This window comes from Colias eurytheme, chromosome 19 (assembly GCF_061535395.1).
Source record: "Colias eurytheme isolate Ceu_HAF_F1 chromosome 19, ilColEury1 Martin Lab GWU primary, whole genome shotgun sequence".
Taxonomy (NCBI): Eukaryota; Metazoa; Arthropoda; class Insecta; order Lepidoptera; family Pieridae; genus Colias; species Colias eurytheme.
In genome coordinates, this window is record NC_142998.1 from 6,360,383 (window position 1) to 6,463,001 (window position 102,619).

At 32.2% G+C, this 102,619-nt stretch overlaps 1 protein-coding gene across 1 annotated transcript; it reads right to left on the minus strand.

Moving 5' to 3' along the window:
• Window positions 1-9,231: 9,231 nt before the first annotated feature.
• On the minus strand, window positions 9,232-88,300 carry LOC149900212 (zwei Ig domain protein zig-8-like). The gene is made up of 7 exons (XM_090113328.1): window positions 88,209-88,300; window positions 68,486-68,627; window positions 28,252-28,430; window positions 14,382-14,592; window positions 12,513-12,612; window positions 12,009-12,166; window positions 9,232-10,824 (listed from the first exon to the last, which is right to left on the minus strand). The coding sequence occupies exons 2-7, from the start codon at window positions 68,523-68,525 to the stop codon at window positions 10,589-10,591; spliced, it is 924 nt and encodes a 307-aa protein (XP_089969454.1). The 5' UTR covers window positions 68,526-68,627; window positions 88,209-88,300; the 3' UTR covers window positions 9,232-10,588.
• Between the last annotated feature and the right edge of the window lie 14,319 nt (window positions 88,301-102,619).

A 102,619-nucleotide genomic window follows, 5' to 3' on the forward strand; every position in this document is an offset into this window, starting at 1 on the left:
GACAGAGAAAAGCGAAGTTTAAAAAGCCGAAGGTACTCCAGCATGAGTCGAATACAGATTTTTTCAAGCTTTTTTATTAACTAGACGTTGCTTTGTGCATTCGAGCGGCTCTGCAGTTTGCTTCGTCTTCTACGTGTGAAACTTTAGAATTCGTATACCGTGTTTGCAGTATGTATTTCTGTAACACACTTTGTGGCGCATCAATATGCATGCTAACGACTTCATCTTGTATTTCAAGATTGCAGTCGCAATTTGATAAATTTGCTTTGGGACATCGATATGACTCGAAAATTGGAGTAGGTACGTAATGGAATAGATAGACCACCTGGGTGAAGTTGTTAACGAGAGAATGTAGAATCAAGAGATCGTGGATTCGATTGCTGGTGAAGACCAGTAAAAAAATTACGGTCTGGTCGGACAGGGCAAGCAGGTAGCATAAGTTAAAATATTCTGTCATTTGCCATTTTCTTTCGTTTGATAAGAGTATTATTAATCAAATACCTTTTCCTTTGCCTTAGTCCGTAAAATTGCAAATGCCGATAAAGAGTTTAAAACTCATAGGTACAATGCAGATTTTTGGGTGACTTGATGGATTCTGACTTCATTACTCGCCGATCCTTTGAGTTTTATAAGGCAGTTTTTAATGAGTTTTTCTTGTGAGAGATATATTATATTGAAGCGTTTGTCCCTATTACGTTATATCTATAATTGAACCTCATATAATTTTAAAATATAAGAGAATGAAATAGTAATTGTGAAGAATTTTGATTCGTTTTAATAAAATTATTATTAAATATACACTACACTTAATATTTCATTCATAAAAACAAAAATCTAATTATTCGATTAGTTTGTATGAAAACAAACACCATAGTATAATTGATGTTAGAAATGCTGGATACCCTAAATCATCCTTATATTATGAGCTTTTGATTCGCGAAAAAGTTTTATCAGTAACGGATAATGGGAACAAAATATCTTCGTCACTTGAGCGAGGTCGTTCCCATTTTTCAACTCTTGATAGCTACATTAGGAAGGAAACTGCAAATGTTCTGGAAGCGATGGTATAATAAAAGTGTCGCATTTTGGTAAAGCAAATTTTATCGGCATTTATTTGTAAAACGCTATAGATTTGCCGCGACAAATCAATATTCTACCAACGACAGTCGAAATGTTGTTATTGAATTGAATCGTTTCAATAAATATGTTTCGAATTCTTTACGACACATTTTTATGATTGGCATTTTGATATTTTGACAGGCGACCCGGATGGAATAGTTGGTAGGTATACTACTTGTATATAGGTAATATGTGGACTGTGGAATGGTTTTTATTAAGTAAATAACTATTTTGCCAGCGGGTATGAATTCGATATCCCATATAGGAAAGATTAAAGATTGTTATTTTGCCTTTCCGTTTTATTTTTTCCAGAAAATAAGCGTTCACTTATAATTAAATTTGTTTGTCATTAACGTTTAGAAAAATAACTTTTTATTTAAATGCATACCTACCTATACTTCATTATTCATTTTTATACTTCATGAACATTATTTGGGTTTGTTTTTTTAATCTTAGTTAAATTAATATTACTCGTGTAATCATAACAGTATATATTTGAACATAACCTAAATCGTGGGATACATATATCTAGTTTGATGATAGGTCATTGAAATAGGTTCAGGTAGGTTTGACCTTACAGGCCTTACCCGCCCAAAGGTCACATATCTGTTAAATTGTATTATCACTATTTTATCCAGTCCCGTCGGACATTGTTGAATGTTGTTATTCATTTTATGTGAATTTGAATAACTAATTACTAAATCAGAGAGGAAATTCATTTGATAAACAAATACAAACTGTGTTTGCGTATTGAATTGTAATTGTATACTTTTAACATTTTAAAATTGTATCCACTAGTTAATTAACCTTGTTATGCTATATACGGTTAGTTGAGTAGCAGATGCAGAATCCAAAACAGTGTTTTTGCCGTAATATAACTGTGAGCCAAGCACTGGAACATATTTCGGCTAACTCGAGCTTAGCAATTCAGCGCGGTAATGCTGTGCAGTGTTATGGCACGGCTACGTTTCTGTGATGTCAAACCATTTGTTTGTACGTGAATACGGGTTATTATACAATTGTGGTCTGATGAATATAGTCACAAAGAAATGTAGGTAAAGAAGAGCTTTTTGGCATTTTTAAAGCATCAAGTCTTATTTATTAGTCGAAATCAGCAAGCTAATAAGGTACTGTCGCCTTTGGCTACAAAATGAAAGTTTTATAATTTAGATGTCAGTGAACGTTTCCTATTGTGTCATACTTGAATATCCATTCATTATTAACAGTGAACCTTCAGTGAACTCCTTCCGGCTACACTTTCCTGATACTTCCTGCAATATTACTGCATTTCTCTAAAAATAAAATGCCCTCTATTTACACGCTGCATAGTTTTGACCACATTTGTTTCAATACCGCTCCAACCGTTGTCGGGTAATATAGTTTTATGCTATTGCCTTCCATAACAATAATGACTACGCACTTGTTCTCTATTCCATCGTTTCCGACACGGTTAGGTTATATCCTCGTTTAAATGACAGCGAGATAACCGTTTTTAGCATCGTAACAATCGCTTATAATTATTATTGGAGGTGACGATATTGGAAATCGTAATCGAACGTGTACTGTATAGATTGTATTATCTATTGGGCGGCGGATAATTTGGTACTTTTGCTTATTTATAGAATTAAGTTTCTATATTTCATAGTCTAGAAAGATCATAAGACACATTTTCTCGGAGACTAAAGTCGGGATCAATAATTTTGTTCATAGGTTGCTACAAATATTCCTGAACACCTCACTGGTTTTATGGCCTTATTCTTAACACTTTGACTTAATCATGATAAACACTAAAAATTATTTACAAGTTATCATTTTCATTGATTGTGATACATTACATATTAACTGATGTGGCTGACAATAGGCGGGTCGACATATGAATGAATAAATAAAAATTTTCATTCCTCACACTCGTCAAACAAAATTTAAAAACTCACCAAATTGTAGAGCTACCCGTTTAAAGTTTCTCTCTTATATTAAAAATTAAACAGAATCTTGAATCAAAAATTAATGCGAATTAATAAAAAATTTAAAAATATAAACCCTAAACATTGATTAGTGTCATCAAAAATAATAACACAAGGAATAAATTAACTCTGTTTCTTTGTAGCTTGCCAGCTTTCACTTAAATGCTAAATGTCTTTTTCGTGCCTGAGAATGAAAGCTCTTAAACGAATCAAGTGGCTACTTTAATTTGTAATTTGTTTCATTCACAGTATCGTGTCAGACATTTTAAATAGAATTTCCTCTTTCATTCAGAAGGTTATTGGACTGAATGTGTCTGGAAGCCGGCGTTTCTTAAATAAAGCGGGACATTTATTCTTTTTTAAGAAAATGCTTCTTTATACAATACGTAAACTTTTGTGGATAGTTGCTGGGAAAGGAAGGAATTTGTGAGGCATAATTGAAATCAAGGATAATAATATTTGTTAATTTTGTTTGACATACTTATCTTAAATTAAGTAAAGGTAATATTGGGCGTAGGAAAAAAAGTGTACTGTTTAGACTTAACAAAAAGCAAACTTATTTGTTTCTCGTTTACTGAATACCTTTTATTATAAAGCGCTATAAAGATTGAGAATAATAAACCCTATTGTTTAATATGTAAATCAAATTATCTGATGTAAATAAAGATTATTAAATGGTCAATATTGAATCAAAAATAAATAAAAAATGAAATATTTAGAAGCCAATATACCTCTGGGATAATTGGAAATATTCCAATATCATATAAAACAAAAGTAAATTATTATCAAATAATTTTTTATTGCTACGAATAAGCCTACAAGGTCCCGCCTGTAATAAATATTATTCAAGGTGTGGAATTTTTTGTAGAAGCTGTCTGATCCATAAGGTGGAACTTATTGGCATTACTTTGGAATATATTTAATTTCAAAGAATTGTATTATAACTTTTTATTGCTGGCTATTTCATTATTATACGTCGTAAGAGATTTCAGTCGTATTTCGCTAGCGCAATTACCTATAGGATCATATTCGAAATGAATACTGAGAAAAAACCAACGTAAACGTTCAGAAATCTTGTTCAGTGTATGTGCTGAAGTTCAACGAATTAATATCCTATACATTAGCACTGTACATCAAAGTAAACGTGTACTTTCCGTAAAGGCCTCTTTAGCGGGAAATGAGCGCCTAACATTAGAGGCCTCTTTAAACGAGGGTACATTATTGCTCGTTAGGGTTTTAGGGCGTTGAGCATATATTGATATGTCGCCCTAAATCCTTATATTTGGTGTATCGAGCTTAGGACGCAGTTGGGAGGGATGGGAGCAGCACTAATAAATGACTTTTCATATGTCAGAATTGAAAATGTAAGTATACAAATCACAAAGCACAGCGTAATACATTTTAGAAAATCAAAATATAAAATAAAATAATGAATATAATAAATAATTATTGTTATAATATTCAGACATCTAAGATAAAGAAGTAAATTAAATTTAAAAGGATCTCCAAAGAATGTAAATTTGAAATTGGAGCACATTGGAAATCAGTTTTTTAGTTCAAATGAAAGTTTTGACGCGTAAATGAAAATTCAATGGATAAACTTCTAAATTTCTTTGCCACTATTTCAAATATTTAAGACCTTGCTCCGAGTAATTTTTCCTTGAACCAGAAACGCGCTACCTGACATTCGGGCTTAAATTAATATTGTACATCGTTGATGAAAATTGACTTTATAAGTAAAACACGATTCAATTTTGGCAGCACGTACCTATATTCGTGTACTCCGTTACTCAAATTAAGTATTAATATTAAAAGTGTAGGCATTCATCGAGACCGGAGACCGATGCTCGAAATTAAAGTCGACTAATATTTATATTCAATTTATTATTCCATTAGCCTAGTCGATTCTCTTGGAAATACATCATGTTGAGTGGCATCGAAGATCACATTATGATAGCGTGGCTGTGTGTGAAATACCTCGGAGCTGTATGTTGAGCCGTGATGCCCGGATAATGTCAGATGCAGTAAGTTAAAGCTGGCTGAATTTCATTTACAATTTCACATTGAATGTACCTTTTACTGCCTCTAGCATGAAAGTTAATACGTACTATTCCTCGTACTTTAACGTACAGGTATCTAGTATTGGAACTCATAATATATCTTCCTTTGTATGTTGGTATCATTGACTTGTGTATTTCTATAATTATGTGCGGGCAAATGTATAAATTTGAAGAATTAACTTATAAACACGACGTATTATAGCGAAATGATACTTGTGTTCTTACTATTAGCAAGATTAAATACAGATACAAAGATCTATAATATAAATATATTTGTCATATCCAAATAATGAACAATTGATTATTGTCATCGTAATTCCAACGTTGATTTAATATTTTAACTATCCTATAATTATTCTCAAGAGAAAACTCATCCATAAAACTTGTTGAATACATTTTTTTTCAACAGAGCTATGAATTGAAAGTTTTAATGAAGCTGATAGGAATCAGGATTGCGTGTAGATATTTAGGTTTATTGCACTCTTTCGCACTATAATTTCTATAAAAGCTTTGAGAAATAGCAATAGTATTATTTATTATGAAAATTATTTAGTTTATTGAACTGAAACTTCTTAAAGCGCGATTAGAGTAAACTTTCATGACAATACCGTCACGTCATGAAGTAAAAGGACGATTTTGGTATCTTTAAATCTTGCCAAAAAAGTTTCACTTCTGACACTTGTGTTCTTTTTGACACACTTACACACGCTATTTTATCTACGAAAATTAATTAGTTTATAATGAATAGTTTATACTTTAGGCGGTCAAGGATGAGTAGAGATTCAACTTATAAGTTCAATGCCTTAGTTTGAAACTTTGCTAGAGTCGATGTCTGTTATGCTAATAAATGTAAACACATTTATATTGTTGTTTGCAGACTCTTGTATTTTAATGAATAACTGTATTTGTTCTGTAACTCGGTGCAAAGTAAATCCTACCCACCAGGATAGTAGGTGGTCTGCAGATTGCAACTAAGCGCTTTTAAAGGTTTTTTATTTTTTTTCTCAAAGGAAAATTACCATTAGCTTCCTTATGCAGTTTTTGTTTTTTACTATTTGCTAGAAGAGACTGTAAGGCGGGATAACGATCATGAATACATCTTACCATGAGGTGAATTATGTCCTTGCCATATACCTAATATAAAAAAAAGTTTATTACATATTTATTTGAGAGACAAAATTCTTAGATAATTGTTTTCATACGTAAAAACTGATCGTAGGTACTAAGTATATTAAAAATAGCCGTTTCTGCTGCGAAAATTAGTTAAATTTGATTGGAATAAGATAATTGAAATCTATACGGTTGTTAAGTATCGACGAATTTAAATTTACAACCTACTAGTTGTAAATTTAAATTCAAATCTACAGTAGGCTAAAGATTTCAAAGGCTAAGGTCAGGGCTACAAATTGACCTCTTCTCTATTCCGGTTTTGGCTGTAATTTATCGAATGTTTAATTAGTGTACCTAGTTAGTTAAGATAGGTCTTAGATATGGTATATTAAAACTTTTATTAATAATTTTTTGTATTATAACAAATTGTGTATTTATAATCTTATAGCTTTCACCCATGACTTTGCAAGCGTTGTATTAAATTACGTAGCATATACATATGTACCTTGAATACCTTGAATATACATATGTAGTTAATCTATAACAGTTCTAGATTTCCTTCAAATCAATTCAGACGTTTTCTATTATACAGTAGGTTTATTAGATAATTGCTTAATAGACATTGATTTAGGACTTAGGTACGGATAAGTTATCTCTCTTACTGCGAATGAAATGTGGTAAATAACTTCGTAGTAAACAAAGGATTTTGCTACATATCAACCTTTTTGAAACTATATGTGTTCTTGTATTGTTATACTAGCAGTTTTTATACTATGATTTCTTTAAAACACGCTTTTATGAGAGTTTATATATTTAAACGTATTTAAACGGTATCTTATTTTCCCTTCCAATATACAAGTTATGATGAATCTATTAAGAATCTGTTCTGTAAACTTGTTTAGATATTATATCAAATCTTCTCAAATACATGTGCATATTATGGTACTCCTTTATCTAAATACTAGCTTCCGCCCACGACTTTGTACGTGCATCCCCGTTTTTCCCCGTTCCCGCAAGAATTTCGGGACCACCTTTCTTAGCGGATGCCTACGTCCTAACATCTACCTGCATGCCAAATTTCAGCCCGATACGTCCAGTGGTTTGGGCTGTGCGTTGATAGATCACTATATCAGTCACCTTTGAGTTTTATATATACATATAGATTACTATAGTTTGGTTGTTATTACCTATATTTCAAATCATTTATATTACGGTCGGTACGTATAAACTCGTAAATGGAGGATTTGGTTTCTAAATATTATTATTAAGTACGTAGAATATAAAGTTCACCGCACTTGAATTGAATAGGATCATCGTTTTATTACAGGTAAGGTTCGAAGGATCTCTTTTATTGTATAAAATTTTAATATGTATTAAGCAGTATTCAGTATTATATCGACACGTAATATGTATTCCATATGGCCTAATATGAAAGATAAGGGTAGCTTATAAAGGTCAAGCTAACAAAGGACAGATGAAATGATAAATTTATTATCATATTTTAATTAAACGCTAAATTTGAATAGCCCTCGAAATTCTTTTGTGTGATCAAGGTTTTGACTGGTTTATTTTTCGGGGATTATTGTCTGTCCCTTGCATAATATATAAATGAATTCTTTTGGTATTTATTTGTCAACGCAATAATATAATATGACATGCATTTCAAGGAATTTTAACATATTGCATTCTATTTTATTATATATATTATATAATATATTATGTTAATTTACTAATCGGATATTTCTTTTAAAACTCTAGTTTCATTTTACAAATCGACACTTGGGTATTAATTCTATTAATTTGAATATTTTAAGGTCGTTTTGTTAGTTTGTCTAAAATTCTGTTTCATTACGAATTTCAATATAAATTATAAGTTTTGTGTAATAAAATGTCGCGTCAAAAGATAATCACAACCCAAGAAGCTTATATCTAATACACTGGAGATTGCACTATGACCATTAACTTGTAACAAGAAAATATGACCTTGATCACAACTATTTGAGAAGTTCAACTTTTGCTTTCAATAAGTCAAAACTTATAAAACTATCAGTGTCACGCACACATGCTACCTACATCGAATATGCAATATATCTTTGAAGTGAAATTGGATTGACGATATCCTGTGGGATTATGAGTGCTTCGAAATTGATGCGTATGTTTATGTGTATATCTTGATAAACAAGTAAATTCCAACCTGGTAAACAAGCTAACGATCAAAAGATTAAGGATTTTATTATTATAAAAACGTAGTAACGTCAATCATAATAATCCCGTCCACTTGGGGAATATAAATAGAATTGTATTCTTCAGAATAACGTCATCAAGTCGCAAATTCGGTCAGGAGGCTCGAGGTCAATAAACTGAGGAAAGTCTGACTTTCTTCTATCGCCACGTACGATCGCACAAACACTACAATCTGGATCAAGGGGGCTAGAATGAGCACAAGGGATACGGTAAAATAAAACAACAACTTGTAACACTTAAAACATTTTATTTACAAAAGTATTCACAGTTTAAACTAAGTTGATTTCTAGTGTTTTATTTGTATTCAGACGCAGAATTCGTAGGTAGAAGAAGTATTGTTTTATACACATTATGTCTAAATCTACTATTTACATACAATGATAATACGTTCTACGAATATGTAGGAGACTTTATTACGTACAAAGTTAAGCCCTATGCGCTTAAAGCCAATTAACTTTCGATTCTGATCTGATTCATCAAGATCAAGTTCCCATTCATAATAATGGAAAATCTGGCAAAAATACGAGTTTCAATCTCTTTATCATGTTTGAGATTATATTATGGTATATGGATTAACTGAATTGGTAATATACTTTATTAATTTGCGCTTACCGACAACTCATGTCTGTATTTCCTTTAATAAATATACATCTTCAAAGTGAATAAATTAATGCCCTTCGTTGTTAAAAGATTATTCTATAAGATAAAGTGTTTTAATAAATGTAAAAATTAGATTGAAGTACGTAACTGAATTTTAATATTCTTAAAAGCGAAGGGACCACATTAGCGTTTAATAATGCTTATTAAAAATAATGTTATACTCTAAAGCGCGTCACACACGGTGAAGATACTATAATATTTTATCTTAAGATACTGTAATGACCCGAAATTTTGTGGGTCATTTGTAACAGGGTGGCGGTTCTACAGGGGTCTTAGTACGCAATGACAAAAAGAAAAATGATGGTCAGAACGCTGATACCGGATACCTTATGATACTGTAATATAAAATATTACAGTATCTTAAGATAAAATATTATAGTATCTTCACCGTGTGTGACGCGCTTTACAATGTTTCTTTTACTTTCAATATAGTTCTAAAATTAAAGTACATTTTATTCATTTAGAGGGAATTGTCATTTATCATAACAAAAATAATTGATATCATAATTGAAAATTTTGCTATACCAAAATTTGGTTATTAATTCAGATTCCACAAAGTATATTTACTGTATATTCCCGCATTTTAAACAAGCTAATAAAACCATGTCACAAGTTTTAATACCGTTTTTATAACTCCAGGAGATTTAAATTTTCACTGACAATTAATTAGGAAGCATCCGATATTTATAAACAATATCCATAAAACCGCATATGTTTGGCAGTTATTTCAAACATTAACAGCAAACAGAGCAAATTGATTTAATTCAAACAAATTATTTATGTACATAATTTGCTCACTGAATTAGCAACAACGAAATTGGGCCGCAACAACAATACACAAGTTTATTTTGTAAATTTAAAACAAACAAGAATCAAATACTGAAATTTGCAAGAATACTAATTAATTATTAAATGTTTATGTTACAAATTGTACATACACAGAATTCCTTATGTCAGACGTGTCATGATTTCAATCAATTCCTAGTAAAATAACATTACATCTATTTTTCTTACAAATAGCTATCGTACATACTTTGAGATCAGTTATAACACAACCTTGAGACGACAGGGAGGTACGTTTTTATCGTTCAATCACTTCAGCTAAATATACATTTTATTTACAAATTAATTAAACTTCTCAGAATAATTAATTCTGCAAATCAGCTTACATTTATTTACATGTAAAAGTGAAATTAACGAACCCGAGAAATTTATAGCGCCTTTTCACGGCATCGTTACATCGCTTTAATATGCCATAAAACATACAATGCTAGAACATAAAATTCTGTTATTATTATATTTACACCTCAATCTGATTACACATAAGTGCTAAGAACAGAAACGGGATGAGTTATTAATAATAATTCGTTTTCTTATCGTTCATACTAAACATAGTTATCAGCATTTAATGCTCGTCTAAAAATGATTATATCATCTAGAAACCAGAGTTTGATCGTTTCGAAATCGGAATTTGAAATCGTTGGCCATGCAATTAAATGGGATAGTGATCATTTGCAGGATTAGTTGTTTTAATGAGTGTCTATGAATATTAAGATTAATTAAGATTAAAATGGTGTAGAGTAAGGTAGGAGTAGTGTTAGTTGCAGCACTCTGCATGGCTGCTGGCCGCTCTCCGCTTACTACGTGAACGACCACCGAGGCTGAATCTGAGGAGCAAAAATAAAGCTTTAATAGGAATCGAGCAATCTGTTTAAAATGAAATGTTTCGTAAGCCTACCGTTGCTGAATCTGATGAGAAAAATAAAACATTAATAGGAGTCGAGCTATTTGTTTAAAATGAAATGCTTCGTAAGCCTATGGAAGGAGTCATGTTTCTGCGTAGGTACAAAGTTATAGAGAGAATACTGCAAAGCTAGTAGCTAGTATTGTAATAATCATCTTTTAGTTGAAGTAATACGACCCTATGTCTGAAACTATGTTATATTGCATGAACATATTTTCAAGTAAATCTGTTTCTGCTTGAACGAATAGAACTTGCTACTGCAATAAACTGTGCTGTAATATATGGATTTTTTTCTATTGATCAAAGCCTACAGCTTAGATTTAAAAGAAAAAAAAAAGATTTATAAGTGGATTTATCACGTAAATGTTAAATGAAATCAATAATTTAACGACATGGTTGCACGCAATAACGTGGGAACTACTTATTTTATACTACCTTGATTGTTACGAGTGTGGGCACATAATTTCTAAACCCAGATAGTTCTCTTTGAATATGTAATTGCTTTTATTATCTTTATAGACATGATACAAAAGTTGTATGAACCCATTTTAAATGTTAAAATACGCTACATATTATATTTTTTATATTTTGTAACCAATAAAGAGGCGGGCTTAATAAACGCCGCTTTAGTTTTAAAAATAATGTTTAAAGTAAAAGAAGAGTAGGTACAACGATATCGTCCCATCCATAATTTTTATTACTCAATTTTCAGTTTTTTTCGCAGTTTTCCAGCGCTATTACACTAACCGTGCCTAGCTTTGTAATAACTGACGTAGCGAAATTCAAATTTTGTTAAAACCCCAACTACAACGTTAGCATTTTAACAAAAGTTTTATTCCGTAATCATCTTACACGCTTTACTTACTTTTGCGCTACGTACATTAAGAGATTAAAATTTACATTGGATAAGAGTAAAAAAATATGTCAAAAGATTAAAAAACAAACCCAGGGCTGATAATAATATTAAAATGAAAGCTTTTGTTTCTACCGTGTTGTAAACATTTTCGTAACCAAATTAAAAAAATAGGTCATGAATTTAATAAGGAGGTAGCATTATTTTCGTGATTAAAGAGGTTATATTAAGATTAAAATCGAGTTATAACTCACCAGAGCTGCTAGGGGCACACGTATAATTTCCGGAGTCACGAGGCGAAGCGCGTGCTATCAGAAGCCGACTAGTGCGAGTCCTTTGTTCCGTTTCTACACTTATACCCCCCCGCTGTGCGTAGTTCACCACATTCGAACCACGATACCAGTATATGAAACTAAAAATAAGTATTTCGTATAAATATTTTGATTTTTGAAGCCAGTAAATGACGGTAAAATAACATAGCAAAGGCAAGGTATGCAGGACTTAAATAATTTTATTTATATTAAAAAATAGCTTTATTCATGAAAATCGTAAAAGGCAGTCTTCAAAAAATGATAAAAGTATCTATAAATTCGAGTAACAGTAAAAAATATTAATTTTTAACTCAACAAAAAGTTCACAAGGAACATTCTCGTAATTGGATCCTTCCAGTTTATGGATTCAATTAATTAATTGCTAAATGGAATACCTGAATACGATAGAATATATTTCCATGAAGCGAGAACAACAATTATATTTACCTAGGAGGATCTGGTGCGTGGCGCGCAATACACGTCAGGTTGATGTCCGATCCCGCTCGAACAAACAACTCCGGCCCAGACAGGATCTCAGCCTTTGATACTGTAACAATATCAGTTTACTTAGCCATTATTGTCCTTATAGCTTTCTATGGAACGTTTACGGGGATACATTTACCTTCCTATAGTTTCGTATTGGACGAAATTTTGCGTGACTGTTTGATAAATTGGGGTCGGAAGCGAAAATCTGTACGTATCAATAACCTATAAATATGAAATACTCTAGTATAGCATTTAGCTAATCAAACCTGTTTGTATCTGAATTGATCTCGGTGATTTCATTATCCAGGCATCACTGAAGAGGACAGGAAGATAAATTAGGTTTAAGATCAAGAACGTACGTTATTCATTATACTTTATTAGTATCATTCAATATTTAATGTTTACTTTATATCTCAATGGAAAGACGTATTTTAATGGAAGTGTAATCATAATTAACCGACTTCAAAAAAAGGAGGAGGTTATCAATTCGGCCGGTATGTTTTTTTTTTTTTTTTTTATGTATGTACAACGATTACTCCGTGGTTTCTGAACCGATTTATGTGATTCTTTTTTTGTTCGATGCGGGATGGTGTCGAATTGGTCCCATAAAAATTTTATTCGGATAGGCCCAGTAGTTTTTATTTTATGAGCATTTTTGTCTGTATTTGTAAATGTTGCAAGACGTGCAAGTTTGAAGTCGGTTGTTTTTAACGCAGTTATTGACTTGTTTGCATCTTCAAGATGATCTCAAGATCGCAACTCTGCCACTCTCTTCCAAAATGTGTTTTCGGTAAACTTTAATTAAACAGTACGCGAACCTAAATGCATTCACGGATTTCAAATAGAGCTCGGAAACTTAAACATTATTTCGAGTTCACGAAACATTTCCATTAACGCAGGTGTTCTAAGTACTCTGAGTTGAAACTCGTGTGATCAAGGAACGAAAACTTGCTAGTTCTTGACCGTGCCTGTTTAGTTGCTGCTTCAGACTTGTTGCGAAGTGTCCAAAGCAAACTAAATCTATTGAAGCCAAAACTAATTTCGTTCGACAAATCGTTGTTCCTTCGAGTGTGTAAAATCACTGCTGTTAACTTTGGAAATTTTCTTGCTCAATTTAAAGTGAAGAAGTAAATGTTTTTCATTGTAAAGATTAAATTAGATAATTAGAAGGTTAATTATAGATGTGTTGATACTTAACAGATTCATAATACTCGTCATAAATAATATTACTGCTTATCCTTGTAAAATAAGAGAATTATAAGTTAGCAGCGCTTTATAACATATTCATGGAAAATGTAACAATGATCATTATAAATGCTGCATGATGGGTGGTATGTAACATTGGTGAGGGGCTCAAGATCCAATATTACCAAAAATGATATTTCTTTGTTTGCATAATTTATACACTGATTTTTTCTATTTGAAGTTAGCAATAAATAGTTTGTAAGTAAATCGATTTGTTATGAATGGGTAGGTCTCTTAGCTAAAGCTTCTTCTAGTCTCTATAATGTAAAAAACAAAACAACTATGGTCTTGTTCCTAGGATCTCGTGGTTAACATGTTTGATTATGTATTCAACTCTAATGCTAGATAATGCAGTAGGGTTTATAGTTCTGGTGTATAATAACCGGTGTCGCTATATTTAGTCACTGAGCTTTCTACAACGAGTGGATTAAGCGTACCTACGTTTAGTGCGGCTTACATTCAACGTTAACAATTGCTTACAGAATAGTTCTAATTTCCTTGTGTACCCTTTCAAGCGAAATTAACTCCTACATTTTGTGTTTAACTTTTCTAGGTATAAGGAGGAGCAAGGAGCTTCAAACTTACCGACAACTGTTAGCCAGAAGGATAGGCTGATCTTTGGTTCAGTGGAGACTTGGCATTCGTAAGCCCCGGAGTCTCTCGGTTGTGCGTGGGCAACCCGGAGGGTCCATTCATCAGAGCCATCTGTGTGTAAAGCTGCGAAACGGGCATCACTGCTGTATGTGTGGACACCGACGGTTAGAATGTGCAAGTCACGTTTGCGGATCCATGACACCTGAGAAAGAAATTGTTTTTAGTTTTCGTCTCGCTATTTGAGCAGGGTTTACCGACGTAAGTATAAGTACCTAGGTATATGTTAAAACTGCTACGTTCTTTGAAAACTAATTTACTTTTTCGTCTAGAGATAAATATTTAACTTAATAGCTGTGATGAATATTATCACGCGAATCGGCCTGAATAAGTCTTTTCACTATTTTTAAAAACCTTATTAAAAACGATATATCACTAGGTATTAACCCTAATTTGAATATTCGTAGAGATAAGGGATTTGTGAATTTATTAAATTAAAGAAGGTCCGTAAACCTTTATCTAGAAAATACGTAAACTATGATCCTTAGAGAAAACAACTGTAATGTATCTCTGGCAATTTTATTTGCTAGACACAATTACTTATTTTTGATGTAGATCTTTTATTCATTACGATAGCAACCTTTGTGGGACACAAAAATATTACTATTAGCTATATATATAGCGTAATTCAACTTTTAGATCAATAATAAATATTAAATAATAAAAGGAAAATTCCTTATTTTTACCCGACTGCGATAGAATGAGGGTTACCTATGTTTTTCAAGAATATGTATATTTCTTTGGTATGCCCTAGACTCTAGAGCCTAAACGGCTTGTCGTATTTTGAGGTGAGTGGTGTCTCGTTATAAGTCGTGAGAATGACATTAGGTACATCAAATTTTTGATTTTTGATTTTAAATAAAATGTAAAAAAAGAATTATCAGGATAGTAAGTAATATAACAACATAAGAAGATAAAAAAAAATATTGTTATTGATACCCATTTCATAACACAGAATTCAAAAACATAATCTTCTTTCAAGGTAAATACCCAAGGACGATTTACGAAAGCAAACAAATTGGGATCAAGTATAACAATAAAATCTTCGGATTTTAATATAAATAATTCATTATTAAGCGGCTTTGAAGATCATAGGGATAAGCCTAGACACATGTTTTGAATATTCCAGTAGATATATTTTCTACGAAGATGTAATAAATATTATTTATAAGAAATATTATATAAGCATCAAATTGATATTCAGTGGACGTTCTTTCTTCATTTCTACGCTTAAGCATCAGAATAATCAATAGGTCGGTCCAATAATTTCAAAGTTTGTTTCAATAACGATTTATAGGAGATGATTACTAAAGTTTGAACGATGTAAAATAAAATCATATTATAAATATCAATTTTGAAAGAGCAATAACAAATAGGAAGGCTGTATTAAAATTGTTCAAATTAATATTATACTTTAGTAGTTAAGTTTATAGGTCTACGACCTCGTCTACGGTGAGACCGTAGAACATATTGTAGACACTGTAGACTTTAGAGCGTAGGCGATGTATAGACGTGGTAGCTCAATGGTTAAGACCTCAAACTTCAATCAACATGTTGGGGGTTCGATACAAGATAAGTCTCAAAAAATAAGTTGAATTTTTAATTTTTTCACAATCGGTGAAAGAAAACATGTTGAGAATTGTCGATATGTGACATCTGCCAACCCGTATTTGTCTGGTGGATTATAGTTTGAACCCTGATATTCTAACAGGGGGAACCAATATTAACAACAAGCTAAAACAAGCTTATGGTGTTGATGATAATAATGAGGATGATGACAAAAGGATGAAATGATAATTAATAAATACGAAATAAACATACGCACTATCGAGTTTTATCATTTTTGTAACCAATTTAGCCAGGAGGTAGAATAAGCGATGACATCCAATAAAATATCGTTTAAATATTACGCTAACAGTTTTTTTTACAATTTATATATAGAAACATTTATGCATTATATTATAATACGAAATGTATACTTGAATGTAAATAGTAGAATGATAGTAGACTAAAAATCATTGCGTAAACAACTGTACAGTTTTAAAAACCTAAAAAATTTAATTTGGCAATATATTTGCAATACAACATTAATTTCAATATAAAAAAGGGCGTGTGTGCCGAGCACACGTGTCAGAAGTTAAAATATTTCTTTGGCTAGATTCAAAGATACCAAAATCATCGCCTCACTCTACGTGACGATCTCCAAAACTAAACATTTTCGGACTAAGATAGTTACGTAACCGCCTTCGTGTTTTGTTTTTAAAATTATACATACAATATGTGTATGATATCCACGTGCAATGAGTTAAGAAAATTTCTACAAACGAATAAAAATATATTTGAACTTGTGTGATTTTAAATAAAAATTCATTTTAATACCATAATTATTTATCTTTCTCTGATACTATTTTATTTCACTTCGTTGTCGTTTGTTGACCTTGTTACGAACTTGCTAATCTACCTCAGAGTGGTCAACTTCATACAAACAAGCTGACTTTGTTACCTCTCATTGTGGTACTAAATAATTTGATGTTGACACTTTAGTATATGAATAAAATGTTAATATAGAAATCGCCATCTGTAGTAATATTATAAAGCCAACGACGTATAAAGCTGAAGAGATTGTTTGATTGTTTTAAGCCACCACGTCACCGATTATTTCACTATTCGTTAGATAGTCTTTAGCTACATAATATCATCACACTAAAGACCAATAGGAGCGAAGCAATTTTAACATTTACTAATTATTATTATCTCTTCTATACAACAGAAGACAGCCCTAATAAAAAAATGCAATTACACTCTCTTGAAGTACTCTTAATGAAAAATAAACACTCTTTATATTACTTTGAATAGGTCCTTACGACAGTTGCATCCATATATTATGAGCTATAAAAATTAAAGTTGTTAATCTAGTCTATAGAGTGAGGGCATATTGTAGGCTTTTACGATGCAGTAGACGTTATTAAGTCCATTAATGCTTTCATTAAACCTGCTAATTTCGCCCGCTTCGCTCGAGACTGAAACTGGTTCATTGCAGGTGCATCAATATTGAGACGACGGTATATTTCACACTAATTTGTATATTAGATGGATTAATATGTAATACAATTTTTATGTTGCTTTGTCTATTACAACATGTATTGTGTATACGATTAGGACATTTTAAAATTAATATAATCAGAATCAACGTGATAGAATAAAATATGATAATGCAGTTGTTTTAATAATTTATTAGTCTATTAATGGCAATATTATAACTATTTTTTAAAACAACACTGATGAAACTAAGTTAATCGAGGTAAGGATCGCTTACCAAAATAATTTTCAGTATTATCACAATATTATGAATGGAAACTAAAAACTTGGAATTTTCCTTTACAACGGTATCAGTTTCTTTTGTTAGGATATCTAAAATATAAAGTATTTTTCTCGAAAATTTAGATCGGTTAGAATTAAGTTTACCAAAAAAAGAGAGTCTCAAATATAATCTTTAATTCGTTTAACTATATGCCAATAATAAACAAACGAATGATTAAATACGTTATATACATAATTGCCATTGTTAAACTGAATCATATGACTGTAGAATATTTGCACTTAAGTGAAATACAGAAAGTCAACAAATGAATTAAAATATGGACGAGGTTGAAAGCATCGCTGAAAGGAATTTAATCAAACTTATTTTGACTAGCTATCAAACTGTCAATTAATTTTCATAAACTTTGCCAATTCAATCGTTACATTTTCTCCATCCTTAATTAAATAAAAATAACACTAAATCAATTAAAGTTAATTTACGACGTCCGTTTCATTAACATTTTTAAAAGTAAAATCAAACAACATGACGAAAAAAGCAACAATTACATACATATTATAGGTATACATTTGCACAATATGTTTTTTATGGATTATTGATTCGTGTCTACTTAAATCTTAAACATAATAAAATTGTCAAGAAGACTTATTTCTTACTTACTTCAAAAAACTAGAAACAAGATAATTGAAACTAGCTGAAATAACGCTTTTAAGCAATAATATCACTAGAAACATATTTACATCATAAATTATGTGTTCTAATTCTTAGTAGTGTTGTTTGTATCAATAACCTACATAAGTAAAACATAACTCATGTCATTTATCCAATAAGTGAATGAAATTTGGTCAGAAGTTTGGCAAACATTCTTGAAATGAAATCCGATAATCCTTGCTTTTCGTGTATTGGTTGATTCTGGTACAGTCACACGTATTTACTCTTTCAACGCTTTAAGAAAGTTATAATCGTGCGACTTAGCGATTTATCGATAAATATACTATTGACTTATGGATTAAGACTTTTTGGGTCCTTTAAAACAAATGCTTATAAGAAAAGCGTTTTTGTAATGCTCGTCAGAAATTTTCTTACAAAATTGCCTTAAAGTTTTAATTTATTCGTACCTATACTAACAATAAAATGCTAATGTATGGTTAAAGTAAGAATTTTAAAAATCTTAGAGATATAATGAAAGAGATAAGAATAATAAGTATTATAAAACTGTTAGTAATAAGTAAAAACAAACCTAAACGTTTTAACTGATATTTTTAATAATATTGAATTAAATAACATTTTAAAAATGTATTTCTCATTGTTATGACAATAATAAATGGCACCATAAATTTGTATTATTCCCGTTCTTATCCGTATGAAAAATGCTTTAAATAAACATTATAGGCACGTTACCTTGTTTATATAAAGCATATTTATTATGACGTAAGTGTTAATATTTTAATAATAAGCAAATGTCTTGGAATCGTAGTGTTAGAAAATTTGATAGAAATTTGATAGAAAAAGGGGCAAGTAACCTTATGTTTAGTGTTCACCACTATCCACAAATTTTCGCTAGAATAGAAAATTTAAGTTAGTTCCCTACAACGGAGGATAATATATCATCAAAAAATGATCTACTCTTTACCCAACTACATTAATACTTAACTTTATTTATGCGCAAGAAAATATTTTAGACCTCAACACAAGCAAATTTTTTATCTTTGGATCGTTAAAAATAGATTATATTTTATGTTTATGCCTTTGGTTTATGAATAATAAGGTGAGTGAAGGGTTCGTTGAACATTGCAGATCGCTTGGTTTTATGTATCGGCTATCTTCTTTATTACTCGTACCAAAGTTATAACATTATATTATAGAAAATGTTATTAGCTATTGCGTGGTTGAAATTTGCGTGAAAAAAAAAACGCTATTTGAATAATAAACTGAGTTTAGACTGTTTTGATTTTTATAAGCATCCTCATTTCATTAAATAAGGCGAAATAATTGCATACACGTATTTTTTATTTTAGATTTTTAGGTACAGTGTAGAGGAGAATCAAAATACCATTCATAATCGTCTACTACTATCTTGATAATTAAGAAATAGTTGCATACAAATCTGTCTTCTCCAAAATTGCGATTATTTAGTCGCAGCGAGAATAGTTTACGCGTCGCCGTCGCAAGTGAAAGAAGCATAAATTCGGTACACACATCGATTCGTGCTGGTGACATCACGGACTTCAAGTTGATCACTTGACTGTACTATGGGTCTATCTTCGTGACAAATGTATGTACATACGAGCTATTGACTGTGTGGGGTACAGTCGTGTTGTGAATGTGGTTTTTGTGTAGGATAACACGGTCCAACGTTAATAACAAGATTAAAATTTTCACGTTTTCGTTGCTTTGTTATGTTTCTTATTTTTGTTTAATTTAGCTCTATGTTCAGTCTATAATTTTATACCTCGCTTTGCGTAGTCACATAACAAGCAAAATAATACATATTATATTGTTAGCTTTATATATACCTTCAAGTAGGATCAGTTTTCGTCTGTTTTGTTGACGATAGGCTCTCATGGGAATGAAGCTTTGACGTACATAATATCATGCTCATATTGGCGAAGCTAATATTATGTAACTTTGCTTTTTATCATATTTGTTTCATAGCGATAAAATATTTTTCTTTATCTTTGTCTATTTCTAACAATAAACTCATTTATAATAGAAGAGTGTCGTTAGTTTTATGTGTATCACGTATCAGTAGTTTAACCTAGCTTAAGAGGAAAAGCTTTCGACGACAGTTGAATATGAAAAAGGGCTAACCCAGGTAAGTCTCAATCCTTATCCTTAGTCTAACCTTAACTGAATACCAAAATACCTAGGTGAAATTAGGAAAAATATATTTACTGCTCAAAGATAGTTTCAGGTACTTAGGATAAGTGGACTCTTGGATAAAATAAACCGCAATAGCTTTGACAGCAAATATTTGATTGAAACATTACTTTGTTACGTATCGATTTCAGCATTGAATATTTATATGCGCAGTATTTTCGAACGTGTTAGAATGCTTGGCACTGGGCATTTATTTAGTTTTGGGATTTGGATAGACTATTTTTCAGTTCCTATGCCCGCTGCATTGAGCCGTTCATCCACTAAAACGCTCCAACCATTTTTCCCGCGCGGGTATTTTTCAGTATTTCGATCGAATATTTTACGCTGTTTGCAAGCGACATACTGTTCATAAATTTTTTACAGCTCTTACATCAAGTCCGTAAAACGTATCTAAAGTTGAGGGCCGATTGGAAGTAAATTTTGTTGAAAGATAAAATATCATGTCGTCGTCTATTAATGAACGAGAGAGATGGAATATAAAGTGCATATTTGAATAATGTCGAATATTTTTTTATGGATTTAGAAAATACTAAAAAATATTTCTGTATAGGATTTACAAATTTTGATTAATCATTTGCATGTTATTTCAATCACTCATTGCACAATACCAACACAAAACATAAAGAAAGCGTATTTTAAATTTTTGAATAGCAATTATATACCTACCTCTTAGTAAAATTTTGATTCTTGTTTCTTATTATTATAATTCACACAGGTCAAATCGCGCAAGATTTAGATTAAAGTTATCTTTGTTTGTTAATTTAGCTCTGAACACTTGAACAATCTGCCTTGTAAAACTGGTTTTAAGTTCAACAGTATTAGTTTCAAACTAAAGCTATAAATATGTTCACTGCTTACAGAAAATAATTTTCATAAGATTAAAAGAATATGGTGCTGTTTATATTAAAAACCTATTCATTTACTTTCCTATATACTTAATCTAGAATCCGAAATAAATTTGGTCTATCGTAAATAATACGTAAATTACTGCATGAAAGAATGAAACTGTTAACCTAAATGAAACTAAAACCATATTTTCGTAACTTCAACAGAACAATATTGAAAACTTATTTGAATCCCGAAAGTTAACATCCAAACTTGGATTCACCGAAACGTAATAACGCATTATGTAAATATATGCAAACATACATGTTACTAATTTATATAGATACTTATATTTCATTCATATTTGCCCCGTCTGTAATACGAGTACTTTATTTGCGTAGTCACCGCTGTACACATAATAGAGATATTTTTCCTAAGGGAAATTTTCGTTGCCCTTTTCTTGTTTGGAATTACCTTGGACGAACGCTATTTGCTCTCAAAATCTTTTATTAATTTTGACATAACAGAGGAAAGATATTTGCTTCCTTATTTTGCATATGTTATTATGTTGAGATGAGAGGCTCGTGTTCAAATAGGATTATGTTCATGCAAAAAATTCATCACTTAGTTGTTTTAAAATGTTTCATAGATTTTTTATGTAGCGTGTTTGTTAAATACACTTAGAACAGGACGTAAAAATGTGTTGATTCTATAATTCTTTTCTGAATACACACCGACGACGACAATACAAATCCACGCAAAGTAGACCAAAGCTCTGTCCCCAATAAACGTCGCTCCATACTTGTCACAAATGGGACAATCCCGTTATTAAGTAGGAAAAATTGTCATACAATATTTTTACAAAATGAAAATAAACAAAAATTGCCACGGCTTAGGTTGGCTCCATTCCAAATGTACTTCGCGAGGTTCGACCCATTTCTATGTACTTTATTCGTTTTGGCGTACGCGATATTTCCTATGGTGCTTAGGAGAATCAAACTCGCATTGCGATCGTACCCAGTGGTCCGGAGTCACGTTCAATAAAACGTTTTGCTAATACAATCCCGGGCTTTCATTGCTATCGTTATTTAAGGAGCGATGATTCGATCTTTAATGTAACAAAATATAACTGGGAACAAGAAAAGACACGGAAGAAACTTTTGTCAAACTGTACTACTTCGACAAGAACAATTTCGTCCAACTTATCGAGATATGCTCGAAAAAATCTTTTTTTTTATACTTCTGTTAACTTTGTAAAACTGTTTCTTTAGTTGGTATTCACGGCTGTTATCTCAGAGAGATTGCGTTATGAAATTCTAAGAAAAATATAGGAACCTTGTTGACAAATATACAATTTATTTGAATGGATTTTTGATTTTTGTCCATAAGATTACTTTATAGGATCTTTTATAATTATACAAGAATAATATTGCACCTTTAAAACATAAGCATAAATGCCGGCAAAGCACATGTAACACCACCAGTCTTTGTGTTTATGGGTGATGAGGAACACTTAAAATCACCGGCCCCTTTGTTTGCGCTGCCAAAAAGCCTATATTTCTTTAATAACCTATTGTAAAGGACCTTCAAAAGTAATTCTAAATTTAAAATTAGATTATTAGTTATTCAGATACTTCAAAGACATCGCTTTTCACTTGTACTGTTTCAAATCTTAAAAATATCGTCTACGCGAACGTTCGAAGCTTTATTAAGTTTTAATTGTTGTATAATTACGTCGAGTTGTTTATGGCTGGGGATCCAAGCAGTAGATAATAATAAATGTCGTATAATATATTACAGAGAATATCAAGTTTCTGAAAGGGGATGTTATTGGGGCGTTTTCAGCGTAAATAAGTAGTCGTTACTGAGCGTCATTTATTAAGGAAAAAGTAAGAACTCTTGTACGTTAGCTAAAACAAATTTGTGTACATATTGAGATGGAGCAATAACACAATCGTGATATATCTCACGCATTTTTGGGAGTAACATTCATTTTTACGAAAACTCAATTGTTATAATATGAGTTAACAACGTGATGCTTCCTTTTTATTTGTAGGATACTTACACATTATTGATACAGGACATCGAATCATTCTAAAATCCAGAAATAATTTATTGAAAAGTAGGATTGTATTACCGCAATCTTTTAAAATATATCATATTTAATATAAAAAAAAAACATATCATTAAATATTATCATTAAGCTTTATTCGTTCTGTTAAATGAAATCCTGTCTGTATTCATTGAAAAAGTCATCGAAATTACATTATCTATAATAAATAGTATTCAAAAACGGAAAGGCAATTAAATTCAACGAAATGTATACTCTTAAACAATGTTAATTCAATAAAATTAATCAGCAATTGTAATCATGAAAAACCTACTTAAAATGTGATGCTTTATGTTTTCGCTATTTAACTACCTTATTGCTTATTTATAATAAACCCTTAAACTTATAGTAGCTTTTCGCCCGCGGGTTCAAAGGAAATTCCCATAGTAATGAGAAAATTTTTAAAGTAGCCTATGTGACTTTCTAGCCAAATTGAAATCGTAAAAGATATTTTAAATACCTTTGTATTAGATATTTAAACATGATAAATAAACGTTAAATATAAAGTTGCGAATTGAGTTGCTCAGTGACTTATAAAAATAAAAAAAAAGTTTCACGTTAGGTAGTACAATTAAGGATTAAATAGAACAAGTATTTGTTAACTATGTACCTACATCATTCAAACCATTATACAATGTACATAGTTCACACGATACACCATATAACATATTACAGAAGGAACATAGACCGTGTAAGGTTTTGGGTCACTATATTTCCCACTTGTCGTATGAAAGGCGATAATTTATAGTCACTACACCTATCTCAGAACCGACAGGTGGTTTCAGCATGAATAGAACCAATTTGTTAAGCTTCTTACTTCATATTAACAAGGTAATTATTATTAAATTAATTGAATACGAACAGATTCCAATATACGGGATATAAATTTGTCGGCAGAATCAGGAAACGACGAGCTCGCACAAAGATTTCAATCGCTTTCCTTTAAATCCGAATCCAGTATTTCTATCTGGCGATTCCTATGGCATGCCGTTCATTGTTTGCTGTATGCTCCGATGAACAAGTACCTCTATCATCCGCTGAAAGTTATGGCTGTGTTTGTGGCCAACACTACTAAAATTGTTTTTCGTTGTATTGTTACGCTATTTCCTCTTTCCGAACATTTCTTTTTGGCTGCAACGGCTCCTAAAATTAAAACTTGAAATATGGATAGACGTTTCCTTTTAGATCGCGCGATTCTATGAAAGGAAACTATGAAATTGAAAGCACTTTTCGCAGTAACAATCGTACTTAAGTTATTTTATTGTTGCATTGTTTTGCTCTGAAATAGCTTTGCCAAATGCACGCTTTTTACGAACATGTATATTATAGTGTGAGATACGTCGAATATTCTTGGGAAACTTTCGTGGAATAATGCCTAGAAGATAACTTTGTGCATGCAAATGTGAGTTTTCCGTAATATGTTATCGATCGGATACCCACAGCTCATTATAAACCGTTATTATTATTTTGTATTTTGTGATGGTTTTGCATATCTGGAGCAAGTGTACGAGATCAGTATGCAAATGACGACTTAATTTAGATATAAGCCGTATTCGCGAAGCTTCTGTCTCCGACATTGTGTACGCGTCGCAGGGCTTTAGAAAATATGGGGATTTTAAATATACATTGTACGTAGAAAGTTAAACTGTCGGTTGGGATGTCGCATTGTTTTAGTTATATATAAATTAGAGAGATTAGATTCGAGTGAGATGAATTTATAGCTAAGGTTACGTTTTGAGAGTATTATTTACCTATGTAGCTCTACATACATTTCATTTTCCATACTAGGTACATAATCATATAAAAAAAATATTATTGGTAAGACGCACAACAGCTATGTTTCCTATGAATACAATAAATACTCACACAAATAACTTTTATTAATTACATCAGCCAGGACCAAAATTAAATGGATTTTTCTGTTTGGTATTTCCTAAAGGTACACAAGATTACTTCATTCAAAAGCATGATAAAAACCAATTAGCAACATGTTTCCAATCTTACATATTTACAATGAAATTTTTAACGAATATGTTCCTACATCTCCATAAGGCTGTGAAATTGCATTCGTAAAAATTAAAACAGAACAAAAAGCTGCCAGAAATATGAAGAAAGACGTAAAATGAACGACACTGAGCATGTTGACCTCGCCTAAACACAAAACTACATAATTTTCAGTTCATTTCGGCGTGTGGGCTGGTTATAAGGTTTCGTAGGTCTTTGTTAAATCCCTCAAGACCTACAATTTATAACTTGTGGAAACTTGAAGTTGCAATTAACTATTGTAATTATTACTTTAGTATAATAAAATTTATCCTTTATATTAACTCTTTTGTTTTATATTCTGCCGGTATACCTTCAAGCACATGCTCTATGTAGTATTGTAAAATATCATCGTAATTATTGTAAAGGGTCACCCATCTACCAAACGGACTTAAAAGAACTTTCATAAACATTAAAAATATAGTAATAAATCACAAAGAAAAATATCAATAAAATATTACCTATATGCCATTATAACAAAATTATAATTAGTTTATTTCAAAAATATTTTCGAACAAAGACCTACTTACGTCTGTACATCGCAAAAAGAGCGAAATAATTCTTTTAAAATTTCCCAACAAAATGCAATCGACATGGATACTGTTGTATAAAACCACTCCACGTAAAATTTTAAAGAGCCTTTAAGCTTTAACGAATTAAACGCAATAAAAGTTTCATCCGATCCGCAATGTTCTGTGACACTTTTAGACAATTATACAAATATACTGGATGTATATCAAGTCTTTTGTACGAGAGCGAGTATCGTATCGAATTTTTTAGTTTTTTTACGGATCCCGCATACCATTTGAAATATTATAGCGAGTATCTATATTGAATTGTTCATAAACGTGTGTTTGAAAATAAGCTTTGGATTTAGTTGTAACGTGAAAATTGTTTCGATGACTTTGAGACTTTTTACTAAATTGTTATTGGGTAAATTTTATACAGGGCAGTTTTTTGATAAAAAATGATGAAATATAGTAATAAAACAATTCAGTGTACCTACATCAAAACACTCATGCTGTTCAATTATTGTAATATAACATTTTCTCACAAATTTCAAAGGTTAACGATAATGTTGTTGTGTAAGTTAGGTAAAATAAAGTAATTCGATAGCTTAGTAGGTGGAGTAACTTAAGTATAAATAATTTACGAATTACCTTCATTTTGTAAAACATTAAAAGTACTTTTAGTTACACTACCATGATATAATAAGCAAAAACATGAAAAAAAGGTAAAGACCTACCCAAACCCTTTTCCAATATCGTAGAGATCATAAAAATAACAATGTATGAATTGTGCACTAAGTAATTTTAACCAATAAATCATGTATTACATTTTTTTTATCTCATAAATTTATTGATCGATTTAAAATACATAATCGTGGACGCAAAAAGCTGTGAATAAACCGCCTACTTCAGTCCGACAAGAATTTGTGATGTAAGATAGGTTTTTATAAACTTAGTCGGCGAAGTTTCAGGCTACAAGCGTGCTCCTAAAGCCTTGCTATTTATATTCGAAGGAGCATCTAGCAAGCACAGTATGATTTAGAAGTAGTGAGCAATTTCGTAACAATAAATGAGAGCAAACATTTTTAAACTTCAATTCTTAAGCGCTTGTTTGATACAGGAATTGCTTTGTAATTTTTGTAGAGGTCATTTATCTTGTACATTTCTGAACTGAAATTCCAGAACACTAATAAACTAGCGCATAACTAAGTTATAAAAATCAATAGAATATTGGTTGATATTAATTATGCCCAAAAATTAAATGAATGATGTGTTATGTTCTTCTACGTTGTTATAATTAATTGTTGAAAGTTATTTTGCTTAGTGTAAAAGTTAGAAAAATGTTCATCAGATATTTCCTTGCAAACAAACTGTATTTCTTTGTTAGGTACTTACTTTGTATGCTATAATTTGGTGTAGCGTTAAGCATAAGTTATTGTATAAAGTGCTGAACAAATTTAAAAATACACAATAATATAATATGTTTAACTATTTTTTTTTATTTACTTCAATGGTTGTCTGTCTAATAACAAGCTATTAACAGTTGGCACAAACGTTTCCCGTTTCCGTAGTCCGGCGCATGGCTGAAATACCACTAAGCGGTAACCCTTCAAATTGACTGACTTAATCCTCAGATTAAACACTGATGCAACTAGCCACGAGCGCTAGAGTAATGTTTAATAAAGCAGAACAAATTAAAACATATAATTATTTACTGAATATACATTTTTATAATTAGGTTAGGCTCGCTTACGTTATATAGAGTAAGCAAGCATCAAACTGTACATTTGCATATTCATGAGAACGAACTTTTATTTTTTGTGCCTTTATCTTAGATCATTACTTAATGATCTAAGGCCTTTATAGATAAATCCTGTATAATAAAGCATATGAGTAATATTAATTATTTAACTTGCTATTTTATCATAACTTTCAACTTAAGATACATTAACCTGATAATATGGATTCCACAAGAGCTGTTACGCTGACTCTGATGAATCACAGAATCTTCTATATTTTAATTTCCTAAAAAGCTCATGGATAGAAATCTTTAACCATCAAGCGACCAACTTCTATTGGCCGCTGTATCAACTAACACACATCAATTAAAATACTTACAGATCTATCTCCAAGATTCTTGACTCGACAATGCAAGTACGCTGGCTGGCCCACAGCGGCGGTGTACTCCCGTTTCGTGGTGTTGTCGAAGTGCGGCTGGACGACAGTCTCAGCGGTGCTATTGCTGACCGCGAAGATACTGTCCGGGTCTGTGCTGTCAACGCCGCCAGCTGACAGACCTGTGGAGGACACAGGTTAATAAAGTTGGACCCAAAGACAAGTTCGTTTAAATTGTTCTTTCAAGTTTGATGTAATAGACCTTATGAAATAAAGTAATACGAGGAAACCTTCTTACATGAAACATCATCCCTATCACAATATATTATGTAGTTACTAATAAATAATATTTTGTCAATTTGTTTTATTTATTCTATAAAAATTGAAGAAATTCTTCTGTAAATATTGTTTAAAATTCCCAATACGTATCTCATTGTCCCTAAATAATATTGTTTCCACAAAATCCATGACTCAGCCAATATTTTGCGATAATGGTACTTACGGGTTAACTCGAACATCGAAAAATTTGTGAGGCGTAAAAATGTTTATATCTATTGAATGTTCCTGCTTCGGGTAAACCATCGGAATATTAAATATTGTGAAATTTTGTGAACATAAATATTATTTGCCCATATCTGTGACATGAGGATAAACGACTATTTACATAGCGTCATGTGATTTTTTCCTCTTAAGAGTGAAATACTATATCGCTTGTCCCAAAGAAACTGGGTCATCTTTGAAGAAAAGGGTCAGATTATGTAATTTATGTCTAAAACAACTCTCTATACCACAAAGAGGAATTCTGATAATGAGCAGAAAGGAAAAAATGAAGTGCCACAAAATAATGTCTAAGTATATTTTTCACTATGGTTTTCTTTTAGTTACACGACCTGAATTGGAACCTTAAAATTCATGAAGTTACTTACAATGTCAACTCAACCAGTCTGGTAGTAAGTCAGACTAATAAAACATGTAAACATGTACTAGTTAAAAGGCGCATTAGTGATTATTCTATAGCCCTCAAAGTTTTATAAATTTATAATCAATGTTCTGAAAATGGGTTAAAAATGTTGAACCAAAACGATGTACATCCGAATGAAGCAAGTTAAATAAAAGCTCGTAATTACGAATCCCTTTTGACCACAAAGGTAATGAAATTCAATGTAATGTATAAATACCCTGCTTTGTTATACCTTTGTTGAATACGATCAATACATGATTTAATTTATTGATGTGCAAAATGGATTCAAATAATTAATAAATAACGCTTTAATTAAGCACCTTTCAATATAATTAATATATTAAGAGATTAGTTGCGTTTTTACATAGCGATTATTCGCTTCTGAAGGTTAACTTAGTAGTTTAATAAAAATAGCTATAAATATTGAATTCAAATGAAATATAATTTCAAAGAAAAAAGATAAGAGCAAGATTAAAAAAGAACTTTTTAAGCGCCATCATTAAAGCAAATGCGACCATTTTTGTACTAGCTGTGCGGTTTTACGATGTTTGAGGGTGTGATAAACATTAAAAAGGATCAAGGTGATATTATATTGAAATTTATTACCATAGCGATAAGATACGATGAGACTTAAGTATTTTTTTCACAATGTTCTAATTAGAGAGGCCCTACAGCTCGAACAATAATTAGTCTGTTGCCGCGAGCATTGTTTTACAAATTCGAACGAGAATTAAAAGCCCAGTTTGTTTGGATTATAGATAATTCGTTGAAGTAATTAAACCTATCTTTTAATTCAAAGTTCTTATACAGATACACAATTTATAATTGTACTTCGTATATTATTTATGTGAAAGGATATCAGATTTAATTTTCAGTAATACCAATTGTAATAAATCATCAGCGTTCTAAATTTCCACTGAATTTTTCACAACATGTTCAAATTACACAAACATGCAGTCTATCAAACCAATAATCTAATTCCTAAAAAATATACGTGAATATTTTGCGTTATTCGCACGAACGTTCGCCATCGCAAATATAGTAATCATATTAGTAACGAATCCCGCACAATGGGCTCGGCAAAACTAAATACAATGAAAGCAGATTTATTAACTCGACTCATGGCTTGTTTGTCTTACAAATAAAACTTTACCGTGACGTCATTAAGATAATGGAAACCGATGACGAAGTTCGAAAGGGGTTTCCGATTGTTTTCTGCTAAGATAAATATTTGATCGATCTTTTGTTTTGACTTAACAATGTAGCAAATTTTGTGCAGACAGTCCGAAATGTTCAGTGGATCGGCAATTAAGAAATTACCGTTTTATTATCATTAAGATTGACGATAATATTTATATCCTTCTTAATATTTATGTGTTTTCGAGAACACTTTAAAAAGTAGAAGTTTCATAAATATGGTAGCGCCCGTAGCAAAAAAGTAGATCATTCGATGTTAAACTTCTGTTTTAAAAAATATGACTTTTATAATTATTTAAAATCGATCTTAACAATAAGAAAAGTATTTAAACTTCATTTGCACTGTTTCAAAAGGAATACCATCACGAACTGCAACAGTGAGGTTAAAATGTTCATGTATAATTACATCCTTATTCTTATCCTTTAAACGCGCCCGTAATATCTTCAGTTTTTTTATTAACAAAGCCTCAATACGCGTTAAGAATGGCAGATGCATTATAGACCTATTTCACTAATGGAGTCTCTCTTGTATCTTAATATAAAAATAATACAAAATTTTAAATTTATACCAGTTAGACTCAAATACGTAGTTTGAAATACCTAACAGCATATCAAGTCAGATATAACGTCCATCCCAAGAGAGAACTGGGTATAATTACATTTTACATTATCGCTTTTTATAAGCAGAACTCAGTGTTCCATGAATATTACTTTTTTCTTTTTCCTACATCACTACAGTTCTGACGCTGAATATTCCGCACTTAAAGCCGAGATAAAACTCGTGTGAATGTAAGTAAAATAAAGATAATTGTAACGGGTTCAAAGAAGTTCATGTTTATTCAGCACCAAATTTCGTTCTTAGTAAGATATTATATTTGTAAACGAATTTTCTTCAAATCGTCAGATTAGAAAACAAAATAACAAGTATTATCATGCTTTATCCATTTTTTTTGCAATTTACTTTTCAAGTAACATAGACAAAATATTACAGAAACTACGTAGCGTGAACACTAAATCAAATTTTATTTTTAATAAATAAAAGCCTACAATTTAATTTGATAGAATTCCATTGCTTAAAAAATAAACAATCGACTATCAAAAGCATTTATTTCAAAAGCTTTATAAATGGTGAATATACGTAGAAAGAAATTCTCCGTCTCCAAAGGGGACGTTATCAACAATAGGTAGATTTCTATTAGATTCACGATTTCCACGTACTTCGTCTTATTTATTCGTTTTCATTTATGTGCGCTGCAGTCTTATTGTGACGTCACATTATTCACGATGCATGCAGTTATTTAATGTTGTAGATTTATAGAACGGACGCACTGAGAATAAATAATGGAAATTTAATTTTATCTTTTCTAGAGCACTAGGCACGTAGGCTTGATGCATTTAAACATTTCGCTTTAAATTCCGTGTAAATCTGCAACGACAACAAACGTAAATAAAATTTAAAAGCCGTTGTGACCACGGATGTGTTAATGCGATTTCATATTATATTTCGAATGTGAAAAAGAGCGCCATCAAATCTTTAAAAACATGGTGCATTCAAATATAATATGTTGACATTGAATATAAGAGCGTAACGTGCATGAGCATTCAACAAAAGAGCGTAAAGTTTGCAGGCTCGGATAAATATCTATCCCCTTCAACTAAACATATTTCCTTACGTGTAGCTATTTCAAAGAACGTATTTATTCGGATCAGAACCTATGCAAGATCCAAAGGACCCTCAATCCACAAAGCTCGACGCGTATGCGATACGATAAGACTGTCTCGGCTTAAGTCTATACTTTTCAGTATCTCGAAGGCTTGGGCTAAGCCGACTGTGTTCTTAAAACGTCACTGAAACAAGTCTTGCATAATATAAAATATAATCGTTTTCATAGTGCTAGTGTTCACTCCCTCTGTTATCAGGTTAACATTGTTATGTATGTTTTAACTATCTAGGTATACAAATATTGAAGTAAAGTTTCTAACTTTGTATAGTAGGGGATAATCTTCGAAAGTACTGATCCGATAAAAATTCTTTCACTAGCAGACAGTCACACTATTCACGAAACCATAGGCCATGTTTTTTATACGGGCTCAACTCGAGCAAAGCCGAGGAAAGCGGCTAGTTATAAACAATAAAATAAATCGATTATGTTTGCAGAAGTTTTTGTATTTTTTTTACGTAAAGACAAATACCGAAAAAGATGTGAAATCTTAACACGATTTACCTTACATTATCGGTCTCCATAATATATACATAGCTAAATGAACGCATTATAAATGTTTAAGGCATAGAGAAATATTTTTTATACTGGAAACATTCACTTGTAAGTCAGTACAGATGACCTTCAATGTCATGTCGCCGCGTTAGGCACAGCAATTGTGCGCAGGACACGTCACGGGTTAACTGCCTGGATGATCAAAGTCTGATTGTGAAGTCTTGTAATTCAGGAATCGTAAATGGAAATTGAAAAAATTAGATCACAATTATTTCGAGATAGAGATTATCCTCTGATTCTCTTATCATCTTGGTTAATGTAACATTTTTATCATAACTGCGATCTGACAGTTTTAATAAATAAAACTTAATTAGATTTCCCTCAGAAAATGATATGCGTACATGATTATAAAAGCCATATTTCGATGCTAATCTCTTTTGTGTCTCGAATTAGAAATTCAGATGGGATTATACAAAATATACATTTCATCTGTATAGGATTAGCTCTTTCATTAATTTTAAAAGTAAGCATTGACTGTTCTTAAGGCTGAATTAATATTTTCGTGATTAATTTTGACATGAATTAACTTTATATTTCTTAGTTATTATTTGTTAGGCTTATAATAATGTTTACTTGTACAAATATACGAATGAATAGATATTTGTAGTAGTATGTCGGAAGAAAAATAAAGACTACAATGCAGTGAAGTAGACATTTCATATCTTAATGCACTGGAATGAAATTCGTCTCTGGGGATAAGAGAATGCTATGAAGCCGTAATCTAGGTTCCTGAACAAAAGATAATTGTTTATAAATTTATGAAAAAGATTAAACAAAAAGCATGACTCGAATGATGAACTCACGTTTTGCATCCATTTTTGTATTAACTTCTATAATAATATATTTTTAAAGATAATGTATAAAATTTTCCCTTACAGGAGGCGTCCATGTCATGCAATGGGAACATACTTAATGAGCCGATGATGATGATGCAAGATACATTTTATTATTTTTTCAGGCGTAAAAACAAACACTTAATCACATGTCAAGATGTATGTTCAATAACAAAACAGTATCTACTATTGCCATCGAGGGTATCATTTTGTGTCAAATATTTCAATTTCCAGATACAGTATACATTTAAAGTGCTAATTAAAATACCGGTAATGAAATACCTATTGTTTCAGTAATGATGTCTTTCCATTTTGAAAATTCCCTTAAGAAATATGAAGCGTTCTTATAAAATTGTTTAATTTATACTGGGCTTTTATTTTTCTTGCTGCGACTCAACAGCTGTTATTATTGTTCAAGGCTCATTTAATTTTCAGAATAAATTACGTAGGTATTTTAAACACGAAATTATTTTTGGTCTTTCATTATTTAACAATTTACAATTTTAATTCTGTTTTGGACAGCAACTCATGCAATTTGTTGTGAATAAATACGAGTATATATTTTAACACTTAATAAAACCATTGTAAAATCTTACACGACTATTATTTGTTTAATTGTATGTTGTTTATAGCTACAATATTAAAACAATTACAATACCAAATTGATATTGAACGTTTTCGTTGATGATACAAAATATGTTAATTTTCTTCAAATGTACTTTTAACACGATAAATCTTAAACACTTTTAGCACTTTACATTAAACCATCTAACCATTTAAAGTTATTTGAGAGTTCAATAGCCTAGTGTAGCGTTTCTAAATTATTTTCTCGAATAAGGATTTGTGGTTGGTCAAACGTATAATTAGCGGTTTGGCATGTCTTTGCTGAGTTATAATTCTATTGACTTAACGCGGTATCTGTGCTTATTCAGCTATATAAATATCTACATTTTAAACTGGATAATGTTTTATTTAAATGGAATAAATGTGGTATTGAAAACAACTTTTTCACTTGAATATAAGGGCCCAAGAGTGTCCCATTGTGCGTAAGAATGTATTTTGTTTTAAAGAAACATACATTAGAAACAAAATACGATCCCGCCGTTCCCCCGTGTAAGATCAGATGTAATAATAAATCTTTACAACAGACGTGAAAGCAATTTGTCCTCTCGAGAGGCTGTTTTATGAAATTCCTGACTTTGACCGGTTCCAAATAGGTTTGCGATATCGAATAGCCCCCAAGGGTGAGTTCCCTTCACTCGAATCGTAGACACATCATTCATCATCCTGACGGCTGCCAATAACACTTACTTTTCTCACATAAGAAATTGCAAAATGATAGCGTGATTCCAATTTACGTTTAAGTCAGACGAATGAAAAAACTATTAGGACTAATGAGAGGTTCAAGGGAAGACTCCTTTGATGTGCTTTTGTCTTTTTGATGCAAACTACGGCATACCTACTTGAAAGATGTTGTTAGAATCCGTGGTTGAAAATTTAATCCGGCAAGATTATACAGACAAAAATTATAGACGTCATATTCATTGCTTACTCCTATATATAATGTTATAGGATTCCTCAGATATTGTCTAATACATATAAACATTTTTATGATAGCAGGATTATTAGTATGGCATGTAAGCGAAATATATGTGATAAAATTAAGGATTTTTTAAGAAGCTTGCATATTAAATCAACGTGTACACTGTCTATAATACGTAACGTATTCATTTGTTAATGAATCTCTTTTAACGGAGCATGAATATCTCGAGATTCAACGTATAATTCCTCATTGAACCGACTATTTCAGACTGAGAAAATCTTAAAGAAATACTTTTATTTCTGGATAAAATTTCGCAGTTCCGAATTCCCATAATGCAATCAATATTTATTACATTATTCAGATGAGACGTCAGCATCGCGACATCAAGGCTTGCTCTAGTTTTCATTCTATTATTCGCTCCTATAGATATTTACAGTCCAATAAAAGGCCCGTCATTTTTTCCACCATCTACGACGCTCGTAAAAATCACTTTATAGATTTTTTATGAATAAGACTTTGGTGTTTTTAAGTGATTTATTACTTGATATTCGCGGATATATTATTGGAAGACAGAAACGAAATACTCCAAAACAGAAAACATTGTTATTATCTTATTTGTTAGGCTTATAGACTACAAGCCCGCATAGGACAAAAATATGGGTCAAATGAACCACCAGGGGATATATCTAGAACGATAGCAGAGCAAAAAATAATAAGATTCATCACTATGCCGTCACTTGTAAGCTGTCCAACTGAGTGCAGATGAGAATTGAAAAGTACAGGTAGACTCGGTAAATTTTGGTCATATATTTTTGTACGGCATTCTTAACCATCGATAGATCCATTAAAAATAATAAGAAACCGCTCAGTGCCGTACAAAAATGTTGGTCCACCAAGTCAGAATTTTTATTTAATTTCCGAGAGTTACCGGGGGTAAATTTGGTCATTTGACCATGTACGGCATCTGTGTCATACTATTGCTATACTGCTTTTAATCCATTATTCCGCAACGCCGTACAAAAATCATGGGGACAAGGGGAAAAAATCGAGAGTTGCAATCCCCTCTCTTTTCCCACTCCAGGGGGTCATTTGACTAAGTACGGCTTCGGTTCCAAAACATTATCTAGCACTCAAAAGTACTATTTAAAGCAATGCCGTCAAAAAATAATTGTTCTTTTAAATGTATACCAATAATCATCTTAATTTCATCGAATTCTTGATATAAAGAGCTGTAAGGTCATTTGACCCTGTACGGGAACTTTTTTTTTAACATGATATTGTAAAATTCAATTGTTGTATAGTATTGCCGTTCAAAAGAAACCGTTCTAAAAAAAGTTATAGAGAAATGCAAAACCAGAAATTTTGTTAAAGTTTAAACATCGTAGATTAATGAAAATTAATAGTTTTCTACACTTTATCCGTTGTTTTAAATAGTATTAACATAGATAAATTAGGAAAAAACGATGCCGTACATTTTTGTGCAGACCACATCTTTTAGGCTGATGAAAGCGACGAAAGCTACAATTTTAAGGGTGCTTTATGGCCATTTGATACAGTACGGCATTAACATATTATTACCCAACTACGGCAAAGCAAAAGGAGGGTTATGGTTGTTTACAGGTCATGTATGTATGTTCATCTATTCCCTCGTAACTTCTAAACTACTTATCAGAATTCGACAAATGACATATCATTAGAAGCGTCTGAATTGTTCACTGGATAACCAGCGACCAGCTAGCTAAAGGCTATATGGGGTTTCACAAAATCTAATGTGGTGCCCTCTAGCGGACAAAACATACAGAGTAAAAAAATAAAGTTAAGATAAATATGCAGTGTTTGGTATCATTTGAAAGCGCTTTACTTGTACATTTTGAATATGTATATATTACTAGCATTTGCTTATGACTTTACCTGTATTCATGGACTGATTGCATATAATTCACATCTTTTCGTTCATAGCTTTTTTATTAGTTCATCAATTTAACGGAGTCCATTCCACCTGACTCCGACTTTCCAAGGTGATAATTAACCACCTCGAGCTTCTTAATATTAATGTATATTTATATTTTATTATAAAAATATAAAGCAAACATTTCGTTATATGGATTTTTTTCTTTTTCAGATTTTTCCCCTTTGAACCAACGAAAATGTACGGCACATGAAAAAATATTATCTATGCATAAAATACTTTAAAAATAAATTTATTTCGTGTTGTGTCAAATGACCCCCTGGAGTGGGGAAAGAGAGGGGATTACAACTCTCGATTTTTTCCCCTTGTCCCCATGATTTTTGTACGGCGTTGCGGAATAATGGATTAAAAGCAGTATAGCAATAGTATGACACAGATGCCGTACATGGTCAAATGACCAAATTTACCCCCGGTAACTCTCGGAAATTAAATAATAATTCCGACTTGGTGGACCACCATTTTTGTACGGCACTGAGCGGTTTCTTATTATTTTTAATGGATCTATCGATGGTTAAGAATGCCGTACAAAAATATATGACCAAAATTTACCGAGTCTACCTGTACTTTTCAATTCTCATCTGCACTCAGTTGGACAGCTTACAAGTGACGGCATAGTGATGAATCTTATTATTTTTTGCTCTGCTATCGTTCTAGATATGTCCCCTGGTGGTTCATTTGACCCATATTTTTGTCCTATGCGGGCTTGTAGTCTATTACGTCAAAATCTTATTTGATATGAATTGTTTCAAAAATATTCTATAATGTATAGATGTAGATTTTTCACAAATGAATTTCATGTATTGAAATCTATAATTATAGATTTCAATACATGAAATTCATTTGTGAAAAATCACTTCATAATTTTCCTTTTAATATTGTACGAAAATGAAGCGAGATTTTGATTTTGTTTCTGAATGCTAAACATATTCTTCGACATTTTCAATGTTCATTGTTCAGTATTAATTAAAATTCATAATATTAGATATTATCTTGTCTCTCAAATATTTTTTCAATACAAATGAAACTACCATGCCACTATTTATAATGTATTTTTATAAATAGTGGCATGTATAAATAATATACAGTCTTTCCATTATATTTGTGTGTATTTCAATACTTATTTTACCTACATAGATTAAAAAAGGTCCAGCAAAGGAAAGACCGAGCTTGAATCACGCCTCACGTTTTATTAATGTTTCTTATATTAAGTATGGATTATTTTGTAATACATTGCTTAAATATATACACTCTCACAACGTTAACGAATAACTTTTATGATATTTTCAGCAAACATATGCGCAATATAGGTTACAAAATTGTATGTCAACATGCAAAGTTTGAAGTTTGAAAAGCTTGTATACCATACACTGAACCATCTTTATAACAGTGAATTTCTAATGTGAAATAATTTCAATTATCACACACGAACAATTTAATCAGATAAAGGTTCACTTTGCCATAAACACATCACTATAGCGTTAATTGCGTAGTCGTGTCAACAAATAATAACAAGCTACTAGTTAGTCAAGGTAAATAATACTGGGATTCCGTAATTGGCATAGTAAACGTAAGCATGAAAAGCCAATCAGCTGTACTTGCGATCAAATCTTGTTAATACTGAATCACGCCAACCATTTCGATACGGAATGTCTCTCGCGTACAAATTTTATAATTGAACCGAATTCGTAGGTTGGATTTACGTTCGCATTGTTACATAACTCGGGCGCTAAATGAATTTTCAGTTAATTCACGCGCTTTTTTTTTTGGTGTTTATTAGATTGTGATGCAGTGATGTAATTCGATTTTATGGTGTGCGGATAGGTATATGTTTTTTGCTAGATATGCTATCAAAGTTTGCTATGAATACGAAAATATAAATATTGTTTTCCATGGAAAGGATTTTTCCTCTTTAATTAAGTTGCTTACGTATAACTAACAGTAGGTATATTATTGTTTGGGAATTTTCATAATACCGAATAACATGATTTATAAATTCTTGTTTTACTTACAGTACACAATAAGCTAAAAATACTTTCCTTAGTGAATAAAGTTTAGTTTTGACTTTCAGGCAAAAGATTGGAAACCGTTTTTCGGCTCTATCGATTCAAAGTCTAGCAAGTTACGCAAGATCCTAAATCGAGGTTTATAGTAACAGTGTCATAAAATCAGACAAGTTTTATGTGCGCTAGCCAAAACGGTTAGTTTATATCTTTTAACACTTAAAAAAGGATTTAATACGTATTGTATATCGTCGATTATTTTCTAAAGAATAATTAATTGGCTGTTGTTTATAAAATATACATCAAAAATACAATTGATATATTATAAGTGGAACAGAACATAATGTTCGAAAGGTATGAAACTGACAATTTTTATAATAACAAGTAGGTAGGAACATTATAAAAAAGCTGTCATTACAGAGCAAAATGCTTGGACAAAATGACTCAAATATTGAACCATTGAAAATATATCCAAATTGAAGGCAGCATTCAAAAAGCTAAAAATAAAATAAAATCCAATAAAAAAGGAATATTGATAATATTTTCCTTATCTACGTCTCGCTAAAACATTCTCAATAAGAGCTGTCCCAATTTTACAGGGAGATTTTCAAGGAGCCAATAATTATATTCTTTGTGTTATAATTAGTAGTTTTGTAAGTGGGAGTCGAGCATGCTTCGGCACGAATTGGGCCAGCTCGCACCGGGGAAGGTACCACACTCCCACAGAAAACCGGCGTGAAATAGCAGCATGCAAATGCTGCTGTGTTTCGTACGGTGAGTGGGAGGTCCGGAGGCCCATCCTATTCCCTTCCTATACCTATCCTTTCCTTTATTCCCATCATAAATCCTATCCCTACCTCTTTTTAATAAACAACATGGCAGCGGAATTAAATTACTTTTTACCCCAGGAGGGTACCAACCTTCACAGTGTTGGAGAATCCCTTCCTGAGCATTCATGCTCGGGCTGCCCTGCGTACTCTGGGGAGGGCAAAATCCCGCTCAAGAATATCACCAAGCGCAAACGAGCACATAAGTCTGTGCCACCTTCATTGTCCGTAGACTTCTGCAATGTGAGAGGCCTGCATTCTAACCTGAATCCCGTCCATCACCACCTAGAGACAGAAAAGCCGGCATTGTTGTTTCTTACAGAGACACAAATTCGTTCACCTTCCGACACAACATATCTCTGTTACCCAGGATACAAACTGGAGCACACTTTCATCCCACGAGCTGGTGTGTGTGTGTTTGTGAGGGAGGATATTTGCTATCGTCGTCTTGTCGGTCTTGAGGGCACTGACCTATCAATTATTTGGCTCCGTGCGGACTGTGGTGACCATCCCCGCATCTACGCATGTTTGTATCGGTCACATAGTGGTGATGCAGAAACCGACCGTCTCATCGAGCACATCCAAACAACGGCTGATGCAGTACATGAACAGATCCCCTCCGCAGAAATAATTATCTTAGGCGATTTTAATGCCCATCATACCCAATGGTTGGGTTCACGTACCACTGATCATGCGGGGAGATCTGTACACAACTTCGCGATGGCTTACGGACTTACGCAACTGGTCTCCTCAATAACGAGACTACCCGACATTGCTGACCACACACCCTCTATACTAGACCTTCTGCTGACCTCCCATCCGGCTAATTATCAGGTAAAAGTCGAAGCCCCTCTTGGGACTTCAGATCATTGTTTAATTCGGAGTACAGTGCCAATCTTGCGTTCATCACGGCCCCGTTCACTTGGGAGTCGCCGCGTTTGGCACTATAGGTCAGCAGATTGGGATGGGATGCGGGAATTTTTTGCATCCTACCCTTGGAAGCAAGTCTGCCTTGCACCGGATCCAAGTGACTATGCTGACTCAGTTGCGGATGTGGTGCTGCAGGGAATGGAACTTTTCATTCCAAACTCTGTAGTACCCGTCGGCGGTAAGTCCCAGCCCTGGTATGGTCGTCCTTGCAAAATGGCTGCTCGCCTGAAGCAAGAGTGTTTCCATGCCTGGGCAGAAGCAATGTCTAATAAGGATCCAAATGCTAGTGCTCTCAAAAAACGGTACAACTCTGCTGCCAGGGCCTACAAGAGGAAAATATCCACAGCAAAGTCGGAGTTTATTGGCAGCATAGGCGAGAAACTTTTACGCTACCCTTCTGGGAGCCGTGCTTTTTGGTCACTCGCCAAAGCTGTCCAAGGAAACTTCTGCAAGCCCTCGCTTCCACCCTTGCGCCGGGAAGATGATACTTTAGCCCACTCCTCCAAAGAGAAAGCCGATCTTCTGGGTGCTCTCTTTGCATCCAACTCAACATTAGATGACAGAGGAAATGTACCGCCTACTATCATGCGGTGCAAGAGCTCCATGCCGAATGTGCATTTCAGACAGAATGCTGTGCGAAAAGCTCTCTTCTCTCTTGATACACATAAGTCGAGTGGGCCCGACGGTATCCCCGCCATTGTGTTGAAAAGATGTGCTCCCGAACTGGCACCGGTTCTAACTGAGCTGTTTCGGTACTCTTATAACACCGGCATTGTACCTGCCTCATGGAAGACTGCCTCAGTGCACCCGATCCCTAAAAAAGGCGATCAATCGGATCCAACCAACTACAGACCAATTGCTATTACCTCCCTGCTCTCCAAAGTGATGGAAAACATCATTAACAGCCAGCTATTGGGTTATCTGGAGGAGAACCAGCTGATCAGTGACCAACAGTATGGTTTTCGTCATGGACGGTCGGCTGGTGATCTTCTAATCTTCTTAACTCACCGATGGGCAAGTGCTGTTGAGAGCAAGGGGGAAGCTTTAGCGGTTAGTCTGGACGTTGCAAAAGCCTTCGATCGGGTGTGGCATCAGGCGCTCCTCTCGAAAGTTACAGCCTATGGACTTCCAGAGAAATTATGCAAGTGGATTGCCAGTTTTCTCACAGCGCGCAGTATTCGAGTCTTGGTCGATGGATCAAGCTCTGACTTATTACCTGTGAACGCTGGCGTTCCCCAAGGCTGCGTACTCTCACCCACACTGTTCCTTCTGCATATCAATGACATGTTACAAATTAGTAACATTCATTGCTATGCAGATGACAGTACTGGTGATGCTATATATACCGGCCGCACTAATATTTCTCTGGAACACGTCCAAGAGTACCGTAACATACTTGTGTCCAAAATTGAGACTCTTCTTGGAGAAGTCTCAGAGTGGGGTCGACAAAATCTTGTCCGATTTAACCCTGACAAGACACAAGTATGTCTTTTTTCAGCTAAAAAAGCACCATTTATCACGGCGCCCCTATTTGAGAACACTCCCCTTAGTATCAAGTCTAGTATCGGAATTCTTGGTGTCAATATTTCTGATGACGTTCAGTTCCGCTATCACTTGGAAGGCAAAGCTACACTAGCTTCCAAAAAATTGGGTGTCCTAAATAGAGCGAAGCAGTATTTCAGGCCTGAACATCTATTACTACTGTACAAAGCACAAATACGGCCTCATATGGAATACTGCTCCCATCTCTGGGCCGGGGCACCACAATATCAGCTCCTGCCACTTGATAGCGTGCAACGAAGAGCCGTCAGAATTATTGGCAAACAAGCACTTACCGATCGACTTGATTCTCTAGATTTGCGACGAGACGTTGCATGTTTATGCGTCTTCTACCGTCTGTATAATGGGGAGTGCTCTGAGGAGTTGTTTGAGCTGATACCTGCCGCGGAATTCCACAACCGTACCGCACGACATAAGACCAAGTTTCACGCTCACCATTTGGACCTCTGGCGCTCTAGTACGGTGCGATTTACCCGCCACTTCATTCCGCGCACAACCAAATTGTGGAACAGCCTGCCTTCGGCGATATTCCCGAACGCCTATGACATCGAGGCATTTAAAAAGAGAATATACCTCCACCTTAAAAAGTCGGCAACACATCCTCGGACACGTCTGTAGATGCCTATGGGCTGTGGAATTGCTTACCATCAGGCGATCCACATGCTCGTTTGCCTTCTTTCATATAAAAAAAAAAAAAAAAAAAAAAAAAAAAAAAAAAAAAAAAATTAGGGTAGGTACTTTCATATGCTATAAGAACATTGATGTCGATCAAAAGAAACGCTATAGCGAACTTACAATAAAAACGTATGAAAGAACATAACGGTAAAAAAAATATCCATTCAAACTGATGAATGTTAACAACCCTGTCTTGAACTGGAGAGATTCATTATTTTAACAACCTGAAAGAACCGAAGTCATGAATACAAAAATGACTTAACCTTTTGGCTACATACCAGAGAACTCGGGGATTTTTTATTAACTTTGCTAAAAGTATAAAGTATTGCATTACAGTATGTAAATCACATTCAAATTTGCAATCTCAGTTGTTAGTCGCTGTTTCTGCATCTGTTAACGTTTCGGGAACTGAAATACATATAATTTGCATTCATATTGTGAAGAACCTGGAGCTCGCAGAATGTGGTAATACAATTACCTATGCACTTGCTTTAGTTGTGAATGTGGGGGCATCAATTTAGAAATACAATAGAGTGCTTTCACGGTACGTGGACATTGCTATTAAATTCAATTTTAGCTTGTAGAGGGTAGTCGAAAAGCATTTCAGTCTAGTATACTGTTGTTAGTCCGTGAGAACTATCTATTAACTATTTGATTCTCAATATATAGTTTACGCTAGCTCCATTATATTGCTCTACACGTGGTTAAAAGTTATTGTGTAATATTAAGATTTAATAAAATAAGTTATTTAGTCACTGGAAGAGCAGGAATAAATAACTGCTGCTATAACAAATTCTCTGACTGAAAGTAGTTATTATGCTAGTTGTAGTGAAGATTTCCTTTTCCAATCTATGCTGGAATTTATTATCTGTGAGAGTAAAGATGATGAGAAAAACAGATTCAATGCTAAAAATAGGTTACCAATGATTGAATGGAAATTTTATATTTAAGATATATTTTTATTGAAGCTATGATTTCTTCACGGGCATGTTGTAATAGAAGAAATCAGAAAGCCTTACACAAACAAAACAGCCTCAGCCTTAGACTTATTTTAAATACACAAACAAAATATATTTGATAAAATGTCTTATGAGCTTTCAAGTCTCATCCTCCAAACAAAAAATAGGGGTAGGTTCATAAAGCTACGACTTCAACACATTATATTATTATTTAATTAATTTTTTAACACAATCCTAATTAAAAAATTTCATATTACAATTTCGCATCACATTGATTGTAAGTACTTAATATTTTACTATACGTAACTACATACCTACTTAATATTTATCTGCCAATTGTAAGGAAAGACTCAAACTAATCAACGTTATTTCGTAATTATGATTCAATGATATTAATAGAAACCGCCTAGTAAAGGTAACAAGTTGGATTATATCCCCTTCTAGGGTGATCGATCATGCCACTACGCCATACGGAAATTGTATTAGGCACACCTTATGTCTGAGCTCCGAGCGTACATACATAGTATAAAGAGAGAAGTAGGCCAACTCCCGGCGTTTAGGAGCGCACGGTATCTAAACTTGTGAGGCACAGGAATATTTAAATCATTGTATAAACAAATCGCTGACAGCAACGGCGCGGCCCTCACGAGACCTCGACCGGTACCAGAGTAGGAGTAGGAGTAGGTACCAATGTCTCTGACACTGTGCGTACATATGGGCGACGTGGAGCACTTACCACCAGGTGACGCGTCTGCTCTGTTGCCCCCTATTGCATAAAAAAATGTTACACTAAATTTTTTTCCAACCCCGATAAAGAAGTTTCACTTCAAAAAAGGAACCGAGCAGCGTTGTGTGCGTGCGTACGTACATGAACGGGGGGCGTGGCCACTCCGCGTACATACAATCGGCGCGATGTGCCTTTGTTCGGAGATAACATACTACTCTCTCTATACTATGGTACATATGCAGAGTTGGATGTATCATTTCATTAAACGCAGATAGTAAAACCATTGCGATGGATTCAGTTCATCCTTTCATTAGTCAGTTTGATGTATCGATGTGTGATGATTCATAATGTCATTGTGAATCATCATACATGTTCAATCCGTTAATATTGATGGATATTATGATTTAGTTCCGTCATTTATAGGTTAAGTTTTATTATAGATTTTTAAGTGGTTGGGGTCTTAAACAAATAAAAGAAGAATTACATTTAATTTATTTATTTATTTAGCATAGAATTCGGATATTGCAGATCTATTAAAAAAAATAAGTATTCATGTTAGTAATTACATCTAAAACTAAAAATAAATTCACATCTAAAACTAAATTAGGTAGTAGGTATTGTGTTTTTTTTTTCTTGGCAAAAGGTGTAAAGACAGCGAATCCCATACGTGACTAAAAGGGATACAGAGTTTCAGCGGTCGTTAAATTTACAAAAAAGGGATTCACGAGATTAAGTCATTAATCGAAAAAATAAAGCACGTTGTTTTTTTGAAATTATTGCATTTTACTAACCATATATTATTAAAAAATGTATCCTGTATAAATGCTTATAATTTATCCTTATAATATAAAAAGTTTTAGATATTACTTGTATTCAATTTCTTCTGAAACTTTCTGATCATGCTATAAATAGCCTCGATTGAAAGGGTGTTTACATATTCGATGATCCTTACCTTACATAAATATTTTAAAAGCTCTATTGTTTTCTTTCGTCTGTAATAATTTATTGCACGCCTCATAAGCGAAGCGTTGAGGTGGGTACTACTGTCACTTCGCGCAAAACATCTGATTTTTCAAACTTAAAATGTCTTTATGTATCATACATTGCACTTGTAAGATAATACATACACACACATATTAAGAAAAAACACTATTTTTAACGTTCATGATATTTTTGATGTCATTTTTGTTATTTAAACTAGTTAAAAAACAGTTTAAAAAAGTTCTGTCTTGGACGTCCGTGTGTCTGTATGTGCGGATCCTTTTTCTTGTTAACACGATAGCGACCGAAATACTTTACTAATCGAGTCTTTTTTTTTCTCTTACGCTTGAGTATGCTCAGGAATAGAACCCTTTCATTTTTCAGGGTCTGATTCGATGTGGTTTAATTGTTATTGAATAAACAAAAATAATAATTAATAAATATTTATTAAAAAAAAATTATGAGGCGTGCACTTTTGGATTTTCCAAATTATTTTAGATTTGCAACAGGAAAAATTATGTTTTTTTTTCTTTATTGAAAATAAATAATAAACACAAAGCCTTCAACAATATTTAACATTAAGCCTAACATTTCTGACCACAACCTTATTTTTATATACGGCCTTTATACGATTTAACCAATTCTCAGCAACTTACAATAATTTAATGTTAACGTATTTTTACTGGCGCTTGTAAGTTACAAGTCAAACATTACGTAATGGAAAGCTATTTGGCACCGACATCTTTCAATGCGTTCAAAGTAAATAAATGAAGTGGAACACAGTAATCAGCCTTATTGGACTATAATGTAAATGTGTTGAGAAAGTCGACGTCTCAGCGTTCCGAGTTCATTCAGACCAAAGCTTCGGATCTATATGAAGTACCAGAGGCGAATTGTTTTCGCGTATATGAAATTTAGATAAGAGCTTATTAAAATAAACCGTGGGAAAGACTTTTTCACCTACTATCTGAATTTTCGCTTCTATTTTGTGTATCTACCGCCAGTTTTATGTTTAATAATTTTACAATGTACAATGCTTTGGCAAAACCGTCGAATACGACACGAATGTTGCTTCCTTCTTCCAATTTTTTACAGGAGAATAGCCATCATACAATAAAAAATATGAAACAATGACAAAATATCCATGTGTCAAAGTTTTTTATACAGAGTAAGTTTTACTGAGCTTTTATTTAAGTTAATATCACACTAATGAAGATTTTTATCTGCAGAACTTGAAACTATTTTTATTGTTTAAAATTGTTTATGAGATTTGAAAGCACTATCAAATCCATTTGGCTTAATTTTAGGTAGCTTGACTAAGTCGATCAGTTTATGGTGAAATAACAAATCTCTTGCAGTTTTGCAGAAACTGGAAGTTCATAATGATAATGTTCTACATATTTTTTATAAAAATACATATTATAACAGTTTTATAAAAAAAAAACAATGGCAAAAGGGGAGGAGGTACATAATTTTATATTCAAGACAACTCGGTTTATTTATTTCTTGCGTTTAAAACAAGCTTTGAAAAATTTAAATTGATTCTTTTATACTGGGCGAGGAAATTCTTTGTTCCAGTGTTGTTCTTTGAGATTGCTGTTTATAATTAATCGAGTGTGTTTACTTATCCGATACAAAGCATATTTATAAAGTGAAATAATTGTAAGGCTATGGTAAACTGAAGAATCATATTATTAAACTTACTGGATCCTCAGTATCAAATTTCATACAGATTCAGTCAGTTGTTTGCCATATATAGTATCAAACATCCATACATAATTATAAACTTTCGCCTCAATAATATTAGTAGATAGGATATGATTAGTAGGAAGCTTTTTATATTAACTTCTAATTTGATAGAGCTAATCTTTTCCTTGGTGTCGCATAAAGCTTGTTACGGTCACATAATATGTCGAATGTATAGTCGAATATACGTTCAAAGAAGTCTTTAGTGGGATGGGTCGAAAGTGGATTAGACGGTGAGCAATTAGCATACGAGTGTATGACGTCACCGATGTCATACTTCAAGCCTAGCCTTTGAGTACCTGTATTAATCAATTTACACTGTTGCAAATTCAGTCCAAGTAAGGGAATAGTTTGATATCTGTATAAATGTGATTAGATTAAATAGTATGAGAAATACATACTTCTCTACTGTTACTGATCGCAATAATTATAATAAATGGTTCAAAAATAGGGTAAGAATTTTTGGGTTACTGAGCCGAAAAAATTTAATTCACTGAACGCCTATTTCATATAATATCCTCTGAAATGTTCGGAGATCCTATCTATTATGCTATTATGCTATTATTCATTTAAGAAGATCTACTTTATTATTAACATTCTTAACAGCACTGTTGTTAAGTTTATCTATAAACATGTTTAATGAATCTTATATTCAATGAAACAATAAAATTAATGCAATCTAACACACACTACACACTATAATAGGCGTTTGTATACACGCGAGAGGGAATCAAGTAGTAATTGCTGTTAGGGATATATTCCTTTTTCCTTCACTGAATCCATCTCTGAGAGTTGTAATTAGTATGCAAAGTGGGGAAACCGGTGACAATCTATACATAGACTATATATAGGTAAGTATCTATAGCTTTCTCCTCAAGGTAACTTCCCTCAAAGGCTTTTAGAACCGGACTTTTTCGCAGCCGAGTTTATTTAGGTAGTCCTACAGTTTATTAAACACTGAATTGGTTTTTCTTTTAGCTAGATTAAAGGAAATTTGTTTGATTGAAATCCATTCCTGGTATGAAATGAGGCGAGCTGAGATACGAAGCGACTAACCTTGGAAACTTTATTTTAAATTCACACCGATTTTATTATTAACGGTTTATGTCATCATTTTTGTTACATTTGTTCTTGCCTTTGTCTTGTGTGTATCTGTATATGTGTGTATTTAAAATATTTTTTTTAATAAACAAGGGTTAAATGTATTTTAAATTTTTCAATTTAAAGACGTTTTTAAATTACTTACGAAAAATGAAAAACAGCTTGATTCCTTTCGCTTTTAAACTCCACAATCCGTCTTACTTTTCGTAGATATACTCTAAAATATTAAATATTATTAAGAATTAGGAGCTTCCATTCATTCTATTTTAAACTTAAATTTTTACAAAATGCTATTTATATAATTTTATTGAAGCTTGTAAAAAAATGTTATATCCATATGAATTAAGAACGAATATGTTGGGTAAATTCCTGTAATCTGAGAAATTTTAGTTATCATAATCTCCGAAATATAATATAGGTATATTTATTATTATTATTATTAGCCTTTGTTCGGACTTTACATATGTGTGTAGTTATATATGCTCGGTTTGACCCATTTTTGCGTGTCCGTTTGCCAGTTGGCAAAGGCCTCCTCCAATCTCTTCCATTCGGGTCTCACTAAGGCCACTCTACCCCAGGTTGTACCCGCTACCTGTCTAATGTCGTCATCCCATCTTTTTTGGGGTCTCCCTCTCTTTCTCTTTCCTTCTCTTGGATACCACTGTGTAGTAATTTTGCTCCATTTTTCTTTACCCCTGATCATGTGCCCCGCCCATTTCCACTTTTGCCTTCTTATCTTCAGTGTTATGTCCTGGACCTTAGTCTTGTATCTGATGCTGCTTTGCTTTATTTTGTCTTTTCTTTTGATGCCAGTCATGCTTCTTTCCATGGAATTTTGGCAGATGCGGAGTTTATTTGTTATGTTTTTTGGTAGGGCCCACGTTTCACTTCCATACGTCAGCACAGGTAGGATGCATGTGTTGAATAATTTAGTTTTAGTTGAAATGTGTAGGTTATTGTCTTTCATTACTTCTTTAAGAGACCAGTACTTTTTCCAGCCATTTATAACTCTTCGATCGACCTCCTTGCTTTCGTTGTCCTCTGGGGATATTAGTTGGCCGAGGTAGATGTAATCTTCAACATATGACATTTGTTTTTGTTCCACTGTTACCGGGTATTTTTTGCCATTGGTCATAATTTTTGTTTTGTCCGGATTTAGCTTTAATCCTGCCTTCGCACTTTCAGACGCTAGGTCATTTATCATCTTGCTTAAGTCCTCTGGTGTTTTTGCAAATAATACAATATCATCCGCGAATCTAAGGTGCGTCAGCGTGCGGCCATTTATCAGTATGCCCATGTCTTTCCATTTCATATTCCTGAAAATCATTTCCAGTACTGCCAGGAAGAGCGTTGGTGATAGGGGGTCGCCCTGTCTCACACCTTTTTGTATTTGAAACCTATTTCCTTCCCTTTCTAGTTGAATGCAGGCAGAACTGTCTTTGTATATGTTTCTGATAATTCTAATATAATTGTGCTCTATTCCTAGTTCCTTTAATGCTTCCCAGATTTTTGAGTGTATCAGAGAATCGAATGCTTTGCTGTAGTCTATGAAAGCTATGTAGTATGTAAGCTGATATTCTGTATATTTTCCTATGATTTGTCTTACAGTATGGATGTGGTCTAGTACCGAGAAGTCTTTGCGGAAACCTGCCTGTTCTATTGGTTGTTGCTCATCTAGTTTCCTTCCTATTCTTCCCAAAATAACCTTTGCAAAGATCTTATAAATGTTAGACATTAGGCTTATGGGACGGTAGTTTCTTATGTCGCAATGATTTCCTTTTTTGAATATAAGGATAATGGTGGATTCAGTCCATTGTTTTGGGATCATCTCAGTGTTAATTACATTGTTGAAAATATCGGTTAAAATTGGTGTCATGATTGTTTTGGTCAGCTTAAGTATTTCATTTGTTATGCCATCCGGCCCTGGAGCTTTATCAAGTTTCTGTGTGTCAATAGCTTTTTCAGTCTCTTCCCACATGATGTAAGGTATCGATTCATTATCTGGGAGTTCAATTTCTCTTTCATTTGTTTTATATTTGTATAGTTCTGTGTAATAATCAGTAGCAATCTTAAGGATTTCATTTCTATCAAACTTTCCCGCTCCACTGGTTTCCTCCATTTTTACAATCCATTCCTTCTTATTAGTTAATTCTTTGTATGCCTTTTTTATTCCTCCTGTGCGTCTAATATGTCTCTCTATTGTTTCCATTTGGCGTTGTCTCCTGTCTTTCCTTATACTCTCTTTTATTTCTTTACTAACTCGGGCAATTTCTTTCCTGTTTTTTTCTGTGCTTTTTGCTTTTATTAGGTCTGCTCTTTGTTCAAGGAGGTTGAAAGTTTTGTTGGACATCCATTCAGGGGTATCTTTCTTGCTTCTAAATTCTATGGTACTTGTGGTTATTGCTCTTTCTAGCCAAGTATATTTCTCTTGCATTTCAGCGCCTTTTGTTTCTGTACTGTATTCCTTAAGTTTCGAGTTGAGCGAGTTGGCTACTTCTCCTATATTGTTTTTATTGATTTTTAGAATCCCTGGGCTTGTTTTTGGTCTGGAATTCTTTGGTTGGGATGAATTCAGTTCAGCCCTGACCATACGGTGATTAGTGTTGAAGTTAAGGTTGTTGATGACATTTATGTCAAGGAAAAATTTTTGTTTATTAGTCATTATAAAGTCGATTTGGTTTTTTGATTTGCCATCGGGTGACAGCCAGGTCCACATTCTATTTTTCTTTTTCTTGAAGACAGTATTTAATATGGTAAGGTTATTTTCCATTGCAAAGTCTAAGAGCATTTTTCCGTTTCTGCTTCTATTTTTTGAGTTGTATGTGTAGGGGCCTAAAATCTTGTCCTCTTCTTGCTGGCGTTCACCAATTTGTCCATTGAAATCGCCCATCACAATTATGTTTTTGTGGGCGTGTGTCTGTAAAGTTTTGTTCAAATTGTGATAAAACTGGTTAATTTTTTCAATATCTGCTTGTTCTGTGGGTGAGTATACTTGAATAATTGTCCATGGGTCCCTGTAGTCTGGCAGTTCTAAGTTCAATAATGCTATGCGCTCTGATACACCATAAAAACCTTGTATGTGCTTTGTTAGATGTTTCTTTACTAAAAATCCCACACCATATTGTCCTGGGGTCTCTCCTATATGATATAGCAAGTAATCTGGGTGTGCGACAATGTGTTCTCCCATTCTTCTCACTTCACTCATCCCGAGAATATCCCAGTTTGTGTTTTTTAGTGCTAATGATAGTTCTGATAGGTTTTCTTCTAATCTTAGTGTCAAAACATTGAGAGTAGCAATGCATATTCTTGTGCGCTTAGTTGTTGGAATCTCCATTTTGTATTTTTGATTGGGTAGAGTGCTTTTGATGTTGTTTGCTTCTTTTTGGTGTTGTTGATTTTGTATTGGAGGGTTTTGGTCTAATTCCCCACGGGGACCAACCGGATTGGGGAATGCAAGTGTTTTTTGTTTCTGTTGATGTTGAATATATGTTTGATTCCGGTTAGTATTTGAGATAGGTATTTTTGTCGGACATAGAGTAGGCTCGCTCGCGCATGCGTTGAAAAGCATCTGTCCGCTGGATTTTCTTGCTAGTGCTGTTGGCTTTTTCCTTGGGGCTTGGTGTCTCCGGCGTTCTTTTCCTTTTTTCATTTTCACGAAAAATATTGGCTTGTGCTTTGCGTTTCTCTATGGTTTCCTTAGAATAGTCATTTGTAATATAAGTGTTTTCTTTCATTTTTTCTTGTTTCTTAGGATCTGGATTTTTTTCTGCATAGTCGTTAGTGTTAGCAAGATCGGTCTTATTTTTCCATTTTCCTTTATTTTACCCAGGCGATGCACTTTGTTAATTTCACTGTTTTCGAGAGGCACCTCCAAGTCCGTGATTGTTTTAGTTACCAGAGCGCTTAAATCTTCGTATCTCTCTGTGCTAGGTTCGGCGATTCCATGTAGAATGATGTTATTTTTCCTAGCGGTTAAATCTAATGTTTGTATCTTCTTGTTCAGTGTTTCGACTTCCCGCGAAAGTCTTATATTTTCCGCAATTATGGGCTGTATTTTTTCATCTACCATTTTAAGAACGTTTTCTGTTATTTGAATTGTTTGTTTGGTGAGCTCTTCCTTCATTTTTTCCAGAAGTAACATCATCTCGCCTGACATTTGTGAACTCATAATGGCGGCGGATAAAATTTTATTTCAGCTGAACAATGCGAGCCCACGTTTTGAAGACAGCGTTTATGATGTGTTAGTTGTTACGTTGTTTGCCGTTTTTGTTTTTAACTTCTTGGGTTGGTAGTTTGGTACTTTAATTACGATGAAAAGTTAGTTTGATAAATTTCAAATGACAATCGACTTTTTAGGTTAAGTTCGTGTTCGTGCTATTTTTGATACACTTTTTTATTATAAAACGTGTTTTCCGCACTGAATTTATTTGCACTTGATGAAGTTCGACACTTGAATCAACTGGTTTATTCTCGCAATACACTGAACAACGACTTTTACACAGTTATTTTAATGATTTTCGCGGAGCTCGTTATCTGACTTGCTTACGACGCCATTACCGGAACCGGAATATAGGTATATACCACATAAAAGTTTATTAATCGCAGAAAAAAATATAAACGGATATGGTATCACAATGAAAGCTTAGAAATAATTTTATCCAATTGAAATGTATTTTATGAAAATGAAAATACGATATTTCTATTTGCGCTATGTTACGGGACAGATGATATAACAATTGTATAAAACTTTTGTAGCGCTGTAGAAAAACTTGGCATCGTTAAATTATTACTGTATGAACATTCAGGTTTCTTTGTACCAAAACTAGGCTGCGACCTAATGACCAACGTTGGCATTTCAACACCTCTTCGTAGAACTGCAAGAATTTTATTTTATTGTGATTTCTATGCTTACGAGCAAAAATGGGTTTTGTATCGCGGAATTATTTTCGTATTAAAGAAAAATTAAGCATGCCTATATTGTGTGAGATTTCTTCGCCTATTTTAGAATAATGATCATTATATTTTCAATGTTCTTTGTTGATATTCAATGTTGTCTTTTGTGATATAAAATTAAAAGTGTGGTTAAAATAGAGAGACGGCGATTGTGGCTGTTGAATATTAAGGGTATAATTTAAAGAACTTATGCTTGTGCGTAAAAATAATATCTAGGTATACAAAGAAATAAACAAGTTTAAATAAAAAAGAGATTTGTCTATATACATATACCAATATTGAGTACGTACCAAAAAATAAACTATGCAAAAATTGTGACGAGCACCAACCATTATACGTCATTATTCGTCATTTGTAACGTACGAAAACCTCCATGAAACTTAACATCTGTTCGCAATTTCCAACTTTATTACAATTTTGTTTCTTTCATGCATGAAACATGTTTCAATAAACGTTTTTATGATTAATGGTTCTTTTCGACATTACACAGGTAAACTGTATGTGATCGATTACATTCATACAATTAATTATAAGGGAGATTAATAAATAAGATAAGGAATACGTTTGATTACTTTTATGGAAAAAACATATGCATAAATCTATTCTTGCTTACTTCTTTATTATTCTACTTGCTACATGTTTAAACTATCCCATCTCTCAAGTTGGATCGAACTGCACATGGTGTGAGATTTTTATTATAATCGGTTAAGTGGTTTAGGAGTCCATTGAGGACAAACATTGTGACACGAGATTTATATATATTAAGATAATAAAGAGATTAGAGAATGTATCAAGTACAGGTATTTCAAGTAAATTTATAACTATTTCTTGATTAAAATATTACAATAGAGACAAATCTATACAGAGAACACAATGCAATTTCAGTTTAACTTTAAAAATTGAAATTACATCTAATAAGTCATTTTGTTAATCGGCATGAGGTCAAAAATTAATTAATATCCACCACAGTTTCATTTACATATTACCAATAAATATGTGTAAGAGCGTTTAATCTGCTGTGATATCGAAATTTGTCATTGCTATTTCATTTTGTAATTAAAAATTAATATTTTTATTTGTCAATCAATTGAATTTTCTATTTATGGAAATGATTTAATTCCTCATTGTTATCCCATTAAGGAAGCTGCCTTCGAAGTGGACTTCTTTTATTTGACTTTTAACCTTTTGTTGAATATTCTTCATAATCGAAAATGGGCATAATCTGTTTAAACGGGAATTCCTAAATTAGAGAAAAGCAAATTAAACTTCTGGAAAAATGATTTTCCCCTTGTTTAAGCCGACATCAGATAAGAGCGAATAGACAAAATATGAATTAATCGTAACTCAAAAATCGGTTCCTTTATAACAAGAAGACAGTAGTTATCCGAAACGAGTTTTATACGAAGTAATTTCCAGGAAAATTGAAAGGATACAAATTATTCCAATCCAGAGCACTAAGGGTATGAAATAAGGTAATAATTCTGTATTAATATTAAAAAGATTAGTTTCTGGAATTTTACCGGGTAACTAAGTGATATTTAAATCTAATTATATACCCTTAGATTACAAAATAAAATACAGATGGAGCGTTGCCGAACTAAACCGAATAATTTATCGTCATTTCCATAAAGCTATGTGTGCTGTCATTTCGCCGTTGCACTGTACGTACACGGTGCTTCTGTGTGGGTGTTATGTTACCAGATATTGCAAATTTTCCCAAAATTTTCCCCGACTACGGAAGAAAGAGGGTTATGTTTTTCGAGTGTAGGTATGTATGTATAATATTTCTTTGACACGCCCTGCAGTATAAACTGTTGGGTCGATTTTGAGTTGTGACTTATGAGGTGTCATTGCAATCATCTGAATTATGAAGGTAGCTGTGGTGGTAGTGACGTAGGCTACATAAATTATTAGCAGTCATGTTTTAATTTTTATTTTAATATAAATTCGGGTTTTTGATATTATTTTATAATATTGTAAAAATTATTTTATCACCTATCTACTAAAGTTATACATGGACAAAATAATTTTATTCAATTTTTATTAAATAAATTACATTAAAAAAAGTTTTTATTTTTCAAAACATATGAATGCGAATAGCGGTAGTTTTTAGTCGAGAATGCGGGACATTTTATTTTCATCATATCCATCATGTGAATTAAATCGCAAGCGAAAACAACGCTTTTTATAAAAGTAACAAAAAAATGTATAATGCTTTTTAAAATAATCTAATAATGACCATGAACTTTTATTGCACTATACAAATAATCACATTCACGATCGAAAAATCCAACAGCACTACCCCGAATATCTTTTAACCATTTTACCCCTAAAAATGGCAAATTCATTTTCAAAATACTGGCAGCATACGTTGAAGTTTTGAATTCCTTCGTATTTGTAAAATTATTATTTGTATACAAAATTAAATAAGCCAAATAATCTACAGAAAATCTGTAAAACGATGTTTTATCTTTTTGTTTGTTTTCGGGAACAAGTTTTACAGCGTTTTAATATCACAAGACAGCATTTTTTTACTAAAATATCAAACCCCTTTTGACGTATTGCATGACACTAGAATCGCTATAGCACTAGCGGAGGAACGTATTCGTTTTTGATTTCGTATTTTCTTTGACAAGGGCGATGAATGATTGACATGCTCCATCTGTATTTTATTTTGTAATCTAAGTATATACCTAACTTGATATATTTTATATTATGATAGTCACTGCGAAAATAATAAAATTGTTTGCCACCATTAAAAACCGTAAAATGTAACCGTAAAATGTATGGTTTCATATTAATCTATGGATTAATATGAAACCATACATTTTACGGTTTTATATTATGATATGATTTTTATAACATTGATTGATTTAAATCATTGTAATATTATAAAACTTTTACGTGTGTTAGGTACGTAACAAAATAAACGTTTAGTACCACGTCATATGTACGTCAACCTAATTAAGTATGGTTTCGTATTGGGTGATAATAATATTATGTATGTGTATTGTGTAGGCGTATCATGGGTGGAACATCGTAGGTATGATAAAATAATTGCATTGCCAAAGGTTAGTAAACTAAACAGAATATTTAACGAACTTCCCTACTTTGCAAATGGGATTGTTAAATACAGACTACCAATTAAAAACTGAAAAAAGCGTCAGTCTTTTACATATAATATAATATAGTTAAAATAGATTTATCTGTAATAATTTGATTCATTGTTAAGCAAGTAAAAATTAAGGATAAGGGAACGGTAACCACTCTCTTTGTAAGTTCTTCCAAATTTCGCTATGAATATCTACTTTTGAAAGTCTTTAATTCCTAAAAAAACAAAATAATATAGAGTAATTTGCCACCTTACTAAATTACATACTAAAACAGTTAAACTTTCAATTCCGTCCCTCATAATATATGGAAGTTTAAGATTCGCATACAAGTTTCAAGTATTATACGTCTTATTTATTTAAACTTTCCCCTTTGCAGAGTTATTTCACTTCGTTCTTTACTTTATCTTTTATTCATTTTCTTGATTTTAATATTACAATGTCTCTTCACTTTAGTTTGAATGAAATGTGCTTAAGTATACATATACATGTATATGTGTGTATATTTTTAAGAACTTAGCAACAAAATTAAAATTGTATGAATAAAACACATAATTAAATATTTCTCAAAGCTCGTCGTAAACAATTTTTATACTTTTTCTCGTTAAAACTGATGTTATGTTAATAAAAGGCCGTTTTTCTCTAACTCTTGGCAACACGGATAAAAAATAAAATAAACCAAAGTATTTCGTCTGTGTAAATTACGAAAGTAAAGAAAATATACACAACTAATTGGAGTTAGAATAAAACACTATTAAATTATTCATACAATTTCTTAATTATAAAGATAAAAATACAACACCAATCCAGTTGCCAAAAAGAAATCCACAAAAACACGAGCCTACTCGCGCGGCGTAACAACTCGATATAAACTAGATAAAGAAAAATCACTACGGAAAAAGTGTTTCGTACACGCAATAAAAACTAGATTGATTGACGTGTATTAAGCCATTTTTCCTCTGTTGACATGTGTCGGATGTAGCATCACTATTTTAGTGAACAAAACCCGACTGATATATGTTTTAGAATAACATTCGAAGAATTTTTCGGGGTCCGTGCCCAGAGGGGCTAACGGGTTCCTATTAATTAAGCTACGGTATCTATCTATCGTCCTGTCCGTTAGCTACAGGAATCCATTTTAATAATAGTGATAGCTGAAACGATGAAATTACAACAAATTTGGGCCTTTATTAAGATAAAGGCCCAAATTTGTTGTAATTATATAAGTAGAATTATAGATTGTTGAATGTAGAGCACATTTAGAAATCGCATTATACATAATTCATAAAATGTCACATAGTATTTTCTTGTGTTTGATTTTACGCGAGTATTATACATATGTATATTTAGAAATATACATATATTATGTATATTTGGACAGTTTTTCCCTTTGCCCACGCTCGCTGCAAAGTTTGCGAAACGTCGGGATAATGTAAGTGTATAATTATAAGTGTATGTAAGTGTATAAGTGTAATATAATGAATAAATCGCAAATAAAATATATCAATATCTTTAATTTAAAATGTTGCATTCTTTAATGTTCGAAAATTTAAGAAGAAAATTATAAATGCACTGGATTCAAACCACTTTGTAACGTTTTCTTTAAATATTTGTATATGTAAATATGTTATTGAATGTTTGGGACTAATATAAAAACCCCTGCAACTTATAATATGTTAACAACAAGTATGCAACAGGTGTTTATCCTACTTAAGCTATGGTACAGTAAAACAATAACAGCAAAACTTATGGTTAGGGAGCCAGGTGCAAATTGGGTTCATTATTTCCTCTCAAGAGATAATTCGTCAGAAGCATCAGAGTATAGTATTATAAAGCCTCGTGAACGTCAGCTGGCGCTCGGTTGGGGGGGTGAGCGGTTGTAGCCTCCCACGCACATAGGAAAAAAAATACATTCATTCATTCATTTCCTCTCAGCTAAAAATTTGTCAAATTGTAGCTAACCCAATATCTCAACGAAAAAAAATAGTCAGCTGATTACAACATGGTGTATTATACGTCAGCTGGTGTCTCGAACATGAAAGTTAAATTTAAAGAAAAATTTATTTTCCGTTATTTCCTCTCAAACAAAAATTTACCTGATGATAGCTTATATGTAACTGTGGATAAATATATATGTCAGCTGGCTGTATCTTGGTGGAAAAACCGTCAGCTGATACGGGAGGCTACAACCGCTCTTCCCCCCAACCGAGCTCCAGCTGACGTTCACGAGGCTTCATAATACTATACTTTGATGCATTTTACTAATTACCGCTTGAGAGGAACTTGGTCATAAAATCTGCTGCTGGCTCCCGGACCATTATAAGCAGTAACGTGCACTGTTTAAGTGCTGAGTTTTTGTTTTCTTCCCGACTTAATGTCTCGTATTAAATAGTTTTAACAACTGTCAGCTTTTGACGGTACCTGAGTGCTTCTAAAGAGGCATTATCTTAATGCGTAGATGGAAAAATATAATAATTTTTAACTACGCTAGCAAACTTTTCTTTTCTACACCTTCTTACAATTTTTTAATATTATGCTTCAGGTAAAACAAATAATATTTTATATTTAAAGAATTCAAAACAAAATTTTAAATATGTTTTCACGAACAGAGTATACTTGCGCACTTTTACATTCTCAACTATATTCAGACGTGATCGACCAGTAGGAGCTTTTCTAATATGTAATGGAAAAAGTCTTTAAACCTTATCACCATGCCTCACCCGAACGTTAAATATAGAGATTGCAGACAAAACATCTAAATAGAGCCTTCTCAAAAGGATAAAAACCCGGGTCCTCTGCTATCGTGACCAACTATCTTAAACAAAATCTTTCCGTATTGGAAAGTCGCATCTTATTTTTTCTTCACACAAAATTGAGCTCTGCGTTGATACATTTGAGGCTGATTTCAGCAAATGTTTGGGTATTTACTTATTTTTTAGTAAAAAGGCATAGTATACCACAAGTCCCTTTTACCACGCAAGGCCTACATCCATTTACTCTTATTACTATTACTGTCACCACATCCCGTATCCCATTTCGTTCCTTTGACGTCCTTCTGATGGATTTCTATACTAAAAAGAAATATTTAGTACGTTTTATTTTTCAAATGAAATGCTTTTCAAGAGAGGTCACGCCTCGTTATACATATGAACAGCTTCATGCATTAAAAATAAAATTCAAACATATTTAACTATTAAAAGACAGCTATACTGTTTAGAAAGTTTTTAATGAGCGAGAAATTAGAGCATCTAATTAGGCGTTCTATAAGACATCATATCTTTCATATTATATTTTGCGAGGTCGACGTTATCGAAAAGATCTAAGACACTTTTTTCAGAAACCGCCTTCATCTCGTAGGGTCAGCATTATTAGAAGATGGAATTGTAAAAGCTTTTGGGGCTGATTGAATTGCGAAGGTTGTATGTCAAGTGATTCGTTAAACCAACCGCTCTGGAATCAATATGGCACCTTGAATTGACCTCACCTTTACTTCTTTGCTCTTACTGGCTCACGGCCAGAAATAACTTCACTAAAGATTGATTTTTAACTGGGACATTGCTTTTTACGGCTACTTTGAATAAAACTCTTTGCTGCATAAATTATGACATAATTATATTAACTGAAACCTGGCTTAATAATGGAGTTCTTAGCAGTGAGCTTTTTGATGATCGATATGTAGTTTATAGGCGAGATAGGGATTCTTCTGGTTTTCACCACACTAAAGATGGTGGTGGGGTATTAATCGCTGTATTAAAAAAATTCAACTCCAATCGTGTAGACATATGGCAAAGTAAATGTGAAGATCTATGGATAAAAATAGATTTGCCTAACTACACGATGAAAAAATTAATTTTCTGTGCAGTTTATCTCCCTCCCCCTGTTTGTTTTTCTCTAATAGAGCATTTCATTGATCATTGTAATATAGTTATAGAATCTACTGATATCCCCGTGTGTATAATAGGTGACTTTAATTTAGGAAAGATAAACTGGAATTCTGATTGTGTAAGCGATCCTATTCCTAAGACTTGTCAAACCCTCCTAGACTTTCTGAATGTAAATAAAATTAACCAACATAATAGAATAAAAAATATTTCCGGCCGTATATTAGACCTTGTTTTATCGTCGCTTTGTAGATTTTCAGTTACTGAATCTACTAGTTCCTTAACAAAAATAGATCCATTGCACCCTCCTCTCAATATAAACCTTTCACTGATTAAAGACGTTACGCTTCCTTACAATAATCTGGCCAAAAGAAGAAACTATCATAAAGCAGATTATGAGAAAATTATTGAGAGATTGTCTGAGACAGACTGGGTTGAACTATTTGAGGATCGTGATGTGAATAGTATGGTGCAGATTTTCTATGACATTTTAAATAGTTTAATAAATCAATATATACCGTACCGTAAATCATTAGCCAGCCAATATCCACCTTGGTTTAATAAAAATCTAATTCGGTCTTTAAAAGAAAAAAACAAATTAAGATTACGATACAAATCATACAAAAATCCAATGGATAAAATCGAATTGGATTTGATTTCAAAAAGATGCCAAAACTTGGCAAAAGAACTACACAATAGCTATATATTAAAGGTTGAAGCGGAAATTACCAAAAATCCAAAAATATTTTGGACACACATCAAGACCAAGCGTGGTGGATCTAGCGCATATCCATCAACTATGACTGACGGAGATACTACCTCATCCAATGGTTCAGCTATATGTAATTTGTTTGCATCATATTTCTCTTCTGTATACACACCCAAAGGTGAGGACACTTCGATAAATGACTTTAACTCCCTCAGCGTTATCAATACAGGTGGTCAGTGTCTGACATGTCCAACTTTACACAAAGATTGTGTTCTAAAAATTTTAAAATCTTTGAACGTCAATAAGGGAGCGGGTCCTGATGGTATCCCTCCTTTATTTATTTCTGCTACTGCTTCAGCTTTGGCTGCTCCATTAGTAATGATTTATAACAAATCTCTCATCTCAGGTTCCTTTCCTCAAGAATGGAAGAAAGCCAAAGTTGTGCCCGTTCACAAATCTGACAAAAAAAATGTTATCTCAAATTATAGACCGATTTCAATCCTCTCTTCATTCGCTAAGGTTTTTGAGTCTTTGATCTGTCCTTTTATTCAACGGCACTTTAGGCAGTTTCTGAGTGATCAACAACATGGCTTTATTCAATCAAGATCGACAACAACAAATTTGTTGACATTTACTGAATCGCTTGTGCAATGTGTTGATGAGAATAAACAATTCGATGTAATATACACCGATTTCAGTAAAGCTTTTGACAAAATCTCCCATCCCATACTATTACAAAAACTTTCAGCTTATGGAGTTACTGGCTCGTTGCTACATTGGCTACAATCGTACATAACAGGTCGAGAGTTTTTTGTTGTCGTAAATGGCTTCACATCAAATGTCCATCATATTACGTCTGGTGCTCCGCAAGGATCCCATTTGGCACCAATCCTTTTCAACATTTATGTAAATGATCTACCCCATTGTTTCTCTTTCTCTGAGGTTTTTTTATATGCAGATGATCTTAAATTTGCCAAAAAAATCGATAAACCAAGTGATACCTGCCTTCTACAGGAAGATCTTAATCGGCTTATTCAATGGTGTGCACTCAATGATATGCAGTTGAACCCCAAAAAATGTTACCATATGAAATTTTCTAGAAAGAACTCTGCAGTGCATTCAAAGTATTACATTGGAAACCAGGTAGTGCAGGAGGTAGACACAATCAGGGACCTCGGTGTCCTGTTTGATAAATCCCTGACCTTTCTACCTCATATTGAGAATGTAACAAAAAAAGCCTCCCAAATGCTAGGGTTCATTTTAAGAAATACAAAAAATTTTGGTTTGGTCCGAACTAAAATTATTTTATACAACTGCTTGGTACGAAGCGCCTTGGAATACTGTAGTTCCGTTTGGAGACCCCACTATGCTACTCACATGCTAAGACTAGAAAGGGTACAAAAAAGATTCCTATGGCACTTAGCTTTTTCTGAAGGGAAGCTGAGACAACTACCCACATATAAAACACGCTTAAACCATTTTAAAATACGTGCTTTGCATATACGTTACAGCATTATTGATGCATCGTTTCTATACAAACTTCTAAGAAATAAAATTGACTGCCCCAGTTTATTGAGCCAAATCAGATTTCGCGTGCCATATAGATATCCCCGTAACTGTATCACACCTTTTTACCCTCCAATACGACGAACTGTTCTTGGTTCTAATTCACCACTTCTTAAAATGTATAAAATTTTGAATGAGTGTAGTGATTTAATAGATATAAACTATGATAGCCTCAGTATATTCGTGAACAAAATCTCAGAACACTATATTAATTTAATTTAGGATCGCTTAGCTTAGCTTATACAAATTTAAAATGTTTAGTCAATTTAGATTTATAAGTTAAATATTTATTTTTTTTTTTGTTTTCTCATAGATATCTCAACGTAAAAAAATAATTTAGATGTAAGATACTATCACTGTTTTCTTTTTTAATTTTTTTTTTCCAATTAATCCTTGTATTGTCATAACATGTAACCGTTTTATTTCGCATGTGGTGTTAGCCTTTAAGTAGTTATTACATTTATGTAAGTTATTTTGTAATCTTTTTTTCTGTATGTTTGTATTGATGTAAATAACTGTTGGCTGACCTTAAATAAATAAATAAATAAATAAATAAATAAATAAAACATTATTAAAATATAACGCCAATATTTGGCAAGTGGCTTTGAAATTAGAAGTAAAGATTAGGAAAATAAAATTGTACTACGTATAAAGAAAGAGATTTCGTACTGAAAAAGTGTGTATTGATTTTTTAACTAGAGCAAATAAAATACATATAATCATAATATTCACTATTTTTCATTTTACTGGCGGTTTGTTGCCTTTTTGGAGTAACCGAATGGACACGTTATCTGATAGGACGTCACACGATGCATGTAGGCGCATTCAAAACAATTTCCTGCAAATGATTTAATACAATCAGGATTGCAACATAAGATAGAGCGGTTATTCATACATTTGTATGAAACGCGTAGCTATGCCCCGCGGTTTTACCCACATTGCTCCGATTCTGTTGTACTATCTAACACTGAAAGATTTTTTCAAATTGGACAAATAGTTCCTGAGATTAACGCGTTCAAACAAACAAACTCTCCACCTTTATAATATTAGTATAGATTATATTAATTTATGCGTTAAATAATATGCTACGTATTTAGAATAGCTTGACTCTTAAATATACTCTATATTAACACATTTTATGAGCAATACTTATTCGTCTTTAAATAACGCTTTATATTCATTATCGTTTCATTTTAAATTGGATACGACACGATACTTATCCCAAAATTGTATAAGCTAATCAAATTATACTTATATACGCCATTCGCAGCGAGGCTTAATATAGCGAATTGCGATTTATTTTCCAGTTACTGCCTTAATTAAATCTAATTAGTCCATGTAAGCTTTACTAAACATAGATTAACTTAATACGGTTAAGGGTTTGGATTTAGGGTAAATAGGATGAGAGGGACCAGGAGCGAATAAACGTTACTTTAAAACTTTATCGGCGTATTTAATTGCATGTTTTTTCACGTATTACGCAAAAAGTACGATTCTGGTATGAAATTTCAGTTTTCAAGGTAAATTATATGATACCATACTGTTCATTAATATTACGAATAGTAATTTGTAGACTTAACTAATGTATTTTATAAAACGACATCGGTTCAGTTTAGAATTTAATAATTTAATTACTCGAAGTGAATTAATAATATGAAGCAGTATAAAACTGGGAATATGGATTTAAAGATTTCACAGCTTCAATGTGACTCCAGCAACTCATTTATCATTAGTTCGTTCTAACGGACGGTTTGTGGGCGGAAAATATTATAACTTCCATTAGAAGCTTTAATGAGTATACCTACTTAGTGTTTATTGACGTACACGGGTCTTAACCTTAATCGAATAACATTATTTTTCTTCGTAATTAAATGTTTTTCTAAAAATAGACTTGTTTTGCTTCTTTTTCCTAAATAAATGTGTACTGGGAATTAATCAAATATTTACCTAAATATATTATTTATGAAGCAATAACCAAGCAAACGCAATCGATTACAGCATATAGCAGAATTCACATAAGCTATTTGTGAATTATACGGGCCGAGGGAGCGGGGCGAATGGAATGGACTAGCCTAAGAAAAAAATAAACGCAAAATGAATGGGCACCCTTCGCAGTAACTTTTTTTGATGTATAAAAACGGTTCGGTACTTTATTGACTCAACTTTGTCGGAAGATTATAAAAGTACACCGCCACACATATTGGTTTCTCGGGAAAATATCAGATGTGAATAAAATGAAGTATTCAGACGACGTTTGAAATAATATTAAACGAACAGAGCTATAGCTCTTTTATAGCGCTTATAAATAGATATCCAAATTTATATATTTAGTGGTCGTTTTACGGTGATTTCTGTAATTTTCCTGTATATGTCAATGTCAATTCAATAAATCGTAAATTGAATTGAATGGTTTGAAGCAAATTTTATGGCTGAAAAGAGCGGTTTTCAATCGCTTTGTAATTTGAAGATTTCATTTATGCATCCACAAAATAGTTAATTGATCATTATTATTTGAATGGGATTGGATAAAGTTTTGTTTATATTTTATGTTAATAATGACTTTAAAAAGCTCTTAACCATAATGTGGTTTTTGTAGATACAGCTTTTGATTGGAAATAAAATATTGTTGGTTAACTAATTAAAAATCTAGTTACCTATCGAAAAATAACAATACAGAAATATAGTTCTACGATACTCCGAAAATCGAAATTAAAAGAACAAATGGCTGTTTTTGTGGTCGTGCTCTGAAAAGGGGCAATGGAAAAATGGTAGTGTATAAAAGTGGTTTTGTAGATCCGATGTTACAGCTTGCTCTCTATTATGCATTCACTGCCTTACAACGAGGATATTGGTTTACCCTAGTCGGTTACGTTAAAAGGTTTATTTTTTTCCCTTTTAATCCATTTCTTTATATAGACCTGGCGATCGTTATCGATTCAAATTTAGTCGGTGGGTCTTTTACGTGAGCGTTACATTAAAATTAAAGACTTAAAAATATATATAATTTTTCATTACTGCACCACCTATTGTTTTTCCCCTTTTTAATTCAAAATCCTACCCATAGGTTGCCTGGTAGAAATCGCTCAGTAGCGATAAGGCCGCCTTTTTGGCTATATATTATATTGTCTTTTTTCTTTTGTTATATTGTCTGTTTTTATTTGGTGCTAAATAAAGTGTATTTATTTATTATTTATTTATATAGACGGACCATCTGTCGGTGATCACGCTTGCAAAGTTCAAAAGCTCTGCTTAAGTAATACTGAATACATTACGTTATTATCTTATTTCGAATAGGAAATTACACAAATTTCATTCAATTTCCTTAATCTTTATATCAAGTATTGGAATTATAATTTACTTTTTTGATTTATGAGATGATATATTGACTAGATTCCTATCTTATTTTCCCTAATAATCTACGGTATTTTCAAAATTCCTTTGATATGAGTATTTCTATATTACTCAATGACACCCACACTTCGAGGGTGATAAAAAAGAATTACTTGTGAGTCACCCCAATTCGATTAAAAGCAGTCAAGATCAACCCTCTTTTTCAAAATAGAAAAGGTATTCCGTGTAACAGCTTCGAGTGAAAGTTCTGCTAAAATTGGTATTCATCTATTCCTCTGTTTCGGAACCTAGATAATTGATGATTGATGTTAAATAAATTAGACACTGCAAGACAAGAAACTTAAAAGAAGACTTAAATCTCAACCCTTTAACCAAAGCACGAATTTTGAATCCTGCAGTTACCTATTATTCGTAAAAGGTTAAAAATTGCATTCTACGTGTTTACAGTCTAGTATTAAATATTTTGTCCTGTAGGTATTATATCCTTCACAGCCTCGTATATTGTATTTCATGTTGTGGATAAATAAAAACATCCACCAAATTGCTTTCCAAACAAACAGAGCCCTTAATACCTCTCCTCTATGAGTATATTTTAATGAAATATATAACAGTGATAAAGCTTATTACGCACTCTCCTTATTTGATGAGACATGACACGAATATGGCTTTATAAGCGACGAAATCGCCAAGAAAATATTGATGTCACGTACACGACACACATAAATAATGTCTGGCGTTTCCTTTGAAAATTATTTCCTAGAACGTGTGAAGGAACGCATTAATTACGTAGCAATTAATTATAGAAACAGCCTGTTATGTTGCAAATTTTGCGGTAACTATTTAAGCTAGAATAGTTGTTATACAAACGTTTAAAGTAGTGTTTCTATTTTAAGAAATATAGAGTTTTGATTGTCAAGAATGAGATAATTTATTTTCTAGTATAATAATAGGAAACTCTAGTATTTGCTCTATGTTCATGTATCTCGTGTTTATAAGAATGTTATGTCTAATTTTCTTATTCTGATAACTTAATGATAACTTCGTCTAGTACCTACCTATTATTTTATTATCTATGCCTTTGTTTAGTTTTTAATATGGTCGAGAGAGTGCACCTGCTTCTAAATAATGATAAAAGAGTGTTTTACTTTCAAATTGTAGAACGCATATTTTCAAAAAAATTGAATTAATTCAATAATATAGATATTTGAAAAGCTGTACAGAAGTATAGGACGATAACCTTTTACACGCGCTGCCTTTCCTTAACTGCCATGAACAAATTAATTTGTAAAATAAATAATTCAGTCCCTTTCCTGATTACATATTGTCAAATTTCTGCGAATTCTTAACGATTAAAATGTCCATGTTATTCTCAAGAAATTAAGTATGTTTTGAATTAAAAATGTGTACAGAAAAAGCAGATACGTATTCCTTTAATGTGTTTATTTAGTTAAATTAAATAAAGACGTTGGTTTAACACTAAGCAAATAAAATGTGGAGTCATTTAGATAATCCAGCCTTGAACATTTGCTTAATGTTGTTTAGAAACACTAAGTTTATTTGATGTTGGAGCAAAAAAAGGACGGGTGTAAGAGGTTTCTTTGCCCCATTATATAAACAACACTAATTAATTTTCGTTACAAAAGGAACTTTGTCGAGATTTTGAATTAATTTCATTAAATTGGTCATCAGGGATTTTGTAATTTAATATTCTTATTAAGGTTATCTCTCATACATAATGTTAATGGAAGTAATGTGTAATGTGTAATGTTAATATGCTTAGAGAGAAATTAAACTTTTTTAAACTTAATAATTAAAATTAGAGGGAAAATATAACGGTTGGAGTTTTGTATATGAATCATTTTTTGTCCACCATTAAATAGAAACGTAAAAGCTTCAAAAATATAGAATTTTTTTTATTTATAAATTTTTGTTAGGATTTATTTTCACAATTGTGCACTAAACCATGAATTTGAAACGAAACACGACCTGCTCCTCCCTCTGCTTTCTCTAAACCCTCTGCTTTCTCTAAAGCTGATTTGTTTGCTAGGTATCAAATAGCAATCAAATCAAATATTATGAATATGATTTTTTTCACATAGATAACATTTGGAAACACTCTTCACGTCCATACTTTCAATACCACAAGTCGTAAACGATCAAATTTGGCTTGGAAAATAATACAATAATGGGCTCTCTTCACAATGGGCAGCGTTGGGCGAGTAGAGGCATTCACGATATTGTAGACTGTAGAGGGCCTCAATGTCAATGATCGGCCGTCATTGTAGATGTTATATCAAGATCGCCGTAATGGCGGAAAACATTGACGCTCATTTGTTGGGCCAACGCTGCAAATTGTGAAGAGGGCCAATGAAGGATACATACCCAATTGGCTGAACAAACACAGCGCCGCCGGGAGCCACATCACTGCTGTCCCTTTTCACATAATTACCTAACCACTATATCACTTACATCACATGGGTTCGTTCGTATCACTTCACTTCACTGTCACTGTGTTAGTAGACTTCTGTAAAGAGAGAATTGTATGGAATTGTTTGGTGGTAAGAAATTATTATAAAAAAATGCATTACATATTTGTAATTTATTTAATATAAATGCACAAAAAGTTTAAAGTAGCATAGCAGCCTCTTCCCTTATTATCGTTACCAGACAGACTAAAATTGAATTTAAAATTAAATTTTGGACGTATTTTTCAGAACCACACTAGTTAATAACATTCAGAGACGAACTAGTTAATAACATAGCTATTCGTTAATGTAAATAATAACACAATAATATATATCAAATTCTCTGTCAATCTGTGTATCAGTCAAAATTACTAAATATCCAATGTTTATTAAATAACATTTAACAATTTTCATTAAGCATCATGTTAGCAACTAATTAAATTAAAATATGTACTACAAAAACAGCGAATATAATTCAGTTTAAAATATTTAAATTTTATACCAAGGATACTTCATCATTATAGTGATCAAATTGCCTTGTTAAAGTACGAAGTTGAATTCTTGTAATATTTTATAATTTATTTGATATCATGATCGTATTTCCGGACTCAAAATTTATTCAGTGAAGTGATAAAATAACTGAATATTCGTTATAACTCCACAATGACTCAGTATGAACGTTCCAGTATTAGATTTCAAATGTAAACTTGAGTTTCATATGATAATTAAACAATCTAGATGGTATTATTCGGAATAATCTCCGATATAGATAGCCGTTTGATCTCGTATCTGAAGCTCTTCCATATGGAATTGATTGGAACGTCTTTGTAATCAATGTTGGTGGAATATCAAGCCAGATCGAAAACTAGTTTTGTGATACTCTGAAATCAAAGCGAAGCATAGTGTAACGTACACCATTTAGAGGGATCAAGCCGAGATCACTTTTGGGTTGTAGCAACGTGCTGGATGAATAAATTCAAATACGACATTGTTTTAAACTAAAACTTTAAGAGGAGTTAGAAACTCTAGGCAGTTAAATGAACTTAATTAAATTTCATGAAAACTCACTTGAATAAAAAATTGATGATAAAATTACTGTGAAAAATATCTTGTACTATAAGTACTCTATAATATAACTAGTTTAAAAGGATTATAAAGGCTTTATAACTATAAATTAAGTCTAGAAATAAATAAAAAGATTTAAAATCTCTGACAAAGAAAGATTAGTCGTCTAGCAATCGCCTGAAGTCTAATTGAGTCGAACACGAAACAAAAGGAAAAATCTCAGAACAAACGTACTCAATTTTTGCCTCCTATTTCGCTATTATGTCGAGAAAAATACGAGAAAATAATAGTATAAGTAATAAATGGAGACCGGAAACTATGGCTAATATTTTTCATTAAAGAATGGCGGAGAAAAGAATCCTCGCTTTCAAGTATTGCGAATTTATACTTCCCCAATCGACTGCAGGCTAAGAAGGGACCGGGATGATATAAATTTGCAAGGAATGCGAAGACGTTTTCGAAGCGTCCAATAAAAGCGTTGAATAGTGCTATTGAGATCTTACGTTCGACGATAAATATTCTCCGAGGCTTGTATTTCTTTTGATAAACAGTGTCGTGAGCTTATTTCTTACCTGTACAATCATTGCGATGGGGAGTCTACAAATCTCGTAAATAGACCTACTATTTAGATTTATCTCTGGAGGACTTACGTTGTCCACAATTCGGGATTATCTACACACTACATAGGTCTATAAACTTGAAGAGTATAGTAAAAAATTGGAATACTTCGTCCTTATATTATGTCATGCGTGGGATATCTTTGTTGGCGTTTTCATTGGGATATGATATCATTTCGATGTGAACCTTTTGTGATGGAGAGCGGTATAATAGACAAGTTTGGAGAAATCTGCCCGAGCTAAATTGTCATATCATATTATGCGGGCCATATTTAACTTTGGTACTATATTTATAGTATTGAATGTATGTAAAATAAAGTTTAATATGAATGAATAATAATTATAATTTAGAAGGTTAAAGGAGATGTATTCCTCGAAATGTTATTAATCGGACGACTTTCAAAAATAATTAATTAAACACTTGACCGTAATTTGAAGCTTACTTCATTGAGAAGGTACCTAGCTTTTTCCGCCTATTTTGCCCTCTCTTTCCGTTGTATATATGCTATCTCTCTCGCACACCTCTCCACCAGGTGGCGGGGCGCACGATAATGTGCGGGCGCTGGATGTTTTTTTCATTGGCGTCTAGCTTCCGCCGCGAGAAGGTTGTCTACAAGACTACAACCTTGGTGCTATTAAGTATTGCTTAAAGCAAGTGCTAAAAGTGTTAAAAAGTGTATCCCGTCGGATCGGTACAGTGAGTTATTTTTACATCTATTCTAATAATATTTTACCTAAAAATGAGTAAAAATCTTTAAAGTAAACGGTATAATCGTTGGACTTTATTTAAAATGCTGAGGTTTTTAATGAATCCTTCAGCAATAGTTTATTTTTCAATATGCTTAAATACTTAATACTTAATAGCATGAAAAAAGATATTTAAAATTAACGATACAACCGTTACATTTTACTTGAAATAGTAACTTTTCTTTTGAAATATTTCATTATGCAATATGTACTAATTAATATTTGAATTTTTAATACTGTGAGTAAAGCTATTTTAACGGTGTTACCGTTCGGCTTTACTCGAATCGTTAATATTACTTTTGTGATTATTTGATATTACTAGATATATCAAATACCCTCTCTTGTATATAGATATTTTTAATTATTTATTTCATTTTTAATAATGTGTTTTTATTACAAGGTTACAAGTGAATTTTTCTTGGAAAAATTACAATTAATACCTACTTAGTATGGATATGAGCCAACTCAAAGCTTTACAGGCATACAATCCATTGCTACGACTTTATTACATTGTCGTTATCGCTAGGAACGGTTCGGAATTCCTATAATAGTTTATTACTAAAAATTATCGAACGAGATGAGTCAGCTCCAAGAAGTCACGACATGTCAGAACATGTTGTGATATTATTTTATAAATCGTACGGGAGTTACAGCTCAACTGAATAATGATGGAATTCGCTCATGTATAGTAGATACGTACCATGAATGTACCACACATTCAAAACTATCCGTAGTCTATACGTGTCTTTTTATGAGTATTATTCTGATCCGTTTTTATGTGAAAATATACATATTACACACGGCTAATTTGATTGAAAATTACGTTTCCTATGTTTCAAATGATGCAACTTTTTTGTTTAAACGAGTAAGTACCAAAATTTTACAATTAAATTCTTTGGTTTACTGAACTTGTGCTGAAAGGGTTATCGTATAATAATTATCGAGATACCTTAATATAAATTAGAATTAGATACATTTATTTCAAAGGATTTACAATTCACTTCTAACGTTTTAGAATAATATTATAAACTTGTACACCTTGACAAAAAGTAAAAAATTGCGGGTGAGTGGAGATTATTTTGTTCAATTAAATATAACGTCCTACGACGGTATGGTTGCGTTCGTAAGGAATGTTAACGGATATAAAGCAACTAAATGTTACATCGATTGCATGAACAAAAATAAAAATGAATCGAAGTTCATTTTAAAATTTAGTGAATTGATTTGAATTATGAATTTATTAAATAGTTAGTTCTTTTTTATATAAACATAATAATTAATTACCATTGTCAAATCAATTCTTATTAATTCATCCTGGACAGTTGTCGCTAACATTGGAAAATAAGTTAAAGGACCTTGTTAATTGCTATATTATTTAAATGATTATTTACTGCTAATTTTATATTAGCACTAAGGTGTATTCTTGCTCGAAGCAGAATACATAAATGTGGCCACTACTCCTGGCAGGGGTTAGCCAGGTCAAATCCACCCTCGCAGGGTGTCTCTTAAGCATTTTTTGGCAGGCCCTACTTATTTCTAGTTACAAACATCCCTCGCGCAGCTGTCGCTCGCAGGAAAATGGTGCAAATATATATCGGCCCTCGCGGGGCTTTGATTACAACCGTCCCTCACGGAAAAGATGATGCAAATATATATCAGCCCTCGCGGGGCTTTGATTACAACCGTCCCTCACGGAGAAATGGTGCAAATATATATCAGCCCTCGCGGGGCTTTGACTACAACAGTACCTCACGGAGACATGGTGCAAATATATATCAGCCCTCGCGGGGCTTTGATGGCGATTGGTGCAAATATACAAAGGATTGATCATTAAAATGATCATAGATATTTGCTTTCGTCAACGAGGACCCACGAAAGAAGTTTTGGATATGACCGTATCGGATCTTCACTCTTCTAAGGTAGGTAGAAAAAGGTTTTGAAATCTTCTTCACAGTGGGCAGTATAGTAATATGACCTAATAAATACAATAAAGGTTAGAGACGTCAAATAATGGGCGCATGAAATTGATACTTCGTATCCTAAAAGTTTACGCTTCAGGAATCAGGAAACCACCATTGGTTTACCAATTATGGAAATTGGAATTGAACAAATCGTATTTACCAATGTAAAGCCTATTCACAACAAAGGAAGGCGAGTCGGATCAAATATCATCTCGCAGATGATTTGTGGCGGTGGTTTCGAGGATTGTCACCAAGCCTTGTGTCAACGGTATGTGTGGTATCGTCATTCAATGGCACTAGCCGACCAATTTTCATATAAAAACATCGGAAGAGATTTTTTAATCGCAAAGCGATTGAATGTAACAAATGACGATTGATTCAAAATCAAATTTCAAATTTCAAACGATTGATTACGTATATTTGACCTCTCATAGGCCTATTTTAGTTGCCCGGTCTTGTAGGCAATTTATTTGACTCGTTTTTCAACCCATTTGACCTCATTATTGCACCCATGAGATTTTTCTTCAGGGCTCAAACAATAAATCGCTGAGGGATTAGGATAATCGTTTGTTAGACAAGTTTCTTGTCATCCCACCAGGATTATTATATTGTATAATAAAGTTATATACAACTATTTACGTAAAACGTTTAAGTACTCAACGAATACTGAGAATACTGACTGTTGAGTTACATAGGATAGAGGATAAATAACGGAAAGTCAATCTATCCAAACAAAAGCCTCTTATTATTAGATATTACTTGGAACCCCTACCCTAACGAGAAAGCTCTGCCAAATGACTGTTCATTTCTTTGCTTTGAGGGGGGGGGGGGGCAATAAATGAAATGCAGTAGGTACAGACTATACGGCTTTTAAAATATAAGTCTGGTAAGCGAACTAAACTTTGCTAGTTTAGTTCTTGCTATATCGCTGTCCGTGGCTGCCTCGCGTGTTTACGGATGAATAAAGTAATGTCCTGTCTTCGCATCCACAGCTAACTGTCCTATACTGTCATAATCTTAACACAGATTCATTGGACATAGCTCCCCACGAGCTCTGTTCTTCATTTTTGCACTCGCACAACTGTGGACAACACGAGAGCAATGCCTGCATTGGTAGCAGTTACAATCAAGGGCTAGCAAGGTAGGCTAGCCATATTACGGATGTTGGAACAACCGACTATATTTAGGGCAATTTTCTTTGTCCAGTGTAACGTTTAGACTGTCGTAGCATTCCTACGGAACAAAGATGGGATCAGATCTGCATCCTTAATGAAGTTAATCGAAAGGAGATACTTTCAGACGACGATAGTACTCAAAATCCACCATATTCCAGAGCATAATAATGCATAGTTAAGCTTATAATCTCTCTTGCCATTATCCTGCAGCAGAATTCCTTGGCGATAATTTGTTCTCGTAATGCTGGGGCCACACTAACGTCTAACGTCTAATGCCCTTTATCGCGATAATTATTCCGATAATTTTTAAGGCGTTAAGTGGGTGGCTACACTTGAACGGTCAACGTGAATGCCGATTGTTGGCGATAAAAACGGCGTTAATTTTACTAAAATTCTAGCAAGATGGACGTAGTGTGACCGCTTCATTGCGTTAATTCTCGCGATAAAGCTATCGCCTCGCCAAACGGCAATGTTAATGCCGTTGTTAAATCATACTGGCTACACCTAAAGTTAACGTCCATTATCGCGTTAATTAATGGCATTTCCCGTTAGTGTGGCCCCAGCATTAGAACGAGCGAGGTTGTTACGATAATATGAGAAATCCTGTCAGTTAGAGACCTGAACGACGCGATAGAGTACCGTTATTTCAGTAGTAGTAGCACCTAGAAGGGTGAAGGTATTCTGGAAAGCGGAACTGAAGGCCCGGTCAGCAGCACCAGCCACCTAATAGACAGTGTTCAGTGCTGCACCACTATAATCTGCAAAATGACTCTGACGGTATGAAAATGTGGAGTACATTTTCAAAATATCAAATGATATAGTTGGAATAAAAATCCTATTTGCCTCCGTCTACCCAAAAGACGTACGGAGTAGCTAGTAGTAGTTGGTTGAATTATAATAAGTATAGTTAAAATCCTTTATTACTGACTGGATAAATTTGGCTCTTTTCCTATCTGACGTTCATATAGCTGTTGACTGCCTAGTGTTATGCACAAACACTATTATAAATAAGTCACGTTATGTAGTCCCGAGACTTTCGGTATATAAGTTCTGATGTAAATCATAATTATATCTTAAAACTGAATTGATTAAAAGTAACGTACTTAGCTGTAGTAATTGCAGTTTTGGGACACAGATAAGCTCTTTATCATTTTAGTCTCTTGGGTTCAGTATATTTGTTTCCAGTACAGAGTTTATGACCTATCAGTTTTAAATAAATAATTCATGCATTGTACTGAAAGTACCAGCCATGTTTAGATTATGATTGCGACGTTGGCTCTAAACATTAAAAGATACCGCACGGTTTAGTTGGATGTTAAAAATCTGTTTTATAATTTAAACCATTTACCTGTTTTGTTATTTTAATGCCTTATTCAAGGGGTGACCTTTTAAATTTACTTCTGACCCCAAAAGTAAGGACCAAGGTCTCTTCTTGTCCGCTTGTAGCAGGTTGGGTTAAAACTGTGTGAGTTGAGACATTTGGTAATTCTATGTTAAGATGATTCAATGATGCTTCTGCAGAGTTCTAATTGAATAAATAAAGGTTTGAGTTTGAGGTATTTTTGCCTCGTCGGGATCAGCTGTTGCTTCATTTTGTAAGTAACATCTAAATGCGTAATTGAAAGTCGTTACTGGCGCTTTCGCAGATTTACGCTAAAGATAGTGGAAATTGTAGTAACTTTAACTTTTCAAAAAGGTTAACTAAGGTACGCTTGAACCAATCTCATAAGTTCTAATACTTTTAATCATTATGATTAACTTTTTGGTTCTTATTTGATTAACTTTTCATCTGGGATTGTTAATATATTATATAAAATAAAAATTTGTGTGATTTATTAGTAGGTATACTATCTGCACACCTTACTCTTTCAAATAAAGAAATAAGTAATTACTTATGTATTCAAATTCACATTGGCGTCACATTGTACACCAGGTGGGTAACAAACAGGTCTCAATGAAGTAAGCTTCAAATTACGGTCAAGTGTTTAATAGCTGTGTTTTACCTGAAAATAAAACACATATTAAATACTTACCTATATTTGAAGCTTACACTTAACGTCCACCTGTTGTGGATTTCGACTCAATGAAAAAAACATCCAGCGCCCGCACATTATCGTGCGCCCCGCCACCTGGTGGAGAGGTGTGCGAGAGAGATAGCATATATACAACGGAAAGAGAGGGCAAAATAGGCGGAAAAAGCTAGGTACCTTCTCAATGAAGTAAGCTTCAAATATAGGTAAGTATTTAATATGTGTTTTATTTTCAGGTAAAACACAGCTATTTTACGAATTACTGAATTGATTTTAAATAACAGTTTCTTTAAAAAAATACAAGAAACAGGTACAATTAATACAGTGAACTTCGAACTAGTGGTAAACTTTGTTTAGAAGGCCAGTCTTTACAGAAATTCTTCGAGGTAATTAATAATACTGATGGAGGCTGTGTACTAAGTTTTATGAATAATTTTTCCGATTGAAAATAAAGAAAATACACACCAAAAGGGAATACACTTTAAAATAAAAACAATGTGAATAAACTGTGAAAATCCTGACTGACTACATTGAAGCGCTCGGAACTTAAAATTTTGCATAGAGATTTCTTTTAGATCTTAGACGACGGATAACGGATTTACCGCGTCTCCGTATTCTAGATAAAAATTTCAAAGGAAATTTATGAGCACCTTATCTGATATTATAGCCTCATCATTCTCCAAAATCGTCTAACTTATCCGTGAATATTTTTAAAAGCATTCACTTCAAGTAGCAAGTTTTGAGATAAACACAACGATTGACACTACGGAGTTCTTGAGTTTGGTTTAGCATTGCAACTATAGTTTTAAAAAGAAACAAATCTGCAAAATATAGGCAAAAAATATAGGTACTTAACAAATAAGATTTATCGGGATTTCAATGATGGACAATAATAAAACAACAATCAATTAAAACCAACCATTGCATAGTATTGTATTATTTGGCCATTCGAAGTGCATTAGTATCTCATCATTACAAAATATTATCATTGAATCGCTTTATAAAAACAAATATATTGTATAAATAATTAGTTTTCCGAATAATAACTTCTATATTATTTGTTTTACACCCTACATTTATGCTTTATTAGAAAATTCCTTGTTTCCATCTATCGCAACCCTCAGGTGTAAATTATCTAGGTAGGGGAGTAATTGCTTAGTAGGCAAAATTTGTATTACACCCTTAAAGGGTTTATCTTGCTTTTACTGACTTTGAACATGATAAAGGGGAGGTGGACACGAGTGGGTTATAACATGTTCAAGCTCAGTTTTTCATACAGTTTATGACCTCGGCGGTCGCCTGCGGCAAACCTTAGTGTGAAGCGTGTAAATAAACTATCCATTCACAGCTTATCCTTTTTAGAAAACACAGGAAAATGTATGGAGATTACAAACACATACCTCTTATATATCTAGAAAGTTTATTCGATGTTTTACACAGTAGGTACTAGAAGCATGTGCAATATCGAGACGAAAGCTTTTGTTATGTTTTAAATTTAGGAATTTCATTCGAATTACGCTACTTTAAACTCATGAAAGCGTACAAATTAAATATTTCCAGCTAGTTTTTTAATCAGAAACGAGATTAAATTCAAAACTGTTTCCAACGAAAAATCGGGAGTTTTTATAAAACCTAGAAAAGTTTTGTAACATTTCATCTGTAATTGAATAAAATTGCGTCGTCTCGTCGCGTTGCCGTCAATTACATTTGAAATATTCAAAGATTCCTCTCGAATTTGGACCTTTATTTAAAATACGACTTCGCCGGGCCGCGGTGTGGACGTAAAAATTTTACGTTTCGGAAAAGCGTTTGTGCAATCAGAACGGATTGTGTGGTGAGACTTAGCCGAGCCGCGTTAAGCAACGTTCCCGGAAAACATTCGCCGTAAAATCCTATTATCGGTTTTAAACTTTTGAATTTTCAATATTTATCCTTCCGTGCCGCATCGCTTTTCATATTGATTATGCATCGCTAGAATAGCAACCGGGGATTTAATGGAAGCTTTACTGGTGAGTAATATAGCTTGAGCGGTTCTATTATCCGAAAAAACAACGGTTTAGAATGGAATCTTACAAAACTTATTTCAAATGCAAAATTTACATTTTACAAAATTTGATTCGTATTACTATGACATCGTATTATAATAAACTAGATTTGCGCCCGCGGCTTCGCCCACGTTTGCAAAGGAAAACCCGCATAGTTCCCGTTCCCGTGGGATTTTCGGGATAAAAACTATCCAAGTTACCCTCTATATGTGTGCTAAATTTCATTGTAATCGGTTCAGTAGATTTTACATGAAAGAGTAACAAATATCCATACATCCATACGTATCCTTACAAACTTTCGCATTTATAATATTAGTAGGATGTCTATCGAAAATCCGATAGAAATCTAATCCAGTGACCGAAAAAGCATATTTTTTATTACAGAGTTCTCATTTTCCGCAGCTATTAATATCCAGTGGAGGGCTCCTCCAACGCAACGCTTAATTAAGCAGATACGCCGAGTTAATTATAGGCGAGTGCACTTTTCATTGCTAAAAAGAGGCGCCTATTTACTTTATAATTATTGTGAAATTAGATTACTTTTAAGTGCTTGCTGCCTTCGATAGAATAATATGAGAAAAGGCTATTTTAACCTTCATACACTATTTTCATTTTACAAACATTTATAGCCAGTTAGCTTCTAGATTAATTTAGTTAAGCATTATAGGTATCTATCTGTTAACATGATGATAAGGTTTATAATTCATCAAAAAGTGCCAAAAAGGTTATCAGGAACTGAAACCAGCCTTTAATATTGACGTAGGTACACTACGATAATATTATATCCTTCATATCTATACAATTACACGTGTTTAAAACCTATAATTATTATTGGAATGTCGAAAAATGGACATTCATTATTAAAACTAAGTATAATTTTGTACGGCAGCTATTTTCCGAAGTCTATAATTTTCAGAAGAGGTGTTTAAGATATAATATATGACTTTCTATCTACATAATACTAAATTTGGATTTATAAGTAAATTGTGTATAATTTAAATGTGTTCAAATTATTGGTTGGTGTTGTAATTATACAACACCAAAAATTCTGGATTTTTTTTTTCAAATTTAATACCTAGGTACGTATCTACTGTTTTTGGTATTGTTTTTGTTACATGTGCAAATAAAGTATTTTAAATAATTCATTTATTCTTAGATCTAAGTTATTTATATTAAAGTAAACTATTGCATTAATGGCGATATTAAAAATGCTATGTGTAAAAAATAATGCAATATTATAGCAAATGTTCAAATAGTGATTATATTTCTAAAAAAATATTTGTTAGGCAAACAAAAAATACTCAGTTTATCGATAATCCCAAGCTGAATATTTGAAAAGAATATTTGGTAAAACAAAAAATAAAATTTAACAGCACTAACATGTTAGTAATAAAATACCTATTTGCAAATATCAGTTTACGTTGCATTATTTAATAAAATACGGAACGCAAACATTTCGTAAACATATCTTTCATTTAGAATAGGTTAATTCATTTTAACAAACATTGTTTGCCTAATAATAATAAAATTGTTTTACAAGTTCTTTGTTTGGTCTCATTCCCGCCTCTGAAAAATTTTGAACCATTATTTATTCCTACGGGAGCCAGTGAGCGAACAATTGCCACAAGGTACCTACTACTAAAAATTATTTCACTATTTTCTTTTATAAAATTCGCATTTTACTATTTCAAAAGATAAGAAAGCTATAAAGAAAACACTTAAGCAGTTTTATTGTAACAGCCTAATAGAAAATGAACTTTTTTGAGAAAACTGATTACAAAACATCCTTTGATAAATCTCAATAGTGAACTAGAATTAAGAAATGTACGTCTAAATTATTTATTAGTGGATAGAGCTTTGAGTTAGTACACATGAGGGTATTTGAATTATTAATCCTACGCGCATATTATATTATACTTGCGACTAGCGGAGAAGGATCAATCAGTGTCGAACTGTCGGACTGGAAACACGTATAGGCGTAGTATAGTAGGCATTAGTTTTGTAATTATATACCTTACATTATCACTTGTAATAAGGCTTAACCTTTTGAACGCCAATGACATCTATAGATGTCATGCGCAATCGTGCCCTGTGCGCCAACGACACCTATACATGCCAAGAAACAGATCATAGATAAATTACAAAATAAACATATTAAACCTTTACTTTTACGTGTTTTATTTATACAGTTTATGAACTGAATCCCCAGTTATTACATAATTGTACACAGTAAACAAAATTGCCAAGTAGTTATTCAAATATTTGATGACAAAAAATAACTTAATAAATGGCTAAAAAAGCATGTTTTCTCGCGCCAATGACATGTATACGTGCCTACTAGTGATGTAGTGTAATATTCAAGTAACTTCATTAAAATTTCAGCGAAATTACTCTAATTCGCTTAATTTTTGTAATAACTACAAAAAAAATATATAAGCTTAGTCACTGAGAAAAAAGGTAAATACTACATTCTTTGGTATAATACCATATTGTCTATATTGTGGATATTGTTGATTTGAATATTTTCCTTTTCGCCAATCATGCGCATCCCTAGCACAGTATCGATATGCAATCCCTTCTGCGCCATTGACATGAATAGATGTCGGACTGGTGACGTCGTAAGCGCGTGCCGTGTTGTTAAGTGCGGAAAGTTGTAAAAATATTTTATCGAGTAGCGGGCGAGTGAGCGAGCAGTTTTCAAAATTTATTAAGTACCTAATAAGTCTAATCAGTGCCTTTATTAGAATATTCTTATGATACAAATTGTCGCTATGTCATATCAAAATATGGTAATTGACCTAAATAGGTACCTACATATAATTAGTATTTGTAATAACTCAAGTATTAAACTAAATGATTGGAAAATAAATATGTAGTTTTAATGCAATTCCCTTTATTTAAAGGTAATAGTTGTTTTGATATTTACAAATAAACACTCCACAATAATACCTATAGTTCATATAAACTTAATAAATAAACTCGATAAGTTATAATAATATCTATACAGCTACACATCCCTAATCAGAAGCGAGAGATTATAAAAAAAAGGATGGTTGCCCGCGCCATTGGCATGTATACATGCCAATGGGGCGTAACTGATAGAGAATAGTGCTGTAACTTGCTGCAATTTTATATGTATTTTTGTATCTCAAAAGGTTGATTTTTTTTGTTTATAGTTGCTATAAATGTGGTCTTAAGTTTTTACAGTAGGAGATGAGGTTAAATAAATATTATTTTTGTGTTATAAGCTGTTTATTCAAATATTCAGACGTGAATTATTATGTTTATCGATAACATCTTGGACTCCCTACTATTTTCAAGGTTATCTCATTGAATTTGTGGCTTGGCGTGGAGGGCACGGCGATGCGTTTTTGCTCTGGCGGTCAAAAGGTTAACCAAGTACTATATCAAAAGCTTCAAGTTTATATCTGAAAGTTATTCGATCTTTTTATATTAATTTATTTTTATTATGTATACTTACGACCTAAGATAGAGTCTTGAAGTATCTACCTTTTATCGTTAAATAAAAATACGTAGCTATACACTTAATTAATATAAAATTTCTGCTGAGACTGGCCCTTGACCTAACATATGATGGCACTCGAGAAAAAAAGTAATTTACAACGTTCAACTCGAAATTTATCGAGTTTACGAGACCTTGTACAAATTTGTGATTGTATATTGCCTCTGTAAAGAAGTTTGGTACATCGATAGCGAAGTGTGTCAACTGCAGCGGGGTGCCAAAAAGTATGGCATTCGGGTCAATAGTGCTCTGATAAGAAATAATTCTCTGCAACTTGGAAGGAATATACAATGTACCCTAAATTTGTGTGGAATTTATAAGAATTTTTGTGAAAACTTGATGCGTCTCAATTTATACATATAAAGCATGAAAGTGAAATAATCAATGTAATTATTTACTTATTTATATTAAATTTATATTATTTATTGTCTATGTTTTATTCATTTTGGAAACGGCACTACAAATTATATTATTAAGAATTTATAAATAACTGTCAGTAAATTGTTAAATTGAGTCCAATAATATCTAGAATATTAAAAAATGTTAGGTTTATAATCTATTTTTAAGCTACATGTAAAATAAGAAGTCTTTAAAATTCCAACTAAAACCATATCGATTTTAATGCGTAGGTGCGGAATACGTAGATCCTATAAAATGGCGCGCGCTGAGCTGTGTTGACTTTATTTTTTTGGCCTCATAAATTATTATTTTTCATGGAAATTGAATGGTTTCTCGAAAATATTTGTTTTCTAACTTGTAATGTATTTATTTAATTCACCATCATTTTAAGAAGAATTTTATCTGCAAATAAGTAAAATACAAAAAAAGTCATAATATTCATGTTACGTTATATGTATGTACATAGTATAGTGCAAGTTGAGCTAAAACGTAAAATAGCCTTTAGCAATGTGATAACGTAGGAATTGCATAACATAATATTGTCTTCGTGCTACGTGAAAAGCAGCTAAAGTCCTATCATATTATAATCCTTATCCTTTACTGACTATTTTTCTATGTTTTACGTGTAACTACGAATATCATAAGTTTAATAATTTAATAACATATCTTTCAATCCCGTTCGGATATATACAATTTGGGATTGACGGATCGTGAGCTGGGGCAAATATAATCAAGATGTGATTTTGCTCGAAGATAAACTTTCTTTTTCTTTAATCAATGGCAAATCTTGGTTGAATCCATCAATTTTGGTAATGTTTGTGGGGAAATTTCGTCAAAGTACAATTTTTCACTTCTGCACGTTTCCTTATGGGCCCTCTACATAGTGGGCAACGTTGGCCCAAAATAATCGTCGATGCTTGCGTCGTTACGGCGATCATGAATAAACACCTATAATGACGGCCGATCATCTACCCTATTGTGATTGTCTCTACTCACCCAACACTGCCCATTGTGAAGAGGACCCATAATAATTCATGAAAATAATATTATAATAACTTTTGATTTTATAATAAAAAATGAACACTCTGCACTCCAAATTGATACCCACGCATGAACGTGTCTGGCCTGGAATATTCTTTTTTTGATAAAAATAAAAAATAAACGTTTACATTACAATTTACAAATTTATTATTCTAAATAATTTAATCATGTTACATCGTACAATAATACGTCAAGTGTATTTTTATTCAGATTCGATGTATGTTTTGTTTTTTGTTACCACTTTATTATTTATCTTTATACGTTCAGATTCCCCATAGAAATAAAAGCAATTTTTGTAATATTTCTCTCGGTACATTATTTCGGAATCTTATTTTAGCCTTCTTTTATAATTCACTACATTCCACGTATATATAGCTCCCTGAAGTCCGATTGGGATAATGTTTTATATAACAAAGGCTAGACATTTTGAAAAAATACTTGCTACAGTGATATATGGACTATAAATATTAACGACGTGATTTATATGGGCGACGCAACGAGCTAAAAAGAATATAAAACGTTTACTTACAAAAATGTATTGATTTATGTATATTTGGATACATATTCATTCAATCATTTCAATGTTTGTATATAGTTAGTGTGCGTATATATGGAAAATATGAGACATAACCGGAAACGTCAACAGTTTCTGACGATAAAATATTCTATACATTCTATATCATTTATATAATATATATTTCTTTAAAAGTATGCTGTGATGGCTGTGACGTTTAGCCAACCATAATATTATAATAAAATAAAGGCAAAAGTAAAAGATATACCTTGATATTTGTGTGTTGTAAAACAGATTACCTTTTGAACATGATATTTAAAGAGGTTATCGCTAACTCCAACAGAGCTTATTTCAATAAACGATGGAAATTTATATGTTAACACGTATCGTATATTAATATCTACTGTAAGTGCGAGGGAAAAGCTTTTTATATTTCTTTACATAAATATAAGAATATATTATGAATTTATTACATTACCTACGTACCATCATACATATCGTTTCTTATAGAACTTTTTGGAGAAAAACCATAGAAACCAACCACGCGCAAGTATCGTTAATTTGATATCTACTAATAGCGAACTCTATGAATAAAATAACACATTAATATTATTAAAAAATTACCACGAGTCTTCATACTGAAGACAGCTGAATAGAGTCATTAGCAAGATTGTGCGAGCGTAAAAGATAAAGCTAAAAGTTAGGTAAGCATGGATCGATCTCTAATTGGATCCGTTTCAATCAGATTCAATACAAATTAAAACTCTTTCAGAACCCATTACAAGATGAGATCCATTTCAAAAGGTCAAAGACTTTGATTTTCGGCAACTGTCGTGCCAATCATTACGGAATTTAGCTTTCAACAAGTTTATGATGAAATGAGATCTTCGCAGGAATAGTGAGACAGCGTTACAACGCAAATTTCGGCTAAGTCTTACACTTACCTACCTACTACCTACAAAAAAAGCCGAAATCTTTATGTATTACAATAATTATTATTATACAATGTATGCCCTTTATAATGTTTTGTTACTTGTTTGAAATTTTCGTGGTATTTATTACGCGTTTCAAAATGAAGAAACGTTATACCTACCGGTAATGCGATTTTCTTTCATAATATTTGTACCCATATTAGTGTTGTTTGTTTCCAAAACAAACTAAAATGTAATTCTATGTGAAATGTAAAATCCCATCAGGGATTCGGAATCTCACTTCCATTACACATATATGTAAGTTTTTGTAACAAAGTAAAAAAAATATATGTCAATATCTAGTACGATAAAATAACACAGAAAATGTTACAAAGAGCATTGGCTAGGAAAAATAAAAAATGAATAAATATACCACTTCGCACAACACCATTTAGAGTTTAACCAAACAAAGTTTCTGTGAGCCTGATAAACATACTTGGATGTATATCTTGTAAATAAATAAAACATATTGTGGATAAGAAAATACATTTTTATAACATAGCTGTTTAGTTTGTTTTTTCTATCGAAAACATTCCGTTTGACGTGCAGGGAATAAAAAGATTTAGGCTTTTTTTACCTAATACAAGTATTAGGTAGGAAATGATAGTGATATTGACCTATGAACCTAATTTAAATGAAAACTGCTTGACCGTTTTATTGAATTGTTACTCCTGTAATATTATGACAACTAGTGTGATGTAAAATAAACATGTTGTATATTTCCTAAATAAAACATGTTTATAATATTAGAATATAAGAAGAAAGGAAACACTCGAGTCTTTGAGTCTTTCACCAAAAAATTGTTTCATAATCCCCGCTGATATTGTAGAGTAAACAAAGAAAAATAAATCTGTCACAGTCTATACAGAAAGATTGAATATCTCTATTACTCGTTAAAATAGAAATGTAAGTTAGTAAGTTAAGCCTATAAATCTCTCCGTTTGCAAGTTTTTTCACGCCTTCAAATCGGATGAAATAATATAAAACATAAAAATGAATCGTAAAATGTGCTGGTAAGCACAGAACGCCTGAACCGATTTCGTTAATTACTATTTTTTTATAAATTGAAGTACGAGGATGGTTCTCATGGAGATCTCTGATGTCTTATCTGTACCACGGGCGAAGCCGCGGCAGACCGCTAGTATTGAAATACAAATAGATTAATAATGGGTACATAAAAGAAAAACGTTATATTATTATCTGTAATTAGCTATTGTTAGTCGAAACAACAATATAATAAGTGAAGAATGAGTAGGTACATAATATGGAACAGAAAGACATGATTTATTAGAGAAAAAAACCGAGGTAAGAAAGCTGTTGGAATATTATAATGAACCAACCAAGTTAATCACAATTAAATAAAATCAAGTCAATTTCAAAAGCTATTATCAAAATACTATTACTATTACATATCAAACGAAAAGTCTAGATTTGGATTAAGTTTACACGCAAGTATAAACACAGACACTAACTTAGAACCATTTTACCTTAAGCCTTCTTTATGTTTCTTTGTAATAGTTTTATTTTCCGTTCTCTTTTATGTTGGTAAAGTTTATCGTCCATTTTGTAGATAATTTAATAATTAAGGTAACACTATAGAATAACTACAATTATTATGAACGCGAACATTGAATGTAGACGGATGAAGTTTTAGAGAAACCTACGCAAAACGTGTATCATCATTATAAGATACTTAGAATACTTTTGACAATGGCTCGGCCCCGGTAAATCTGGGTACATTTAAGGATATAGTTGTTGCCCTAAGCTACCAAAAGGTTTTGCTGTTCAACCGTATATATTAATATAGGTAATATAGTATATGGAATACAACATTCAAGTTTATTTTTTTCTGTTTTTGTTACTATAGATGAATAAATAAAATCATCCAAAAATAATAACAAAGCAAGGCCACACAAAATGGTACATTGCAAGCAGCCATTTTCATTGAAATAATTCAGAAAAAAAGTAACAACACTGACGCGAGAACGCAATATATGCAGACGGGAATTTCACGGTAAATTTAATTTAAAAGGCAGATTTTAAAGTTTTCATTTTAATGTTTCAAATAAATGTCAGTTTAAGCATTTTAAGATTTAGTTTATCTCTTTAATCTAGACTGAAATTAGAAAAACTGCGCAAGAGCTGCTCACTCTGTGTTGTTACTCCCATAATTCGATGCGATAGAAGATAATATAATATACCCGTGAAAAAAGAATGCTTTCCAAAAGCGCAGGTCCATTTATTTATAAAATTACCTATGTTAAGTATTTTTATTAAGTGTAAATATTTTTATTAGAGCTGTAACTCCGTAATTAACTACTTATGTAATGAAATATAAGAAGCGTAAGTGTGTATGTGTGGGTATACTAAACTTCTTATTGACATTTCTGGAAAAATCTAATAATAGAACAATAATATGACGTAATTCAGCTGGTCTGATGATGATACCCGATCTGATTCTGCTGCAGCTGGTCTGAAGATGGGAGACGAAACCGTACGATTTCTATTTAATAGATAGTTAAACTATTAATTTTGGGTCTGTTAAAGACGTCTTGGATTAATCCATTCATTGATGCAGGTAAAAAATTATCTTCTTGTTTCCTTTATAATATACTAGATTTCCGCCCGCGGCTTCGCCCGCGTTTTCAAAGGAAAACCCGCATAGTTCCCGTTCCCGTGGGATTTCCGGGATAAAACCTATCCTATGTGTTAATCCAAGTTACCCTCTATATGTGTGCTAAATTTCATTGTAATCGGTTCAGTAGTTTTTACGTGAAAGAGTAACAAACATCCATACATCCATACATCCATACATCCATACATACATACATCCATACATCCTTACAAACTTTCGCGATTATAATAGTATTAAGATTAAGATAAATACGTATTTGCATTTTAATTCTTATTTGTACACTTGAATGTTAGTAAAAAGCTATTCTTCCCAACCTATCCCAAGTAAAAGCCTGTACCATAATAATATTATATTTCATAAAATATTCCCATTTTTAGTATATGGTAATCAAGAGTTAAAAAATTGGTAGGTAAAAGCGTTTCAATAAGCGTATTTAGTTTATAAAAATTATAAAATGATTTCGAGTAATAAAACAAACATAAAGTAATAAACGTTAATAATTTTATTGAAAATTAATTATTTTTGTATAGGTAGGTACAATTATATTTTGTGATAAACTAAAAAAACGAAATTTGTTCTCCATTCATGATTATTAGCTAGAAGAAAGTAAATTCCTCGCCTGCTTCGTGATCGAGTATTGTCTATTCTTTATAAATTTATAAGTAAATTCCTATCATATTTTTTTTTAATTAATATAATTATTTATATTGATAACAATGGCAGAAACCAGGTATTTCTTTTAACTTTAAAGAAAATTTTATATTCAATATAGAGAACTAAGTTCGCGCTAAAATCGTTAAGTACTAAAAAATGAACTCTACAATATTATGGATCACTAAATTTAAAATTGTCTCTACTAACTGTAAGTTAAAATATTTTTAAGCTCACAAAAAATATATTTACAATTTCTTACCGACCAAACAATTTAAATTTGAGAAATCAAAAATAGTTTCACCGCACTTCACAGCACTTTAAAAGTGTCAAATAACACTTATTCCTCAGTCACTGGCACAAAATTTTTAGTCCCACGAAATAAAAAAAATAAAGCCCGGGGATACTGTTTATGTTAACAATTTCAAAGTTCGAATTAGGAACGCTGGTTTTAAAACCGAATGCGCGAGTGTTACAATTGGTTTTCGCGCATCGCGCAGGCTCGTTCGGAGAGGGCACAAGCGTCGAGCAGACTGGACGTTAGGGGTGACGGCTACCAACGCGCATGCGTCAACAACCTCTTATAATTTGATATCTCACATCACCGCCTCTGTGACGTTCCGTGCTAATACCTACTTACAAAATATTCAATTTTATCCACTTACACTTTTATGACTGTCAAACTTTCGTCTTGCAGACGAATTCGGATCTCCATTTAAAATCATATACTAAAATAGCCTCCGCACAACTTTGTCACAGGAGAGCTCATTAGAAATTAAAACCCGAAGAAGTTAGCCGTACCCTCATTATGAGCGGATAAGTTTATTTCGACTCACAATCCGGAGCATATTTTGAACTTCCAACTTGGTCCGTGCACGGTAACACAAAGTTTCCGAAAGTCGGTCCCAAACTCGTAATCAAATAAAATATCTGTGAGTTAGATCGAGCATTGGATCTATAGAGGTGTGTATCAGTATCGATTATGGAACGTTAGTGCACCCTGAACGCAGAGATTGTCGTTCAGCGAGCCTGCAAATAAAGAGAATGAAACTTGCGATGATTTTTGGCAGTTTGCCGACGGACAAGTTATTCCATTCCGGCCCAGTCCATGCTCCCTCGTCTCTTAAAACTAAAACCTTTGCCCGGCCTTTAGACGTGAGCTCATTTGCAAGATCAAAACGGAATATTTGAATCTCAATGCGCATGTAAATATTTCCCTCTAACCAACCACGACGTTATAATGTTTACGACTTCTTTTATTCATAATAATTTACGAGTTCTATAAACTTAATAAAAGTATAAACTTTTTCGTGGGTCGTATTTTTTTAATTTAATTTTCTGTTATATATGTGACAGACGGACGCCCTGTTAGTTAATCATCATAGAATTTAGATATAAAAAAACTAGCTTTTTCATCTTGGAAAAAAATATATTTTAGGAAAGTATACTTAAAATATAAGATAAAGAGAAAATAACATACCAATGACCATAATCTTGTGCATATCTTTTCATATTGATAAGAGCATGGCTAAAAGGCGAAATAAATTATGTAATACGATATAATTAATGAATTATACAGGCTTTTATCGAAACGGGGTTTATATAAGCAGATAAAAGGAAAATGAGGAAATGAAACTCAATAAAGGAACTTTGCTTCCCGATTCGCTAGATAAGAAAATTGATTGTTTGTGCAAGTATAATTTCTTCTGCGTGTTTATTGTTTTATTAATGAAGCTTTAAGTATTGATTTCACAGTATTCCTCTGTATAACCTGTTTAAAAAACTCCGTACTTTTAATAATGTTGTTTGCTTGAGATTGGTCTAACAATAGCTCGTAATAAATAATAAAAAATGGTTTGAATTAGTTCTTATGTTTTGTGAAAAATTATATTTCCAGTTCCAGATTAGGTATATATATCTTTGGTAAGGTATGAAGATATACAGGGTGTCCCACTATTTGTATACTAAGCGCGAAGAGACTTGTAGTTTTGCATACCCTGATCACGTAAAAATACTTAAACAACAAAATTACGTCAAAATTTTTTCCTGAAAATCCATGTTTTCTTCTCTAGCTTTGCGCAGCCGGCATATACCGCTTCTCTAATGTGAGCATTTTGTCTATGAAAACATAATCTTAAACGATAGCTCACGTTCTGGTGGCAAAGTTGGGTTGCTTGTTATGGGTGTACACATAGAGTTTTAAGAATTTATCTATTTGAAAAAAAAATGCGTCTGGAATTTTATAAGTATTTTTTACGTACTCAGCGTATGTAAAACTTCCTTTGAGCTTAGTATACCAACAGTGAGACACCCTGTATATTATTTATTTAAAAACATCTAATTTTCTTATCTTTTGAGATCGCTACCAAACAATGAATCTGCTTTAAGCTTTTACTACATCTTTATCAGTTTTTTTAATAAAACTTCATATTCCTTTCGTTGTATCGAACAAAAAGCTCATAATCGATACTTGATTATCAAATAACATCTAATCCATAGAGAACTTACGTAATATTTTAAACTATTTTATACAAAACTAGCGACCCATCACCCACCCCAGCTTCCCACGGGTGCATATATATGCATAAATTACACACACACAAACCTTCCTCTTGAACCATGTATTAAAAAAGGCGTGTGTGCTGAGCACACGTGTCAGAAGTGAAACTTCTTTTCAATATTCAAACATCGGTACTATAATCGTCACTTTGCTCCATGACGTGACGGTATTGCCATGACGCGACATTGAAATTTTACTCTCAACGCGCCTAAAGAAGTTTCACTTTAAAAGTAGATTTAAAATCCGTTGCGTAGTTTTAAACATCTAAGCTTACATAGCGGGAGCGGATACTGGGAAGCAACTTTGTTTTATACATACTATGTAATGATGATAATTAATGCTTTTTCATGGAATTCTTAACTTTATTAAGACCAAACAGGCTTTAGATTTTAGAAATACAACTACATCAAACGAATATTTAGTATTTAGATGCTTGTGGAATGAAGGCACAGAATGAATCAGTTATAGATTTATGGCAAACAAGCTTTGGCTTAAAGCATTTAGGCTATGTCTAGTTTTTAGAAATGCACTGGGAGCTAAGGATTATAATTAAATGTTATTTTATGCAACTAAATAAATTATAATGCTTAGAACAAAATAATATTGTGTTGAGCAAATACTCGATAGTGGATATCACAATCATTTTCTATTAATTTGTCCAAATATACTTACCGAATAATGTGAGACGAGATAAATATTATCACTAAATAAATTAACTATTATGTTGTTATAAATATTAAAAATGACACTGTTATCTCCATAGTCGTTCTCGCATACCTGTGCATCGAAGCTCTACCTCGGGTCGTCAATATTTAATTATCGCTTTTGAGTCCGGACCTTAAAAAATGACACACTCACACTTTTAGATCATTTCTTTGTGTCTAAAATAAGACAAGTTGCAGAATATAACGTTAGTGATATCATATAAAATCTAGCAAATAGTAAATACGCACACCCTTAATGATCAGTATCTACAAGAATTATCTCAATATTTATTTCGCGCTTATTGTGCAGTATTTTATGAAATAAAAATGAAATTCATTAAAAGGAAAACAATGATAGCAATTACCTTTTCCAAATGACTTTCTACAGATCTTGTTTAAACAATTTAACGATTACCGCAACGCATCTGGTGTAATTTATGTAATTGTTGGACAATTAGCAATATTAAAATCTGTTTTGTTAGCAGCATTCCGCGTAAAATATTGCAGGTTTTTCATTTCTAGATTAAATATTTACAGTGAATATTAATTTTACATCTGATACTTTAATACTAAAATAATATTGGTGAGATAAATTTAATTAGCAACGTTTGTTTATATGCTAATAATGTTTTACCACAAAATTGAATTCTATGTGACATTTTCATGTTTATTGCTCGTCAGATTGTGGTTAACATAAACCATAACAATTTTGTTGTTTGTTGTTTAAATATTTGATAAGCTATTTTGGAGCTAGAGTTATTTAAACTGAGAATGTAAATTAAAATTAAATATTAAATGGGATCACAAATTACGTTTACGTGTGGTAGTCGGACTTTGACGCGTGAGTAAAGTTCTTTAATTTTTTAACCCGCTGATGAATTTGAAATAAATACTTATTTTAAGTCAACATAACACGTCATGAATATTTTTCATTAGATATCTCAAATCCGGAATGAAAAAAATGAACGTAGGTATTTTAATTTAGTATGTAACGAGTAATTGAAATTTTCCCCGATTAAGAAATAATCGGGACTAAAAACTTTACAATATCTACTTCAAATATTATGTACATTTGATGTTGGAATTATCAGATTACCACCAAATGATATGGCTGAGAAGCGCTTAGAGCTAACAATAATTTGAGCGTGTGTATGAATTAATCCATTTATTACAAGAACTACAAAAGTTGATAGTCATGTGACATTAAAGTTTAACTAGGAGCTTATGTCTTATTTTATCAAATTAAATTGAAACACTTGTTCAACTACTACGTAGCAAGGACTAAAAGTCTTAAAATAACAAGCAACATTTCTGAATGCTATATCAATTTTCTTTGTTCGTAATTGATGACCTACGCTAAGAACAGTAGCGATTAACCAATGTAATCACCAGCAATCAGTATAGATCCGTTAACTTCGTCGAAGCGTAATAGGAAAAGCGAAAAATGAAACGATTGCGTTACCGAGAAATAGAATTTTTATCGCAAAGCTAAGTTCGTTTAATCGCTCTGAAATAATTAAAATACTTTTGCATTTTTACGAATGTTTAGACGTTGGATTTAAAACGCTTTTTAGCAATTTTAGTTTAAGTGGTGTATAGAGTTAGATTTCAGTAATTTATTTTGTTAAGTAGTTATTTATAAAAGGAAAATTATGAACGCTGAATAAGCGTTAATGACTTACTCATCTTTGTTCATGTTTCACGCCTTTTCTAACGCCATATTTTTTAATAAGCAAATAATAAGCCAATAAATTACCTATAATACACTTTATAATAGCAGATAAGAGATAAGTAGGCCAGGGACGCCTTTGTATACATTTTATCGGATTAACCCACATCTTCCTTGTGGAATAGAAAATGAACGGTCAATTTTACGATAAAATTTAAAATGCCTGTTTGTTAAGACAGGATTAATACTAAACTTGGAAACTTCGAGATAAACGTTTATACCGTATTTATTTACTGTATACGAATGAACTTTGAAGAAAATTTAATTATTGTACGCTGAAAAAAAGTTATAAGAAAATGGTAGAGATTGATTTCACGACAATAGCCAGAATTATCCAACTTGAATATTACAATTGTTTCAAATACGTGTTTGGTGTATTTGTTAATTATAAAAATAAATAATTACGTTATTGAAGACAACTTAATCAGTGTTGAAAATAAACTACAGACAAGTTCACAAAACTATTTGAACTCTACGAGATAGAATTACTTTTAATGTCGTATAATCCGTCCTTTAACAACCCGATAAAATTATGTTATCTAGCCACATTATTCTAAAACCTAGGAACTAAACCTTGTGTAATATAGTAAGCATTAAAATCATTTACGCTTACAACTATCCACCTCACCTTTACCCTAGGTAAAGAACCAAAAGCTATCTACGAGAAAATAACTTTGACGCAGCAGTTTTCATGGAACAATTTATGAAACTTCGTATTCTCTCAGACCATCCATTTACCTTCTGACGTTCATTGGCTTCACTTGATTTAGACGTTCTGCAACTAACGTTTCGAGTTAGGGCCAATTAATTGTATGGATGGTATACTAAATGGTATATTTTACTTTCAAAGTTTAAAGTTACAGTATATATATTAGAGTAAAATTGAGGATGAAGTTTAAAACAAACAGGTTATAAAGTATGATATAACATCGTACATGAAGACGTAATATTAAATTTAATAAACAGAGAAATATAAATTTGATTATTAGATACCTCTAAATATAATAACCACTTGTGTAAGGGTACATAAGAAGTTAGGAATATGGGGGACAGAAAATAGTTCGAATGTATTAAAATTAAACTATGATAGTATACAACTGCCTTTTAAAAGGCGGGTCTACATCGAGCAGCCTCGCAAAGCTATTGCTGCGCGAAGCAGCTTAGCCAGTGTGGACACGGCTCGGCCAAGAAAAATGCGTGAGTACTATCTAGACTCGGCACGGCAAATAATGAATCTAAAATTGTCCCTTTCATCAAGACTACTAACAAAGTGAGGATATTTGGGTCGGCTATCGATCCGCTATTGACCAGTCACATATATATCTCCAGTGACATTTATGCATTTAATAAAATATTTAACTCACAAGTAGTGTCCACTGCAACGGTCATATTTTATGCAGTCGGTGTCATGCCTTGCTTGATACTATAAATTATAAGAGTTACATAGCTGTAAAACATATCTTTTGTATACTTTTTTTACTTTACATACCTTTTGGTGTAATTTTCAATGTTCATATTTATCCGACTAATAAATTCTCTTGACAATTACGAGATGATTTTTTTAAATGAATATTCTATACATATACCCAAAAATCAATTATGAACTGGTGCAAAATTTCCTTTGAGAGCTTTATAATTAATGTATGCAGCTTCCTTTAATAGCATATGAATAATTAACGAACAAATTCATTAAGAAAAAGCTCCGTTAAAATAAATATTATTTAAAGGCGTGGGTGATATTAATTACTTGTTAAAAAATTAACTACGTAGATGTTATTGAACTCGTCAGTTACGAGGAGCGTGGGTTCAAATCTCGGTAGAATAGAATACTGTAATTTGTACGTTTCTGTATATTTATAATAACGTTGATGTAATTGAAAAAAAAAATCATCGCATGTATGAGGTATATGTATTACAAAAAAATCATAGTAGTATGATAGAATATATAGATTTCGATTGATTTAATATTTGATATTTAGCGACTTTCATCTTAAATAATAGATCAAAGATCCATGACTGCTGAGAAATTTTCCCGTTTATATCATAATAAAATTGTTTGTTTCGATAGTGTGATAAGTAATTACGCATAGTTCATAATATATCAGTTTGATATCGGAATAATATTATCAAAGCCTAAAATACTGCGAAACATTTAATTAGAATCAAATAATTTGGAATATTAACATAATTATTGGCGCCATTTGAATAATAATTTTATCGATGCACAATGATAACTTAAACCTGTTTAATATATTACAGGGACATTAATGCATAGCATTTTAACTATACAATTTTAAGTATGTATTCTAAACAACCATTTTATAAGTGATTATTTTTGCGCACTCAGAATAGTTTATAGGAAGTATCTTTATTTTTCGATGGATGGTTTCTTTCTTTCACTACAATGAATGAAATTTAACTAATAATAAGGCATAACGTGTTGAAATTAAAATTTCTAGTTAACATATTAAAGTAAGTTTGAAAAAGGTAGTCGCTGCTTTTATAGCAATAACAGCAACGGGCACCCGTCAAATTATTCCAAAAAGCTCCGTTGTATGTGTATATAATAATTGTGTATTAACTATTAATCACTTAGCATCTGTGAAAAAATATAACGTGGTTAGATAATATATTAGAATAATTATAATATCTACTACTTTTTTTATTTCTCGCCCTTCAGAATAACGTTTCGTATTTTTATTTGAATGCAATGAAAGAAAGAAATATTACGAAGCCACAAAGGCTTCATTTCGAAAATTTAAAATAATTTTTACGTTATTCTACAAACAATGACTTGGTTTTATTGGAAAATCCTAACAATAAGGTAAGGATGGCATTTTTCTTTTTCTCTTTAAAATAATGCTGACTCTTACAAACTTGATAAAAAGCCTATTGAAAAAATGCATTGAGTATCTGTAAGCCCCAACTTTTGAACTTTCTTCATTACTTGTTATTGAAACGACGAGTAACTTTTAAACTAAACTGTTGAATCTCTCGTTTAAGGAATAGTTTTCTTTTATCCTCTTGATACTTTTTTATGTTTAATTAAAATATTTTGTACATAAAGGTATAGATATAAAATGCTTTTAATTTAATATTATGTTAATAATATTATAACTCTAATTAATAGGCAGTGTACTAATAAGAATGTGTAGAGTAATCAATTATTATATTTATTTTACTATATTTACATACTTGTTTTAAAATGTCATACATAGAAAATTTCCAACATTGCAAAGTCTACTTAATAAAATGATAATTTTACATTGGTGTAAAATGTTCTGGGTCACATTGAATGGAACGAACAAAAAGTCCACATCTAAGCGGTCGTCAAACATGTTACACAGAAATATAAAAGTCACTCTTTTATATTTTACAACTGCTTTTTCCATATGAATAGGGCGCAATTAGCCCAATCGCGTATGTTCCATATTTCTTCATTTCCCACACAATTTACTTCGCTCGACACGACGTTTGTAGCCTTAAAAGTAATTTCTCGGAATCGTATTACCGTGAACATTGTACGCTGAATGTAAACGACTACCTACTAATCTTTTCGCGGAATTAACTTACTTCTGACGGAGTTGCTGACTTTAAACTACTGGTTCACGTTCTCGCTATGTCTTAGTCAGCTGTCGGGCCAAATGTAAAGGAAGAATTTCAGTACTTTTCCCAGCCTCAAAGGATGTTTTTAGAAGGGTTGCTCAGCTTTAGCTGGGTTTACTTTTGAAGAGTTTTACAACTCTCTAACGGCTTTATCATTTCACTTATTTAAATGCGAATTATATCCTCGTTCAATATTACAAACTGTTTAGGTAAATCAATCAGAATATCTATGTATATTGTAATGAAATCCTACTATAAATGCGAGAGTTTGTGAGGATGTGTGTGTGTTTGTTACTCTTTCACGCAAATACTACCTAACCGATTACAATGAAATTTAGCACACACATGTAGAGGGTAACTTTGATTAACACATAGGATAGGTTTTATCCCGGAAATCCCACGGCAACGGGAACTATGCGAGTTTTTCTTTGAAAACGCGGGCGGAAATCTAGTATTATATAATTTCTAAGCATTATCTTACTATGTATTTTTAAATAGACATTTGGCAAATAATTTCAATTATCACATTATCAGTCTTCATTTACTTGGATGCTAGAAGATATCGTATTTGTTTACTTTTTAAGAAATGCATCAAAAGACAGGTTAAATTTAAAATGTGGAAACAATGCAAACCACACAATTAAGTCGCACAAAATGCAATTTAAACTGTATAATTGATTTCTAAATGGCCAGCCGAGCATAATTAAGCTAATTTATACAAACTACGCTGTATAAAATGGCATTTATTTTTAAAAAGTGCAGTTTAAAATCCTTTATAATTAACAATAAAGCGGCAAAAGCGGAAAACCAACATCCGCTGGGTTGCGGTTTCAAAAAATTATTCGTTATTAAGCTATTTATGTGACGGTGTGGTTATGGTTAGGTATACTATGATGGGCTTTTGGTTTGCACTTATCAAATATTGGTTTGATTTATTAAAAACTGCTCGTAGAGGCTTCATCTAAATACCTATTTTATGGAATTTTTTGAATATTTTTTGTGAGAAATCATCAAAAATTATTAAATTACATATAAGAAATTATTATATAATAGATTCTTGAATTATATACATGCTTTTTGTCTCTATGTAGATGATATTATATTGACTAGAATACTCAATAATTATATACCTACAGAAAATGTATTGTAACAATTCTATGATATTAATATCTTCCTATTAATAGAAATATTCCTCACAATGGAAATACTATCAAATATTTAGTTTAATCCAGACTCTTTCATAAGTAAGTGTTATAACATTGAGTCTGCGTTTGTCAGAGATTAATGATCGCAGATAAAAATTTGACAAACGTATAAAAGGTTTGTGTAATAGTGACACATCGTAGACGCTCTTTTTCACAATAAAGTACTACTTGACTAGCAATTTATTTGTCTTGTCATTTTGTAAATAACTATTCGTAAAAATTATTTTCAAATCTCGTAAGATATTATATAAATTATAAATCGTCAATTGTTAGTAAATAGGAGACTGAAAAAGTTATAAGTACCTACTAGGTATTAGATTTAGGTATTGTTACATTAAATAAAAATTGAAATTTATTAAAACTGTTGTGAATAAAGTTGACTATTTAATTCTTAAACACATGCAAAAGTTTACACGAATAAAAAAAAGTTTTGTTTTGTTGAGTTTATGATATTTGCTGATAATGTTCAAAAACGTTTTTAAAAGTTAATTTTATTTTAGTTTTAAAAAATAATACAATAATATAGCCTTAATACTGTAATGGATATAGAAGAATGTCTAGTGAAAATTAGGTCTACTCATTGTAATGCTAATGTAGTATGTCAGATTAGTAAAACTAGGTTAGCACGAAGTTATATATAATTGATTGATGATTTCTATTCACAAAAAGTCATATTCCATTCAATAGCAAGCTCAGATTAACAAAAAATGGTTATGGCCATCGGAAATGTGAAATGTTTGCATATTTTAATCAATGTTTTATCTAGCTCTTGATGAGACTTTAATAAATAAAAAATAACGGATTTAAAACGCGTTAATTTGATTAATATTAGAATTAAGACTGAGATACAGTCTTGACATCAATATGGAAATTGCTGGATGTTAAAAAGTTTTTATTTTATTTGTATAATTCTCGTCAAACCAAACACAAGATTATAATAATTTGAGAGCATATTTTATGTTTATAGTCAATTTCAATTCCTAAATTATTCCTATAAATTTTATGCTAGAATAACTTTATTTATGATCTTACTTAACTTAGAGCTTTTATTGTCTTTAAATCAATGAGATAACATGATAACGTTTACGATATAAAGTACAAAAAAGTGATGACTATAGCAACCGCTCCAATAAAATATTATTACAACGTAAAGCCTCACATTACTCACCAAACTTTCACGATAGAATTAAGTGTAAAGAAGTTCACAAAATCTAATTACTTTTTTACCTCGTCGGTGGGAACTCCGCTAACTAAAACCTTTTACAATTAAATCGTGCGGAAATTCGTTACGTTATTCTAAATACTCCAACTTTGTCAATTTAATGGCTACGATTCAGGTCGATTTGGCTACTCTTAATTAAAATAATTGTACAAAAAGGTTAGTTTCCTGGAAATCGATTGAAATCGTTTTGATATAACATAACAAGGAACACAAGAGCTCATTAAAGCGACGGTGGGACTTTTAAAAGCACCGCTTAAAATGTTTTTAAATTTGTTCTTTCATTACAGCGCTTTTATAAGACGAAGTTGTTACTTTAATGTTTTGAGAAGCACTCAACTTTCTGTGTCAATTAAGCTTCTAAAATGCCCCTTTGTATGTTGTGAACACATTTGACAATGTTTTCTGTTCTCTTCGATGAAGAAATGACTAAATAAAAATATGAAGAAGTTATGAACAGGGATGACTCTTGAATTATTTTTGCGGAGGTGTTAACCTGTCAACACTTAATGAATTATAAAACGAGTGTTTTGATATACGTTTATAAATCTAAACATTGCCTCGAGTAGTCCTGACCATCCAGCCTATGGTTAATACGTCCAACCAGTTAGATATTTACACATCTTAATATATATAAATCTCGTGTCACAATGTTTGTCCTCAATGGACTCCTAAACCACTTAACCGATTATAATAAAATTCGCACACCATGTGCAGTTCGATCCAACTTGAGAGATAGGATAGTTTAAACATGTAGGTACCACGGGCGAAGCCGGGGCGGACCGCTAGTAATTATTATAAGAGTAGTACAAGTAGTAATAAGTAATAAAAATTGCAACTATGTACATATAAATAATTAAAAGTAATAGTATATTTATGATAATATTTCATTGATAGACCCGGAAATTAAGACGAAATCGTTCAGTTATTTTAATTAACCTTGAAAATGTTTTAGTAACAAGTAAACACATTTCTAATAACATTTCAACAGATTCCGCTGATATAGCGATAATTACACTAATTGTATTTGAAGGTTGATGAGGTCGAGTTAACTCCCTCGGGTGAAAAGTTTGCGTACGCGGAACACTCGTACTGATAAATTATATTTAGGAAAACATATAATTGATTGATTGAATATTACTGATGTATGTGATGATCGTTCGATAACATGTTAGGGTGCGCATAGACTAGAATATTTACTTGTAACTTAGGTACAACGAAATGCGACACATAAAAATCCCTGTGACCATTAGGTACACCGAAGTGTCCAGCATTCTAAAGAATACATTGTATAAAAATTCTCGACAAAATAACATTATCTATATCATGTGTTTTATAAAAATGTTAAACAAGATTTAATTAAAATTATAAATGTTATCTCTAAAACAAGAACGTACAAACGTGTAAGCAGAATTAAAACTACATTTTTCATAAAGTTAATATTTCGCTTGTTAAATTTATTCAACGCCCATTTCTCTCAAGGAAACGCAAAACTTTTTGCGATTCGTTCCGCGAAGTCTCCCGAATGCAATGAATTCCTAACAATTACTCAGAAATGCTTATTTCTACTTCGCAGCGAGTCAACACTATTAAAACTGAAAATTGGTATAAATCTAGGCTGTAGAATCAGGTCACGGTTCTGATTAAGTGAGATGGCAAATGAGCGATACATCGATGTAACGAGGGTTGGCAAGGGATCCGTGTAGCCTTATGTAACCATGGGCCTACTTTAGACGTAATTACTGGTTAGGGCGTTAGAAGAACTGATATCTTGCTAATACAGACCTGCTCCCAATAAAGGGAATGAACTCGTGAACTCAAAATATGTCCCTTGCGTAATTTTTTATATCTTAGTAGGTATACAAAAAAATATATTGCAAAAATGCTATAATTCTCAACAATTCATAAAAATAGGTATCCGATAACTGTTTGATTGATTCAGAGTTTATTGTATGATGACCTCAAAATACTAATTATTATCCTCTTGGTCTTGAAGATTTGATTCCTTATTTCGGAGGAAAAAGATTCGCTCTAGCACAGTGTGGAATGCAGATTGTCTAGAAATTTATACATTCTATACTTTTTATTTTATTAAGAAATAAAACCTCTATAAATAGAAATATAATTAATTAAAACCCTATAGTTATTTTAAATCAAATGTGAGCTTGCTTCCTAAATCATTTATACAAACATAAATGTGTTTTTGTTTAGTTCACACCCCTGTCGAAACATTAATTACGCTCCTATAATCTCATTACTCAAGCGAACAATTTGGATTTCATAATATATTTTATAAATAATAATATCATTTAGTATGTATTTCATCGAATTATAGTCTGTTTGGATCGTTATCAAGTCAGTTAATTATGTAAATTATATATTTTAATAGCAATATATTTAAATTCTTTAAATATAATTATATGATAGACAATTTTTATTATTATTATTTTTAAATATAAATATTTCAGGATATTTTCCACACACGTCACGATTTGATCCCCATACTAAGCTTTCGCTTTGTGAATATGGAAACCAGATGGCTGATAAACATACATATTATAATATAATTTTAAATAAATACTTATGTCGATAATTAACACCCAATTTCATCAAGGAAATATTTGCTCTGGGTGGAAATCGAACCCACGACCTTGGAAGATAGGGTCAATACCAACTTAGCCAACCAGTTAGTTCAATTATCTTGATAAAAAAATTAAGTATTTTCGTCTCCAATCGTAATGTGAGGTACAAAGGAAGGAAACACATTTGTAATAAACTCTAAATAAGAGCACAACGTGATGGATCATTCAACAGGTGATGCGTCTTCCAAATAACAGATAGAACGAAATCTATGTAATGTATTACATTGATAATATATAACATCTATATGGCTAAGATATAGTTAAGTTATAGTATATTTAATACTTAGAAATTCAATCAAAAAAGTCAGTTAAAGAACCAAAATAAATCGATTGTTCGATTTATCAGCACAATAATATTAATGGTTAATGTAAATACTTCAAATCGGTGATACCAACCGGCACTTCCAAGAATCAAAAGTTTAATGACATAAAACATCTGCAAATCTACACTAGGCATTGTGAATTATGAACTGTATCCGTAGAGAGTCTCTATATCTGTACAAGGAACAAATATGTTCGGATTATAATTATAATAATTGTCTATACTATATTATTATAATGAGTGGAATGAAAGAAGCTTGATACTATCAATTTATTGTTCTACATCCAGTTCTAGATCTAGGATACAAGAAAAATATTTGAATATATTTTAATATATCAAATACAAACTTTGCTCAAATTAGGATAACGTTTCAGTTCCAGGAATATATTGTCGATATTAACTTCTTCCTTTCCAAAAATATCAAATTTATTATTCGCTAATTAATGTGATTGAATTGTTGATATTTGCTACACCATTTTTGCTATCGTCAAAATACTACGATTAATTATCTAAAGGTACCTACAATTTTTAATCTTTAGAGATTAAAACATTAACTAAAAGCTTTTTATGGAGTCTTAAGTGGGTTTTAATTAGAATTTTCTAGAAACAATTTAAGGACAAACGAACAAGTAATTTTTAAAAATAATTTATTACAAAGAACTCTTAGGTAGGTACTGTAACTTGTAGGGC

Bases quoted from the DNA above. Each gene is read 5' to 3' on its own strand.
- LOC149900212 (XM_090113328.1), bottom strand. From the start codon at position 68,525: ATGTGGCTCCCGGCGGCGCTGTGTTTGTTCAGCCAATTGG. The intron at 28,431-68,485 runs GTATGTATCCTT...TGTCCTCCACAG, and splicing joins GTGTTTGTTCAGCCAATTGG to GTCTGTCAGCTGGCGGCGTT. The intron at 12,167-12,512 runs GTAAATATAATT...ACTTATTTTTAG, and splicing joins CACGCACCAGATCCTCCTAG to TTTCATATACTGGTATCGTG.